General features: G+C 42.9%; 1 long non-coding RNA gene across 2 annotated transcripts; it reads left to right on the top strand.

Annotated features, from left to right (window-relative positions):
- The first annotated feature begins 48505 nt into the window (after positions 1-48505).
- LOC138767501 (uncharacterized) lies at positions 48506-112767 on the top strand. 2 transcript variants are annotated; one of them, XR_011358806.1, is made up of 4 exons: positions 48506-49567; positions 51965-52085; positions 54527-54642; positions 111830-112767. It is a non-coding gene; the product is annotated as an uncharacterized lncRNA (long non-coding RNA). The 2 variants fall into 2 exon arrangements; XR_011358805.1 differs by lacking the exon at positions 48506-49567 and having other exon boundaries at positions 51912-52085.
- The last annotated feature ends 31412 nt before the right edge of the window (positions 112768-144179 follow it).

The raw sequence follows: 144179 nt of genomic DNA, 5'->3' as shown, positions 1-144179 counted from the left end.
TGGTAACATCCAGGCTGTTACCCTCGGCAACATGAAACCTCTCACTTCCAGCTACATTGGATGGGACTGTATGAGTGACACTCAGCTCAGACATTGACTGATAGGCCTCACTACCTCTCACTTCAGACAGGGCAACATACAGACTGCATTCACTTTCAGTCTCCAAAGTCAAAGTCTTCATATCAGCTCCTTCATGCACATCTGTGTACTGAGGACATGATTCCTCCAAAGTTACCTCTTCATTATTCACATCAGCCTCAGTAACTTCAAGACTCCCTGTAAGAGGTAATGTGTGAGCCAACACAAGCTCTTCATCCTGACCTTCTCTGGCCACCATCTCATCATCTGCTACTTGAGGCATGTTCACATTAGTCACAGGAACAGCTTCTGGGACCTGACAAAGAAGAGATTCTATAACAATAAGCGGTGGCTGTTCTACTACTGTGTGACCACCACTAACCTCACTGGATGCTACTACCATGTAACCACCACTAACATCACTGGATGCTACTGTGTGACCACCACTAACCTCACTGGATGCTGCTACTGTGTGACCCTCACTAACCCTACTGGATGCACCACTCAGGTCTATCTGGCTCTGCATTGTAACACGGTCACCCACACCAGGCTTACTGTCATAGACATAGGGGGCGCTCTCAGACAAACCACGTGCATACGGCTTCCTACCAGGCCAAGCACATCTGGCTATCTCCATGCAACATTTCAGTCTACAACCATATTCACACTGGTCACTTTTCCCCCTTCTTTTATTTCGGAGATACCTATTGGGCACAGCACAGCTGTTGTAGGAATATAGTTTAGGTGTGAGAATACACAACACATTTTCACTATGTTTCCTCACCACATGCATTCTCACTGCACCACGCTGGGAAAAACGTGCCCCACAAACCCAGCAGACATACCGCTTACTGCCACAGTCACTTCTCACATGCTGTTTGACTTTGTAGGTCACTCTCTTGGCATAATATGAACCCATGGGCTTGTGAGTCTTCTTACCCTCCTTATCATCTGCAGCAGATATCTGGTTGTCACTAGCAACCACATCGGCCTCACTTGACTCAGTAAAGGCCACCAAACTCTCTGTATTGCCTTCAACCACAGCACATGCATCCCATGCAATACTCTGGTCCTTACACACCATGACCTCTAGGGGCAGCACTGCACCTTCATCACATGCAATCCTCTGGTCATTATACACCATGACCTCTAGGGGCAGCACAGCACATTTATCACATGCAATCTTCTCGTCATTACACATCATGACCTTTAGGGGCACACTAGAGCTGCTTTTTCTGCTTTAGAGGTTAGTTTACACTCTGCATTCACTAGAACTAACGCTGTAGTACACCTATCATTTACCTGCTCAGGTTGTGTAACATAGTTATGGGTTAAATGCATGTTAGGCAGCAAATCTGACATTACCTTACTGCTATCACATAACTGCTGGGTGACATTTTCAATAAACATTGCATGCAATACATTATCATTAAGTTCATCTGACTTTTCAAGTCCATGTTCAGACTGTGCAATAATCTCATCAGACATCAGGATGGTCTTGTCAGCCACAGGATTCTTCTCCTCACTTGGTAGCATTGCTGAACATTTGGACTTATTTTGGTCACAGTTCACACAGTCAGATAGTGAGGCTCCACCCACTGGTAACTCTGGGACGTGTGTGTATATGGTTCTCCTGGCTCCTCCCCCTTAGGCAGTTGTACGGCACAATTTACTGGGGACTCTCCCTCCCACAACTGCCAGAAATAAGGAAAGTCTCTGCCAAGTATGAACTCCACCTCAAGCTCCGCACAGACCTCCAGCACATGATTTACTGTCCCATAACATGTTTCAAAGTCAATTAGAATAGTCTTACCATATGGCTCTGGTCGACTCTTCATGAACAGTATAATATCGGGGTGGACCCTGGACACCCCCTGGCAACAATCCAGGTCAACCAGCAGTGGGATTCCACCCACCAGCAATTCACAGGTTTTTGGTTTAAATCTCTCTGATCTCCTGACCAGAGGACAATAAGATGCACAGACACCCGCTCCCATGCACCTCCAACATGGCGCTCTCTGCTCAGTGACGGCCACTTGCTGTTGGGGTTGGTTGCTCCTAGCAACATCATCATGGCGCCTCTGCAGAAGTGACTTTTTAACACTTTGGCACTGGGCAAAAGCACATCCAACTACACAACAGTCCATTCTCATACATCTCAAGCGCGGCTCTGGCTGGTTGCCCTTAGGGACGGCACCCTCATGCTTTTTATCTGGGGAATCAGACATGGATGCACCTGGGACCTTGGTACAGCAGCCACTGGGCTTGGACTCCTGTGCTTTCTGGTTGGCAGCCTCCTGCAGTGCAGTGCGGGTATTTGGACACCAGCTCTGTGTAGCAGTACATGCACTTTGTACAGATGCTTGCTTATCCAATGTCCTTTGCAGTTGGGCCTCAACAGCCTCCCGCTCTGCTTCAAACTGCGCAAGGTTATAACCCATCTGTTTGGCCATGTCTTCACGGCGCTGTATGTCCCATATACGTCTGACATAGTCCTCTAGACCCATGGCAACTATATTCTTTAAGCAGCAGAAACACCAGCTTCAAACATAAGCAATACTGGCCTTATCCAGACAAGACAGTCTCTGTATGTCTCTCTCCACAGCAACACAGTCTCTGTATGTCTCTCTCCACAGGGACACAATCTCTCATAAGGCTTCCGGCCCTTTAAAACCAGCAGAAACACAGTCTCTGTATGTCTCTCTTGCTCCACAGAGACACAACCTCTTATAAGGCTTCAGGCTCTTTAAATCCAGCCACAAACTTCATGTGCCATTTTCTTGCCCACAGCATCCTCCACCATATGTCACAATCTTGAGGTTACTCACTTGCTGGGATTGCCATCTCCTGGGCCTGAGACGGTTGGCACATCACAAATTGCAGTCCAGTCAATGCTGTATTCTTTATACTGACCTCAGTCAGCTTTATTTATCCGTTCAAAGAAAACACAAGACATAGGCAACACTGCCAATAAAATAAAACCTAGGCCGTCTAGCCACTGACTACACATTACAGCTTCCCTAGCTGTCACTTATGAGCCTAATGCTCAATATCACCAGCTCCACTGGTCTCACCCAGACTTGTCTGTAGCTCCCACAGGCCTAGAGCTGCCTGTGTTCTCCCACCCTAGGAGTCTTCACCTGGAAAGCTCTGGAGTCTCTAATAGAGCTCCACCAGGTGGTTTCAGAGCCTCATTAGCTCTAGGGCTGGAGTGGAGTATCTGGACCTGGAGCTCCACCTGAACTCCAATTCTTACTCCAGAGGCATAGAACTGCCTCTTACAGCCCCAACATGCCACAATAAAGATTTCCCTGGCGTCCCACAGCGGCACAAATGGGGTTTATTGCCCCTGTGTACTGGGCAGGACAAAAAGAAATTTTAATAGACAATCAAAGAAATAGCTCCTCCCCTCAGGAGTATAAATGAAGCCTTACCCTGGTACTCACTCAGTTTTTTATTTTTGTCCTGGTGTAGGGCAGGACTGTCGTTCTCCCCTTCCCCGGTCTTTTCTTTTCTTTGTGTATGGTGCGCGGCGCGTGGAACGCAATTGCGTTCCACTGCGCTGCGCCGCACCGGAAATGACGCGTATCGCGTAGTTCCGGTGACTAAGCGCATGCGCAGTTCACCGGGTAGGACGCGATGTGCGTCATCAGCTCCGGCCGGATGTAGGCCCTCGCTCGGGCTTATACAGTGCCCGGAACGCCAACTTATTTGCAGGTAAGCCTGGCTGCGGTCGGTAATACTGCTCAGTATCGCTTCCTGTGTTGGTCGCTTCTCTTGTGGAAGATTATCAAGTAGGTCTTGCTGGATTCTAGGTGTTAGAGTTTATAGATCCTTAGCTTATTGTACTCCCTCCATTAGCATGTCGTCTAGAGAATCATCTGGGAGAAAGAGTTCTGCTAAAAGACAACATCTTGTCTGCAGAGAATGTGGTATGTGTGTTTACTATTTTTCCCCTCCATTCTCCAGGAGGAGGTATTGATTATCTGTATCTTTTCAGAGACACCTCTCCCGGATGACAGTGATTACACCACCTGTCTCTCCTGCCGTCCTAAGATTCAGGACAAGAATGAGCCTAATATCCAGGATGTGGTTATCTGGGTCAAGGATCTCATGCAGTAAGACTTCTGGAATAAGGTTGGAAAAATTATATATATTATTAGAAAGACACACATAGTGTGTCTCTTAGGTCTTCCATGAAGGATATGCGTGAAACTATTAAGGGAGACATTGCTGCCATGATTCCAAAAAAGAGATCCAGAAGAGGTTATACTTCCTCTCCGTCTGCATCTGGTGAAGACTATACCATCTTGGATGAGGTTTATTCCTCCCCCTCCCACAAAGATGTGGATGAAAAGGAGGACAGATTTATATTCAATCCTGACAAGATTTCTAGACTGCTAAGAGCTATTCAAGTTGATAATCCTGTAGATTATGCTGACATGCCGGGCTCCTCTAAGGGTCCCAAAGGGTTTTGTGTGGATGAATTTGTCTCTGAATTGATTGATTCCGAATGGGATAAGTTAGATAAGGCCCCCCCTATTAGTAAGAGGTTTTGGTCCTTATTTCCTCTAAATGAGCAGCAGTCCAAAGGTTGGATCAATCCCCCTAAGGTTGATAGAGCCATCTCTAAATTAAACCGTAATATTATGGTACCCTCTAAGGATGGGTCAAGTCTAAAAGATCCAATGGACCGCAGGATTGAAGCCACGCTTAAAAAAGCCTATAATACTGCGGCAGGTCAAACAGCTATTGCCGTTTCTAATCATGAGGTTTCTAAGACTATAAAGAAATGGGTGTCTAAAATCCAGAATGATATAGATTCTGGTATCAGTAGAGATTCTATTCTAGATTCCTTTAAAAATCTTTCACTGGCGGTAGATTATCTGTATGATTCTGCATCACATCAGGTAAGGCTGGGAGCCAGAGCCATGGCTCTGTCATCTGCATCCCGTAGGGCCTTGTGGTTACGTCCATGGTCGAGCGACAACCAGTCCAAATATAATGTGTGTAATTTAGAGTATACCCCAGGTAAACTTTTTGGAGCTGAACTGTATACACTTATGGAGGAGTTATCAGACAAAAAAGGTAAATCTTTACCTAGTGCTCGGAGTTCCTTTCGGAGGAGACAAGCTCGTTCCCCCCCAGGAACAGACAGTATCGCGGCAGAGGAAGAGGTTATGGTAACTACAGGAGAGGAGGTCAGACCAAGGGAGCCAAGTCTCCAAATAGAAAGAAGGAGTTCTGACGCCACCTCAGAGGTAGGGGGTCGCATTGCACAATTTCTCCCAGCTTGGGAAAGGGTTGTGTCCGATGTTTGGGTGATAAACCTAATAAAAAGAGGTTATGTGTTACCACTGCACCCCCTGCCTCCAGAACGTTTTCTTGTATCCTCCCATTTTTCTCCCCAAAAACAGATCGTTCTAGAACATTCTATCCTACAGTTGATCAAGATCAGAGCTCTGGAAGAGGTTCCAATGGCGGAAAGAAGATCTGGAGTTTATTCACCGGTCTTTCTGGTTCCAAAGCCTTTAGGGAAATGGAGACTGATCATAGATCTGAGATACGTGAATCAGTTTATGACAAAGAACAGGTTCAGAATGGAGACGATAAAGTCGGTAAAGTCACTTCTGAACAGAGGAGACTATATGGCGTCGTTGGATCTCAGAGACGCATACTTCCATATTCCCATATTCGAAAACCACAGAAAGTTCCTGAGGATAGCCGTATACATCAAAGGTCGGTTACAACATTTTCAGTTCAGGGTTCTTCCTTTCGGGATTACATCTGCCCCCTTTGTTTTTACGAAGGTAGTAGCCGCTGTCGTTGCTCCTCTCAGATTACAAGGGATATCTATTATCCCATACCTAGACGATTGGCTTCTCCTGGCAGAATCAGCCGAACGGCTAAGTCACAATGTTACAGTGACATTGGATCTTCTATCCTCTCTAGGATGGGTAGTCAATTGGGAGAAGTCAGACCTGACCCCCTCATTGACAAAGAGATTTCTGGGGTTTATAATAGACTCGGAAGCTATGCAGCTTTTTCTAACCCCAGAAAGGAGAAGCAGAATCCAGGAAGGGTGCAGTTATCTGAGAGTGCCTCGTCTAGTTACCCTCAGAGCTCTGATGCGGTTTCTAGGTCTCCTTTCCTCCTCAGCGGAAGCAGTCCCCTGGGCTTTAGGGCACATGAGAACTCTTCAATCGGAAGTTCTTCAAGCTTGGAACAGGAGACCATCAGGCCTAGAGAAGAAGATAAGATTATCTCTGGAAGCAAGAGCTTCGCTCCGCTGGTGGTCTCAAGTAAAAGATGGATTCAGTTTAGAAGAACCCATTTGGAAGATCCTGACGACGGACGCTTCAGGCTCAGGCTGGGGAGCACACCTAGGAGACCTAAACATCCAGGGCATTTGGTCACCCTTAGAAAGAACCCTCTCTTCAAACGAAAGAGAGCTAAAAGCCATTTACAGGACCCTGCAACACTTTTCTCCTCACCTTCAAGGGATGGCGGTGAAAGTGAAGACGGACAACATGGCGTCAGTCTTTTATATCAACAAGCAGGGCGGCACCAGATCGAGACCTCTTCTAAGAGAAGTAGGAAGGATCTTAAATTGGGCGGAGAAGAACACACATCGCATCATGGCAGTCCACATCAGAGGAACTCACAATATTTTAGCAGATCGTCTGAGCAGGCAGATGACGATCCCAGGGGAGTGGTCCTTGAACAGGACAGTCTTCAATCAGTTAGTCGAAAGATGGGGTCGACCAGAGATAGACTTAATGGCAACAAGAATGAACACCAAGGTCCCAAGATTTTGCTCCCTATACCAAGCAGATCGCCCAGAATTCACGGATGCAATGTCGATAGAATGGAACTTCAACCTAGCCTATCTATTTCCGCCCACGGCCATGATCCCCAGAGTGCTGAGAAAGATCAGACAGGATCAGGCCTCGATGATAGTGGTCATACCCTTTTTGCCAAAGAGGTCCTGGTTTGCCCAACTCATGTTAATGAGCAAGGGGGACTATTGGAAACTACCATTGATACACAATCTGGTGTCTCAGGGCACTCACTTGTGTCAGGACCTAGGGGCTCTCCATCTCACAGCTTGGAGATTGAAAGGTCCCTACTAAGAAGTAAAGGATTTTCCAGTAGAGTGTTGTAAACACTATCTCATACGAGAAGTGAAGCTACCAACAAGTCATACTCTAGAGTCAGAAGAGTTTTCCAATCTTGGTGCTCTTCTAGACACAAAGACTCGACTAATCCTTCCACACCGGATATACTAGAGTTTCTACAAGATGGATTTGATAAGGGCCTTTCTCCAAGTACCCTTAAAATTCAATTAGCCGCCATGTCGGTTTTTCTACAGAAAAGACTTTTGCTAATTCCTGAGGTGAAGAGTTTCGTTAAGGCTGTGTCTCGTCTTCGCCCGAGAATATCCAGACCGGTGTGTCCATGGGATTTGTCTTTAGTCCTAAAGGTCCTGGCTGATGTAACGCCTGGAGTAGTGGATCCACTGGACCGACACCAGCGATGGCACTAACCTCACCAGGGGGCGGAGTCTAAGGGGCCGCTGGTTTTCACCAGAGCCTGCCGCAAGGCGGGATGGACTTGCTGCGGCAGGCGACCCCCAGGTCGCTACCCCTGGCTTGGTTGCTGGTGTCGGCAGGCGAGGCGTGGCAGGAGATGGCACAGGCAATGGTCTGCAGATGAGAGAGCACGTGACAGGCTGGACACGGGAACAGGTGGAGTGACAGGGGAACAGGAACCAGGAACAGGGACTAGGGACCAGGTAACGGATAGGACTCAGGAACAGGGACTTGGGACCAGGTAGCGGAATAGGACACAGGAACAACAGGAGGCTGGGCCAACGCTATGGGAAGCATGTAGAGGCTCCAACCCAGGGGACAGGGCATGCTGGGATTTATAGGGGAGTGATTGGGTGCAACTACCAATTAGGAGCGCACTGCCCCTTTAAATCTGAGACAGCCGGCGCGCGCGCGCCCTAGGAGGCGGGGACGCGCGCGCCGGCCGGCACAGACGGAAGGAGGAGCGGGACGAGGTGAGGCGCCCCCCGGGGCCGAACAGACCGCAGCGCCGGGTCCCTGCACCAGGACCCCGGCAGCTGCATGGGACAGGAGGCGGTCGCGGCGGCAACCCGGGACGCGGGAAGCCGCCGCGGCCGTGACAGTACCCCCCCCCCTTTGGCCTCCCCCTCTTTCTTGCCTGCAAATGGCACAGGAAGCCACAAAGTCTTTAACATCTTGGGATAGACTGGGCCACCAGTAGTGGCGAAAGATCCGTTGGCCGGTCTTACGGACTCCAGGGTGCCCGGCCTCCAACGAGGAATGTCCCCACTTCAAAATACCTCTTCGAAGCGCAGGGTGAACATGAGTCTTTCCGGGGGGTACTCTCTGAAGAGTGGAGGTGGCGACTGGTACTAGGCGATCAGGCGGTAAAACGTGGCAAGGGAATGTGGGTCTGTGGACGAGGTCCTTCTGTAAGTTCTCCCGGTGGTTAGAGGACATGACCTCAGTCTTGGGTACGGAGAGAGGGTACACCTCGGCAGAGAAGGCATCCGCCGAGTCTTGGTCTTCTGCCGGTAGGCCGGATAGAGGCTTGGCAGGGACAGGAAACGACATAGTACACTTGGTCTGAGGTGACTTGAGACACTGGTTGGAACAGTCCTGACCCCAACTGAGAATCTCCCCGGTTCTCCAGTCCAGCTGAGGGGCATGTTCTTGCAGCCACGGGAGTCCCAGGAGGACCGCGGGGGAAGAATGGGGCAGGACGTAGAAGGATATCTCTTCTTGATGTAAAGGACCCACCTGGAGGACTAAAGGTGCGGTCTGGTAGTACACACTGTCGGTAAGAATTTCGCCCGTGACCGAGGAGATAGTCAGGGGCCTGGCTAGTCGGGTCACGGGTAGCCGCCATCTTTGGGCCAATGTTGCCGCAATAAAACTGCCTGCTGAGCCAGAATCGAGGAAGGCAGTAGTCTGATGATTTTGTCCTGAGGGAGTCCGGATGGAAACTGGCATAGACAGACTTGGAAAGGTGGCATTCACACCTAGGGACACCTGTCCCACCGGACCTAGGTGCGAGCATTTTCCGGATGTTTGGGGACGTAGGGCACATCCCAGCCGGAAGTGATCGGAACCACCGCAATAGAGACAGAGATTCCGCTCCAGGCGCCGGATTCTTTCATCAGGCGTCAGGTGAGCCCGTTCCACCTGCATAGGAATCTCAGGAGAGGGCTGGGACATCGAAAGGTCAGGATTCTGGAAAACCGGCGCCAGCTGGGGATGGCGACGGGAACGGGTTAGTAAATGTTTATGCCGAACCTCCTCCTCCCTCTCCGAAAAACGAGTATCAACTCGGGTGGCCAGTAGAATGAGTTCGTTCAGGGAGGTAGGCAGGTCTCGGGCAGCGAGCACGTCTCTCATTCGACTAGACAGGCCCTTCTTGAAGGTGGCCAATAGGGCGGCCTCGTTCCAGTCCAATTCAGCTGCCAGGGTGCGGAACTGGATGGCGTAGTCACCAACAGAGGAGCTGCCTTGAGAGAGGTTGAGGAGAGCAGTCTCGGCTGAAGAAGCACGGGCAGGTTCCTCAAAGACGGAGCGAAACTCGAAAAGGAAGGCCCGGAGATTGGCAGCAACAGGATCATCACGGTCCCACAGTGGCGTGGCCCAGGCCAGGGCTCTACCTTCTAATAGGCTGATGATGAAAGCCACTTTAGAGCGCTCGGTGGAAAACTGACTACTCAAAAGTTCAATTTTGTTCAATCAAGAGTCAAGAATCCTCTGCACAACTTAGAGTCCCCAGAGTACTTGCTTGGGAGAGCCAGTCGGAGTGAAGAAGAAGCGTCAGGAGGTGGTGTGCGCTGGGCAGTAGTCTGCTGCTGTAAGGCGGTAGTGAGTTGCTGGATCTGCTGCGACTGTTTCTGGATTTGTTGCGCCTGCTGAGTGACCACTCTGGCGACGTCACGGAGATCAGGCACCTCGCCGGGATCCATGGTTGGAGCCTACTGTAACGCCTGGAGTAGTGGATCCACTGGACCGACACCAGCGATGGCACTAACCTCACCAGGGGGCGGAGTCTAAGGGGCCGCTGGTTTTCACCAGAGCCCGCCGCAAGGCGGGATGGACTTGCTGCGGCAGGCGACCCCCAGGTCGCTACCCCTGGCTTGGTTGCTGGTGTCGGCAGGCGAGGCGTGGCAGGAGATGGCACAGGCAATGGTCTGCAGATGAGAGAGCACGTGACAGGCTGGACACGGGAACAGGTGGAGTGACAGGGGAACAGGAACCAGGAACAGGGACTAGGGACCAGGTAACGGATAGGACTCAGGAACAGGGACTTGGGACCAGGTAGCGGAATAGGACACAGGAACAACAGGAGGCTGGGCCAACGCTATGGGAAGCATGTAGAGGCTCCAACCCAGGGGACAGGGCATGCTGGGATTTATAGGGGAGTGATTGGGTGCAACTACCAATTAGGAGCGCACTGCCCCTTTAAATCTGAGACAGCCGGTGCGCGCGCGCCCTAGGAGGCGGGGACGCGCGCGCCGGCCGGCACAGACGGAAGGAGGAGCGGGACGAGGTGAGGCGCCCCCCGGGGCCGAACAGACCGCAGCGCCGGGTCCCTGCACCAGGACCCCGGCAGCTGCACGGGACAGGAGGCGGTCGCGGCGGCAACCCGGGACGCGGGAAGCCGCCGCGGCCGTGACAGCTGAGCAGCCCTTCGAGCCTATTTCGGAAATCTCCCTTAAATTATTAACCTTAAAAACGGTTTTTCTGTTAGCTATCACATCAGCTAAAAGAGTCGGAGAATTACAGGCCCTATCCTCTACCGAGCCTTATACAACATTTCTTCCAGATAGGGTGCTCTTACGTTTTTTACCTACCTTCACCCCAAAAGTACCTACATTCTCAAATCTTAATCAGTTGATTTCAATTCCTATTCTGTCCCAAGAGGCCATTTTGGAAGACCAGATGTTGGAAAGATTGGATATAGTGAGATGTCTGAAGGTATACCTGCAGCGCACAGAAGAAATCAGAACAACAGAGAATCTATTTATCTCCTTTGGGGGAAATAACAAGGGAAAAAAGGCTTCAAAACCTACACTCTCAAGATGGATTACAGAGTGTATTAATATGTGTTATTCACTCTCTGGTAGTGAACCTCCAGAATTTACGAAGGCACATTCCACACGATCAGTGGCTTCCTCTTGGGCAGAAAAAGCTTTAATTCCGCTGGATCAGATTTGCCTATCTGCATCATGGTCTTCTCCCAAGACCTTCTTTAAATATTATAGAATTAGTTCCTTGTCTTCTCCTGTTTTCTCGTCCTCCGTCATACAGGCTGCAATGCAGGTCTCCCTCCCTCCCTGTTGGGGTTAGTACTAGCTAAATCCCCATTTGTGCCGCTGTGGGACGCCAGGGAAGTTAACATTATGTATGTTAATGTGTTTTCCCTAAGTCCCATCAGCGGCACAAGCTTCCCTCCCAGTGGAATATTGTTATGTTATGTCTGTATTTTTCTTTTTAATTTTTGTCTTTATAATAAAACTGAGTGAGTACCGGGGTAAGGCTTCATTTATACTCCTGAGGGGAGGAGCTATTTCTTTGATTGTCTATTAAAATTTCTTTTTGTCCTGCCCAGTACACAGGGGCAATAAACTCCATTTGTGCCGCTGATGGGACTTAGGGAAAACACATTAACATACATAATGTTAACATGCTTCCAGTTCATACAGACGGGTCGGCGCAAGAGAAGAGATTGCTCCCGAGTGTGGGAACTGGGCGGCGTTTTGAAAAAAGACCCACAACACACAGTTAATGGTTTTATGTTGGACCAAATGTCTATAATAAAGTGATGTGTGCATTAGAATGCAACAGCTATTGTAGCAGTTTTTACTATGAACATGTGTAATGTCTATATAAAATATTATAAGGCCTGTATTAAATTCCTAGTTATGCATGAAAAAATGCACGGAATGTGTAAACTGTGGCTACAACCTATGTTATAAGTTCTACTATTTGTAAATAAAGTGTGTATTTTAACCCCTTGGCATCCCATGATGTACCTTGTATGTCATGGCGCCTCTAAGGGGTTCATAGGGAATCGCGCCGAGGACGCTGCAGCTGGGGAGCGCCTTTATTAGCCGTCGCAGTGTGATCGCTGCATCGGCTGGTTAAACATTTAAATGCAGCTGTCAAACTTGACAGCTGCATTTTGATGCTATGAAAGCCTCATCCCTGGTGTCTGGCAGGTCAGATCTCCCCCCCACCCCACAATGCGATTGTTCTTCTGCCTGGGCTGAACCTCAGCATCGCACTGACGATGATCCCAGCTCGGCAGTCCATAGCTCAGCCCAGAGCAATACAGCACTGATCTCATTGATCAGTGCTGTATATGTAAACACCATTGGTCTCTATGAAAGATCAGTACTGTGTATATAGAAGTCCCCCAGGAGGGAATTGTATTTATTGTAAAAATAAATAAATGTTTTTTTTTTTTATTAAAAAAGATCCCCTCCCTTAATTAAAGTCCAAATAACCCCCCTTTTCCCATTTGAAAAATAAATAAATAAACACATTTGACATTTCCGCATGTGTAATTACCTGAACTATTAAATTATCACATTCCTGATTGTGCACAACAAACAGCATTAGTGCAAAAAATTCCAAAGTGCAATTTTAAGTAGCATTAAAAAAAAAAAGAGGTTATCAAAAAGTTGCATATATATGCAAGCAAGGTACCGATAGAAAGTACAGATCATGGCCCAAAAAGTGACACCTCATACAGACCCATAGACCAAATGATAAAAGCGTTATAAGGATGGGAATTTATTTAGAGGTTTTAAAAAGGTTTAAAAAAGGCGTACACAGAAAAAAAACCAAAATGGAAAAAATTTTAAATTGCTTTGTCTTTAAGGGGTTAATGGATATCCTTTTAAAATGTAGTGAACCTAAAGAGAAAAGACTTGAGCTTATTTGTTATGTTATTGTGTACACATTCTCTGCCGTTAACTTACCTCGCCTCTCCTAATTCACAAGACATAAGGCTATGTTCCCAAACCGACAAAACTAAAGCCGTTTTAAGTAGACGGCCATTATTTACTGCTAAATAACACCTGATATTTAATGTTAAATGACAGCTAGCCAATAAAAATGTCTTTCATTTTGAAGTTGTGTGAACATAGCCTAAATATTTGACCAAGCTGAATGCTATGAAGTATTAAAGTAAAGTAAAGTATTAGCAAACCAAACCTTCACAAGGAGCATAACATTTTGTTTCAAATTTCTCGTAATAATGTATGTCAAAATCTGCAACAAAATATGTAAAATATGTTTTGTTTTTTTTAAATGAAGAGTTCTACATTCTAATGGAGCCACGTCAGAGAGGGGAGACAATATGGTCCCAGAGGGGGGTGGCAGGCCAGCCCCCAGTGCACAGTGCCGGGCCGGTGCACAGCCAAAAAATGGTGCTAAGGGCAGGTACCAAGCAGCGTATAAAAAAAAAAAGGAAGGTACCAACGGGATCCCAGCGCCAGCACCAATCTGCTACTGTAAAAAAAAAAGTGATGTACAAATGAACAAGTGATAAACGAACAGAACTATCAACACTATGTGATATCTAAAATAGTAATGTGCGGAAAACTGCGAATGACAGAGTTGATGTAATTTTTCTTAATTTGTTTTCTGTTTTTGAAAAGTCAACAGTAAACATGAATGATAAGATTATTGACTAAAAAGCTGTTTGTCCTATTTCATGGCAGTGACCTTTTAAGGACAAGATAAAGCACTATTTGAAAATAGCCATAATAATGTATAAAAGCCTTAAGGGTCACTGTTATTTTTTCTTTTCTTTTCTTAAGACAAGCTCTATGAAGCATCAGATATTTCACACAAAACCCACACATACATATTCCCTCCAGTTGCATAGGTTTTACGTTAAATTGGTTAGATAAAGTACTGTGTTGTAATATAGATTTTCAGAGTGGTTTACATTGGGTTCACTCAATCATGAACTGTCACACAGCAAACTTTTTAGAGTGACCTTATAAAACATAACTTTTATTTTTGCATTAAAAAAAACTGTCCAAAAACACATCTTTACTGTGACCGAAAACGAAATCCAAAGAGTAGTCTAAAGTCAAGTCAGACGTCAAGGGTATCAGAATAACAGGAAGGTAAAGTTACACTCGGGGTACAAAGCTCTATCGCAGGCAAGTAAGGACTGAGATAGGAGTGTATTTATGGGGCCCGGAGTCCCAGCCCCAGGCTGTGATTGGAGGCTGAGACTCCAGCCCCAAACACAATACTTAGCTGACTGGCGGTGTCAGCTGACAGTCAGTTCAAACATATAGGCCGCACCTGAAGCCCCAGCCGCAGCAACATCAAATGAATGAGCCGACGAGCCTCGGTCAGCCGGTAGGTAGGGAATCATCAGCATGCTCCCTGCACCCTGCAGGGCCAGTTGCCAGGGACGCTGTTGGCAAGGGGTGGGCCGTGCACTCCCGTGATGTTGGGAGCTGGACGTCTCCTGACAGCTACTTTTACTATTGCACCTTGCTCAACATTGCACACATGTGATTTCTCAAATCTGGCCCTTGTTTTATTCTCCATGTTTCTCCATCATGTCCTCTCCTACGCATTTCCCTCACAGTGGGACGGACCTCTTGGTGAATGTCTGTATGGCTCTGGTGGCGGCCCCTGAAATTGGAACACTATGGTAATGGTGAAGGTGTATTTTATGGCCTTATTGACTCTCACCTATTGTGGTCTTGCTCCAGGCACGGCACCACAAGAAACCTAATTACAGGATGCTGCCTCCACCTCTCCGGGGTGCCCAGTTACGGATAAATGGATAATGCCTTCGGTGCTTCTACCTTGACCTTAAAAGAAGCAGTAGAATAACTGGCCCAAAACCCTAAGTGAGAAGGGTTCTTTGGGTAGCAATTAGGGATGAACAAATGTACAGTAGAAACAAAGTGCAGAGCTTTGTTATTATCGACTGGCAGCTAGTCAGGCTGCTGGCTTTGAAGTCCATGTCGCTCCTTCCCAGGTGACGGGAAAAGTTGGATCCAGTCCTGAGAAACTGGGAGAAGTATGGAGCAGCACAGACTTCAAAGCCAGCAGTTTGACAAGCTTCCGGCTGATCCTAACCAAGTGCTTCGCTTTGTTTCTACTGTAAATTTGCTCATCCCTAGTAGCAGTATTATGCATGGGCAATAATCAAAAATTTACAGAATATTATTTGTTAATAATGGACAATAAATTTTGAGGTTATACACTCTTCATCAGCTTGTCCAATCTCGAATGTCAGAGTGGACCTGACATGGGATGTTCTTGAAATGAACACATTCGCTCTGGTTTCTGTTCACCCAGCTCAAATAATATCATGTCAATATTTGATTGTTGCAGCTAAACATTGGCCACCAGTCATTGGCTGAGGTGGTCACAGCCTGAAATCCTAAATAATCTGTGATAACATCTGTGATAACGTAGGCATTAGCACAGGAGTAGCAAGGGATTAGTAAGGGGAGCATTATTTCTTTTGTTAAAGGGAACCAATCATCACCAAACTTGTTATAAACATTTTTAGTAAAGTTCGTAACACAGTGCCCAAGCATATCTGTTTCCCAAGTCCCAGGTCTCAAAGCCCTGAAAGCATATTTTTATTCATTCCTACGCTGTATGCTAACACCAGAAACAATAGCGAGCACATATACAATAGTGGACATGAAAACAACACTACAAAAAAAAAAAAAAAAAGAAAAAAAAAAGGAAAAGCACATGCATACAATTAGTTGCACACCTACCAAATCCCTGTAAAGCATGTTACAAGGCAGACATGGTACAGCAATTCTAAATGCAAAACATGCCAAGGTTAAAAACATTTAAAAAGCAAAAAATGCCTTGCTCGGCGGAACGCATAGGGTGCTCTGTCCCTACTGACCCTGTATATTTTACCACCTGTTGTAGGACCTAACCATTTTGTGTGTTTGATCTTCTGTTATATTATTTATCTGTACTAGTGCAGGTCTCTTCCCCATACTATGTGGTGTGGGTTGGTACATGGGGTGCTCTGCTCCTACCTTAGCAGAGCAAGGCACTTTTTTGGTTTTTAAATGTTTTTAACCTTGGCATGTTTTGCATTTAAAGTCCGCCTTGTATCCTGCTTTATAGGAATTTTTTTATTTTTTTTTAAATATTTTTCACGTGTAACCAATTGCATGCTTGTGCATACAATTGTGCTGTGTGCTAATTTAATCCAACTAGGCATCAGGGTGGTACTGGGGCCCCAACTAGTCACAGTCATTGGGCGGTGTTTAGTTGCAATCATGCCTCTCTAGGTTTCCACCTAGGACTCGGGAAACACAAATATGCTTGGACACTGCATTAGGAGTTAAGGCTCTATTACACAAAGCAATTATCATCCGTATTTGGCCAATATTAGCTGTTATGGTTGATAAGCGCTTAGTGTAATAGAAGACAATGATCAGCCAACATGCACAATGTCGGCAGATTGCTGTATTTCAACAGGCTAAAACGGCAATCAGTGGCTTATTGTCAGGAACTTTCCTTGCCTGGATCCAGCGGCGTCTCCTTCCAGCTCGGCTCCGGCGGTCAGCTCGGGAGCGTGCCGTCGCTCCACCCGCTGGAGCCGAGTGACGTCACAGAGTCCCGACGGCGTCCCTAGCAACCGGGGACGCCGTGGGCTCACGTGACCGTTAGCCGGCCGGCCGGCACGCAGCTGCTGGGGTTGCACTCAGGCTGAGTGACAGGTCGCCCGGCCGCTCAGCCTGCAGTGCACCAGCTGCAGTAAGGCTGGACTCAGGAGGCCGGACCAATCAGCCTTTGGTCCGGGCTCCTGGTCCAGTATATAAGTCAATCACTGCCAGTGGTAAATCGCTGGCTATTAGGTTAACTCCTGGTCCCAGCTCTCCCCAGTCTATTCCTGCGTTCCCCGTCCTATTCCCTTCTGCCTGTTTTCTCGTGTTCGTGACCCTCCGCCTGACCTGTGACTATTCTTTGCCTGCCGATTCTGTACTGCATTGCCTGTGTGGTTTGACCTGGCTTTGTTCACTACTCTCTATTGTGTTTTGTCCGTCTGTCGTGTTTTGTGTCCCACGTACTCAGTGCAGGGAACGTCTTCGTGGTTGTCCGCGACCGCCTAGGGTCGACTGAGGCAATTAGGCAGGGACAGTGGGTGGATTCAGTTTAGGGCCCACTGTCTGGTCGTGTTTGTCTTCGCTGACAGAATAGCCAGCCCTTATACTGCCATTTGCCCCATGGACAACAGGACCGCCATGTCCAATATCGTGGACCAAATGCAAAAACACCATGGTCCAGGAACTTGCTGTAAGAGTCCAGGATCAGGAGACGGCATCCCGACAGCTTACAGTAACCTCCCCATTACCTCCCGAACAACCCGTCCAGCTCCCCGACAAGTTCTCGGGGGACCGTAGTAAATTCCGTACTTTTCGGGAGGGGTGCAAGTTGTTTTTTAGGTTACGCCAACGCTCCTCAGGAGATGAGACCCATAGAGTGGGCATTATCATGTCCCTCCTCCAAGGACCACCACAGGAATGGGCCTTTTCTCTACCACCTGACTCTCCTAACCTAAGGACCACCGACCAGTTCTTTTTATTGCTGGGATTACTGTATGATGACCCGGACAGTGCAGCCAATGCCGAACGTCAGCTGACTGGGTTGAGACAGGGCCGTCGTCCAGTGGAAGAGTACTGCTCTGAGTTCAGGCAGTGGAGCTGTCTCTCCACATGGAACGACTCAGCCCTCCGATTTCAGTTTCGGTGGGGGGGGGTCTTAGTGACCGACTGAAGGACATGTTGGTAGCATACCCCACTCCCGACTCGCTCGAAGAGAGCATGACACTAGCGATCCGAGTTGACCGTAGATTAAGGGATCGACAAAAGGAGAAGGGTACTCCTGACCATTCCAGAACCCCTATCTCTCCTATCCCGTCCTCCAAACCTCCCTTTCCTGTCTCACCCACTTTCGAGGAGCCAATGCTGGTAGACTCCGCCGATGCCAAGGCCCGACGAGCCCATCGCCTGCAGAATAAGCTGTGTTTCTACTGTGGGAAGACAGGACACCAGGTTCGGCAGTGTCCCAACAAGCCGGGGTCTCCGACGGAAAACTTCAATGCCTGAGAGACTATCGAGGGGGTCTCTCAGGCGCACAGGTATCCTTCAAAAATAAGCTGTTGTTGCCCATTTCTTTGGTGTTGGGAAATAAAAGAATTAATGGGTATGCCCAGATCGATTCTGGATCCTCAGCAAATTTCATTAACCCCATGTTTTTTTCAGGCTTAGAGGTATGTCCCTTGCTGCTCCAGCGTCCAGTTAATGTCACTGGAGCAGACTCTGCTCCCTTTGCCCAGGGTGATGTACGGTATAGGACCCCCTCCATGGAGGTTAAAGTAGGGTCCATCCATGCTGAAAATCTTGATTTTCTTATTATGCATAATCTATCGTCTGATGTTATCCTGGGGTTACCCTGGCTGGATGCTCATAACCCAGTCTTCGATTGGTCCAACAGGGAACTTGTGCGGTGGGGGCCTGGGTGTGCTTCCCATTGTATCGCTGTGTCCCTTGCAGAATGCTCCCCGGCGGAGGGAGAGATTCCCGAATTCTTGTTGGATTATTCTGATGTGTTGGACGAAAAAGCGGTGGACGGGTTGCCACCCCATAGGCCGTATGATTGCGCCATTGATTTAGTTCCCGGTGCCAGATATCCCCGAGGTCGAATATTTAATTTGTCCTGCCCTGAGAGAGAAGCCATGCGAGAATACATAAAGGACAGTTTACGCAAGGGCCACATACGTCCATCCTCTTCTCCTATGGGTGCAGGCTTCTTTTTTGTAGGCAAGAAAGATGGGGGTCTCTGGCCCTGTATTGATTACCGGGAACTAAACAAAATTACTGTTAAAAACCAACACCCACTACCGTTAATTCCAGATTTGTTTAATCAAATTGTGGGTGCTAAATGGTTTTCCAAGGTTGACTTGCGGGGGGCTTATAATTTAATCCGAATCAGGGAAGGTGACAAGTGGAAGACCGCCTTCAATACCCCAGAGGGCCACTTCGAGTACCTCGTTATGCCCTTTGGGTTATGCAATGCCCCGGCAGTCTTCCAACACTTTGTTAATGACATCTTCCGTGAGCACCTTGGACGTTTTCTTGTTGTCTACCTTGATGACATTTTGATCTTTTCCTCAGATTGGTCTTCCCACGTAAAGCAGGTCCGCACGGTAATGGAGCTTCTGAGACAAAATAATCTTTGCGCCAAAGTGTCGAAATGCCAATTCGGTATCCAGGAGGTCTCGTTTTTGGGCTATAACATTACCCCCGATTCGTTTGGTATGGAACCCTTAAAGTAGCTGCTATTGAAAATTGGGAACGACCTAATAACCTGAAAGCCTTACAAAGGTTTTTAGGTTTCGCTAATTATTACAGGAGATTTATTAAGGGGTTCTCAGTTATAGCTAAACCTCTCACAGATCTAACCAGAAAAGGGGCGGATCTGGTACACTGGTCCACAGAGGCAATCATGGCATTTGACACCCTTCGGCAATGTTTTTCAGAGGCTCCAGTACTGGCCCAACCCGACTTCGAGCGCCCATTTATTGTAGAGGTGGACGCGTCCGAGGTGGGTGTGGGAGTGGTTTTATCCCAGTGAACCGAAACTCTTACTCATCTTCGGCCAGTTGCGTACTTCTCGAGGAAGTTCTCCCAAGCGGAGCGCAACTACGATATTGGGAATAGGGAATTACTGGCTATCAAAATGGCATTTGATGAGTGGAGGCATTTCTTGGAAGATGCTAAACATAGAGTCACAGTGTTGATGGATCATAAGAAACTCATTTATCTCGATACTGCCAAACGTCTCTCTCCACGTCAGGCCCGATGGGCCCTATTTTTTACTAGATTTGACTTTGAGATCACATATCGACCTGGCTCTCGTAATATCAAAGCAGATGCCCTCTCTCACAGCTTTGATCCCGGGAACATTCCTGAGAAACAGGTCGATACGATCTTTAAATCAGGTGTTGTGGTATCCATCCTACAACCGGATTTGGTTACACTTGTTGCTGAATCTCAGGATTTAGCCCCCCATAACACTCCTGATTCCCTCCTATTTGTGCCACTGAACCTTCGCCTCTGGGTTCTGGAGGAAATCCATAGTTCCGTTTTGGCAGGACATCCAGGGATAGCAGGCACTAAATATTTGCTCTCGCGCCATTTCTGGTGGCCAACTTGGGGCCGAGATGATAAATCATTTGTTGAAGCTTGTGAGGTCTGTGCTAGGTCCAAGGTTCCCCGTAGGCCACCGGAGGGATTGTTACATCCTCTGCCGATCCCTACGAGACCTTGGACACATATATCGATGGACTTTATTACCGACTTACCAGTATCTAGGAGTAAGAATGTCATTTGGGTAGTGGTAGATCGGTTTTCTAAAATGTGTCACCTTATTCCACTGCGTAAACTCCCTAGTGCTCGTTTGTTGGCCACGTTATTTATCAATCATATTCTGCGGTTACATGGTGTCCCGGAGAACATTGTTTCCGATAGAGGTGTCCAGTTTGTGGCCAGATTCTGGAGGGAGTTCTGTGGTAAGCTGGGAATCTCTTTGTCCTTCTCGTCTGCTTTCCATCCCCAGACGAATGGACAAACTGAGAGGATCAACCAGTCTTTGGAACAATTTCTGAGATGTTTCGTGGCTGATATGCAGGATAGATGGCGAGATTTCATTTCTCTAGCTGAATTTGCTATTAACAACCATGAACAACGTTCTACTATGTCACCTTTTTTTTGTAACTATGGTTTCAATCCCAGGTATTCGTCTGTTCACTCTGCAGAGTCTGTTAATCCCTCAGCTGAGACTATCTTTTCTAAACTGTGCACAGTTTGGGCCCAAGCTCATCAGAGCTTGGTTAAAGCACAAGAGTCTTACCAAAAATTCGCTAACAGAAGACGCATATCTGGCCATCAATATGTAGTAGGTGATAAGGTCTGGCTCTCTACTCGAAATCTTAAATTAAGGGTACAATCGGGGAAACTGGCGACCAAATACATCGGGCCGTATACTATAGTAGAGATCATTAACCCGGTTACTTTCAGACTTAAACTACCTGCGTCATTGAGGGTTCATTCTGTATTTCATAAAGCGCTGCTGAAAAAATATGTGCCGCCGGTGTCCCCGTCGCCTCCTCCTGCTCCACTTATCATTCAGGGCGAGTTGGAGTATGAGGTGGAGCGAGTTCTAAACTCCCGTTGGGTCCAGGGCTCATTGCAGTATCTCATCCACTGGAAGGGCTTCGGACCAGAGGAGCGTACATGGGTGGCACTCAAGGACCTGCACGCTCCTCAGTTGCTCCGACATTACCATGCTCAGAACCCGTCTAGGCTTGGTCCAGTGGATAAGGGTCCTGAGGCCCCTCATAAGAGGGGGGGGTAATGTCAGGAACTTACCTTGCCTGGATCCAGCGACGTCTCCTTCCTGCTCTGCTCCGTGATGTCACGGAGTCCCGACGGCGTCCCTAGCAACCGGGGACGCCGTGGGCTCACGTGACCGTTAGCCGGCCGGCCGGCACACAGCTGCTGGGGTTGCACTCAGGCTGAGTGACAGGTCGCCCGGCCGCTCAGCCTGCAGTGCACCAGCTGCAGTAAGGCTGGACTCAGGAGGTCGGACCAATCAGCCTTTGGTCCGGGCTCCTGGTCCAGTATATAAGTCAATCACTGCCAGTGGTAAATCGCTGGATATTAGGTTAACTCCTGGTCCCAGCTCTCCCCAGTCTATTCCTGCGTTCCCCGTCCTATTCCCTTCTGCCTGTTTTCTCGTGTTCGTGACCCTCCGCCTGACCTGTGACTATTCTTTGCCTGCTGATTCTGTTCTGCGTTGCCCGTGTGGTTTGACCTGGCTTTGTTCACTACTCTCTTTTGTGTTTTGTCCGTCTGTCGTGTTTTGTGTCCCACGTACTCAGTGCAGGGAACGTCTTCGTGGATGTCCGCGACCGCCTAGGGTCGACTGAGGCAATTAGGCAGGGACAGTGGGTGGATTCAGTTTAGGGCCCACTGTCTGGTCGTGTTTGTCTTTGCTGACACTTATTTTATCCTATCTTTAGATTGTCCGGGAAGCCTCTCCTGCAGATCCCCACAGGCCCCCCCTTCACTTACCCACTCGCTGTTAGCGCATGTAATAGTACCAGCAGTGAGCGCGGAATGAGGAGCAAGCGAACTCTGACCTGACCGGTTGTTTTTTGCTTATTCCGGCTGATCGCCCCATGTAATAGGGGCTTTAGGTTTGTAACAAAAAGATTTCACGGGAAACTCTTTTAAGGACCTGCTTTATAAACAAGTTTTTCCATTACATTTATGTATTTTTTTGAAGAAGAAAAAGATGCATCTAGAAATAGAAATGTGGATTACCAGCTATTTTCTGATACCCAATTATTTTTTTTTCATTTGCATTACACTTTGGGGTAGTTAGTTCCAGAGTTGGCCATGTACAGCGACAAACATTTTTCTATTCTTTCCTCGTTGCAGAGGAGTTCTTGAATCTAGTGTGTACATGTCTCAATTAATTTGCTCATTTTCACAACAGTAGTCACTGAACCATTTGTAGTTTAAGCTGCAGAGCTGCAGGCTTTCAATGGAAGTAACAAGAGCTGACACTCCCTCAGAACTATTGTACTATTTTTCTGCCTTTACGGGTAACTTATACAAGTTAAGGTTATTCAGGGTAAGGTTGTTATAGGGTCTTCTAGGAAGATTGCATTGTTAAGAAATACCAGTCACGTGGCATTAACATTGGCATTAGAAGAGATTTAGCAGATTTATTTTCTGCTTGTGACAAAGAGGAGACTACATTTTATTTACAGTAAAGGACAATGGATTATGAAATAGTCGGCTATGGGTAAAGTACGTAATCTTTGGAACTGGGGAAAATTTGTTTAGACAAATGAAATTTCTATCCTTAGGATGGGAGGGGGATAATTGTGAAATCTCAGTTTGATGGCTCAGACACCCCCAAGAACGAACTGGATATAGGGAGTCGAACAGCATTCAAGTAGAATAATCAAGTCTTTATTGAGGAACCAAGCAAAAAATTATAGTCTTCAGGAGTTAAAACATTGTATTTTATGCTTGGTTTCAATCAGACTTGAAAATTGTTCTTCTCGGATGCTGTTGGACTCCCTATATCCAGTTTAAGGCTATGTCCACACTACGTAAAACTACGGCCGTAGTTCCTGCCGCAGAACTGCGGCCATAATTTTGCGGTGTATAACATAGCCTTACTTTCAATGGCATCCCGGCTGGAGCGTACACATATCGTATGCACTCCGGCCGGGATCCCATGCGGCTTGCTTCACTGTGGGCTATAGGAAGCTCTGATGCGGGCGCACACTGATGCGTCCGCATCAGAGCTCCGTGGCCGGAAAGATTACCCGGACGGTACTTAAGTACCGGCAGGATGATCCCATGATGCCCGCAACACATTCAATCAGCAGGGATCTTGCACTAGCCCACCCCCTGTGTGACGTCGGTATTGCTTTAAGAGGAGTGGTCACATGACCGCACCACGCAGTGTGTAGAGAGAGATAGGAAGCATACTGTTAGCGGTGCACAGAGCTCGTCATTGACAAAACGCTGCTGGTGCTGCTGCTGTTGTGTACTACAGACTACTGAGAAGATATTGTAGGAAAGGAAAGGAAAGATTAGGAAAGCGGAAAGGAGAAATATCTAGTGATTGAGAGAAATATAGAGAGGGCGAAAGATAGATAGATTAGGCATAGGACAGAAAAGGGTGCACGGAACAAAAAAGTGCTGTACAGATATACAATTCCTATACTTCTGATAGTGTGTATATAAAAAAAAAACAAGTGATATATATATATATATATATATATATATATATATATATATATATATATATATATAGACAATTTCTATACTTGGACCCTTCTGATAGTGTGTATATCACATCCGTCCTATCCTGAGAGACAAAAATACCTGGTGCAGGTGTATAGCACACAAGTCTTAAAAAAAGTGCTATGTATATAGATAATTGATATAGTCCTATATATTACAGAAAATACTGTTCTCATCTACCAAGTGTAGAAATCAGAATTTGAATATAAAGTCATGGCACAGCGACAGCAGGAAACCTCACAAAGCGTTTCAGGCAGAGGGCAGGGCAGAGTCTGGCTCAAGGGACAGAAGAGGAAGTAGCGAAGGAAGAGGGTCCAGTGGCAGGCCTGAGCTTCCTTTGTCACACCAGGGTCGTGTCCACATGTCTAATTCCACAGTCCTGGAGTGGCTGGCTCACACTTCAACGTCCACAAGGATGAGTAGTGAGACAGCCAGCCAGGCATCTGTGGGTACCTCAGACACGACCCTGACTTGGCACGGGCACGCAGCAATTCCCCCACGTCTTCCATCTGACATCCTCAGCAACATCCCGCTTACTTTTGACCCGCTGCCTGCAAGGGAACTGTTGGCGTCTATGAGCAGCGAACTGCTCTTTGATGATGAAGAGCATGTGGTGGAAGAGACAGGGGACAATCAAGTGCAGAGGATAGCTGTGTCGGAGGCGATATCAGAGCAGGCCCATGTTAGGCCTGGCAGGAGAGCAGTAGGCAGTAGACGAGAGAGGGCTGGGCAGAAGCCTGATGAGGATGATAGCATCATTCTGGAACAGGATGATGCTACATCGGATGTTACATGGGATCCACGGCAGGATTTGGCTTATTTGACGGATTCGTCAAATGGGAATCCGTCCGCCAGAAGATCCGTCACAACTAAAAAGCAGAGAGGCAGCAGTAGTCAACTAACAAGTTGGAAGCGTAGCCAGGACAAGCAGATGACCACTGGGGAAACCTCCATTGCAGGTCCTAGTATCAGCAGCGCCTGCCCATCCTCGCATCCATTTGGTATAAGCCTCTACACCTCGCCTGTGTGGCAGTTTTTTAAAAAGTGCCCGGAGGATATCTATGTGGTCATCTGTTGCATTAAAAGAGGCAAGAGCTGCCATCCTGGCACCAGCACCATTGCTGCCCTTATGAAGCGCCTTATGAAGTGCCTGGGAGAAACGGGGTGATAGTGGGTCACAGCAGGCCCAGGCAGAGCCGCGGTCAACAGCAGCAGGAAGCAGCAGTAGTCAGGGGGACCTTTCACAGAGTCAGACCTCCTCTGTGAAAGGGAGCGTGGCTTCACTCCCTTCTTCGGCTGGTGGCCCCTGTGTTGCTAGCAGTAGGCAACCTGGCATCATGGAGTCTTTATACCGGAGACAGATATATGCACCCAGCAATCCCGCAGCAGTCAAGCTGAACGCCCACCTGGCCAAGTTGCTGGTGCTCTAGGCTCTGCCGTTTAAAGTTGTCAACTCGGCACCTTTCCGTGAACTGATGTCGTGTGTGGAGCCACGGTGGAAGGTGCCGAGTCGACACTACTTTTCCAACACAGCTATCCTGGCCATGTATAGCTATGTTCGCAAAAAGGTTGCTGACTCGCTGAGTCATTCAGTGAGCAGACATGTACATTTAACCACAGACATCTGGAGCTGTAATTACGGCAAGGGCAGTATATGTCCATTACTGCTCAGTGGGTAAATGTAATATGGCCGGCGGACCCCCAGCAACTTGGCCAGGGAAGTGCGATGACACCACCACATTGTCACAGCAGGGTTCCTGTGTCGCGGTCCTCCTCCACCTCCTCCAGTAGGTCCAAAACCTCCTCAACCGGCAGTGTTCCTCCCTTGTACTACTTGGGTGTAGCATGCTGTGCTGCATCTAGCCTGCCTGGGTGAAAGGAGACACACAGGGGAAGAGCTGCACCGCCTGTTCGAGACGGAAATCCTCTCGTGGCTGACTCCACGCCATCTTAAAGTTGGGACGGTGGTGAGTGACAATGGGAGCAACATTCTCTCCGCGCTGCGTCGAGGAGGTATGAGGCATGCCCCGTGTATGGCACATGTTTTAAACCTAATAGTTACACACTTTCTAAAGTCTTCATTCCATTTACAGACTGTGCTGCCATTCAGGCATCCATGTTGACTACTGCTGTGCCTGCCCTTGCCTCCTTGTTGGCTACTGCTGGGCCTTAAATGGCATCCAGGTTGACTACTGTTGTTCCTGCCCTTGCCTCCATGTTGGCTACTCCTGAGCCTTAACTGGCATCCAGGTTGAGTACTGGTGTGCCTGCCCTTGCCTCCTTGTTGGCTACTGCTGGGCCTTAACTGGCATCCAGGTTGACTACTGGTGTGCCTGCCTTCGCCTCCTTGTTGGCTACTGCTGGGCCTTAACTGGCATCAAGGTTGACTACTGCTGTGCCTGCCCTTGCCTCCATGTTGACTACTGCTGCTCCTGTACTGGCCTCCATGTTGGCTACTGCTGCTCCTGCCTGGCCTCCATGTTGGCTACTGTTGCTCCTGCCTGGCCTCCATGTTGACTACTGTTGCTCCTGCCCTTGGCTCCATGTTGCCTACTGCTGGGCCTTAACTGGCATCCATGTTGACTACTGGTGTGCCTGCCCTTGCCTCCTTCTTGTCTACTGCTGGGCCTTAACTGGCATCCAGGTTGACTACTGCTGTGCTTTCCTGGCCTCCATGTTGACTACTGTTGCTCCTGCCCTTGGCTCCATGTTGGCTACTGCTGTGCCTTAACTGGCATCCATGTTGACTATTGGTGTGCCTGCCCTTGCCTCCATGTTGACTACTGCTGCTCCTGTACTGGCCTCCATGTTGGCTACTGCTGTGCCTTCACTGGCCTCCATATTGTCTACTGCTGGGCCTTAACTGGCATCGATGTCGACTACTGCTGTGCCTTCCCTAGCCTCCATGTTTACTACTGCTGCTCCTGTATTGGCCTCCATGTTGGGTACTGCTGTACCTTAACTGGCATCCATGTTGACTACTGCTGGGCCTTAACTGCCATCCATGTTGACTTCTGATCAGCCTTAACTGGCATCCATGTTGACTACTTCTGGGCCTTAACTGGCATCCATGTTGACTACTGCTGTGCCTGCCCTTGCCTCCATGTTGGCTACTGCTGGGCCTTAACTGGCATCCATGTTGACTACTGCTGGGCCTTAACTGGCATCCATGTTGACTACTGTTGCTCCTGCCTGTGCTCCATGTTGGCTACTGCTAATCCTGCATGGCCTCCATGTTGGCTACTGCTGCTCCTGCCTGGCCTCCATGTTGACTACTGTTGCATCTTCCTGGCCTCCATGTTTGCCACTGCTGATCTTGCCTATCCTCCATGTTGGCTACTGCTGCTTCTGTCTGGCCTCCATGTTGGCTACTGCTGATCCTGCCTGGCCTCCATGTTGACTACTGTTGCTTCTTCCTGGCCTCCATGTTTGCTACTGCTGATCCTGCCTGCCCTCCATGTTGGCTACTGCTGATCCTGCCTGTCCTCCATGTTGGCTACTGCTGCTCCTGCCTGCCCTCCATGTTGGCTACTGCTGCTCCTGTCTGGCCTTTATGTTGGCTACTGCTGCTCCTGCCTAGCCTCCATGTTGGCTTCTGTTGCTCCTGCCTGGCCTCCATGTTGGCTACTGCTGATCCTGCCTGTCCTCCATGTTGGCTACTGCTGCTCTTGTCTGGCCTCCATGTTGGCTACTGCTGATCCTGCCTGGCCTCCATGTTGACTACTGTTGCTTCTTCCTGGCCTCCATGTTGGCTACTGCTGATCCTGCCTGTCCTCCATGTTGGCTACTGCTGCTCCTGCCTGCCCTCCATGTTGGCTACTGCTGCTCCTGTCTGGCCTTCATGTTGGCTACTGCTGCTCCTGCCTGGCCTCCATGTTGGCTTCTGTTGCTCCTGCTTGGCCTCCATGTTGGCTACTGCTGATCCTGCCTGTCCTCCATGTTGGCTACTGCTGCTCCTACCTGGCCTCCAAGTTGGCTACTGCTGCTCCTGCCTAGCCTCCATGTTGGCTACTGCTGCTTCTGCCTAGCCTCCATGTTGGCTACTGCTGCTCTTGCCTGTCCTCCATGTTGGCTACTGCTGCTCCTGTACTGGCCTCAAATGACTATTGCTGGACCTCCACTGGCCTCCAATGACTACTGCTGCTCCTTCACTGCATTTGTGACCTTTTCCTGCATAGACCCTGTAATGGTGAGTTTCCTGCATAGACCCTGTAATGGTGAGTTTCCTGCATAGACCCTGTAATGGTGAGTTTCCTGCATAGACCCTGTAATGGTGAGTTTCCTGCATAGACTCTGTAATGGTGAGTTTCCTGCATAGACCCTGTAATGGTGAGTTTCCTGCATAGACCCTGTAATGGTGAGTTTCCTGCATAGACCCTGTAATGGTGAGTTTCCTGCATAGACTCTGTAATGGTGAGTTTCCTGCATAGACCCTGTAATGGTGAACTTCCTGCATAGACCCTGTAATGGTGAATATTGAAGTCTAAAAAAAAATTACTTTGAGACATTGAAAAGATAATGATGTTACTGACACGTAGAGCCCTAAATTCAACCAAATACACTACCCCCGTATCATATAGATGCTTTAAACTATGAAATCCGAAGAAATCCGAAATTCGGTCGAACCGAACTTTCCGAAAAATTCCAGAAGTCCGGTCGGGACGAACTTTTGAATAGTTCGCTCATCTCTAGTTACTACCTTTGTTAACCTGTCTTAGCATAAAGTTAATTGATGCAGTTACCATTTCAATCTTATTGCTATATGGCCATTGCTGCAAGTTAAAGCTGGATGGTTATGGTACCAATGACTTGGATTGAGGACTGTAAATCTCTTGTGGCTACTACAAAATAAAGGTAGTCATAAAATCTAAAAACATACTAGACCATCGGTCTGTGTGATACCAGAGCAACAATGTAGGATGGGCAAAAGCAAACAGTTGTGCTAAAACCACGCTATAACAGACCTTTTGGAATAGAACATGGTCCTTGGTATTTGTCCAAGATGTTCTTGGTTTGGTTTAAAGGGGTTATCCAGCATCTGGAAAAGTTTTATGTAATGCTGCCCTGCTGGAGAACATAATAATCATCATGCGGGGCAGTTATGAGGACCTAAATAAAGCCCCGTCCCTTTTTCCTGGCCAAATTTACTAAGAGGCACATGCCTGTCACAGGCTCTGCGCAATAAATGTACACCGCAGAGAACCCTGGCCATACTGTATACAGAGTGTATACACTAAGCCTGTGGTTCCATAGGCTACAATGTAATTGGCAGCTGTCATTAAACAATGGCCGTTATTGCAAACTTGAAACAACGGCTGTTTTTTAATGATAAAATACATAGTGTGAAAACCATCTCTAAAGGCTCATTAAAAAAAAAAAAAATTGTAGACAAATTGCTAGTTAGGAAGTCCCAAAAAAGATGTCAGGCTATGTTCACACATAGGGGGAGATTTATCAAAGGGTGTAAAATTTAGACTGGTGCAAACTGCCCACAGCAACCAATCACAGCTGAGCTTCCAGCTCTGGTGAAAGGAAAGAGGACCTGTGATTGGTTGTTGTGGGCAGTTTGCACCAGACAAGACAAGACAAAATTATAATAGCCAAATTTTCACAGCTTCTGTGTTTTCAACCCATTTCAAGTTGTGGTTAAAAAAAGACTGACCAAAAGACTGTTGTGTGAACATAGCCTTACAGTGTACAATCATTTACAGAGCTAGGCTACAGTATGTTCCGACTAAGTAATAATATGGTTTAAAGGTGGTCGTCTCGTTAAAGGGGTTGGCCACTTTACAGTAAAATTGCTCAGTATACAGTATTAGCAACTGTACTCACTGTATATACTGACAGCAGCTCCCTGTGTACCTCATAGAGCTAAAATCAGACTCCCCTCCTCCAGGCTGTGCTGTCCTGAGTCTGTCCAACAGATGGCCGACATGGAGGAGCATGTGACCATGCCCCACTCCCAAATGTCTAACACTGAGTCTGTATATGCATAGGGTAGACACAGGGGGAGCAGGCAGTGGTCACATGCTCCTCCATGTTTGGCCATCTTAAGAACAGACTCACCACAGAGCAGGACAGCACAGCCTGAAGGAGGGGAGCCTGATTTTAGCTCTATGAGGTACACAGGGAGTTGCTGTCAGTATATACAGTTACTAATACTGTACATTGAAGTATTTTACAATAAAGTGACCAACCCCTTTAAATAAATGGCTGCTAATAATTATTATTATCATAATTAGTCTATGTAACAAGATTTCCTGATATTTTCCTGAAGTGGGAATATAGCCTTATATTACATGTATAAATGAGTGTAGTGTACGCTTTCTTGTTTCACGTTTATTTCTTTTGCTTTCATTGACTAAGCTTGTTTAATTATGTTGCCCATTTTTTCCTTCTTAACAGGATAAAATCTCATTAGTACAGGCTTAAGAATGTGAAGCTTGCTTCTAAGAAATTTTTCACCTCAATTTGTTACATTAAATATATTTGGGCAAATGTGTTTATTCTTTAATTAGGGATGGTCCGAACCTGCCGAGGTTCAGGTTCGTATGAACCCGAACGCTCGGCATTCAATTTCCGCTGTCTGCCCGCTCCGTGCAGTGGGTGGATACAGGGGGAGGACTGCCTGGAAAACTGGGATACAGCCTATGGCTATGGCTATATCCCAGTTTTCCAGGCGGTCCTCCCGCTGTATCCACCCTCTCCATGGAGCGGGCAGACAGCGGGAATCATTTCCGAGAGTTCGGAATCGTACGAACCCGAACCGAACTGAACTCGGTTCGGACCATCCCTATCTTTAATGTTACATTTTATTGAACCTTTTCTAGCCTACATTTTAAGGATGTATGAAAAGGTATCTGACCTAATTTGAACAGGCAGCTACTTTATAAAGTTTTTCGTAAAGTTCGATATTTTTGATATACTTGTTTTAGTCACAAGGGGCATTTATGATCCCAAAAAGGTGTATTTATAGACGGAAAGTGGCCAGATGCGAACAAATTTATTCCCAAATGGAGGTTTTGCGAATACATATTCGCATTTGGCCACTTTCCACAAGGTTCACCAGGGGGGCGGGGGTGTGTGTGGAGGGGATGGAATAGGGGGTGCGAACTCTGGGTCGGCTTAATTTATCATTATTCTCGCTGAAAAATGAGAAGGAAACCTACGCCAGCTCTGAGCTGGTGTAGGTGTCCTTGGCGCACTCACTGGTGTGCACAGGAATTATTTAGAGGCAATGCGTTTCTACATAAATCAGCGTACTGTTGGTGCTGCGGGGACATTTTTAAGCTCAGCGCAGAAAAGGCCGGACTTAATAAAGGACACCCTTAGTGTCCAGCTATAAAGTGATCACATTCATACACTGACCCTGGGAACGAAGTTGCCCCAGAGGCCACTAATCCACATACACTCATGAGAAAATGTTTTTGGCTTTATCAGGACATAATAACAAATGATTTGCTCCTTAGAAAGTCTTTAAATAGGTAAATACCATCTCAGAACCATTAAAAGTGAGTGTGGAAGCAAGTGAGCCCCCCAAAATTAGGCCAGACACTGCATGGCATTGAGCCCACAGAGAACCATTAAAAGTGAGTGTGGAAGCAAGTGAGCCTCCTAAAAATTAGGCCAGACACTGCATGGCATTGAGCACACAGAGAACAATTAACCCCTTAAGGTCAAATCCAATTTTCACTTTTGCTTTTCCACTTTATGTTTAATAGGCCATAGCCCTTGCATTTTTTCACCTAGAGACCCATATGAGCCCTTTTTTTTGCGAAACCAATTGTAATTTGCAATGACAGGCATTATTTTTCCATAACATATGCTGCAAAACTGGAAATAAATCATTTGCGCTGTCAAATTGAAATAAAAAAGGAATTTGTTTTGATTTCGGGGAGTTTTGCATTTACGCCATTCGCCCTGGGGTAAAACTGACTTGTTATGCATGTTCCTCAAGTCATTACGATTACAACGATATGTAACATGTATAACTTTTATATTATCTGATGGCCGGTTAAAAATTCAAACCATTGTTAACAAATATATGTTCCTTAAAATCGCTCTCTTCCAATGCTTATAGCGCTTTTATCCTTTGGTCTATGGGGCTGATTCAGGTGTCATTTTTTGCGCCAGGAAATGTACTTTCTATCAGTACCTTGATTGCACATATGCGACTTTTTGATCGTTTTTTATTAAATTTTTTCTGGATTTGATGCGACCAAAAATGCGCAATTTTGCACTTTGAAATTTTTTTGCGCTGACGCCGTTTACCGTGCGAGATCAGGAATGTGGTTAATTAATAGTTCGGGCAATGACGCGCACGGCGATACCAAACATGTTTATTTATTTGTTTATTTATTTATATTTATAAAACGGGAAAAGGGGATGATTTGGACTTTTATTAGGGGAGGAGATTTTTTTATTAATAAAAAAACATTTTTACTTTTATTTTTACTTTTATTTTTACATAAACTAGAAGTCCCCCTGGGGGACTTGTATAAACACAGCACTGATCTCTCATAGAGATCAATGCTGTGTATATACACAGCAATGATCCATCAGATCGGCGATCCATTGCTATGGACTGATCCCGGCTCGGCAATCTATTGCCGAGCCGGGATCAGCGTCATTGCTACGCTGAGGCCTGGCACGGGCAGAAGAACGGATCTCCCCCCTGCAATCGCATCTTGGGGGGGGAGATCTGTCCCACTAGACACCAGGGACAGGGAGAGCACAGCATCTAAGTGCAACTGTAAGGTTTGACAGCTTCAACTACAATCCGGTAGTGGCTGCACCTATACACACTCTGTGACACACCCTTTACTCTGTGCAAGCAGTTGTGAACTTAGATAGACCTTGCATATGAAATACAGAAATCAGGAAAAATACTTGTGGTCCCACTAGTTTTGGGGGGCTGTGGGATACAATCCGCCAGAAGCTGCACCTATACACACTCTGTGACACCACCTTTACTCTGTTCAAGCAGTTGTGAACTTAGATAGACCTTGCATATGAAATACAGAAATCAGGAAAAATACTTGTGGTCCCACTAATTTTGGGGGGCTGTGGGATACAATCCGGTAGTGGCTGCACCTATATAAACTCTGTTACACACCCTTACAATGAGCAGTGAAGTTCTATACACGTGTACTACAAATCCCAGCAATACAATGTAGTACAGCAGCACCACCAGCCACAAAATCAAAAAAGAGTACACTGAGCACCTCTTAGGGGTCTATATGCAACACCTAATGTCCCCTTTCTGCCAGCAGCCGATCACCACAGTGTGCTGGTTAAATCGCGGTAGCAGCACTGCAAGTCCCAGCCAGCAGTCTGTAGTAATACTATTAATAAAAAATGTTAATCCTTTAAAAGGTCTGTTTGTTTGTATTGCTAATATTCCCTGCCTACTGGAAGGCTAAATCCTACTCTGACACTCTCCCTGACCAGCAGCAGCTCTGTCCCTGATCTCTCACTGCATGAAGCGAGCACTACCGGCCGCGCTTTTTATATGGCAGGGTCATCTGATATGGCCAACCAATCGCTGCTATCGACATGTATGGGTCCCACGTCATCGGCGGATGTACCAAAGAGTCTCCTGCATGTTTATTTGCTGAGAAATAGCGCCCAAACTTACAGGAAACGGATGATGAGATTTTCTCGAGTATCGCGAGATGCTCGTCCGAGTAACAAGTACCATCGTGTACCCTAATTCTTGATCGAGTACCAAGCTCGGACGAGCATGCTCACTCATCTGTAGTTGTCACCAAATGTGAGCACCTCATTAAAAATAGAACTTTTTGCAGTTTGCTGGTCTGGAGCATTCCGGTGAATTAACCCAATGCCAAGGTGGAAACTAGAGATGAGCGAATTTGCAGTGCCACTCCTCCTGGGTGCTGGGGAAATGCTGGATCCAGTCCTTAGAGACTGGGAGAAGTTTCCCAGGACTGGTTCTAGCGTTTCCCAGCACCCAGGGAAGAGCGGCACAGAGCGGCAGTGAGTTAAAAGGCAGCAGGCTGATAAGCCGATTGCAGAGACAACAAAACGGTTTGCTTCGTTATTACTATAAATGTGCTCATCTCTAGTGGAAAAACATCAGAAATGCCTGTAAGTCTTGCAGGGTTTATAAGGCCATTTCCAAAGAATTTCAAAGTCCATCATTTTACACAAGAAAGATATGTCACAAGTGAAAAACATTCAAGACAGTTAAAGGTCTTCTTAGTAGTAGTAGTAGTGTCTCAGTAAATTTACCCCAGTGTCCGACCATGCAATGCTCAGAGTAATTGCAAAAAAAGCAATTGCTACAAATCAGACTTTACAGAGCACAAAAAAGAAATGAAGAGTGGCAAAAAGCAGATTTAATCTTTTATTCAAATTAACCACAACGTACACATCATGGTTATTTTCTGCTTCTACAAAGCACTAGTGTCATTGCTAGAGATGCGCAAAGCAAATATGGCAAATCAAAATCATGCTGTCAATTCACTTCATTCTGCGATCCTGCCAATTAGTTAAGGAAATTCGCTAAAAAACTAAATGTCCGCCGCCCATGCTTTTTAGAGAGTCACTGGGCAGGAGAAAAGGGTTAACCATAATCCCTAGCGCCCGTCCAATCAGCTGCCGGCCCCTCTGTGATGTCCACTCCACCCCCTCTATATAAGGCTGTTCGGTAACGGAGGTGGCCAGTCAGCTGTGTGTGGAGGAGAGAGAAGGATGGCAGCAAGCAGTTACAGCAGAGCAGGGAGAGACTAACAGAGCAAAATAGGGACAGAAAGGAGAGGAATGGCGGAAATTGGATGACTGACTGGCTGATTAAATTGTGATTTTCCAATTTTTTACACTTTAACAACAACATGCTTTAACAACATCTTCCTTCTGTAACAGTCCCAGTATTGTAGCTATTATGGTTTCGGCTGTTTAAATGAAATTCCTTAATATTTGATTTGCGAATCTTTACAAGTGTGACTGAAATTTTGCGAAGCTCGCGAAATGAATTTCCGGCTGCTTTGCTAATCTCTAGTCATTACCTACAAGTCCCCTTATTTATATGCTGATAAATCATAAATTGCATGTTTTTATAGTTACCATACTCAACCAAGGGGAACCTTTTCATGTTCAGAAAATCTCTTAAACCCTGTTGTGCCAATGTAGTAATTGATAAATTACATGTTTTCTGATCCCAGGAAAATATTACATGAGCACTCTAATTGAAAACAATAATTGCATGAACCATATTTGCAATTCCCCTTTGGCAATTTTTCTAACAATTCAGATGGGAGATGTCGTTTACATACATAGGTTGGCTATACAGTATTAACCCCTTCAGGACCGGGCCAGATAGAGCCTTAAAGGGGTTGGCCACTTTATAGTAAAATAGGGCAGTACAAAGTATCAGTAAGTGTACTCAATGTATATACTGACAGCAGCTCTCTGTGTACCTCATAGAGCTAAAATCAGCCTCCCCTTCACCAGGCTGGGCTGCCCTGCTCTGTTTTGTTTCAGTCCACAAAATGGCCGACATGGAGGAGCATGTGACCTTGCCCTGTCCACTCTGTTCTCCATAGACATATACAGGCTTAGTGGTGGACACTGGGGGGCGGGCCTGGTCACATGCTCCTCCATGTAAGCAATCTTATGGACCAAAACACCACAGAGCAGGGCAGCCCAGCCTGGAGGAGGGGAGTCTGATATTAGCTCTATGAGGCACACAGGGAGCTGCTGTCAGTATGTATATTGACTACATTTATTAATACTGTACACTGAGCAATTTTACTCTAAAGTGGCCAACCCCTTTAAGGACCAGAGCTCATTTTTTAAATCTGACTAGTCTCACTTTATGCCGTAACAGCTCTGTGATACTATAACTTATCAATGCGATTCTGAGATTGTTTTCTCCTGACATATCGTACTTTAGGTTGGTGGTAAATTTTGGCTGATATCCTTAAAAATTTTTCATGAAATAATGAAAAAATTAGCATTTTTCTAATTTAAAAATTCCTGCGGTCACTGTGTGGGTTTAATCATGTGACAATTGTATTGCCAGCGTTATGTCGCACGCTGCCAAACTAAATATTTGTAATTTTGTTTATTTATTTATTGTTTCTACATTTATTATTGCATTGTGGGCTGTGGGGATTTAATCCGACTCTGTACCCACATTCTTAGCCCCCCAAACCGATTGTACCTTCGGATAGCTGCTTTTAATCCAAGATCTGTTCTGCGGTCCGTTCAGCAGGTTAAAATTGCAGCTCCGGCCCTATGAGCGTATCTGTGCCCTAACTTTGCACCACCCCTCCGTCCCTCCTCCCCGCCCTCCTCATCATTAGGAATGCTCCAGGCAGATTGCCTCCTATTCACCACCTGTGTTACCACAGCACATGGGCTGGATCATTGCAATGTTTAAACAGGAGTAAATGTTCCAGTATCATTACTAATGATGAAGAGGGTGGGGTGGAGGGACAGAGGGGGTGGTGCAAAGTTAGGGCACAAATATGCCCATGTCATTGTCATGTCATTTTTTATGACAACAACTGCATCACCTGCCGAACGAACCGCAGGACAGATCTTGGATTAAAAGCAGCTATCTGAAGGTGCAAATGGTTTGGGGGGAGGTCAGATTGTGGGTACACTTGTGAGTCACTTGTGAGTCACTTGTGAGTCACTTTAATTTGTTTTGTACTTTATTTATCTTTTTTTTTTTTTTATTTGTGTGTGTTTTATGTTTACTGTTGTACTTTATTTTACTGTCCCACCATGGGGACATCACTATTTAATTGTCTCATTACAGGCACATTACATTGCAGTGCAGATGTGCATTGCTTTGTAATGTGCCTGTAATAAGCAAAGCTGACCAGGCTCAGCATTAGGAGTGAGCCTGATCATTCACCGTAGTTATGACACAGGTGGCTTCAGGGAAGCCTCCTGGTGTCATATCAACCATTCGTGCGATAATAGGGAAGATTCTCCTTTTTTGCTCTAAAGTTGCTGTGATCGGCCTGATCGCAGCACCTATTGTGTTAACTGCCATGATCAGCAAGCTCTGCACAGGTCATGGCAGATGCGGCGGGTGCCTGGCTATCACTTGCAGCCAGGACCCGCCATGGATGTCATGGCCACAGCTCCTGCGCCACGCGTCATCCACGGACGTAAATGTACATCCCTGAGTGACAAGGTGCCACAAAAAGGGACGTATGGTTATATATAAAAGGGTAGCAAGATTTTCACCCACATTTAATGAACTGTACTTTCTTCTGATTTTTGTTATTGGTAGCAGTAATGTTTTCAGAACCTTTTTGTGGGATCAGATTAGATCCAGTCTTTACTCTCCACACAGATTAATGACCCTAAGCATATCATAGCCTTTTTTACAGGTTCACTTATTTTCCGTCCTTGGATCACTTTTCATAGGTACTAGGTTTAAGCAAACCAAACTTCTGGAGCCGAGAATTGTTATAAACTTTGCAAAAAGGTTGGATCAATACAGATACAATTTTTTTGCAAAGTTTGTAACAAGATTTTAAAACACAATACCCAATTTAATACTCAATACTTAATACTTAATAAACAATAAAAAAAAAATACCCTATGCCTTCCTGTCCATGCTTTCCATTGGTACACCTAAATATACACAAAAGAAGCTAGAGGGGGTGAAAGCAATCAGCATACACATCAGCATCACATCTATGAAAGCTAGCATACAGAAAACTAACTGTATCCAACCGCTTAATCCTCCAAAGCAATATCATCTGGTAAATTTTTGGTGGTCTACCCCTGCTATACAGGTCAGTAATTCCATACAGGTTAGTAATTCCATACAGGTTTTTCCAGCAGAAGAACACACGGTGAAGATTATACCAGCAGAAAAATCCTTATACAGCCCGGACATCCCATCTGACAACTTAGACCTACTGCATACTACTGAGGTTAGTAACCGATTACTTCTATTGGCAAGAATTGGCAATACTGATGTCAGGCTGGGACCCTTTCTTTGGAGTGATTGACCCCTTATCAGGATGGCCCCAACCTGAAGACTGGACAGTTTTCTGGAAAAAGGGGAATGTGGATGTTGATTCTAGCCAGGTATGATGGACCAAGTAAACTCCTCTTTGGATAAGCGCAGGGGACTCGTATGTTGTTATAAGGCTGTAGGCGTAGTCCCTGGTGTCCCTGTGATGTAGCCTGATATCTCCCTGAATAATCTGGTGCATCTATAGGCTGGGTTCATACTACGTATATTTCAGTCAGTATTGTGGTCCTCATATTGCAACCAAAACCAGGAGTGGATTAAAAACACAGAAAGGATCTATTCACACAATGATAAAATTTAATGGCTGTCCGCCATTTAATGGCAAATATTTGCTGTTATTTTAAAACAACGGCTGTTGTATTGAAATAATGGCAGTTATTTACCGTTATATGACGGCCATCCACTCAATTTCAACATTGTGTGAACAGATCCTTTCTGTGTTTTTAATCCACTTCTGGTTTTGGTTGCAATATGAGGACCACAATACTGACTGAAATATACGTAGTGTGAACCCAGCCATAATAAGTGACACAGAGAGAAGGACAAGACAAAACAAATGCAATATACCCAGGGTCAGCTAGCTGGGTCAGAATCTATCAGTAGTCACAGTACACAATCAGTTATCAGAGGAATAGTCATAAAGTCAAGCCAAAATCTAGAAACCAGGGAATAATAATTAGGAAACAATGCTAGCTTAGTCACACTCAAAGAGGCTCTATCCCAGGCAACAAGGGATGGGAGAAGGCAGAACCTTAAGGGAGCTGAAGTCCTGGCCACAGGAACTGATTGGGGCAGGAATTCCAACATCCCCACAAGACCTACAGCTGACTGGCAGCTGCACCAGCCAGTCAGCATTACAGTGAACTAAGACACCTGGGACACCCAGCCCGGGAGCGGTGTGGCCCAGGCTGTGGTGTATGTAGCTAGGGACGCCACTGGCACGCCCCTACGAACCGGCCGGGCCAGTTGCCAGGGATGCCGTTGGCTCCGGACGGCTCCTGAGTCCTGACAACTGACCTGTATAGCAGACTCTTACATTTCTGCTTTAAGATCAGCTTAAAGCATTATCACATGCCGCTAAATATGCCCCACCCCTCAACAGGTGTCATTGTAACAAGACAAGAAATGCTCAATCCTCTAGATGGCAGATAATATATATATATATATAAATATTTATATATATATATATATATATATATATATATATATATATATATATATATATATATTGCACAATGCAACAATAAAAAAAAAAAAAAAAAGTTACTGTATATTCTTTACTGTGCAGCCTATTTAAATGAAACACGTAGTCTTTTCATTCTTTTACAAGGTTTATTCCTGTCACCATATAGCTATAGCGAATGGTTCTTTACTGGTTAATAGAAAAACATGCAGCTTTCTTCTCTCGCTTTGACCCATAACCAGACAATGCAGTGTCACACTTGCTGAGCTGGATAGGACATTCGGATGTCCTACATATGTCACCTGCTCTGCGCATGATTCAACATTGTCTGGAGCAACACCAACAGCAAATCATAAATTACTTATACTGCATATTAACCATGGTTATAAATAAGCAATAGGCTGATGTGCAATGCTGATTTACTGCAGTGCTAACAGAATACTAGGCAAGGTCAGGCACAATGAACAATCCCCTCTGATGGTTCTATTTCCCTTTGAAGAGCCACATTGATAGTCCGGGGAGATTTATCGAGAATGTATATTTGTAGCCTCTACATGCAAGACAATTGTCTGGTGTCATACTGAATCTATAACATGTAAATAGTAAATTTAATTATTACATCTCTCTCTTTTTTTTTTTTTTGATGGGGCTCAGTGCCAGCAAAGGGACGTCTTTATCCTTACAGTATCCTAGCAACTATTTTCTAGTCGCATATGAAATAATTACTAATCACAGGACCTGTCAATTTTATCAGGGGACTGGTCACCTCTTAGATAAGCTCTGCGCATTACACAGATGAAGCATTTTTCTTAATTTTTTTTCCTATTTTCTGTTAATAAGACGCGACTATGAGAAATGAGAACAGTATAATTAATAATTAATTAACAATGGCCATTGTTTTCAGTGAAAAGAAGGGCCATTGAAATGAATACGTTTGCATTGATTTTATACACAAAGTACACACTACGGCCATTGTTGAACTGCGGCCGCAGAAAACAATGAGCATGTCTATTTTCTACGGCCACAGTTTGGCCAGCAGCTGCCATAGAAAATAGTTGTACACACAATATAAAGTATGGTTGTTGATCGTACTTTACATTGTGGTCAACACACAAATGGATTGCGGACACACCCAAACGTGCCCCCAGTCCAAATAGGAAAAAGATAATGTTCTTGCAGTCGATGTGGCAGTGTCGACCACAGGAACATGTAATACAGTGGCCGTAGTTTGCAGCTGTATAAAGCGGCCAATTTGCCAATATAGATTTTTTAAAATATGTAACTAAATTCACTATATTGCTTTATTTGGGTATATATATATATATATATATATATATATTTAGATACATCATTAAATTAGATATAAAAACTGTGGATAACTTTGGTTTCAGGCCATTTGGGCCTTTGGGTCTATAAACAGATCAGTAGGAGATATAAAGAACACAAATGATACGTTCCACATAAACACCACTGCTTAAGGCCTTGCTTAGTAAACCAGCATGACATCGTCAATGTGGATTTGGTTTATATTCCCATTGACTGGCTCAGCATGCTTCTGTCGATGGGGATTTTAGTAAAGGATTTTGCTAAAGAATTAATTTATTCCTTAGTTCACTTTCATATTGAAAGCTCTTATCTGTGTTTTATTGTCAGCAGTCTCTGAGATATCTGCAGAGTCAAAACTTTTAGAAATATTATAAATGTGCTATACACCTCTCTGTCTTATACATATAGTGGTGCCTTGGATTACGAGCATAATTTGTTCCGGGACCGTGTTTGTAATCCAAATCCACTCTTAAACCAAAGCAAATTTTCCCATAGAAAGTCATAGAAATGCAAACAATTGGTTCCACACCCCAAAAATAATAATTTATTATTCTGAATAACATGTAAAACAGATGAAACAAACATTCAGAAACAGCAGAATATGTCATATTAAAAGTTACGGTACAGTATTGGGGAGGGTGGGAAACACAAGGACTGACAGAGACTGCAGGGAGCATGAAGAAATGAGCAGGGCAGATGTGGGCACATACATGCAGCACTCTCTGTCCGGGGAGAGAGGGGTTACAGCTATGGAGAGATGACCTCCACAGTCCTGTCCCCTGATGTAAGCCCCAGCCTGAAGTGGATCGGCTATGATTTGGAAGGTGAGGGAGACTCTCTGGGTCAGAGTACAGTGCTGTAGACCCCGCTATGCAGACCATGCCCCTCCCTCACTCGTGCTCCCACCCAGTAAAGGGAGCTCCTAAACCAAAGCAATGTTCTTAAACCAAGTTTCAATTTTGAAAAACTGTGAGCTCTTAAACCAAAACGCTCTTAAACCAAGTTACTCTTAAACCAAGGTACCACTATATATATATATATATATATACACATGTATATACACAGTGGTACCTTGGTTTAAGAGTAACTTGGATTAAGAGAATTTTGCAAGAAGAGCTCTTAATTGTTCAAAATTGTAACTTGGTGTAAGAGCATTGCTTTGGTTTAAGAGCTCCCTATACTGGGTGGCTGGAGGAGCAGAGGAGGGGCAAGGTCTGCACAGAATGTTCTATAGCCCTGTACTCTGACCCAGGGAGTCTCCCTCACCTTCCAAATCATGGCAGATCCACTTCAGGCTGGGGCTTGCATCAGGGGACAGGACTGTGGAGGTAATCTCTCCATAGCTGTAAACCCTCTATCTCTGGTGTGAGTGCTGCTATACTGTGCCCACATATTCCTTCCTCATTCCTTCCTACAGTCCCTGTCATCCCTTGTGTTTCCCATCTTCTCCATTCCTGCTATAATGTGCCTGCACTTACACTCAGCTATAAACACTGCTGCTATAATGTGCCTGCACTTACGCTAAGCCATTCACACTGTTGTATAGAAAAGTTTCTGTCACTGTCCTTCTGCACAGCTCTGTAATTCTAACTTCCTAAATGGTGCATACTTAACCCGCCACTTCCCCATTGTTGTCATGTGACCACACAGACCTCTGACAGCAGCCCTGTTTCTCTATTCTAGCCTGTTGTACTACGCTACTGCATTTTGGGGATCTACAGCTCCTTCCTGTATCTACAAACCGCTGCAGTTTTTTTCAATCTTATGCTCTTACTATACATTATACTCCACATGCTGATTACTATACTGTACAGTAACTTATAATATCACATATTCAGCTGTTTCTTAATATTTGTTTTACCTGTTATTCAGAAAAAAAATCATTATTTTGCATTTCAATAATTTCTTATGGGAAAATTAGCTTTGGTTTAAGAGTGATTTGGATTACAAGCACGGTCCCTGAACGAATTATGCTCGTAATCCAAGGCACCACTGTATAAATATATGGATGCTTTCGATAATAAGGATAAAAGTAATCGTTTTTTCTCCCACTGATAATGGGAGCGTAATAGCTTTCTTTGTCTCATTCCTGTGATGCACAGACATTTAAGTGATTGTTTAGAGACATTTGTGATGTGTGTATATCGATAAGTGGTCTGGAGAGGATGGATATACAAATTGTTAACAAGGATTTGTCAGGGCAAGCTTATATATTTGCTCGTAAGTACTTAGCTGAAGATGTCCTTTGCTTTTTAGTGTCTCATCATGTGTCCAAGGAAATTCAATAAAATGCTAATGTACAAGGTCTGGGTATGTGCAAAGCTTGTAATCTTATTAAATCCATGACAGACCATTTAACCTGCAGAGCACTGCTCCTCAAAAAGTGACTTATATCCCTGTGCAGTCCTGTTTATTTTTCTTCACAATATGCACTGGCAATTGACTCCACCCAAGGGTCCATTCACACTATGGAATCGGAGCCAAAATTCTGTGCAGAACCCTCCGTGACTAATCCAGCCTTCTATCTGTCTGAATGGGAGGGCTCAAAGAATTGAAATTGACATGAGCGGAGAGGTGCAAGCCCTCCCCATACAAACTGAGCCACCATGATGCCCATACTATACCATATTTTTCCCATTCTACCTGCTTGAGCAATGGTGAGTGATAAGACCATGTTCACACTTGTGTTGCTTGGTGGCAGCTTTCTCCACCGGCGGTGCCTGCTGGGTTTTGGGGGGGCCCTTGGGGATTGGTGGTACATTGGTGGTACACGTGGTACAAGGGGCAATATGGTTTGATCAAATTATACACCAACATCCTGGCGTTGTTTTTTAAATGTAGCCGAGAGGCATTAGTATCAGCCATAGGTGTGAGGTGCAGCGCTCCTTTTTCTCCTTGTCCGTAACTATATAATAACTATATACAGTGGTACCTTGGTTTAAGAGTAACTTGGTTTAGGAGCATTTTGGTTTAAGAGCTCACAGTTTTTCAAAATTGTGACTTGGTTTAAGAGCATTGCTTTGGTTTAAGAGCTCCCTGTACTGGGTGGGAGGCCGAGCGGGGGAGGGGCATGGTCTGCATAGCGGGGTCTACAGCACTGTACTCTGACCACTCACCTTCCAAATCATAGCAGATCTACTGGCTGGGGCTTACATCAGGGGACAGGACTGTGGAGGTAATCTCTTCATAGCTGTAACCCCTCTCTCCCCGGACAGAGAGTGCTGCTATACTGTGCCCACATCTGCCCTGCTCATTCCGTCATGCTCCCTGCAGTCTCTGTCAGCCCTTGTGTTTCCCATCCTCTCCATTACTGTACAGTAATTTATAATATCACAGATTCTGCTGTTTCTGAATGTCTGTTCCATTTGTTTTACATGTTATTCAGAATAATAAATCATTATTTTGGGGTGTGGAACCAATTGTCTGCATTTCTATGATTTCCTATGGGGAAATTTGCTTTGGTTTAAGAGTGGATTTGGATTACAAGCACAGTCCTGGAATGAATTATGCTCGTAATCCAAGGCACCACTGTAATTTATTTGAATAGTGGCAACTGATTCCACAGCACTTTACAAAATTTGTCAATTTTGCCCCCTGCAAGTACCCATACAAACTGAGCCATTATGATGCCCATACTATACCCTATGGCTATGTTCACACTACGTAAAATAACGGCCGTTGCCCGCGCCACAAAACTACGGCCGTTGTTATGAGGTTCCCTATAATGACTGCAATGCAATGTAACTACGGCCGTTGAATTAACACTACGTATCAGATAACGGCCGTTGTTTATACGGCCCAGTGAAAAATGAACATGTCAAAAATTTCTGGCCGGTAATACTGCAACAACGGCCGTGGATTTCAATGCGGCCGCAAACGTAAAACTTATATCTGCTGATTTTGATGTAAAAAAATTTCTGAGTGGTTTCTCGGGCTGGGCGCAGTATTTAAAGTAAATGACCTGTTTCATCCCGTTTATAATCATGCTAGGAATCAAAATTAAACAACGGACGTAGTTTCACAACTTGCCCGTACGATAGTAATTCTACAGCCGATGTTTTGGCCTCAAAATAACGGCCGTTGAAAACAACGGCCGTTATTTTACGTAGTGTGAGCATAGCCTATGATTGCACATTTATGATTTATTGATTACTCATATTTAATATCTTTACCTCTATGTGTGAGCTGAATATAGCTATTGACCATAAAGCTCTGACATTTAAAACTTTTTATATGGTGCTGCAGTTATAAAGAAAATAATAAATGCTATTAAAAAATAAAAAAACGCAACAACAACAATATTGTATTTGCATTTTATAATAATCATGAAGTTATACCAATCTGCATATATGCTGGGGACACAATTTTTCACCTACTACAAAAAAATTAGAGCATACACCCTGACTCGGCACAATGGGCAATGGGGCAATGTTCCTAAGGGCCAAATTACACGGGACAATTATCAAATTATCAAATCCTTTGTATTTAAATGATAATTGTTTTGCATAATAGCAGGCAACGAATAAACGATTAACAAGAATCTGGACATATCACATATTAGGGCAGATGCTCCTGGAATTCCTACACCATAGCCAGGTGTAAGTTACTGCTAAAGGTTCATGATATTATGTAAAGAGGGAGGTGTAATCTTCACAGTTTATACAGCCTTTACCAAATCCCATAAATGAAATCAAATCTATAGTCAATCAATCCCATTCTGTACTGTATGTTTTATTCAACATCTTTACAATTATAGGAACAGAGCTAATTCTCCCAGCAGCTTCTGTGATTAGAACCTTTAAAAATTTCCAATGCTGAGTAAATCTATTTAAACCAACTGGGAAAAACAAAATAAAAAAAATTACAAATAAAAAAATAAATAAACTTGAAAACCCAATTTGCAGAGGTTAATAAAAATGTTATATATATATATATATATATATATATATATATATTTTAATCCAATGACTAACACATTTATTACTGTGCGGGATTCTTCACAAAAGTAAAGACAAACTTAATCTGCGGTAAACAACAGCTGCAGGGCCTACTCTGTGTGACCGAGATGGATGCCTCCGAGGTGCAGCTTTCATTAGTTGACTAATTCAAAACCAGGTTTACAGTAGTTGATCTTGATTTAAAGCAACACACGTTTGTTGTGCATCAAACTCTTCCTTTTTATGTTGCCTCTGGTGAATGAAGTTTAATTTATATTACAAATTTATACTGGAATGCTCAGACGCAAATGCACACAAAGTCTTTGAATATAGATTTTATAAAATGCATATCAGGGTAGCTTCATGCACAGGTTTTTTTTATGGTGTTTTTCTGGCCTCCAAAAAAAAGAAGAAAAAATGCCATAAAAACTGCCAAAAATGATTTTGTCAGGCCAAAAAAAAAAAAAAAAAAGCCATGAAAAAACACCATACACATAAGCACTGGTGTTTTTTTAGATGAACAAGCATTTCCATTGATATCTATGGGGGAGAAAAGCCACAGAAAAAAAGCCAGATTATGGCTATGTTCACACATCGTCCAAATAAGGAAAAAGGCATCTGTGTTTTGTGTTTAAAAAGACGTCCGCATTTTAACTGACTTGAATAGAATAAATTGAAGTCTATGGAATAACGGGCGTCATATTCACACATTGTATTTAATGACGGACGTCTTTTGAGGCGGACGCATTCAATACAAGGTGTGAAAAAGACGTCTGTTATTCCATAGACTTCAATGCATTTTAGTCCAGACAATTAAAGCCATGCAATAACGGACGTCTTTTTAAACACAAAAAGCGGATGCTTTTTTCCTTTCCTGGACGTTGTGTGAACATAGCCAAAAAGAGACTGACAGGGGACCATGAAAGCACTGGACGAGCAGGAATTTTTTTAATATAAATTACATCAACTGTTTGTAAAATAGATAAATAAATAATGCTCATAAGGTTAGATTTTAAAAAAACGCCTATTAGCGGGCACGGTCCGATGACAGCTGACAAAGTTGACAGCTGCATCGGATTACTTGGTGCAGCTGTCCCAGAGGAGCGATGCACACATCTTACCCCGTCCGGGGTCAGTGCGGTAATGTCGCTGATCCTGGCTCGGCACTCGATTGCTTCCGGCTGCAGCAGCCGGAAGCAATCAATGTGCCTATCTCATCGATCTATGAAGCATATCTATGCAGTATATATCTGTATGAGAGATCAGTGTACTTATACTAGAAGTCCCCCATGGGGGCTTCTAGTATAAGTGTAAAAATGAAAGTGTTGTTTTTAATAAAAAGCCCCCTCCCCTAATAAAAGTTTGAATCACCCCCCTTTTCCCATGTTATAAATAAAACGCATGCGTAATTGCCCAGACTATTAATTAATCACATTCCTGATCTCGCACGGTAAATGGTGTAAGCGCAAAAAAATCCGATGCGAGTTCCATAAACAAGTCAGCTACGATCCTCTGTCCCATCATTTTTTATGGCTTTACATACATATAGTGCGCTGCCCCGCTGCAGTCAGTGATTGGCTGAGCCGGACACCAGGAAGCTGGGACCCTGAGAAGCCGGCAGAAGTGCGGGTGGGTAACGTATTGCAGCGATGGTGTAAGTGGGAAGGGGCTTTCTCAGGGTAGCTACACACGTAGTGTGAAGGTCTTTGGGGTTACATACCCGCAGCAAAATTTTCATTCCACTGCCGACATGTAACATGGCCCCTTTAACCCCCCGCTGCCCGCAGCCCCCAGCTGCAGCCCCGCAGCCCGCAGCCCCCAGTAAAGCTACCCTCACAGTGGATTCTATGTTAGATTACTGCAAATCTAAATCAGATGTGGTGGAGTATCAGATGAGTACAAGGAAAATATATAATTCTGACACTGAATCACAGCCAACCATGAGTCAAGGCAAAATTCCCACCAGGTGGTATAAAGACTAGGTACCCCCCCCCCCCCAAAAAAAAAAGTACTTATAGATGGATGTTTTACAGGTTTAACTCCAATCTAATACATGTGAATGGCATATTTTATGGAATGCCCCTTTAAAAAAATATAATGTACAATAAAAAAAAATAAAATGATGACACTAATAATAATTATATAGACTTCTATACGTGAAATTCCGACACTTTGAAATGTATCCAAGAAACTTTCTATGTGCTTGATTAATTGGTCGTTGTATCATGACACGATAAAGTTTGGACCATAATGAGAAACTAAGAGAGGTTAATATTACCTTGAAAAGGAAAGCATAACAAATTAAGGTCATTATGAGAAATGAGATGCAAATAATATGCCAATGAGCCAGAACGATAAGCAGTTTCTATTTACAGGTAAAGCTAATTCCTAGAAAATCACCTCGTTAGGTAAATTATATAACTAAATCTCCGCCACATAATCCTTTTATCTTGTAAATTTTCCCTTGGTATTTTGCCGCTTGTTTAAAAGCAAACTGAGTAAGGAACCGCTAATGGCCCCAAGTCGTAAATCCTGGTTTAGTAAACAACATTTTGGGATACACAGTATGGAAAGAGACTTTCTTGTGGTGTAGGCTATATATATTGTATATTTTTTATCTATTTTTCAATGGTTTATTACTCATTATTACATCACTTAAATAGACATTAATTAGACAAGTAATTAGTGTTCTGAATACTAACTGGTGATAGTTCCCTTACATGGCCACTAGGGATGGTCCGAACCTGCCGAGGTTCGGGTTCGTATGAACCTGAACGCTCGGCAGCAGATTCCCGCTGTCTGCCCTCTCCGTGGAGCGGGCTGATCCAGTGGGAGTAACGCCTGGAAAACTGGGATACAGCCTATGGCTATGGCTGTATCCCAGTTTTCCAGGCGGTCCTCCCGCTGGATCCGCCCACTCCACAGAGCGGGCAGACAGCGGGAATCATTACCGAGGGTTCGGGTTCATACGAACCCGAACCGAACTAGGTTTGGACCATCCCTAGTGGCCACTTTCTTCCAGAGACAACAATACATTTTGCAATTAAGCTCCATTCACTTCAATGGAACTAAGTTGCAAAACCTACACCCAAGCTGGAGAAATAAGGGGTATTGTGTCTGGAAGAAAGTGGCCATGTTTTATAATGCTGGATAACCCTTTTAAAGGGGTAGTTCAGCAATTAAAAAAAAATCATCAGCTTATCTTAAAGAAAAATTTTTACTAGTTTATTTGAAAGAATTTTTTTGGCTGAAAAAGCCCATTAACGGTATTGCTTTTCCTAATGTAGGTCTTGATTTCTCCAATCACTTCTTTGGAGATCCATAGTACAGTCACAAAAACAGCCACATGGATGACGAAAGGTCAGGCAGGCTTTTTAGCTGAATGGTACAAACTGTATGTTGAGTAAATTAGTTCCAGGCTTTGTGCCCTTTCTTACCACCAAGTATTGGAATTACAACAGCCTTCATTGACATGTCATTGACATGTTGCTTTATTTTAAATCCATTGAGGTGGTGCACGTCACCGTAGTTCATGTCTTTATATCTGTATATAATAAAATACTTCTGGATTAGTGTTGATGTTGAGGCTCGACTGAGCACCTTGGGTGCTTGGGGTGCTTTTTAAATATTTGCGCTACTGTACTGACTCAACGTGTTAGTACAGTCACGATGATATTTGAAGTTTTGGAGCTTTTGGCATAGTCATTTACTATTGTGCCAGGAGCTCCAAACTTGTCAAAATCTAAATCAACAGTAGATGTGATATAAAGCAAGTTTGCAATTTACATTCAATATTTATTTAAGTTATCATGGAAAACACGGCACTTCCTGTTTTCTGACTCTTTTTTTTACTCAAAACACAGGAAACAGTCAGAAAACAGGAAGTCCAGTGTTTCCCAGGCCATCTGAGTGCTCACAGAGAGAAGGCAGTCATGTGATTGATGGATTGATGGACTCTCTGTACTGGCTGGAATTCCTGTGTTTAGTCTGTCTTTTTCAACCAGCACAAGTCAGAAATCTTCCTTCTGGAGACTGGACCTGGATCTCTGGTAAGTTCAGCTTTGTTTTACAGCATGATAAAAACAACAAAAATAATGAATGTATATTGCAAAATTGCTTTATTTCACAGGTACTGTTGATTTAGATTTTGAAAGTTATAACAAAGTTATAACAACAGTGACAATTTAAGGGTACAACACAATAAAAAACTAAAAAGCAGCCATGTCTGTGCTCCACATAGTGCCTGCTGGCTGTGGTCCCTGCTGTGGCGGGACAGAGCAGTGATTGGCTAAGAGGGGAACCAGAGCCAGCGCCGGAGGGCATCGGGAGGAGCACAGACAAGTAAGTATGGCTGCTTTATATATTTTTTTGTTTTTCTTTAGAGAAGCAGCTGCACAGTATCTTAGATTTTTCAAGATGCTGTGCAAGACAACATCTTTTTAGTGAGAAGTTTTCTTTCCAGTCTGACACAGTGCTCTCCGCTTTCACCTCTGTCAATGACCAAGAACTGTCAAGAGGAGGAGAGGTTTTCTATGGGCATTTGTTACTGCCCAGGACAGAGGTGGCAGCAGAGAGCACTGTGTCAGACTGGAAAGAATAAACCACTTCCTGCAGGACATACAGCAGCTGATAATTGCTGAAAAAAAATTGGAATGTTTAAATAGAAGTAAATTCTGAATCTATATATCTTTTTGAAACCAGTTAATTTCAAAGAATTTTTTTTTCCGCCCAGAGTATCCCTTTAAACAGGAGCAGCAGCAACATTATAAACTATCGATTTATCTTTTTTCCTGATACATCCCTTTATCCTTTTCAGAATAGCGAGAAAAAGTATGTTTTCCTCTTTATGTGTAATGTTACGTCAAACATTAAATCCATCAGTCACCTCTCTCTCAATTCATCTAAAATAAAATATTTGATAGAAAATTCCCTGCTTTCCCCAATAACCAAATTGTCGCCCTATTGCCAACATATAAACTAGTTCAGTTCTAAATAACCTTTGCAACTTGGGTTTTATTTTCCCACAGTGATAGAATGGTTTCATTGCTTAAATTAAATGAAAAAAAGTTCAAGTATACTGAAAGCCGCATAAGTATCTCAATGATATATGCCTCCTGGCTCCCATCAGCGATACAGGTAGCCCTTCCATCTTGTAAATCATTAGCATAATGCGATTTAGAGATGACAGACTCTTATATCTCAGCACCAGAGATCCAGCACCCTGCGGTTTTATATTATACCGTCCTACTTCTGTATCAGACGACTAATAGAGTATCCACCCATAATGCACTAGAGAATATTAATAGAAACTAGCAATTTGTCTTTTTAATACCTCATCCCAGTGATGTATGGAGGATATTCATATGAGAAAATTTGTAAAAATGCCTGAAATCTTAAGTAAGGTCTATTTTATACTAGAGAAAACTTTCAGTCTTTACATTTTAAATGCCCAGTATTACAACTGCAGCTAAAGTTGTAGATATTAAAATAATAAAGCTCCGAGGAACGGACTCCGGGGAACCCCTGCTCTGGTGTAGATACATGACTACTGCATCCACTTCATTCAACTCAGAGAAAAAGAAAATCTCAAGTTAACTTTAGAAAAGAAGGCTAAGATCATGTTCTACGCTGCACCTGTTAAAAACAAGGATGTGGCTCAGTGTATCCCAAAATTTGGGTCACGAGATGACTAGCTTGGAAAAAAAAAAACAAGCAAACATGATATTGCATTACATTGTCAGAAGATGTATGGGTTTATATGTGTCTACCCAATGGTTACAATGTGAGCTTCACCCATGGTGAGATTTTTTTGCTATAATATTGTAATTAAAGGGAAAGTCCAGTGAAAATTTTTATTAAAGTATTGTATTGCCCCCCCCCCCCAAAGTTATACAAATGACCAATATACACTTATTACGGGAAATGCTTATAAAGTGCTTTCTTCCCTGCATTTACTACTGCATCAAGGCTTCACTTCCTGGATAACATGGTGATGTCACTTCCTGGATAACATGGTGATGTCACTTCCTGGATAACATGGTGATGTCACTTCCTGGATAACATGGTGATGTCACGACCCGACTCCCAGAGCTGTGCAGGCTGTGGCTGCTGAAGAGGATGTTGATGATAACTTTTGGAGGGCAATACAATACTTTAATAAAATTTGTTTGCCAGACTTCTCCTCTCCTCCCCCTTCCCTTCTGAGATGGTTGATGTAAACAAGTCTCTGGCCGGATTTATCTGCAACTTTGTAATGCCAGGAGCAATAATCACAGTGAGTTCATCAGCAACTTGACCTCAGATTAACCCTCCCAGCAATACAAAGAAACTACAAAGTTGTATATAAAACCAGTCAGAGACTTATTTGCATCAGCTGTCTCAGAAGGGAGGGGGGAGGAGGGGGAGATGAAAAAAAAAGCCTCACACACTGTTTTTCGCGCCTTTAGCAGAAACCAGCATCTCAGAACTGGGGAAAGGAGATTGAATAGATGATAACAAGTATGGAATGAATTGACATGATATGTAACCTGAACCAGAGTGACTTCATATCACAAGATTCCTCTGCTGGTAAGCTATCTCCTCTTGATGAGTTCGCGCGAACTTACGAGTATTCACAAATCGCATACAAATGAATTTTCATTAAAACAGGCAAACTATAGTGGCTAAAATTGTGGGACCATTACAGAGTAGTATTATTTTAACAGCTGTTGCTGTAACAGTGTCAAAGTTGAAAAATGTTAATCAGCCTGTCAATCATTCAATTTCCACCATGGAGAGTAGTGTACACTGGTGGATCAGCGGTATAATATCAATTTTCTCCCAGGACCGCAGTGGACATTGGTAAATGAGCACCCAGTGAGGTATTAAGATGAACACTGTGTTCACTGTGACTTCCTATAATGCACACCCAGCACCCAGTGACTTCCTCTAATGCACACCCAGCACCCAGTGACTTCCTATAATACACCCCCAGCACCCAGTGACTTCCTATAATGCACAAATGTACACCCAGCACCCAGTGACTTCCTATAATGCACACCCAGCACCCAGCGACTTCCTATAATGCACACCCAGCACCCAGTGACTTCCTGTAATGCACACCCAGCACCTAGTGACTTCCTATAATGCACACCCAGCACCCAGTGACTTCCTATAATGCACACCCAGCACCCAGTGACTTCCTATAATGTACACCCAGCGACTTCCTATAATGCACACCCAGCACCCAGTGACTTCCTATAATACACACCCAGCACCCAGTGACTTGGTATAATGCACACCCAGCACCCAGTGACTTCCTATAATGCACACCCAGCACCCAGTGACTTGGTATAATGCACACCCAGCACCCAGTGACTTCCTATAATGCACACCCAGCACCCAGTGACTTCCTATAATGCACACCCAGCACCCAGTGACTTGGTATAATGCACACCCAGCACCCAGTGACATCCTATAATGCACACCCAGCACCCAGTGACTTCCTATAATGCACACCCAGCACCCAGTGACTTCCTATAATGCACACCCAGCACCCAGTGACTTTCTATAATGCACACCAAGCACCCAGTGACTTCCTATAATGCACACCCAACACCCAGTGACTTGTGTTAATGTACACCCAGCACCCAGTGACTTCCTATAATGTACACCCAGCACCCAGTGACTTCCTATAATGCACACCCAGCACCCAGTGACTTGGTATAATGCACACCCAGCACCCAGTGACTTCCTATAATGCACACCCAGCACCCAGTGACTTCCTATAATGCACACCCAGCACCCAGTGACTTGGTATAATGCACACCCAGCACCCAGTGACATCCTATAATGCACAACCAGCACCCAGTGACTTCCTATAATGCACACCCAGCACCCAGTGACTTCCTATAATGCACACCCAGCACCCAGTGACTTTCTATAATGCACACCAAGCACCCAGTGACTTCCTATAATGTACACCCAGCACCCAGTGACTTCGTATAATGCGCACCCAGTGACTTCCTATAATGCATACCCAGCACTCATTGACTTGGTATAATGCACACCCAGCACCCTGTGACTTGGTATAAAGCACACCCAGCACCCAATGACTTTGTATAATGCACATTCAGCACCCAGTGACTTCCTATAATGCACATTCAGCACCCAGTGACTTCCTATAATGCACACCCAGCACCCAGTGACTTCCTATAATGCACACCCAGCATCCAGTGACTTGGTAAAATGCACACCCAGCACCCAGTGACTTCCTATAATGCATACCCAGCACCCATTGACTTGGTATAATGCACACCCAGCACCCTGTGACTTGGTATAATGCACACCCAGCACCCAGTGACTTTGTATAATGCACATCCAGCACCCAGTGACTTCCTATAATGCACACCCAGCACCCAGTGACTTGGTATAATGCACACCCAGCACCCAGTGACTTCCTATAATGCACACCCAGCACCCAGTGACTTCCTATAATGCACACCCAGCACCCAGTAACTTCCTATAATGCACACCCAGCGACTTCCTATAATACACACCCAGCACCCAGTGACTTCCTATAATGAACAACAGTCACCCAGTGACTTGGTATACTGTACAATGGCTTCTCTGCTCCCATAGAAAACTACCCACAACCCCCCTCCTCTCCTCTCTTTCCCTATCTCTCTGTATTTCTCTCCCTGCTCTAACTTTCTGCTGCAACCTGCTCTCCACTATACACAGCCGACTGGCCGCCTCCAGGAAGCCAATCACCTTATATAGAGGGGGAGGTTTCTGAAATCACAGTGGGCTTTGAGGCTGATTGGACGGGTGCTAGGGATTATGGATAATCCCATGCTCCCGCCACAAGACAGTTCTGTAAATTAACATGTGCGGCCGTCATATTGAGCAAATTTGCGAGGCCAATCTGGCGAACTTGCGAAACTCTACAAAGTCAATTTAATGCCTGATTCGCTTTGAATGGGATTTCGTCAGATTCAATTCACTCATTTCTAACTATCATTTTACAGGACTACAGGAGATTAAGTGTAAGTCGTGAAAATTCTGACTTGATGGTGAAAGCAGGAAGAAGGAGAAAGGAGAACTCCAGCATGTGATACAGTAAAGATCCAGTGATCACATACAGGTATATGTTAAGCATGGCGTTAGCAATGTCAATCATCCAGTGTGTCACCTTACTATATGTTCTCTTTACAGTTAATGTGTGACTTTAAGTAGCATAGGTTTCTGACAAAATGCATAATTCATGTATTTGATATATATATGTGCAGTAACAAGTAATCGGGACAAAACAAGGTGTTAAAATTTCCGCATTTTTCCCTTCATTCCTTCCAACCTCCTCATTATTTTCTGGTCACACTGTATTTAACAATATCTGCATTAAACATTCAGGGAAAATGAAGTGTTGTTGTGAAACCACACAAGACGTTCCCTCTAATTCCTGGGTTGCTATGCAATGATTAGTCAAAGCTAACACCAGAGCCAAAAATACCCCAGCCATCAACCCAGGCCTTATCCTACAGAACATGAAAAACGCACAGCCAAGTGAATAGACAAGAAAGAACTATAAAAATGTAAACGACTTTATATTCTCGCCCTAATCTCACTCTCTTCAGCGTCTAAAGATTAAAGCTCATGCACAGTAAATGGGAGGGAAAAGATGAGGGGACCGCTAGGGCAAGCAATGATTGCTTGTCGGAGACCTATAACAGATGTACTCAGTAATGCATTCTTTCTTATTATAACTCCTAGATTCTAGAGACCAGTAACATGTAGGAAAGAACAGACATTTCAGAAGCAAGTCTTTTGGATGGCATGTAAAATGCATATAAAGAAAAGCTAGATTCCTCGTCACACTGTAAATTTACATCAATTAAATTACTAATTGCTTTAAATTGATTCAACATTTCCTGTTCTGCCTCACAATACCAAATATGATGTATAAAACATAATACAAAGCAAACACGAACCAGTCTAAGAAACTGTGCAGGATATTACTGGACATGTGTAACAACAGGACAGGCTTAAACCCTTAAGGACAGGGCCCAAAATGGCCCAATTTACAGTTTTTCGTTTTCATTTTTTCCTCCTCACCTTCTAAGAGCTATAACTCTTTTGTTTTTCCATCTACAGGGCCATGTGAGGTCTTGGAACAGGTGTTTTTAGTAATAGCATCTTTCAATCTACCATAACATGTATGACAGAACCTCCAAAATATTATTGATGGGGTGAAATTGAGGGAAAATAACACAATTCTGCAAATTTTTGGGGAGTTCCACGTTTACGTAATGCACTTTATGGTAAAACGGACATGATAAAGTTATTCTATAGGTCGGTCTGAATACAGCAATATGCAGTTTACATAGCTTTTCTAATGTTTTACAGTTTTTAACAGCAAAACTTTTTTTTTGCAAGTAGTTGTGATAACGATGGTCCTATTGTGACTCTTATAGCGCTTTTATTTTTTCACTTATGGGACTATATGGGGTGTCGTTTTTTGCGCCATGATCTCTAGTTTTTATTAGTACCATATTTGTGTAGATTGGACGTATTGAAACAATCGCCCATCTGACTGCCGGGAGGAAGGTAAGGGACCACCTGCAGTCAGATAAAATGATCAGAACCCCTGCATCACACTGCAGGGGTCCCGATCGGACATTGACAGGAGCTGCTGCTCCTGTCACCGTGTGAAGTGCCACGATCGCAGCACTGCAGGGGTTAATGGCGAATTATATAGCAAAAAGAAAATACTTCGTCAGCTCACCCACTCAGCCTTGTTTCACCCTGTAACTGGATCTCCGTAGTGATAAAGCACGTAGATGTAATATTGCGGGCCGCAACCCAATTCGTCCAAGATATAAGGAGGTTATGCATCCACAGCTTCTTAAAAATTAGGATTCTTTATTAAATCATCACAACAAAACAAAACAAAACAAACAAACTCATAAAAAAAACGCCGACGCGTTGCGAGGTAAGTCCCTCTTAATCATGGTGATAATAAAGAATCCTAATTTTTAAGAAGCTGTGGATGCAGAACCTCCTTATATCGCTAATGGCGAATGGCTTATCATTAACAGGGAGGAACTGTCTGCATAAAGCGCCTGAGATAACTTCATAGCACCACCGGACCCACTGGCATACAGGTACTTACAGTGGTTTGCAATAAATTAGAATATCAACAATTTTTTTTTTTTTCTTTCAGTAATTCATTTATTTCTGTTAAAGTTAATGATTATGGATTACAGCCAAGAAAAACCCAAAAGTCAGTTTTTCAGAAAATTTGAATATTATATAAAACCAACTGAAAAATATGTTTTTAACACAGAAATGTCGACCAAATGAAAAGTCTGTACAGTAAACGCCCTTAATACTTTGTCGGGGCACCTTTTGCATGAATGACGGCATTAATGTGGCGTGGCATGGAGGCGATCAGCTGATGGCACTTCAGAGGTGTTATTGAAGCCCAGGTTGCTGTGATAGCGGCCTTCAGCTCGTCTGCATTTGGCAGGGTAGACAGGTGCCAAATCCTGATGGAAGATTAAAATTCCATCTCCAAAAATCTTTTCAGCACAGGGAAGCATGAAGTGCTCTAAAATTTCCTGGTAGACGGCATCGGTGACTTTGGTGTTGATTTACTTTCATCTGAAATCAGTACCTTGGACCACTGATCAACAGTCCAGTTCTCCTTTTCCTTGGCCCAGATAAGGACCTTGTGGCGTTGTTTATTGGTCAGGAGAGGCTTGACACATGGAATCCAACACTTGTAGCCCATGTCCTGCAGACGTCTGTATGTGGTGGCTTTTGAAGCACTGACTCCAGCAGCACTCCACTCTTTGTGAATCCCTCCCAAATTTTTGAATGCCATTTTCGTTACAATCCTGTTAAGACTGCAGTTCTCCTAGTTGCTTGTGCACCTTTTTTTTCTACCACACTTTTTCATTCCACTCAACTTTCCATTAATATGCTTTGATACAGCACTCTGAGAACAGCCAGCTTCTTTAGCAATGAACTTTGGTGGCTTACCCTCCTTGGGGAGTGTGTTAATGACTGCCTTCTGGACATCTGTCAAGTCAGCAGTCTTCCCCATGATTGTGTTGCATACTGAACCAGACTAAGGGACCTTTTATAACCCTTAGGAAGCCACTGCAGGTGTTTTGGGTTCATTATTCTAATTTTCTGAAATACTGACTTTTGGGTTTTTCTTGGCTGTAATCCATAATCATTAACTTTAACAGAAATAAACGCTTGAAAAAGTTCACTCTGTATGTAATGACTCTATAGAATATATGAGGTCACTTTTTGAATTGAATTACTGAAGAAAAAAATAACTTTTTGTTGATATTCTAATTTATTGCAAACCACTGTAAGGGGTTAAAGTGTCACTGTCATTATAACTTTCAAAATCTAAATCAACAGTAGATGTGAATTAAAGCAAGTCTGCAATTTATATTCATTATTATTATTATTATTATTATTATTATTATTATTATTATTAGAGATGAGCGAACCGGGTTCGGGTTCGAGTCCATCCAAACCCAAACGTTCAGCATTTGATTAGCGGTGGCTGCTGAACTTGGATAAAGCCCTAAGGCCATGTGGAAAACATGGATACAGTCATTGGCTGTATCCATGTTTTCCAGACAACCTTAGAGCTTTATCCAAGTTCAGCAGCCCCAGCTAATCAAATGCCGAACGTTCGTGTTCGGATGGACTCGAACCCGAACCCGGTTCGCTCATCTCTAAATATTATTATTATTATTATTATTATTATTATTAATAATTTTATTTTTTTGTTATGCTTTAACCCCTAGACGACCCTGGACGTAGGGTTACGTCATGGAAGTCTGTCCCCAGACGACCCATGACGTAACCTTACGTCCTGGGTGTTTCTCCCGCTATGAAGCGTGCTCCGGAGCGGAGCGCGCTTCATAGCAGGTGGGGGCCGGCTGCAAACAGCAGCCGGGACCTCACCAGTAATGACACGCTGCAGCGATCGCTCTGCCGCGTGTCATTAACCCCTTAAACGCCGCGGTCGCGCCGTGATCGCGGCGTTTAAGTGTAAGTGACAGTGGGAGTCCCCTGTCACTTACCGATCGGGACCCCCGCAGTGTGACTGCGGGGGTCCCGATCATTGAAACGGACTGCCGGAGGTCTCTTACCTGCCTCCGTGCGGTCCGATCGGCGATCTGCTACACTGAGCCTGCACAGGCAGGCTCAATGAGCAGATCGCCGATAACACTGATCAATGCTATGCCTATGGCATAGCAATGATCAGTGTAAAAATCAAAGTAGTGAATGTAGAAGTCCCCCAAAGGGACTTCAAAAGTGTAAAAAAAAAAAAGTTCAAATCACTATTACACTACCCCAAAGCCCCTCCCCCAATAAAAGTCTAAATCACCCCCCTTTCCCATTATATAAATAAAACATATAAAAATAAATAAATAGATAAACATATAATATACCGTAGTGTGCGTAATTGTCCGATCTATTAAAATATAACAAGCGTCATTGTGATCGGTTAGCGGCGTACACGAAAAGAGGGGAAAAAGTGCGCAGATTACCGATTTTATGTTACATTATATATTAAAAAAAATCAATAAAAAGTGATCAAAACGTCTGATCTTCACAAATATGGTATTAATAAAAACTAGAGATCATGGCGGAAAAAATGCCACCCCATACAGCCCCGTAGGTGAAAAAATAAAACCGTTATAAGCGTCACAATAGGCCCATTTTATTAATATTTAATTGCCAAAAAAAAGGATTTCATTAAAAAATACATATATAACATTAGAGAATCTGTGTAACCTGCATATGGTTGTGTTCAGACTGACCTATAGAATAATAGTATCATGTCGCTGTTACCATATAGTGTATTACGTAGACACAGGAACCCCCCAAACGTTACCATATTGCATTCTTATTTACAATTTCACCTATTTATATCTTCATAAATAATATATTTGGAATTCCATCATACATGTTATGGTAAAATGAATGACGCCATTATTACACAGTACAACTATTCCTGTAAAAAACAAGCACTTACATGGCTTGTAGATAGAAAACTGAGAGTGCTAGAGCTCTTAGAAGGGGAGGAGGGGAAAACGAAAACACTAAGATCAAAATTTGCGCGGTCCACTGGGTCATTTTGGGCCTGGTCCTCAAAGGGTTAAAACAAAGCTGAACTTAGCAGAAATCCAGGTCCAGTCTCTTGAAGGCAGACGCTCAGATGGCCTGGGATACACAGGACTTACTGTTTTTTTACAGTTTCAGGAAGTGCCTGTGGATAAGGGAAAAGTTAATTATTCTTGGAATACCCCTTTAAACACTGTTAATGTTCAGCCATTACCGTCAGCATTATGGCCATAATACAAAGTCCCCTGTCCACTATAGACTTCTATGGCCATATAAATTCAGTTTTAAGCAAACAGTTCAGGTCTGAAAGTGAAAATGTTCCCACTGCGTAATAATAGCGGGGAAGGCGGCTGTCTTGTTAAAGATTGCCGCTAATCATGATCATTATTAGTGGCGGTCTACTTAAGGAGATGAATGCCTTCCGCCGATATTATTACAAAGTGGGAACATGGCCATAAACTGTAAAATAGACTTGTCAAATAAAATAGTTTTTAAATATTTTATATACCAAGAAACCAACATTAAAAAGCCTTTTGAAGCTAGTCCACAAGCCGCTATAAAACATTACCCAAGATGCCAAGCCAGTCAAATATGATTAAAAAGCAGATGAAAATGCAAAATTGCCCCCCCCCCACATAATGCTAAAAACACTTCCATCTTCTAAAGCAATAAAAAAATAAAATAAACCACCAACTATAACATACAAAGGAGATGAAAATAGAAATGTTTAGCTCCAGAAAGTCCCCTGAATTGAATCCTATGAATAAATGAATATGAACATATTTTACTGTGAAAGGGATTGGATCTGAGCTCCTCTAATCTACATGCAAAGCCACCCTCATCCATTTACTATCACTGTGTAATTTATAGCTGAAAAGCTAATGAAAATCATCTCTTTTTTTGGAGTTAATCACCCTATTTCTTTCAAGGTGATGAAAACACAATGCAGTCGAGACGAGAGTTATTCTCTGCTTCTTGCGCTGTTTCTATGAGAAGTGCATATCTTTAGCACACAGATGATAAACAAGAGGGACTTTTATAAACAGGTGCACAGTCAATTTATACCCGTCACTGAACAAACCGATGAAGAATTTTAAAACAAAAGTTGTTCCCTTTGTTCTCAATAATTGCCCTACTAGGTAGAAGATAAAATGTGCACACACTGTAAAGAAATAGTTATGAGGCAAATTAGCTTAAAGGGGTATTTCAGAAAAAAAAACCTTTTCTCCTATTCACAGGATAGGGGAAAAGTAGGAGATCTCTGGGGGGCCGGAAGAGCGCTGGAAGAACTCCAGAAGAGCGCTGTACTCTGGTCTTTGTGGCTCCATAGGAATGAATAGAGCCACGGATCATGTGCCGCAACCGTGGCTTTATTCTTGTACAGAAGCCGGGACCCGTTATGGAGATCGGTGCTGGGTACAGAGGTTTGACAGGGGATGAGTTATTTGTTTCTGGAATATCTCTGTAAAATCTAAATTCCGGGAAACAAATATTATTGTAGAAGAAAAATACAAGACACAGCGGTTGGCATTACCACAGTACTCACACGAGAGCCATAGAGAAAAATGCAGGGAGTTGAATATAATTTTAGTGGTGCTCCCTCTAATCAGAAAAAAGGTTGATGCAAAATCGAAATGAAAGAAAAATTGAAAAGAGGGCACTCACCATTAAAATTGTGGTCTTTATTTCATTTTCTTTATCTCAAAAACCACCAGTGCAGCTAGGAACGGGGACGACAGCACCAGCGTTATTGTTGGAGGCGTTACAGCTGTTTCACACGTAGTTAGTGCTTCTACAGATAAAGAAAATGAAAAAAAGATTACAATTTTAATGGTGAGTGCCCTCTTTTCAATTTTTCTTTAATTTCAAAATATTATTGTAGGTTTTATTTAAAAAATATTGTGATGGTTTCTGTACATGCAGGAGTCATCTGCATCTGGACCATTGGGAAGTTGAATATTCCTGTGGAAGAATTGAGCTTAGCTCACTCATACAGTTGCAGATGCACTTTTTGATCCAAAGTGGATTCGGGAAAGGCAAATCATAAAGAAAACTCTTACGGGGAACCTCTTAACCAGATTGTCATGTCTCAAGCCAAACGACAGAGTATTCTACTTTTAGTTTAATCCGACATGGAGAGAGAGAAGCGGCTGCAAATCACACCTATGGCTAATACTAATGATGCTAAGCCTATTTTTAAAAAAACAACTTCAGGATGTTGAAATATGAATTGATCAAGCCATATCGCCCCGTGTACCAACGTGCAGGTCTCCTGGTTCACACGGGTCCCTAGGCTAACTCCACACCGTGTCGGTCAGCGACCGCCACCCCTGCAAAGCGTGCACATACAGGGAAGGGAGGCCATGGAATGGCCCTGCAACCCCCATGTCACAGGACCAAACCCAAAGTGCCCCCCCAAAGTCCCAGCCAGCACCACCGGCAGGGAAGGCTGCCCCCAAACAACACAAGTATGGATATGGTATTACACTCACCAAAACTGCTGCAGACAGAATGGGAAAGACATGGAGGTACTGTCATGTGAGCACAGGTATATGCTCTGCTGACTTAGGTCACATGGGTCTTTTAAAGGGGAGTGCCAGCTGCCCAGAAAGGGGAGAGAAATGGAAAATCCAACATGGAGATAGAGGAGCGGCTTCACATCACACCTATGGCTGATACTAATGCTGCTAAGCCTATTTTAAAAAAACAGCTTTAGCATGTTGGAATATGAATTAATCAAGCCATATCGCCCCGTGTACCAACGTGCAGGTCTCCTGGTTCACACGGGTCCCTACGCTAACTCCCCACCGTGTTGGTCAGCGACCGCCACCCCAGCCAAGCGTGCACATGCAGGGAAGGGAGGCCATGGAATGGCCCTGCAACCCCCATGTCACAGGACCAAACCCAAAGTGCCCCCCCAAAGTCCCAGCCAGCACCACTGGCAGGGAAGGCTGCCCCCAAACAACACAAGTATGGATATGGTATTACTCTCACCAAAACTGCTGCAGACAGAATGGGAAGGTACATGGAAGTACTGTTATGTGAGCACAGGTATATGCTCTGCTGACTAAGGTCACATGGGTCTTTAAAAGGGGAGTGCCAGCTGCCCAGAAAGAGGAGAAAAATGCAAAATCCATGGTCTCCCTTCCCTGCATGTGCACGCTTTGCAGGGGTTGCGGTCGCTGACCGACATGGTGTGGAGTTAATGTAGGGACCCGTGTGAACCAGGAGACCTGCACGTTGGTACACGGGGTGATATGGCTTGATCAATTGATATTCCAACATCCTGAAGTTGTATTTTTAAAATAGGCTTAGCATCATTAGTATCAGCCATAGGTGTGATGTGCAGCCGCTCCTCTATCTCCATGTCGGATTCTACTTTTAGTATTTACAAATGAGGATTGGGTGGAAGAAAGTTTTGGTTCCAGTGACCACCAGTGTTTAGTGTTTGACACAAAAGTTGACTGTAAGCAAATCCATACTGCCAAAGTATTGGATTTTAACCTGTTTATGACATGGCATTGGCTGTATCCCAGTTTTCCAGGCGTTCCTTACAATGCATCCACCCGCTGTACGGAGGGAGCAGGCAGCGGGAGTCAGATGCCGAGATTTCTGATTCATACGAACCAGAAATCCGTCTGGTTCGCTCATCTCTATTTATGACCCAGCCCAAAATGGGGTAAATCACCAGCCAATTAAAATTTTAGCATTTTTGTTTTTTCATCCTCATCCTCTAAGAGGTCAAGAACTTTCATCTTTCTATATACAGGGCCATGTAAGGGCAGTGTTTTTTCAGGAACAAGTGTACTTTGTAATGGCGTCTTTCAATCTACCGTAACATGTATGAAGGAACCCCAAAAAATATTATTTATAAAAATAAAAATTGTTGAAATTGGGAAAAAATGCAATATTGTAACTTTGGTTGGGTCCCGTGTCTACATAATAGATCGGACAATGACACATGCTACAGTATATAATGTTAATTTATTTAATTATTTTTACATGTTTTATTTGTATAATGGGATAGAGGGGGATTAAAATTTTTATTGAAGGAGGGGCTTTGAGGTATTTTTAAAAACATTTTTACTTTCTATTTCCTGTGGGACTTTTACTTGCAATATTTAGATTGCATACACTGATCATTGCTGTGCCATAGCACAGCATTGATCAGTGTTATTGGCATTCTGCACATAAAGCCGGACCACACAGAGGTAAGAACAGCGGCCGGACCAATCAGAGGTAAGAACGCCGGCCGGACCATACAGAGGTAAGGAAAACTCCTCCACTGGTCTGGAAAAGCAGACCACTGCGGGGGTCCCAATTGGTAAGTGACACTTTAATGCCGTGATTGTGGTGTTTATGGGGTTAATGACAGGCTCCATCATGATCGTTGCAGCCTATCATTATCAGTGAGGGCTGATAGCAGCCGTCCCTCAATTGCTTTTAAGCAAGCTCTGCTCCTGAGCTGGCTTTATAGCTGTATTTGCAGTCTAGGTGTCTGGTGTCTGGCAACAGGCAGCTGTGGCATACCGGTACGTCCTAGGTCATCTAGGGATTAAAAGGACAGATTCCAGGTAAATGGAGGAATATTTAAATACTTTTTGTAAAATGGTGAGGTAAAACATCAAGAATGAGCGCCTCCTCCCACGCCTCATTTATTCTGATTTATGGCGTAAAGGATTTAAGGCGTAAATCAGGTTTGTCCACTTGGCTGGATTTAATAAGAGGCGTGCGCCTCTTAGTAAATTCAGCCAGGAAAAAGGGGGTGGGGTTTAATTTAAGACCAGTGTACGAGTACGCCGGTCTTTATAAATCCCCCTCTATAAGTAAAGACTAAGGGGGACATTTATTAAGTCCGGCGTTTTTTACGCCGGACTTATAAATGTCCCCGCATCTCCGGCGCTACGGAGATTTATGTAGAGGCGGACTGCCTCTACATAAATCCCGTGCGCGTCGGTGCGCACAGCCGAAAACCTACGCCACCTGAAAGGTGGTGTAGGTTTTCGGCGAACCTTTGTGCGGAAAAAATGATAAATCGCGCGGACTCTGAGTCCGCGCCCCCCGTAACGCCCCTGCCCCCCGGCGTACTCGGCGGAAAGTGTCGATATGCTAATATTTTATTCGCAAATCGGCCATTTGCGAATAAAAAAAATACGCAAATCGGCACTTTCCGACGAAAATCATCCGTACGCCGGATGATACATGTCGCCCTAAGAGCCTAATATATGTGAATCAGGCATTAGGTTTATCGGTTTAAATCTATAAAAGTTATTTCTGGATATCCCACTTTGATGCTGGACCATGTGCTTTGCCTATAACTGTAATACACTATGCAGCGGGTTGATCATCATATAACAGACTTTTTTTTTATATTTGAACATTAAAGGTTCACTTTCAATGGCAAGAAGCAGAGAACTTTAAATAGTTTGTGTGTTGATACACAATGTGCAATATATTAGAAAATTACACAACCTTCAGATATAAAACAAATATGTCATTTGATGATCAAGATTGAAGAAATAGATACAATCTGTCTAAAAAGTCATCATGCTGAGGTTCTTAACAGTCTGCATAAAGATCTGAACCATAGTTATCTGAATATAGTTAAAATGAAAAAAAGTTGAAAAAAGACACGTCCATCAAGTTTAACCAAGGAGGGGTTGGATGCAGGGAAGGGGGATATACAAGGAGGGGATGGATACAGGGAAGGGGGATATACAAGGAGGGGATAAATACAGGGAAGGGGGATATAAAAGGAGGGGATGGATACAAGGAAGGGGGATATACAAGGAGGGGATGGATGCAGGGAAGGGGGATATACAAGGAGGATATGGATGCAGGGAAGGGGGATATACAAGGAGGGGATGGGTGCAGGGAAGGGGGATATACAAGGAGGGGATGGATACAAGGAAGGGGGATATACAAGGAGGGGATGGATGCAGGGAAGGGGGATATACAAGGAGGATATGGATGCAAGGAAGGGGGATATACAAGGAGGGGATGGATACAGTGAAGGGGGAAATACAAGGAGGGGTTGGATACAGGGAAGGGGGATATACAAGGAAGGGATGGATACAGGGAAGGATGATATACAAGGAGGGGATGGATGGAGGGAAAGGGGAATATACAAGGAGGGGATGGATACAGGGAAGGGGGGTATACAAGGAGAGGATTGATACAGGGAAGGGGGATATACAAGGAAGGGATGGATGCAGGGAAGGATGATATACAAGGAGGGGATGGATAGAGGGAAAGGGGGATATACAAGGAGGGGATGGATACAGGGAAGGGGGATATAAGATGAGGGTATGGATGCAGGGAAGGGGGATATACAAAAAGAGGATAGATGCAGGGAAGGGGACAGGGGCGTAACTAGAAATGGCTGAGCCCCATAGCAAACTTTTGATTGGGCCCCCCTACCTTCCTGACTGACCACTTAGCTGTATGTGTAGTCATACCTGCATAACCGCAAGTGCTGGTCAGGAGTACTTTCAGTTAAAGGGGCATTTGCAGAACCGGGGAGGCAAATCATGACAGCCCAGTATATTGCAGGTGCAGGCCATGGGGCCCCAAGACGCGGTGGGCCCCATAGCAGCCGCTATGCCTGCTACAGTGGTAGTTACGCCCCTGGAAGGGGGATATACAAGGAGAGGATAGATGCAGGGAAGGGGGATATACAAGGAGGGGATTGATACAGGGAAGGGGGATATACAAGGAAGGGATGGATACAGGGAAGGATGATTTACAAGGAGGGGATGGATGGAGGGAAGGGGGATATAGAAGGAGGGGATGGATGGAGGGAAGGGGGAGGGATGATGGGTAAATTCTATACATATGAAATAATGTTATTTTAGTCTAAGAACCTGTTTCCCCCTGTTTTGAAGCCCTCTACTGTTTTTGCTGTGACCAGATCCTGTGGTAGACTGTTCCACAGATTCACAGTTCTCATGGTAAAGAACGCTTGTCGCCTCCGGAGATTAAACCTTTTTTTCTCCAGGCGGAGGCAGCGCCCTCTTGTCCTTTGAGGGGGTTTTACCTGGAACATCTTTTCCCCATATTTCTTGTAGGGGCCATTTATATATTTAAATAAGTTAATCATATCTCCCCTTAAACGTCTCTTCTCCAGACTAAACAAACATAATTCTTTTAATCTCTCCTCATAACTAAGATGCTCCATTCCCCTTATTAGTTTAGTTGTCCGTCTTTGTACCCTCTCCAGCTCTAGAACATCCTTTTTATGAATCGGGTTTCAAAACTGGCCAGCATACTCCAGATGAGGCCGCACCAAAGCTTTATAAAGCGGTAATATTATATCCCTGTCCCGTGAGTCCATGCCTGTTATATACAGTACATGACAATATCCTGCTGGCCTTAGAAGCAGCTGACTGACATTGTGTGCTGTTCTGTAGTCTATTATCTACAAGTACACCCAGATCCTTCTCCATCAGCGACTCTCCCAGAGTAACTCCCCCCAGGACATATGATGCATGCGGGTTATTAGTACCCAGGTGCATAACTTTACATTTATCCACATTGAACCTCATTTTACAAGTGGACGCCCAAACACTCAATGGGGGAGATTTATCAAACATGGTGTGCATTAAACCAATCAGATTTCACCTTTAATTTTCCAAAGAGTCTGTGAGGAATGAAAGGTGGAATCTGATTGGTTGCTAGGGGCAACTGAGCCAGTTTCACTTTACACCATGTTTGATAAATCTCCCCCAATGTGTCTTAGTCATCCTGTAACATCTGCACATCTTCCTTAGACTGTACTGTACTACAAAGCTTGGTGTCATCTGCAAAGATGTAAACATTGCTGTTAATTAAATTCTCAATATCATTAATAAACAAGTTAAACAGAAGAGGGCCCAGTACTGACCCTTGTGGTACACCACTTATTTCCGGAGACCATTCGGAGTAGGAATCATTGACCACCACTCTCTGGGTACGATCAATAAGCCAGTTTTTAATCCAGTTACAGACTAAAGTTTCCAAACCCATAGACCTTCACTTACCTGTCAGATGTCTACAGTATGAGGGACTGTGTCAAACACTTTTACAAAATCCAGGTACCCTATATCCACAGCCGTCCCCCCATCCAGGCTTCTACTCACCTCTTCATAAAAACATATTAGGTTGGTTTGACAGCTTCTATCCTTGGTAAAACCAATCTGGTTAACACTAATAATACTATTAGCCACTAGATATTCCTGGATGTAGTCCATTATAAGCCCCTCAAATAGTTTTCCCACAATGGGGGAACCATGCTTTCAAATGGAACCCATTTGATGTAAGTGTAAAATCATCCTGTTGACAAAAGGAATATTGTAATAGTAAGGAATGTAAGGGAGAGATTCTGTTATGTAGAAAAGAAGAGAAGAGAGGAGATTACAAGCCACAGGCAAAGTTATTATTTGAATTATGATCACATGCCTTAAAATGCAATGTATAGTCTCAGTTTGATACACCATTCCAGGTGTATACATAAGGCAACACAATGTTAACATGATTGAAAGTGTAACTGCCATTTAAATGTCACTTTGCAGTATCAATAGTACAAGCGATTTTTAAAAAACTCTTTAATAGGTTTTATTAAAAAAAAAAAAGCTGTTTTGCAGCCTCCCTCCCCCCTCACTTCATAGGAAGCAGCTTTTCTGTGTCCGATATGCTTTGTGGAGGGGTTAAAAGGGGTGAGTGAGCACAGAGAGGAGAAAAACAGCCCTGCACAAAACAACATCCTGCAATCTTATATCACCATGGTCCCAGAGCAGCACTGACCTTTCTGACCTTTGAATCAAGTGTTTATGTGCCCAGTGTCCAAATTTCAGAGCTGTTTGTCCATAGGCTATAATGGAATCCACAAACCCATCTTCAGTTTGCTCCTTTACAATGTAGACAAATTTGCCTAATAATGAACAGATAAGAAGTGTGTGTGTGTGTGTGTGTGTGTGAAATTTTTTTTTTCCCGGCAACACGTTTAGGCCTATACAAAAAACACAGGTCTTTCTCAAGCTCAAGATACATAGGCTCAAAAGCGTTGCTGCAAATAAATTTTTCATTTCATTGTATCGGTATCTTTCTGTGAATTTACCCGTTAAAGTACATATACAAATTACTTAAAGGGGCTTTTGGACATTATAAATTCTCAGGATAGGCCACCAATTTATGATTGACATATACTTTTGCACCTTTCATTTTCACCTTTATGGGAGCTGAGCCCCAGTAACCCACTACCACCATTACATGCAACTTGCAGGAGTTTTCAGGGTGCAGGGCGTTGGCGCCCCACCAATACGATTATTTATAATACTATATCCCGAGGACCGGCAATCTATGTATAATGCATAGAAAACCCCTTCAAATGATTCATTTAGTGCCATGCCTTGTCTGTGTCTGAGATGGGAAAATCTTTGTTTTCCTGCTATTATTATTTTATCTATTCCAGAAATTCAGCCGATATCTGATTTTAATTGTAAACTTTAAAGAAATCCTTCTAAGATATATCAACTCCACATAATATCCCAATTTACATTTTTATAATTTTCCAGTGTCTGGATTTTTCAGATCTTACCATTTACAAAGTCCTTTCCGATTCTGTTCTTAATGACTCATTTTTCTTTCAAAGCGCACTTGTGTATGCCTTCATTTCTTATCTGAAACAGTCACTTTTTCAATTGCTAGAATAAAACATACAAGAAGGCTCTTGTCCTCTTTATCTTGAGAGCTGTATTTTTTTTCTATTATTTTTTTTTTTTTTTACAGAAAAGTTGCAGAAAAGTCAGTTTTTCTTTAATGAAGAACATTTTCTGGTAATCTCTCCTCAGCTTACAAATCATCATTAATCTTATCCTTCTTTTTTTTTTTTTGGCTATATTGAGGAAAATGTAACTTTCTCGGCAAATCTGCAATGGCATTTTTGTTCTCGGCTAAATAATAAGATGTGCTGCCTCTGCATTCGCTTAGCTAATGATGTCTTCAAGAAAAGCTTAAGTTCTAATTAGCGTTGACTCTTGTAAATAACTGAACTACACTTATTTAGATGCTAATCATGTCGAAATAAGAGGCAACGTTTAGACTCTAAATGGGTATTGACCTATTTAGACACAGAAGAATCTTGTTCTGATATTCTACTCTTTTCATTTGTAAGTGCAGATGTAGCAGAGCTGAGGTCGGCATTTAATGGGTTGTCTTTTCACATCTTAAGTTTTAAAGAGAAGCAGCAGAATGTGATACATAAGGAGTGTGTGTTTGTTTTTTTTAAATCAAAGAATGTTAGAAAAAAATCCATAAATAAATTACAAATAGAAAATTTTAATTCATACCCCATTGCTGTCATGTTTTTGAAGCTCCATTCCTAGCATACAAATTTTTTTTTACATCAACAGGTGTCAATTTTTTTTTATAGATATGTAATATACGGCTAACTAAAAATATCAAGTTTTCAAGTACCTATTAGCTGCTGTACGTCCTGCAGGAAGTGTTGTATTCAGGGCCGATTCTGGGGTTTCTGCCGCCTGAGGCAAACCTCAGGCGGCCGCCCCGAGTGATGGCCGGCACTCCCCCCCCCCCCCATCGCCGCAGCCATCCACTCACCTGTCCCACGCCGCAGCCGGCCCACGCTCTCTGCTGTCTCCACATCCAGGTCTCCAGGTCCCGCAATGTCATGGACCTCCAGGCTGTGGTGAGTGAGTGGGGTGATCGGGTCGCGCGGGATCACCCCAGCGCATCCCCCACCGACCCCAGGCACTCACCACAGCCTGGAGGTCCGTGACAGCTGCAGGGTGACATCGCGGGACCTGACGGGATGTGGAGAGCACGGGCGACGGGACAGGTGAGCGCCAGCTGTCATTTTTGTTATGTGATACTTAGGAGGAGGTTATCAGTGATGACACAGCCATAGTCCATGGTGGTATGCTCCCCGCCATAAGCTGTGTGGGTGTCTAAGTCACTCATGTAACGTCTTCTTTTGGTAGAAGGAGCACTAGTTCATGAATTGGATGGAAGAAAACCTTTGCTGAACCTCCCTTTGTTACCTTAACTTCCACTTTACGAGTCCTTCCATCGTCGCTAGGGATGACCTTTGTGATGACACCCATGGGCCATTCATTACGATGGGCTTCTTTATCCTTTAAAAGAACAAGGTCACCTTCCTGGAGGTTAGGTTTTGAAGTCTGCCATTTGTGACGGCTTTGGAGCATGTGAAGATACTCACTCTTCCACCGATGCCAAAACACATTAGACAGATGTTGAACCTGTTTCAATTGGCGTCTGTTGATGTCACTGTGGTCAAAGGTGCCTGGAGGAATATTAGAAGTTCCAATCTTCTGGGTAAGAAGTGTTGCTGGAGTAAGGATGATTGGAGAATCAGGGTCTCAGGAAACTGGAACTAAAGGCCTTGCGTTGATTATAGCAGATACTTCAGCAAGGAAAGTGACCAATGTCTCATGAGTAAGCAAGGGAGACTTGTTGTCCATTAGCATTGAGTCAAGTATTCTGCGGGCAATACCTATCATGCGTTCCCAGGATCCTCCCATGTGGGATGAATGTGGAGGGTTAAATACCCAAGTACACCCATTGTTAGTTAAGAAGTTGTCAAGTTGTAGTTCCTTGCAGGATCCCACGAAGTTTGTACCGCAGTCGGACCTCAACTGTTTGACAGGTCCACGAATGGAGAAGAATCTACGAAGGGCGTTGATGAAGCAAGAGGCATCCATGCATTCAATTACTTCAAGGTGTACTGCTCGAATGCTGAGACAGGTAAACAGAACTGCCCATCGTTTGCTGTTTGCAGCTCCACCACGGGTTCTACGAGTAACTACTGACCATGGGCCAAAGACATCGACCCCGACATAAGTAAAAGGCGGATCAGTACTTAGACGGTCTGCTGGTAGGTTAGCCATTTGCTGCTGTTGCTGTCTTCCTCTTAACTTGTGACACTTAACACATTTCTGAAGTATAGAAGAAATGCATCTCTTCATGCCCACAATCCAGAAACCGGCTGACCTGATGGCACCTTCAGTAAACTGTCTGCCTTGGTGCTGTACTCGCTCATGATGGTGTCTAATCAGCAGGGTAGCAATATAATGTCCACCTGTTATGATGACAGGATTTTGTTCCTTGTTACACAGGTCAGATTTCTCTATCCGGCCGACCACTCTCAGCAGCTGGTGGTGATCAAGCACTGGATTGAGTTTGTAGAGTGCACTACTCTTGGACAGATGCGGAAAAGAAACGAGTCCAGCTCCCGGCAAGGTGGAATCAAGTGCGTTGTTTATTGTATCTCCGTCACCGTACACACGTGCGGCATGCCCCCAACTAAAGCCTACGCGTTTCGGCTGCTACACCGCAGCCTTAATCATGGCATGGCTTTTTTCCGTTCATGACTACTCTTGGACAAACTGATGTTTTTTGAGATAATGTCTATCTCTTGACGATACACTTCTTGTTAAACACAACGGAAGATGACTTGTTCAGCATGTTCAAGGTCTGTAGCTGTAGGGTGTTCCATACACATATGCCACCCATGACACTTTGATGATGTGTCCTTAGCAAAGCAGCGAGAGATGTGAATCAATCTGGCAATAGCTCGCACAATGGATGACCAAGTTGAGAAATGCTCAAAGCGATGTGACTTCAGCATACTCCAAACTTCTTTAGCAGTTCCTTGCGTTCTTGGAGTGGTTTCCTCCTGAAGCCAATACACTTCTTGAGAGGATGCGGCTTCTTATGAATAGGACATTGGCGATTGGGGTTCTCAATCTTTTCACCTTGGTTGTTCTTATAGCTGGGCTCCTCAGAAGCTGATGAGGTAGTGGGAAGAACATCGGTCTTTTTTACAGACACTGGACCTCTGTGTTTTCTGTACTCGGAGCGTGGGCTGTCATATTTAGAAGGAGGTGAACCAGGGCCACTGGACTCACCATAGGAAAAGCTTGGGTCATTCTTGGATTTTGCAATGTTGCTGATAAACTCACAGAAGTAGTCAAATGGAGGAAAGGAGACTTGATTCTCTCTTTTGTATCTTGAACCAACTGTAGTCCATTTTTCTTGAATGCCATATGGCAGTTTGGCAACTATTTGGTTTACCCCACGAGCAGTATCCAGGTAGCTGAGACCAGGTAGATGAGTGTCTGTCTTGGCTAGTTGAAGCTCTGAAAGTAGGTCACTAAGCTCTTGGAATTTCTGGTTGTCCTTACCAGATATCTTTGGGGAACTTTGCAACCGTTTGAAGAGAGCACTCTCAATTGCTTCAGGACTACCATACTCTAGTCTCTCCCAGGCAGCTGTGAGTCCTGCTGCTGGATTACCAATGTGGACGGATCTGAGTCTCTTAATACGTTCTGTGGACTGTGGGCCAAGCCACCGGATGAGTAAATCTAGCTCTTCAGCAGCGGTGATGCCAAGGTCACTAATTGCGGTTCTGAAGGCACATTTCCAGCCTCTGTAGTTCTCAGGCTGGTCATCAAACCTTGTAAGTCCGGTCTTAGTAAGTTCCCGGCGTAACATGTATCTTGCAAACTCTGACATGTCTGTAAGCTCTGAGCTTTGACAAGGAAATGCTGGCTGAGTAGTGCTGGCCACATTGTGTCCAGAGTTCTGGCTAAGAAACACAGGTGTAAATGAGGCTGCATAGGCATTTAGCCCAGGAGGTGGCTTGCTATCCATAGGCTTAGCTGTGGCTTGGTAAGATGCTAGGGCATTGTTAGGGTTTGGCATCTTGGCTTGAACCTGTGTACTTCTGTGATGAGCTTGCAGAGGTGTAGGGCCATGGTTAATTATGCGGAGTGAAGTATCAGGATGATGAACAGGCAGAGTGTTGTACTGATCTTGATTTTGGGGTATTGCAGAAGGAATAATGTGTTGTTGCTGTGAAGAAATATCAGCACTGTCAGGAACAGTAGTAGCAATCTGGGGTTCACTGTTTTGGCTTAACACATAGTCTCTAGTACGTTTAAGAGGATCCTCTGCATCCATTCCGCTCAAGGCTACACTGTCTCTTTTACTCCCACTGGCTGCTTTTTCTAGGACCTTCAACCTTGCCATGGCTGTAGCGTGCTCACATTGTTTCTGCAGAGCTTCCATTTCAGCTTTCTTCTGCGCTGCAGCTGCTTCTAATTCTGCTCTCTTTTGCGCAAAAGTGGCCTGAATCTTAGTCGCTTCAGCTTCTGCACGCGCGTTTATAAGCTGCTCACTTAGTGTGGAATATTTGTGCGTTTTGAGCGTCTTGTGGACTCAGAAATACAAGATGTTGTTTCATGAAGTTGCATAATTCTTGCTTTTATTTTAGACTTAGTTTCATATATTAAGCCGTCTCGTTCAACATTAAGATGTTGGAAGTTTTGCAATTCTTCTAGACTGTCCTGAGTATTGATTCTTTTCAGAATGCAATGGTATTCTTTACATTTCAGATTGTATTGCTCATGCATAGTGGACAACTGCTCTAGGGCTCCCTCTAGTGGTAATACATATTCAGCCAAGCACATGGTGGAGACATGTGCCTGTAAAGTTTTCCACAGATTCATAATGTCTGATGCAAGTTCATGCTGCAGGCATTCAAGGTTCTCTCTAACCTTCCATGTAGGCTTAACAGAGGGTTTGTCCTTATCACTGGACTGCAGACTGGGGTCCATGTTTCCCTGAACTGAGTGTCCCTCAGCCATGATGCACACAGGATGGGTTACACTGAAGGAAGATGGCTGCTGCTAGCAGGTTCTATGATGAGAGTCTGTACTGTGGCTCCAGTTCACACACACTGATGATCCCTTGGACACTGCAGGTAGCTGCTATGGCTGTATCTGAAGCTGAGTCTCTGTCCCCACAGCTGTGACTGACAGTCTATGATCCTTTTCACTATTCTGACTCAACAACCTGGCTATAAGCAGGTGGGGTTATGGATAGTCTTATATCTGTGCTTCAACCAGTACTCACACCAAGTCACATATTGTCAGATAGGGTCAACTCCATTGTAGAGGCATGTAGGAAGATTCCAGCTTTATTTGGTGCAGAAACCCTGTAGAAATGCTGGTACAAGGGGGTGAAAAGGATATAATATGCCAAGGGTAGCAGGAACATACAGGTACATGCACTGTCTTAACATGAAAAATGGCTGCTAACATGAGGGAGAGGGGAGGAGCTACAACACTGCAGCTAGAGGACAGGAAGACAGGAGGGTCAAAAAGCAAAGCAGAATAACACGTATACATGTCAATTAATAGAAACCAGTCTTGGGACATGACATTGTCGTCTACATTCACAACTTTAACAGTAGCTGATAAGTACAGGAAGACTTGAGATTATTATTTGGCAGTATATTATAAATCTATATAACTTTCTGACAAAAGTTCAAGAGGAAAAAAAACTCTCCCGAGTATCCCTTTAAGGGGGTTGTCTACCATGCGGGCTAGCTTAAAAAAAATTGCCTTACCTGATCACCAGCATAACTGCATCAGTGGTCCTGGCAGAGAAGTGCTTTCTGGTTTCATCTTAACCCACAGGAAGTATCTGCTCAGCCAATCCATGATCAATAGGGGAGGTGGGCCACCACTAGGGCCAGTGATTGGTTGTTTCCTGTGTAAAAGGAAGTGTCACTCCTGAAGTATACACCATGAAAATTGACGTTTCGGGGAATTAGGGCTGGTAAGTATCTTTTCCCCCCTTTTTATGTCTTTCAAAGCCAATGGGTCTCTTTGTTAGACCAGATGCAGTCCATAAGTCCATATGTCCAATGAACAAAAAGAAATTATTCATGAAAGAGATCAAATGTAGTAACTGGTCACATGGTGTATGTTAGAATAACTTTTTCATAGTATTCTGATGTATACTGGTGACCGAGCCCAGAACAGTGATGCTAATAGGGCCTAGACTACAAAGAATACCTAGTATATCCAGAGACAAAAGGTAACTTTGGACGTACAGTATGTTGGTTAGCATAAGGGATGTGTTGAAGGAAGAGTGAAAGAGGCTAATAAACAGAAATAATCTAAGGAATGGTATTAGCAGATGTTCATTAAAGGGGAACTCCTGCGATTTTCCCACTTTTCTAAGCTGCTTCTAGCCCCAGATTCAGACTTTTACAAATGAGCCCCGTTTTACATCATGGCACCCAGCCAGGAAACTTGATCTCCCAGCATGCAGTGAACCTCAGAGTAAATTGCTGGGTACTCACTCCTGTCTTGTAGTATTTTCCCACCACTGACTCCATCTGCTTCTGCTTTACACAGTAAACACAGTATCTGTCTATCTTGAAATCTGTCTATTCATCTACATAGATTAGAGAGAGAGAGAGAGAGAGAGAGAGAGAGAGAGAGGAAAAACAGTGTTTCCTTTCCCCTATACTACTCAGGAGAAGCTTATGTTTCCACGCCCTTGGCCAGGTGATCACTGTGTGATGTCAGTGGTGGGATGTGAGGTTTTACAACTTGCCTGACAACAGAAGAGACATAGATCACGTGACCTCTGTCTCAGAAGGAAGAACAATGAAGTGGAGACAATGTGGAGCAGGAAGTGATCATTTTAAGCAGCTCCTTGGAGTGATTTAGGATGTGCTGCAGACAAACGGACCAATTCATATAATCGAAACCTATTACACACAAGCTTAGATTATGGGTGGGAATTAAACAGTTATATTTTTTCTTAACAGAAGTTCCCCTTTAAGAGGGGAATAATTTCTTAGGTAGAGTGGAACTTTAGGCTTTTAGATGCATTTAGTAACCATCAATCATCTTTAAATAACCAACCAACTAATCATCCTTAAAGATCTATAACAGCGGGCACTGGCACTATAAGAGGGAACAGCTCAAAATGTCATTATTACCGTTGGAATTCCATAGGAGAAAACTGAGCTGTCCAACACTATAGTGCCATTTAGTAACATTTACTGCAGCTATCCAATTACAAATGATAAGTACACTGTAAAAAGTTGAGTGAATTAAGATTTATATCAAGGCAGATTTATATCAAGCAGATGGCAGAGCCATCTGTACAACAGTGCATAGAGCTCGAATGGCTTCTTCAGCCTCTATGCACCAACAAGAAGGCTTTGATGTACTCTGTGTATGGATATAGATTAGTCTCCCCAAAAAACAATGCTTCTAGGGGAGGATATCTCTGTAAGTACACCGTTTATGGATTTATATTAAACACAAAGCACCTTTATAGGTATCAGAATGAAACAAGTCTTTATAGGTTGTGTGCCCCTACAAAATAGAACCACAATATAGCTCAAGGAATAATTGTTTCCCATAGCGGTTTTAGTTGTTCTTCTGTAAACGGTATAAAAAAAAAAAAAAAAGAGTAATATTGGTTGGGTAAAAATGTGATTTTTTTTTTTTTAGCATTAAAAGCTTTACTTTTGATCCTTAGTTGATGCTGTATCGGGGCTACATTTCTGTTAGGCGATTTGAAGGCTACAATTTAAAGCAGTAGAAAATGCCATCCCTGTCCAAAACATATATTTCAAAGGCAATAAATGTTCATATTTTGGAGCTTACAGTAATAAACACTCAGGATGACATATGTCACAACTGCATATTTCAAAAATCATGTCCTTTAGTGTCAATTTACACTCAAGGTCTTAGTATTTTTCTTGTAAATATGTTGTTGGTACAATTAGTTGAAGTATATAGGTCAACGCTTTCAGCGCTTCCTTTTCCTTTTTCTGTTCTGGGCACAACAAATGTGTAATTATGATATAGAAACAAACTCTTGACAGTCAATTCTTTATACATAGGAGGAAAATAAGGTTCCGTGTTTATAGGGTGGTCATATTTGCATTTTGTTTTTGACAAAAGTTATAGGAAGAAGGAAGTTCTGAAGTTCTGATTGTAATTTTTTTTGTTTGTTTGTTTGTTTGTTTGTTTAAAGGTGTCTTTAACCCTTTAAGGACAGAGCAAATTTCGATTTTTGCGTTTTCGGTTTTTCCTCCTTGTGCATAAAAGGCCATAGAACTTGCATTTTTCCACCTAGAGACCCACATGAGCCCTTATTTTTTGCGTCACTAATTGTACTTTGCAATGACAGGCTGAATTTTTGCATAAAGTACACTGCGAAACCAGAAAAAAATTCAAAGTGTGGTGAAATTGAAAAAAAACCCGCATTTTGTTTATTTGGGGGAAATGTGTTTTTACGCCATTCGCCCTGGGGTAAAACTGACTTGTTATATATGTTCCTCAAGTCGTTACGATTAAAACGATATGTAACATGTATAACTTATATTGTATCGGATGGCCTGTAAAAAATTTAAACCATTGTCAACAAATATACGTCACTTAAAATCGCTCCATTCCCATGCTTATAGCACTTTTATCCTTTGGTCTATGGGGCTGTGTCAGGTGTCATTTTTTGCGCCATGATGTGTTCTTTCTATCGGTACCTTGATTGCGCATATACGACTTTTTGATCGCTTTTTATTACAATTTTTCTGGATTTGATGCGACCAAAAATGCGCAATTTTGCACTTTGCAATTTTTTTGCGCTGACGCCATTTACCGTGCGAGATCAGGAGTGTGATTAATTAATAGTTCGGGCGATTACGCACACGGCGATAGCAAACATGTTTATTTATTTATTTATTTATTTACTTTTATTTATAACCTGGGAAAAGGGGGGTGATTCAGACTTTTATTAGGGGAGGGGGCTTTTTACTAATAATGACATTTTTTTTTAAACTTTTACACTTATACTAGAAGCCCCCCTGGGGGACTTCTAGTATAAGTGATCTGATCTCTCATAGAGATCTCTGCAGCATAGATATGCTGCAGAGATCCATGAGATAGGCACTCGTTTACTTCCGGCTGCTGCAGCCGGAAGTAAACGAGTGCCGAGCCGGGGACGGCGCCATCTTGGAGCGGTCCCCGGCCGGCTTCATTTACGGAGATCGCTCCTCCGGGATAACATCCCGGAGGAGCGATCTCCCCACTAGACACCAGGGATGACGCTGCGTCCGGTAATCGGATGCAGCTGTCATGTTTGACAGCTGCATCCGATTACTGTATTAGCGGGCACGGCGATCGGACCGTGCCCGCTAATACCTACGGTCCCGGGCTACACGCGGCACCCGGGACCGGCGCGGTTCAGAGCGGGGCCGCCGCGCGGCCCCGCTCTGAACTCCCTTACCGGCATCAGGGCGTAAATTTACGCCCGATGTCGTTAAGGGGTTAAACCCTTAAGGACAGAGCCTGAAATGGCCTTAAGGACAGAGACAAATTTTATGAATTTGACCAGTGTCACTTTATTCATTAATAACTTCGGGATGCTTTTACCTATCTGTCTGATTCTGAGATTGTTTTCTCGTGACATATTGTACTTTACGGATTCCATGGACTACGTCGATGACCAGCGGTTGTTCTTTGAATTTTTTAAATAAAATGGTCAATGAGGGGTGTGGGGGTGTTTTTATTTGAATAAAAAAAATTTTAAACTTGTGTCTTGTCTTTATTTCTTTACTTTTTAGACTTAGTAGTGGAAGCCGTCTAATAGACGGAATCCATTACTAAGTTGGGGCCTAGTGTTAGCCGGTATAAAATGGCTAACACTAACCCCCTATTATTACCCCAGTACCCAATGCCACCAGGGGTACTGGGAAGAGCCGGGTGCCAGTGGTCCCGGAGCGTCAATATTGGCGCTCCTGGACCGGGCGGCAGCAGGCTGGTAAGATTTAGGCTGGGGAGGGCCTAAACCAATGGCTCTTCCCACCCTGGTGTTACCAGGCTGCTGTCGTTTGGTTTTTAACCCGGCTGGTTATAAAAATAGGGGGGACCCTATGCGTTTTTTTTTTAAATAAATAAATAATTTAAAAAAAAACGCATAAAAAATACAGCCGCACAGTTACAGCGTGTGAACCCAGCCTTAAAGTGTATTTGAGGGAACTGTATGTTAGAAAGCCCCACAAAGCACCCCATTTCAGAAACTGCACCCCCCAAACTCTGCAAAAGCACATCCAGAAAGTGTTTTAACCCTTTAGGGAAGGCACAGAAATAAAAGCTAAGTGTGTAAGAAATTTGAAAATTTTAATTTTCTGTTCAGAGATTTTATTGTAATCCAATATTTTTTATAATTATAAACCTATTACCAGAGAAATGCACCCCAATAATGATTGCCTTGCTTCTGCAGTTTATAGAAATACCCCATATGTGGCCCTATTGCGCTATTTGACGCAACCACAAGCCTCAGATACAAAGGAGCGCCTAGTGAATTTCAATGCCTCTGTTATACTTGGTTATTTTTGACCGTACCACTTCAGGTTGGCAGAGGCTCTGGGGTGCCAAAACGTAAAAAACACCCCTAAAGGGACACCATTTAGAAAACTACACCCCTCAAGAAATCCAACCTCCAAAATCCAAATAGCGCTCCTTCTCTTCGGAGGCTTGCCCTGCGCCCACATGGGTCTTTATGTCCACATGTGGGGTATTTACGGACTCGGGGGAAATTGCTCTACACATTTTGTTTATTTTTTTCTCTTTTAACCCCTTGTGAAAATGATAAATTCAAGGCTAGACCAACATTATAGTGTAAAAAATATAATATTTCATTTTCACGTCACATTGTTCCACATTTGTGCCCGTCCCCAGTGGGGTCCATATGCTCACTACACCACTTGTTACATTCCTTGAGGGGTGTAGTTTTCATAATGGGGTCACTTTTGGGGGGTTTCAACTTTCTTGGCAACACAGGGGCCTTTTGAATGCAACATGGCCCCTCGAAATCCATTCCAGCCAAATCCAGCCTTCAAAAACCAAATGGCGCTCCTTCCCTTTGGAGGCTTATCCTGCACCTGCCTGGTGCTTTATGTACACATGTGGGGTATTTCCGTACTCAGGGGAAATTTCTCTACACATTTTGTGTTTTTTTTTTAATCTTTTAGCCCCTTGTGAAAATGAAAAAATCATGACAAGATCAATGATTTTGAGTAAAAATATTTTTTAAATTACACTAAATGTAGGTCTAGCCTTGATTTTTTCCATTTCCACAAGGGGTTAAAAAAGAAAATAAATGCAAAACGTGTAGGGTAATTTCCCCTGAGTACGAAAATACCCCACATGTGGACATAATGTGCCATATGGGCACAGGGCAAGCCACCAAAGGGACTGAGCGCCATTTAGAGGCTGGAATGTAGGATGGAGGCCATGTTGCAATTACAAAGCTCCTGTGCTGCCAGGACAGTGGGAACCCCCCACAAGTGACCCTATTATGAAAACTACACCCCATAAGGAATCTAACAAGGGGTGCAGTGAGGATATGGACCCCACTGGTGACAGGCACTTATGTTGAACATGTGGTGTGAAAAAAAACAAATTTTTTTTTCATTTTAACGTCCCAAATGTGGCCGTCACCAGGGGGCCATATCCCGGCTGCCCCCCTTGTTAGATTCCTTATGGGGTTTAGTTTCCAGAATGGGGTCACTTGTGGGGGGTTTCCACTGTCCTGGCCTGACAGAGGCTTTGTAATTGCAACATGGCATCCTCTAATGGGAATGGCGGCCATACCTATTTAGTTAGGGAAAAGGGAAAATTTTAATTTATTTGGCGGTATTAGGCCAATTATTAGTTTAAAAGGTTAAAAAGGACAGGTGTCCATCAAATTCAACCTGTGTTGATTCAGAGGAAGACAAAAAACCTTTGTGAGGCAGACGACAGTAGCCTCATCACTGGGAAAAAATTCCTTTCTGACTCCATAATGGCAATCAGAATAATCCCCGCATCAACGTGACCCCTGAAATAGGAATAAGGGACAGAATTTAGAAAATGTGGAAACCCAATGACGTGTGGTGCGCCCTAAAGCGATCCTGTATGCAGAGGACGGGGTGATCAGGACAGGTGTCACACTGGAAAATGATGTCCTTCCTGATCCCCCTGTTACGCCACACTCTGCACTTCTTCTGGGGTCTCCTGTTTTCCAGTGTGGGGAACGTCACCTGGAAAATGTTGCCCTGGTGCGATACGGGGTCCTTCATATCCAGAAGCACTGGATTCGCTCCATGGCTGCTAAATATTAGGGCTCTATTACGGCATCTGATATTTTCGGATCGTGCCGCAAGCTACAGTAGCTCGGGCAGCGAGGGAAGGGAAGAGGGGGTGCTGGTATAAAAGTTATCCCCGTACAGGTGGTAACCTTTATCCAGCAGTGGGAAGATCAGTTCCAAACGGTCTCCTCACTAACTCCGAGGATTGGGGGGAGGGGGCATCTGGGGGCTGGATTCAGGTGTCCCTTCCTACATACACTCTAAGGGTACGTGCACACTGCGGAATCGTGACAGATAACCCTTCACGAATTCCACAGCTGGCACCTGCCGGCGAACTGATGCGGGCACGCACGTCTCCACACGTGTCATAGACTCCATTCTATGCACGGGCGGATTCCGCTCTCCGTCCAACGTATTCATTCTTTGGATGGACGATGGAATCTGCCCGTGCATAGAATGGAGTCTATGACACGGGTGGAGACACGCGCCCGCATCAGTCCGCCGGTGGGTGCCAGCTGCGGAATGCACAAAGGGTTATCCTTCTCCATTCCGCAGTGTGCACGTACCCGAAATCTGTAAGTGTACCCTGAGGTACTCTCACAGAGTTTGTAGAATTTCACACCATACCGTCATCTATTATTGGGATAGTACTGGCAGAAAAGACGTGTGTGGGGGGCAGCGTACGCTACGTTACCCCCAGACACGTCACTGGATGATGAGGATGAATGGAGGGAAAAAGGATCCCCCCCATTCATCCTCACTGGCTGTTTCGGTGTCCGAGGTAATAATAGCGTATGCGTCTGACGCAGAAAACACCCTGGGGGCCATTTTTATATAGGGATTGGTATATGGGGTATGTAGTGGTGTAGTGTAAAACTTTATTCAATGTAGTGTGGTGTAATGTAGTGTTTTTTACGTGTTTTTTTACAGTAAGTATAAAAAAAAAAACCTACGCCAAAAATGGTGTTGCTGATAAATGCCTCACTTTGTGCGGCAACTATCAGCAGACCGTGGCAGTAGGATATAGGAAAAAACACCCTACGCCAAAAAGGAGGAGTTGCTAATTAGCAGCGCACTTTCGTGCGATGCTGATCAACACTCCGAGGCGATAGGGTGCGGAAAATAGAAAAAAAAAATTGGAAAAAAAAACAAACAACTTTTACTACATGCTGAACATCCCTATAGCTGCTGATAAGTGTATTACACTTATCAGCCGCTAGAGGGCAGCAGAGCGCAAAATCCGGAAAAAGACGACGCTGGAGCCGAAAAAAGCGGAAGGGGACCCCACGGAAGAAGCCGAAGACCCGACGAGAAGACGAGGACGCCGCGAACCCGGAAGACACTGATCAGGACCCCGGGACAGGTGAGTAATGTACAAATACCTGCTCTGGACCCCTCAGCTACCTAGCTGAGTGGTCCAGAGCAGGTATTTATTACTTTTGGGGACTTTGATCGAGAAGCTAAGATGGCCTGCTATGATTTATAGCAGGCCATCTTCCCAGATCACTGTGTGTGAACACACAGCGATCGGGGAAACCGCGGGCGTACATTTACGTCCTGTTGCGTTAAAGCCCAGGCAACGGGGGTGTAAATGTACGCCCGATGTCGTTAAGGGGTTAAGAATTTTTTTTGTAACATATATTATGTATTTTCAAGTGACTTTTCAATTAAATGCAGATCAGTTGTCAGCTTGTAGAAGTTGCTGAATTTGAATTTTCTGAGAGAAGAAAAAAAAATACAGAAATTTGTTACAAAACCTTGCAAAAAGTTTGGTTTGATACAGAACCACATTTTTTGTAAAGTCCGTAAAGACAATTTAGTACACATAAAAAACAAAGAAGAGTCAATGCTTACATGTCTGTGCTCCTACTGTGTCCTCCTATTGGCCTCTGGTGTCCCCCTTCATCTTCTTTTGTGTATGTTTGCTTATCACAGCATCTTTTAAATTCTAATGTTTTTGTTGGGAAAAAGCAATCGGCATACACAGGGATTGAGTCTATGCAAAGCTAGCATACAGAAAACTAACTGTATGCAACTGTTTATTCCCCTAGATAATTATAGTAGATAATTAAGTATTGTAAATGCAGTAAGTCTGAGGGTCCTATTCCACGGGCCAAGCAGGGCCCAATCAACGATGTAAACGAGCGCCGATCTGCTAGATCGACGCTCATTTTCTGGGCCTATTCCACGGCCTGATGATCGTTGAGCGAGGGCTGCAGGGACATCATTACCAATGTCCTTGCAGCCCTTGCAGCATACATTACCTGTCAGTTCCTCTCCTCCTCTCTGTCTTTCTCCCCGGGTCCCACACGCTATAGCTTCAGAATGGCCTCTCAGCTGACATGCCACTCAGCCAATCACAGGCCGCGGCGGTGATTGGCTGAGCGCTCCGTCAGCTGACAGGCCACTCTGCAGCTAGAGCACGCGGGACCCGGGGAGGAAGACAGAGCGGAGGAGAAGCCCTGCAGGTAATGTATTGTGCTTCTCAAATCGTCGGTCGCCCGCCACGCACTGCTTTTCCACCGTAGCGATGATTTTAGGTCTGGCCCTAAATGAACGATCAGCCGAATGGGGCTGATTCGGCCGATTATCGTTCCTGTGGAATAGGGCCCTAAGTTGTCAAAGGGGATGTCCGGGCTGTATAATGATTTTCCTGCTGTGATGTCACACAGGACTTGAAATTTTTGAAAGAGTTTTAGCAATGAGTGAAGTATGTGCCATTGTCTGAGGTGCACTACTCAAATGGAAGATTTAAAGGTTTGTCCAGCAGCAGACCAACACCTGCTGAGGACTATTCCAGCAGAAGAATCCTCGTACAGCCCAGACATCCCATCTCATAACTTAGACCTACTGCCGTATGTTGTTGAGTAGTTAACGGTTACTTCTATTGGCAAAAATTTGCAATACTTACCTGTATAGCAGGGGTACTATTGTTGGCTATAGCAGTGCGGATAGTCCACTTACTAGTAACCAGAGTATAATATTTTAGGGGATTAAGCACTTGCATACAGTTAGTTTTCTGTATGCTAGCTTGGCATAAGGCATGTGTATGGCGATTGGTCCCCCCCCCCCCCCCCCCGCCAGCTTTTTTTGTGTATATTTAATTTTATCTCGCCATGTTTTCATTCCAGTGTTGCTGTTTTTTGTTTCCAACAGTAGCATTGGAAAAACAGCATACTGTTTTAGTGCAGTTCGTTTAAGGTTCTTTTGAAAAATTTGTTAATCTCAATATAATAACCATTACTTGGTACAAATACTGTACGTTATATAGATGCCAATATGGTTAGCTTTGATGGGTTAAGGTTCTTCAAGGTGCTACTATGCCACCAGGATAATTTTGTCAATAGAGCAGTATTGCACCAATTCTGTTGGTGGCCACCACTTCTTTACCTTCTCTGAGCAAATTAGTTTGACAAGAATGATCCCCTTTAAGCCCATGCTGATATAGAGTCAAGCTATATTTTAATAGAGATATTCCAGGATAATATCTTAATATTCAAACTGTTTTGTCTGGCTTGAAACATATAGTCATCTGGCTAGTATATAACACAATCTCAGAATTTCATGAGGTATGATAAATGCACTGGCTATACTCTAGATAATGAGTCAATATAAATGAAATAAAAGCAATAGGCTGTGAATCTGTAATGATGGATTCTTTGCAGGAGGCTGGACAAGCTTTCCAATTTCCAATGCCCTTTTCTCCTTATTGATTTTTTTTTTTAGATATAATTATCAGAACATCTTGGAGGCACTTAACTAAACAGAGCTTTTTAGTAAAACTCATCTTGTTACAAAGAGGCTGTCAGGAAGGTGAGGTGGTGTTGACCTTTCTGAAACGCGTGTCTTAAACTCAAATTCAATGCACTGCCTTCAGCATAAGATCGAATTTCATGTATTTTGTAGAGATGTCATCAAAGCTGCTATGGAAGACAGGTTAAACACAGAATTTTCACCCCATTTTGAGCGTAACTTCAGATCAAATACATGACTTATTATTATTATTATTATTATTATAAAAAATAGTGATAGTTTATTTTTAACATGAATAAGAAACCATATATACAATGTAAATATATTTACTAAATTACATGTTATATTACTATTATGCACAATCTCAGGTCTCCTACTGTAATGAAGTGTCAAAGAGGAGTTGTTTGTGCCACACTCTGGCACGCCTCACCACTCCTTCCTCCTCCCTCTTCTTCATGAATAATCAATGTTGCCTGGCCTTCTGCTTGTTGAGCTGTCAGTAAGTGTCTCTGATTGCAGATCAGTCCTCTAGGCAGTTTATGTCTGAAAGAAACACTGATATATAGATAAATCTCTCAGGCCATATGTGTTGTAGCTGTGGTTAAGCGGTAACTAACCTGTCTACAAACCTGGCAGCAGTTCATTCTCTTGTTCAAATCCCCAGATGGAAATGCAATAGAGGTCTTTATTATTGTTTTTTTCCTTTTATTTTATAATTTTTAAGGCTATTTTCACACACAGAATTTTTGCTCCGTATTTTGCTCAGTATTTTGCAACCAAAACCAAGATTGGACTGAAAACATAGAAAGGCTATAGAAACACTGTTGAAATTGAGCAGATGGCCGTCATTTAATGGCAAATATCGGCCGTGCCCCCAATGCAATAATATATGTAGAAAATATAAATTAAATTTTAAAAAAAGTACACATATTTGGTATTGTCACATGCGTAATGATGCTGGCACTAAAATTAACACATAACTAAACCCGCACAGTGACCGCAGATTTAAAAAAAAAAGTATAGATTTTGTAATTTTTTCATGAAATGTGGGCATTTTTCACATGAAATTGTACAGATATCAGCCAAATGTTACCACTAACCTAAAGTACAATATGTCGCGACTCACGAGAAAACAATCTCAGAATTGCTAGGATAAGTTATAGCATCACAAAGGTATAACCACATAATGTTAGACTAGTTAGATTTCAAAAATGGGCTTTGGTCTTCAAGGCACTCTCGGACTGGTCCTGTAGGGGTTAAGTGACGGCCATCCAGAGTGTGGCACAAACAACTCCTCTTTGCCTCCACTGCACCGCAAAGTTACCAAAAGGCACCATGCTCACTAGGGGACTGCCAGCTACAGCACACTGTAAGCACTTTAGGTAGGGTCAGGGGGCTGACAAATTCCCTTTTAAAAGGATTACTTCTGTGCCTCCACACTATTATACGGCCACTTTTTGTGCCCAGGATAGTAATAATGGCTCCTTCTGTGCCCCTAAATAGTAAAAATGTCCTTTTCTCCGACCCCAAGCAATAATAATGCTTCCTTTTGTGTCCCAAAGCGGTGATAATGCCTCCTTCTTTGCCCCAAAGTAGTAATAATGCCTCATTCTGTACTTCCAAGTAGTAATAACTCCCCTTTAATAACTCTTCAGTGTCCAAGAGTAGTGATAATGCTTCCTTCTGTACCCTAAAGTAGTAATAATGCCTCCTAATGTGCCCTTAAGTAGTAAATGTGCCTTCTTCTATATCCTTTTTGTGATCACGGATGTCTCAGCCGCCTTAATCCCCATTCTTTTTTTTTTTCACTAGATGAGCAAACCTGCTGGAAGATTTAGATTAGACCACTCATGCACCATGTCAGGTGAAGAGCACATGGCCCAACAAAAGTATTAACCCCTAGACGACCCTGGGCGTACCCATACGTCCTGGGCCCCCTAGGGGAGTTCAGAGCGGTTCCACACTGTGGCCTCGCTCTGAACCGCCGCAGTCTCGGGTGCCGCATGTAGCCCGGGACCGCGGCTATTAGCGGGCATGGTCCGATCAAAGTGGACAGCTGCATCTGAAAACTTCATGCAGCCTCATCCCTGGTGTCTAGTGGGGAGATCGCCCCCAGCGTCGTTGTCGCGGAAGGGCGATCCCCGTGTCCTTACCTGGCTGGGGGGGTAATGGCGCTGATCCCGACTCGGCACTCGAATGCTTTCGGCTGCAGCAGCTGAAAGCAATCGAGTGCCGGTCTCATTGATCTATGCAGTATAACTATACTACATAGATCTCAATGAGAGATCAGTGTACTTATACTAGAAGTTCCCGAGGGGGATCCCTTCTTCTTACCGACCCAGGACTCAGCATTGGAATAACGCTGATCCCAGCTAGGTATTCTATGTATCTGGTCTGCTGCAGACCTGAGTATTAGAGCACTGATCTAATGGATTAGTGATCAATTCTATACACAGTATTGATCTCAATGGGAGATCAGTGCTGTTTATATAGAAGTCCCCCAGTGGGAAAAAAAATGTTTCTTATTAATAAAAAATCCCCTCCCCTAATGAAAATTTGAATCACCCTAAATGAGAATCCACCTATGTTAAAAATGAGAATCCACCTACACTTTTATTTTACATCTACACGTAACAGGATTACACCCCCCCCCTTTTTTCTTCTTCTTTTCTTACAGTGTCGGGCTGGCCCACCAGAGGACCTCCGATGGGCCCCCAGCTTTAGGGTCCTATTCCAATGGGGGCCCGATCCACTAGATCTACACGATCATTGGCTCATCATTGTCTTTATTTCATGGAGCGATAATCGTCCGAATCGGGCCGATTTGGACGATTATCACTCCGTGGAATAGGCCCCTTAGGACCTGCACTAGCCCAGACTGACATGCTGTTTCTCACTGATTCTTCAGTGTTGGGCCCCATGGGTCATTTCCTCTGGTGGTCCCCAGATGCCCCAGTCCAACCGTTTTCTTATCACCATAAACATGTCTGCTACTACAAGGAAAGAGATGCTGTGTATATATGATTTTTGCTAATAGTTAGGATTTAGGGTCTTATATATATTCATATTTTTGTACAGTGGTAAAACCTCCAGCAATAAATTATTAGTTCAAAGTGAACCAGAAACATTGAATAAGTTTACAATATAAACTTTATAGGTCACCGATTTAATTTACTGCCTCATAAAGCAATTACGACCGGCATACTGGATATGGAAAAGACATTTTCCTAAACGTAGAAAAGAAATAGAAAACAAGCGGAATTTCCGTCGGATAAATAATTTGTTTAACGGTAGTGTTTTCATGCATTCATTTTACAGTTGGGAAACTTTGATAAATTGATTCCCCTACAATCTACTTGAGGGAATGAAAGAAGGCTAGGGACGGACGTTCTTCATTTCGTTTTTACGAGTGAATGTGACAAAACGCAGAAGTTAAATATTGCTAACTCAAAGGGAAATACAGCCAACGTCTCGATTGTGACAAATCTGCACATTAAAATTTGAATATTGCAGAAAAAGATATACAGTCATTGCCTGTCATGATTCTAATGTCACTTTCAATTGTACAACCTCCCTCTGTTATTACAAGAGGATAGCCTCAAGAGGTCTGTCTGTCATCCTGTCCTCCCCACCTCTGATTCACACAGCTGATTTATAAATTCATTAGTATGTCTGATGCTTGCAATTGCCTCTTAATAGCATTTTAGAAGAACATTCCCTTTAAGCGAATAATTTAACTCTATGTCTCCCATGTAAATTTGTTAAAAGGGACATTTAGTATATGGTAAAAAGAACTGCTTGATTTATACTAAGGACTATTTTATACTCATTTGTTTCACTTGTATTATATTAATCAAGGCTCATTGTTTAGTACTTTCTGCTGTACATATACTTTTTTTTTTATTATGCTTATTATTAGAGATGAGCGAGTAGTGAAATTTTCGACTTTCGAGAATTTGAATCAATTAGGCACCAAGATTCGACTATTCAAACGAATATTCAATCCCATTATAGTCTGCGGGAAAAAAATTCTCAGTTGCGAAGGAAAAATATTTGCGAACGCTTACGGCAATGTTCACACATTTCATTCGTATTTCTTGCGCAGCGTTACATACATGATTCCAATGTACGTCCGTAGAGCATCATGTTATTCGCCCATCACGCATTACACTGTACGAACGCTAGGCCGCAGCTGAGCAGACATTTGGAGAGGCAGAAAAATGTCCAGGTGATCGTCCCCTTTTGGCCATGAAGAGCTGAAGCTCATGGTGAAAATCATGGATCAAATGGATTATGACCTAGAACGTGTCCCTGTCACTAACCCCAACACACATAAAAGGCGTATAGTTAGGAAGGTGATACGTGCCCTCCTGCAGGATCTCAACAAGAGAAGGACCCCCGTCCAAATCCAAAAGAAATGGTTGGACCTGAAATATAAAAGTCCCCAGAAACTTGAAGAGATACAGCACGGTAAGTAATATGCTGTGAGCCTGATCAGGGGATTGTGGGATGCCTAGCTGTTTAAGGAACTGAGGGATGTTAGAAGAACTTAAACCTGCCCTCAGCAGCAGATGTTGATTGTCCGGGTCCTTGCACACGGCTTGTGCCTAAGCCGCCTCTTCCGCGTCCATGGCCCTGTCCCTTTGCACTACCCTTCTTTATAGTTGTTAAGATGCCCTCAGTGGGCTAAAGAAAGACAATGTATAACATGCCCTTAGTGGGCTACTGGAACAGTATGTATCACATGCCTTTACTGGGCTACTGGAACAGTATATATCAGGTGCCCTTGGTGGGCTACTGGAACAGCATGTATAATGTGCCCTTAGTGGGCTACTAGAACAGTATGTATCACGTGCCTTTACTAGGCTTCTTGAACAGCATGTATCACATGCCTTTTACTGGGCTTCTGGAACAGTATGTATGACATGCCTTTACTGGGCTACTGGAACAGTATGTATCACAAGCCCTTAGTGGGCTACTAGAATAGTATGTATCACATGCTTTTACCGGGCTTCTGGAACAGTATATATCACGTGCCTTTACTGGGCTACTGGAACAGTATGTATAACGTGCCTTTTACTGGGCTACTTGAACAGTATGTATAACGTGTCCTTAGTGGGCTACTGGAACAGTATGTATCCCATGCCCTTAGTGGGCTACTGGAACAGTATGCATCACAAGCTCTTAGTGGGCTACACCAGGGACACTATGAGTCATCTGCACACACAGGATACTGGAATGAATACACCTGCTGCTGATGCTGATGATGCTACTATCATATATGTTTTAGCACTGAGAAATGCTTTGGATTTGCTGGATCTTAGCCCTAAAAAGGACTTTTGGGTTCTGAAGTAAGCCTGCCTGACCAAAACTAAAACCTATCTCTCAGTGCTCCAAGATCTTTCCCTGGCTAGGTTGAAAGCGCATCTGCGGTCAAGAGGCGGGAGCCAAGTATTTAAGATTTGAGGTCATGTGGTTCAGCTATCCAATGAGGGTAGACGCCGTTCTCGCGATGCGTGCGTACTCCTAGGGTCCCTCACAGCCTCACTGCATGGTGATTGGATTTTAAAAAAAGCGCCAACTGCGATAGGAGGGCTTTCAAATGTTTCCTGAGTATTCGTCGATTGAATTTGAATCTTTTAAATACTGCAATATTCGATTGAATACCATCTCGATCGAATCGTATTCGCTCATCTCTACTGGTTAATAAACCCCATTATTTAGGCTTCACTTCCTGGATAACATGGTGATGTCATTTTCTGGATAACATGGTGATGTCACTTCCTGGATAACATGGTGATGTCACTTCCTGGATAACATGGTGATGTCACTTCCTGGATAACACCTCTGTCCATGTCAAGAACTGTTCAGAGCAGCAGCAAATTCCCATAGAAAACCTCTCCTGCTCTGAAGACTGCATAGAATACAACTTCCTGCATGACATACAACAGCTGATAACTACTGAAGACTTGAGATTTTTTAATAGAAGTAAATCACAAATTTACTTCCTGGCACCAGTTTTTGGTGAACTACCCCTTTAACCCACCTCTGGTTTTGGTTTAAAAAAGACTGAATGAAAGACTAATGGAAATACTATGTATAGCCTACGGCTATGGCAGGTTGTCCAGGACCCTTCATGGTGGCTTTCAACTTTTCCAGACGCGGTTAGTTAAATTCTGAGCCTTTGAATTCAGAGGAGTTGGCAAACCCGGACACTTCAATGAAGTTTACTCAACACCAATCAGAAGTCTATAGAGGTAAAGTACAGGTGCTATCGCAGGAGGCTTATATGTTGTAGATTTTCCAAAAGACTTTCAGCATATTGCAGAAGCAGCATCCTGGATAACAATGTCATTCACATGCTGTGCAATAATTTACATTCAATCCATTCAGAAATTACTGTGCTGTGAGGATGTGAAATCTGCAGCTTGTGAACTTTTGTTGTAGATTTTTTCAGCTCTTTCTCAATATTTGCAGTTCTTTGTTAACGACAATGGGTTACTCAAATTTTGCAACCAATTCCCAATGAAACTTTATTTTTTAAGCCTATGTTCACACCTTGTAAGAGTCCCAAAGAAAATTATCCCGGCTGGCTGGATGATCTTTATCGCTGCTCAGTTCTGATGCAAGCGCATTCCGTGCGCGCCCGCATCAGGACTCCCCACTGCACACAATGAAGCTTGCGGCCGGAGTCACATGCTCCATAGTGTGCACTGACAGGGTATTCTGCGGCCGCTATTCACTGAATAGCGGCCGCAGAAAAGTGACTTGTCAGTTTCTTGCTGCGCCGCTAGGGATCCCAGCCGGAGTGTATACCATGTGCCGGGATTCCCTCAGCCTGCAGTACAACGTAAGTACCACAGAAACTTATGTTGTGTGAACATAGCCTTAGTTTGCTGTGGATTTGCATCAAAATCTGCAACTTTTTTTTTATTTCACATATAGTGTATAGTGTCAAACCTAAAAAAAAAAAAAGAAAAATGAAGCACTACTACAAGCATGTGTATGAGCTCCTCTATTGCCTGACAGATTTAGTTGTATTGATTTGCCATTGGATAGTGTGACACTGCATGTTAACTATTATACTTAAAGGGATTGTCTGGGAATTATCGTTGCATTGACCTCTGTGGTTGTTTTATGTTTTATATACACTTTCATTATTTATTTCTAGTTCCTCTTGTGTTCTCAGTCACGTGACCGCTCTGCTTGTGATTTGTTTACTTCCTTTGATGTCACATTTAGTATCTGTTTCCTGTTCCTTCCACTGAACATGGTAATAGGTGGCGGCAGATGTCCCTTTCACTGGCTAAAAGAAAATGGAACAGTGTGCCATAGCACAGATCAGAACAAACTGGTAGATAAGAGCAATGATTAAAAAGCACTCACCTGGTGGGGTTGTGCAAAGGGAATCACAACACTCAACAAACGCATGATGGATAACAATGTAGACAAAAACACCTTCCTCCAATTAGGGGTTGTTCGGGTGCAGGTTCAAGGGATACATAATGTGAATGGTTAAAAATGTATTATAAAAACATTCATGGCGACACAACGTGTTTCTAAACCGATCTCAAGTGTCATCTGGGACTAAACATGAGAGATGACACTTGAGAAAGAAACCGGATGGGTTTAGAAACGCGTTGTGCCGCCATGAATGTTTTTATAATAAATTTTTAACCATTCACATTGTGTATCCCTTGGACCTGCACCCGAACAACCCCTGGTAGCCCCTGTAGGCGGAGCCAATATTGGAGCTCATTAGAAACTGTAGCTGAAAGTGCAGCATGACATGGAGGAGGGCAGGATCCGATAGCTACCTGGCAGGTGTCACAGTGGTCAGTCCAACAAGTTAGCCATCAGCCCCTGCTGTCATCCATTTTATAATGCATTTTCTACTACAGCTTCTACTGAGCTCCAGTATTAGCTCAACCTACAGGGGTACGGCTTTAATGTGGAATCCCAGCCAGTCTATGGGAGAGACACCTTCCCCATCCCCCAGATGACTCCACCTGTGATAATTAGGGATGGTCCGAACCTTTGTACGAACCTGGACTCTCGGCAATGATTCCCGCTGTCTTAAACCTCCGTGCAGAGGGTGGATACCGCCTGGAAAACCAGGATACAGCCACAGCCATAGACTGTATCCCAGTTTTCCAGGTGGTCTTCCTGCTTTATCCACCCTCTACAAGGAGGTTTAAGACAGCGGGAATCATTGCCGAGAGTCCAGGTTCGTACGAACCCGAACCTTGCCAGGTTCGGACCATCCTTAGTGATAATGTTCAGTGAAAAGAACAGGAAACAGATGTTTACCATGAAATCAGAATGGTCATGTGACTGAGCTTGAGAACACAAGAGGAGCTAGAAATAAATTATGGGAGTGTATAGAAAACATGCAAAACCCATAGAAGTCAATGCAATGCTAGTTTATGGAAAAGTCAAGGACAACCCCTATAACTATATCCATGTACATTACAATAACTTCATATGGTAAACTTAGGCTGATAGAGCTGCTATAACATGCCAAGAAGAACTGTGTATTTTATATGTTGACATGGACTAATTTAATGGTCCCTTTCTCATTCTACTAAGCTTCTGCATACATATTTGCTTTCCGTTATAAGACTTCGGATAACCAATGATGTTGATAAACAATGCAAATTTGACAATCATTACCCTCCACTGTAATAATGACACACCTAACAGAAAGTAATTCATACCAAATTCCTTCACTTCAGCGGCTGTCAAGTATTAATGAGGAGGTATTATCTCCTACTGGTGCAAACCTTGCTGCCAACATTTTTTTTTTTATTTTTAGCCCAATTTATTCAACGTTCCCAGCCAAGAATCTGTCAATGGAGGAAACTACTAGAAATCTCTTTTGTATTTATAATGATGAAAACCAAATTAGATGCATCCAAATTTGCCCAGGTAGATTTTTCCGTTCGCTAGTCTTATAAATCACAAATAACAATCTTAGCAAAATAAATAAAGAAAACCTAAGGAGTACATGTCAGTATTAAAAACTTTTACATGTAAGAGAGACACATCAATAGTTGTTATTGATCAGACCAGGATCTAAGTGGGGGGGATTTATTAAGACCGGCGTACTCGTATGCAAGTCATAAATTAGGCCCAGTCCCCTTTACTAAGAGGCGCATGCCCGGCATACCAGATGGAAGCAGGACCATGATTTATACCTGCAAGAGGTGTAAATCATGATAATTGAGGCCGTGCCTCCTCCCCGCCTTGCTGTGCCCCCTCAAGCCACCTGCCCGCACATTGGGCAAACGGTGGATATGACAGTTGTACGCTAGGGAGAAAGGGTAAGTCTGCTGGGGCAGTGCTGGTTTCCTCCAGACATGACAAGTAGTATTGAGGCCAAAAGGTTCAATCTTGTTTTCATCAGACAGGGAGAATGGTGTCACAGTAAGAGTCCTTTAGTTTTTTTTTTTTTTGTCTACTGGTCAACTGGTTTTTTAGGCAGAGCGCTTCAGTAATAGTTGGCCTCCTAGAAGTTTCTTCCATCTGCACACAGGATGTTTGGAGCTCAGCCAGAGTGACCATGGGGTCCCTTCATTTACCAAGGCCCTTCTTTCCTAAATTTGGTGGGACTGCCCTTTCTAAGAGTCATTTCTGTTTCAAAATTCTTCCACTTAAGAGTTATAGAGGCTACTGTGCACTTGAGACCTTTCAGTGCAGTAGACATCTTTTGGACACCTTTTCATTCTATAGGGTTTTCTTTCTATATTGCAGATTCTTATTGAAGACAAAAACTATGAAGGAACACATATGGAATTAGGTAGAAAGCTAAAAACTGTTAAACAAACTAGAATATGTTTTATATTTAAGATGCTTCAAAGTATTTCTAAGGATGATTAAAAATCTTTTAAAATAAAATATTTGGTTGTCCACCCTCTGTAGATGTGTGAGCTTTATTTTCTCTGTATATCAGTTGCAATATAATGTAAGTCGCGATTTGCAAAAAGTTAATTTTGGTCATAACCTGTTTTAACATTTGAAACTGACCTTGTGAAATTGGCTGATTTCTAAGTAACCTTTTTTTAGCACTTTTCCTGTAAATTATATTCAGAAAGATTTTTGACAACGCTTCAATCTAAGGTTTTATGACAGGAATTTGCAAGTTTGAATATTATTTGTCAAATTATAGCTTCAGTGACATCAATTTAAGATGAATGATCATCCATTCTATGATATTCTTATTAGATATTAACCTAGTGATAGTAATGCTTAGAGACTTCACTGTAATTTCAACAATCAACTAATTTATTGCTCTGAACAGTGACAGAAAATGAAGTCTCAGCTGTCAATAATGTTTTTTTTTTCCAGGTAGTTTTTAAGTCAAAATTTGGCTTGAACTTTTGGGCTATGTTCCCACACCATCCGTCAAACAACCAAAAAAAAAAAAAAAAAAAGAAGATGGTTTGGAAACATGTGTGTGTGTGGGGGGAGATTTATCAAACTTATGTAAAGTAGAATTGTCTTAGTTGCCCCTAGCAACCAGATTCCACCTTTTTATTTTTCAAAAAATCTGTGAGGAATGAAAGGTGGAATCTGATTGATTGCTAGGGGCAACTGAGGCAATTCTACTGTACACCAGTTTGATCTCAACCTTGGCCTTAAAAAAAGTAAAATTGAAACACTAATCTCTTGTTTTGTACACTTTTCTTAAAAAAAATAATAAAATAAAATATATATATGTGTTCATTTGTGAACTTGTCTGACGAAGGGATCTTGTGAATCCCGAAAGCTCACAACTCTAACAATTTTTTGTTGGGCAATAAAGGTATCACTCCTAAAATACTTTGATTACAAGTATTTACCACGATATGGATTTTTCTGGCTAACACAGTACCATACTATACATTTTTTTTATATTCTTTTACTATGCAAACCCAAGCATACGAGTGCCCCCCCCCCCTTTTTGGGCTTAAAGGGGTTGTCCAGTGCAAAAAAAAAATTAATCTTTCAAATCAACTGGTGTCAGAAAGTTATATAGATCTGTAATTTACTTCTATTTGAAAATCTCAAGTCTTCCCATACTTATCAGTTATTGAGATGAGAAAGTACTAAAATGCTCAGGTGCTTGATACTCGAAACAAATATTTCCAGATTTGTTTAGAGTAACGAACCCCATTGAGGTCAATGGTAAACTCTAGAATTTTTGCAGGGGACCAAAGCTCTGCACAGGGAAGGTTGCGTGAAAACCTGTCAACCTCAGAAAATTATGGAAACACCACAGAAATGGAAAGGAAACAGCAGGGGCAGCATGCATGGATTCCTCTGGGGTATATGAACTACAGATCCCAGCCAGACAAGAGAATGTCAGCAACAGGACAAATTAACTACTGACAGCAGATTTGGGGGTCGTATAGAGTATGTGTGTAATTGGTGCTTTTTTTTTTTAAAGCACCTCATGCACAGGACACGGCACTGTAAGGATAGGTATAACTGAACTACAGATCCCAGCCAGCCAAGAGAATGTCAGCAAAAGGACAAATTGACTACTGACAGCTGCACTACAAGACCAAGCCAGCAGCCAAGAGTAGCAAAAAAATTATATGTTTTAAAAAATTTAAGCCCTTAGAAGGACTGTTAGGTTCTAATCCCCTGCCTAACTCTCTCCCTGACAGACAGGAGCTTTCTCCCTATGCTCATCCAGCCTGCATCTGAAGCGAGCATCGCGAGCACTTGATTCTTATATGCGCAGGTCATCTGATCTGGCCAGCCAATTGCTGCTATCGACATGTAGGGTTCCCACATGATGCTACAAGCTCCCAAAGACTCTCCTGCATGATGATTGGCTAAAAAAAAAGTGGCAAAACATGCAAGAAGAGGTAGATGTCATTGTCTCGAGTATTGCGAGATGCTTGTCTGAGTAATGAGTACCATCAAGTTCCCTAATCCTCGAACGAGTACCAAGCTCAGACGAGCATGCTCGCTAATCTCTGATCAGCTACTATATATTCTGCAGGAAGTGGTGTTCAGAGACAGCGCTCTCTGCTGACATCTTAGGTTCATCTAACCTGCTGATAGTTAATTAAAAATTCATGACTAATCCGTGTTTCCATGATAAGTGGTTGGACAAAGTAGGATGACCAGGCCTGATGGCTTTAGTTAGGGAGAGCATGAGAATAGTGGCCAGGGGGAGGATGGGAAGGGATGTTTATTGTATTTAATTTGTTTGGCAAAAGTACATGTTATTTTTCATGTAACGGATCCGAATTGTAGATTTGTTATCATACTAATTCTTGTTTTCAAGGTGGAAGACTGTTCACCACCATGATGACTGTTCTAAAATTCAAGAATAAATAAAAATACATATAAAAAGATATTTTTATGGTTTGCATATTGTGTCTTTATACATTATAAAAAGCAGCCACTGTGCTCTTCTAAAAGCAAGCTATATGACGGCATACCCGATGTGAAGATAGGATAAAGAATAGTTTACATGCCAAGAATGTAATGTTTTATTTATTTTTGCTGGTATACCCTACTGGGAAAAAAATGCTTCACACTTTTCATTTTGGTTAAGACTGTGTAGTACAATGGTGGTATGTCTATGTACATCTCGCAAATCAGTAGGAGTATAAACTAGTGCTCAATGTAGCAGACAAGACTAAATGGGCATGTGGTGCTGCTTGTATGACTGAATGAGCTATCCATCACAACAGGCTCTTGTTTCCAAACTGAGCACAGTTTAATTTATGCCACAGCAAACAGTAGGTAGAATGAATGGCAAAGCAGCATGAAGTGTGAATTAACACCACAAACACAATAAACATACAGGCACTGGATCCTCACAGTACAAAGCAGTGCCAGATGAGCGATATCTCATTTCCTTATGCATGACTGCTCATAGGTAGATCATGGAGAAAGTTTTAATTCAAACTTATGTGTAAGAAATACAGTATATACCCTTGTTCTTAATATGGGGGAAATAAAACATGAAATAAGACACTGGGCCAATCAGAAACACTATGAGAATTAAAGTTTTTCCCAGAGGTGTCAATAAACTGTCATATGTAGGCTATGTTTGCATGAAATTTCTTGTTCATTTCTTATGTTTAGGGATGGTCCAAACCCTCCGAGGTTTGGGTCCGTATGAACCTCGAACGCTCGGCATCAGACTCCCGCTGTCTGCCCGCTCCGTGGAGCGGGTGGATTCAGCGGGAGGACCGCCTGGAAAACTGGGATACAGCCTATGGCTATGGCTGTATCCCAGTTTTCCAGGCGGTTCTCCCGCTGGATCTGCCCGCTGCACGGAGCGGGCAGACAGCGGGAATCATTACCAATAGTTCGAGTTCATGAGAACCCGAACCGAACTCGGTTCGGACCATCCCTACTTATGTTTCAAAATGACGTTCGTCATTTTGAGTTCAAATTGACGTCAGTCATTTCTCGGTTTGGACGCCCTTCTTTACAATGATGGCTGTTGGTACATTATTCTAGTTCAGGTGGACTGATTGCTCTTTGTGTCTGTCATTAATTGAATAGTCCTTTGAATTTAATAGTAAGGACAATGAAAGTGTAGTGTCCCACCCTTGGTGGTTCCAAGTTTTTATACCACCCAAGTAAAGTAACCCTCTCAGGTGTCACACCAAGTACTAGCAGTTGTGATTTACACTCCAGCCACTAGGTGTCTCACTCTCCCCAGCACACAACTGCAGTGTCTGTGGAAGGTTTAGCTCAATGTTTTGTTCAACCAAGCACAGGTGCCCTCTCTCTGTACACCCCTTTCTCTCTAACCTACACTTCCTGCCACATCACCCTATATAAGAAAGGGGTTTCCTTTCAGGAGATAGTTAGTAGTTAGTTCATTCCAGTCCAGTCAGTACAGTCACTTCCTAAAGGAAAGGCAGAGAGAGTAATCCCCAGTAAGGCAAAGTTACTACAAGCTGAGGTATCTTACTGACAGACGCTCGTCCACCCGGGGATAACCTCAGTGGGAGCTGAACCTAAAAAACTGATTATTATTCTATCAGAAGCTTGAGCTGAATAACAATTTATTGAAGGTAAGAAAGAGAAAATAATATTATCCTACTTAAAAAAAGAAGATATTTAACAATGCAGCTCCATCCACAGTTAGAATTGCTCAGTGTCGCTTAACGTTTCTGCGCTTAATGAAGTATTTTACAAACTGTCCAAAGCTCTTCATCTTCTTAATGGGAAATATAAATGACAAAATTTTCATGGCATTGGAAAACTTCAGCGAAGAAGAGGATGTTGTGAAGCCCCAGCTGTTTCTGCATTGAGGTTCAAATATGGGGTTGATACTGAGGGGCTATTTACTGTGCAAGACTTAATCAGCTGGGCCAAGAGCCAGGGCGACAGAACTTAGTTACCGAGGCGCTAATCGTATTTTCCTTTGGTCTCTGACACACACTGCAGTTTTGAGGAAAATGCTGTCATGATCTTGAATTTACAGAGCAGTGATCCAATGAATAACTGAGCTGAGCTCATCTGACATTTGGCTTTGTGCTACTCCACACAAAAATAGAGCAAAATATAAAAATATAATTAAATAAAGAAATAGTCAGAAAAGACCACAAAGCACCCAGGTATGTCATACAGTCTTCATATGCCTGTTAAGTATTCCATAAAGTACAATGATAAATCAGACGTGTATTGTGTAGTATTATTTATTACTCAAATAAACTGCATGAAATACACATACAGTAGGCTATGTTCACTCTACATATAACACTGTCCGTTGCTATGAATATACTCTTGGACACCGAGCGGCGTTCTGCACCTTCCTGCTGCTGAAACTATTAAATTGGGTACAGGAGCATTATCTTTTTACAATTGATTTGTGGGCACCATTGGGTGTGGTTGCAATTCAATTAACCATTAACTACAATGTAAAGTATGGCTGACGGCCATACTTTACATTGTGCGAACAGCTATTGAACAGCTATTGTTTTGCTGTTCGGCCAACAGTGTCTGGATATAATAGGCCTGTTCATTATTTAATGTCCATTCTAAACGATGTCAGAACACAGCCGGCGGCATTGTATTGAATAGATAGCACCCTTGTCTGCCCCAGTTCTGAAACCACCAAAAATACATTTGTTATAGGGATCTAGTTCTGTACTTCATGGTTGTACTTTGTGGTTGAAGCGCTAACCTGTACTACAATACTTTTTTTTACCTCAGCACCTTTTCAGAGTCCTCCCACACTGCCAACTCCCTATCTACATTATTCCTGCCATTTCCCTGCCCAAGAATGTTGCAGAACATCATATATCACTGCAGACTACTCAGTGAGGTTGCAGCCCCTGCTGCTTTCATTCTCTGTTTGCCGTTCTACCTTGTCAATGCGTATCCCAAGGCAGCATGCTGTGAATGCTTTTATAAATAAATTATTTATATAAAAGAAATTGATTAAGGGTACCTTCACAAGTACCATATTGCAGCGGATTTCATGCTGCGAGTCCTGCAGCTAAATACGCTGTGATACTCTGTACTGTTAGTCCCTGCCCAATTAACCCACCACTGCCAGTCTAATACATCACGTGTGCACGCTCCGGTCTGCTTCTCCATCTCTTGGCTCCCTGACGTCCCGCTCAGCCAATCAGTGGCTGCGGCAGCACAGCACACTGATTGGCTGTGCGGCATGTCAGGAAGAAATTCCACTGCAGGAATGTAGAGCCATAGGAAATGACAAGCCACAGCATGACAGTAGATTTCACTGCAGGTTTACAGTGAAACTGGACAAAGAGCGATCAAAACGTCCTATAAAAATCTTATCAGCTGCTGTATGTCCTGCAGTTAATGGTGTTTTCTTTTCTGTCTGACACAGTGCTCTCTGCTGCCACCTCTGTCCGAGACAGGAACTGTCCACAGCAGGAGCAAACCTCTCCTGCTCTGAACAGTTCCTATCACGGACAGAGGTGGCAGCAGAGAGCACTGTCTCAGACTGGAAAGAATACACCCCTTCCTGCAGAACATACAGTAGCTGATAAGTACTGGAGGACTGAAGATTTTTAAATAGAAGTAAATTACAAATCTATACAACTTTCTGAAACCAGCTGATATATAGTATATAGCCCAAAAGAAGGGATCATACAGTACATTACTGAGTCTGTTCTGGCTTTTACAATGACGCACAGTATAGTCCATCCACGGCCAGTCTATTCCCACAGTTTCCTTCCATACAAATGAGACACAATGCTGATTATGTAAAAGATTGCTTCAATTATTTTCTCTCCAACTAGTAAACAGGCACCTTGCAGCCTAAGCAGGATTTTCTTCTCTGTTGCTAAGCTTTTGAAAAGACTTGCCATGTCATATATATGCTGTAGTGTTCCCTTGCTTAGAGAGATGACAGTATTTCTTTGATTTCTACCGGTTTTCATATATATTTTTTTCCCATCATTTCCTTTAATGATTTTTTTTTGGGCTTATGAATTTGTCATGAATCGGATTTATGTGCTAGTAGAAGAGACTGTAAAGCAGCTGTGTAGGTTTTAAAGCAGAAGATAGCTAAGGGGTTATAACACATAACAAATGGGAGATTAATATGATTCATAAGAATACAATTTGATATGCACAGGCAATCCTTTATTATAAAAGCATAGGCTCCTAATGCATTATAGAGATGAAGAGTAAAAAGTCCCCTTTTGAGACCAAAAAATAAAGTTAATGTAAAAAGTTACACATTTTGTCATCTCTTCCTGCACCACAGGTCTTAAAGGGAATGTACCATCAGGTACATTCGCTTTAACATGGCCCACGGATAGATCGGTCCATTTTTTGAATGATTCATTCTAATGGAGCTGCGATTCCTCCCACTGGGGGCAGGCCGGCCCACCTCCAGTGCTTCAGCCCAGGCCCCGTACCCGTGGATAGAACAGCGCCTTACACAAGAACTGGGCCGCGGTTCAAAAAATTGACTGCCGCACCGACTTCCCTGCATCAGCGCCGATCTATCTGTGGGTCCTGTTAAAGCGAATGTACCTGATGGTACATTCGCTTTAACATGTATGGCACAGCTTTTTTTTTTTTCCTTCCCAGAAAGAGCACCACCCATGCCCTCAGTTTGTATGTGGTATTGCAGCTATGCTCTATTGTTCTAGTGAATAGAGATGAGAGAGTGAGAGCAATGAGATGCTGGGGCTCGTCAAAGCCTAGGCCACACCTCTTTGACACTTCACTGGTGCTTTTAAGTGGATTGCAGCCACGGACAGCTAAATGAATATGTGTATCATTTCCCCAAGACCTATGTGACATTGATGGCTCTTTGGTACTGAATTGATGGTACTCTGTTTGCATCATATAATTTGACGCAAGATGTCGGAAGTTCAAACATACAAGACATGATGGAAGTCGTAGTGTGTATATATATATATATATATATATATATATATATATATATATAATTTATTTTTTATTGAATTTTTCATATAAATACAAACGGGTAACTATATGTTACCAAATATGGAAGTCGTAGTTCAGAAGACATACAATCGTTTATTTGAGATGACACGTTTCAAGGCCAAACCTTTTCATCAGATGCATAGATTCTAATCATACATTGCAGTGATTTATAAGGAAAAAAAAAGTGCAAGAAAAACAAATAAAAAAAAATTGTTGTCATGTGCCTCGATTGGATCACTGGAAGTACACTATAAAACATAGTTTCCTTAATAAAAATATCAAATGCATGTAAACATAGATATCCAACATTAAATGTGAATACATAGAAGTGTTAAAATATTGATTTGCACAGTAAAACAAAGTTTTTCCATGAAAATTGAGTATATGTGTATCTGTATACTTTAGGAGTGCTATAAAAAAAGAGTATTGCTACCATTGAGTTTTAGTGTTTTTTGTTTCCAAATAGCACTCTGGAATAGTTCTAAGGAAATTTCCTTTAAAACATGGGGTCAATGGTTCAATTCCCCCAGACTCGGTTTGGTCATGAAATAGAACAATAGTGATATTCAATGCATTACAGTTTCCACTTCTATAGTTCACTAGGGCAGTCCCCTAGTGGGCATGGTTCCTTTTGGTAATGTGTCGTTGGAGTGGATTATTCAGAATCTCACATCTACTGTAATAAAGTGTCAAAGAAGAGTTGTGGCTCAGTGTTTGTGTCGCACTCCTCACCACTCTTTCCTCCTTCCTCTCCTTCATGAATAATCAATTAATCAGTTGAACATCCTAGCCTGTGGTGGTCTAGGGATAACTCATCTGTCTCAAGAACCCTAGTAGGGCTTTCTTTGGTTCAAATCCCCTGATGGAACTGAAATATAGGTCCTTGTTTTTCTCATTATTGTATCATTTTTAACAGTGCAAATAGTTTCCAATCAGGTCCTAATTAGTTTAGTTTTTTTAATACAATGATAAGAAGAAAAAAACTTTTATTTTTCACATCATTGTATTAAAAAAAAAATAATATGGAATTATTTGGGAACTATTTGCACTGCTAAAATGATACAATAATGAGAAGAAGACAAAAACTATATTTTATTTCCATCAGGGGATTTGAACCAAAAAAAATGACAAGCTGGTAGTTTGCTAGACAGATGATTTACCCCTAGACCAACTTAGGCTTAGAGCTCCAATTTAGGCTTAGAGCTTCAACTATATCTGAGTGTTTCTTTTACACATAACTTGCCTACAGAGGACTGATCTGCAATCAGAGACACTGGCTGACAGCTGAGCGAGCAGGAGGATTTGTTTCATTTGTACTGTAAATTTGCTCATCTCTAATGTACATATATATTATTTGACCCCCTGCTTCTAATAAAATAAATTATTTCATAGGAATTCATAAATAAGGTGAGAAATCCCTAAAACCTACACAGAGCATTTTTCCGTAAAATAATGGTCGTTATTTAATAAAAGTGTTATGTAGAATGGCAGTGAATGGGACAACGGCCGTAGTGTAAATAGATTGTATACCCTACGGCAGTTGTTCATTGCGGCAGCAGAAATTAATTAATACGTTTAAAAAATAATCTGTGCTCACAGTGTAAAGTAAGGCTCACGGACGTACTTTACACTGTGGTCAGTGGTCAATAGGATTGCGGGCACACTCAAATGTGCCTGCATTCCAATTAAAATAAAATGATGTTCATCCGGCTGATACTGCAGTATTGGCCGTGCTGACAAGTAAGACACAGTCATGTCGAATAACGGCCAATGTTGAACATGCCCCTAAGGAGGGTTTATACTTTCAGAGTGTATTTTTATTCTATAATAAGAGTGGATGTGGATGGTATGTACCATGGGTGTCGAATTCAGGCCCTCCAGCTGGTAAAAAACTACAATTTGCATTATCCTTTAGCTAAGTAATGCTTATGGAACTTGAATCTAGGCTTCCCACCACTGAGGGCATGTCACTTGCCACTACACCAAAGCTTAACTCTTGGTTATGCCCTGTATCTTAAGCTCAACCTTACCTTTTAGCCTACTCTATACGCTATATTTTGAAGAACATTTTCATTTTATAAGCCACAAAAGTGCTTAACTACCTCCAACTGTAATCTCCACACTTGGCATATCATGAGTGAACTGAGCAAGCAAGAATTGATCCATCAACCGCATGGAGGCAATTGACTTACTACTTACTCCACAGAACGTTAGACTACTGAGACTTAATGGTAGAAATACTTTACTATTATAGCACTCTTACTACACTTGCTCTTAGCCAAAAGTCCGAGAAGTGATAACTTTATTTATTCTCATGTTAAAACAGTGAATTTATAAAAAAGCCAGAAAATTGACCATCAAAGTTTGCAGAATGTGTTCATTATGTTGTCCATTCAGTATGCTGTCCAGTAGGGCCGCCCCCTCATAACGCCGCCGGCACCGCATCAAACCGCAACACACACACACCCCCGGCGGCCCCGCGCGTCCCCCACTGAGCTCGGGCACTCACCACAGCCTGGTGGTCAACGACAGCTGCAGGGTGATGTTGCGGGACCCGACGGGATGTGGAGACAGCAGAGAGCGCGGGCGGCGGGAAGGCTGCGGCGGGACAGGTGAGCGGCTGCTGTCATTTTTGTTAAGTGAAACTTAAAGTGACACTGTCACCCCCTATTTACATTTTGACTGCTCTCCACAGGTGTAAAGGGTAAATGTTAAAGCTTTCATTACTTATTTTATATCACACCTCATGGTGCTTGTTCTGGTAAAAAGTAGTTTTTATCACCTGTGGATTGGCAAATGTGGGCAGGGCCTTGCGGCCTATGTTCCACATCGCTCCGCCCCTAGCGCCACTTAGTCCTGCCCCCATCCGTGACATCATCACCGCATAGACAATCTAGGGGGTGGGGCCTAGAGCTTTAGGCTGGCCCTTCTAATGGTTGCTGAGGGGGCGGAGCCTACGTGGACATCACGGATGGGGACGGGGCTAAGTGGCACTAGGGGCGGAGCAATGTGGGACATATTATGCGAGGCCCCGTCCACATATACCAACCCACAGGTGATAATAATGACTTTTTACCAGAACATGCACCATGAGGTGTGATATAAAATAAGTAATGTAAGCTGTAACATTTACCCTTTACACTCGTGGAGAGCAGTCAAAATGCAAAAAGGGGGTGACAGTGTCACTTTAAATAAAATGACAGCAGGGAGGACATAATGCCGCCCCCTGCTGGACCGCAGAATCTGCCGCCTGAGGCAGAATGCTCATTCTGCCTCATGGCAGAAGCAGCCCTGCTGTCCAGTATGGTGTCTATTCTTGATAATCTGTAACAAAAACATCTGGCTAGATGTCAGCACAAACATCAACATATTGTCTTTAAATGAAGAACATTCCATATGTTCACAGATTAAGTAAGTTAACCCATTATTGATCCAGAACTTTAGGCAGTAATAAACATAGCAGCTTTATTTCTAATCCATACAGACTCTTTGTTACATATACTTTCCCTTATGACGTCATATTTTAAATATCAATGACCAAAGTGAAGCAAGAAAGCATTGTGTAATATATCAAATAATAATAATAATAATAATAATAATAATAATAATAATAATAATATTATTATTATTATTATTATTATTATTATTATTATTATTATTATTATTATTACTACAGAGATATTAAACCTTTAGGGATTGCCAATAGGGTTTATGGCAGTTACTACTGGGCATTAATCGGATCCCATCAGCTTTTTACTGTGGGATCAGAAAAAAGGTTTGCCATGGACCTGCACTGACATCGCAGGCAATCAGCTGTCAGTACGACAGCTGATCTTCTGCTGTAACAACCCAGAGTGTAGTATCCACCATTTAGGGTAGTTTAACCCATTACATGCTGCTGTCAAATCATGACAGCAACACGTAATGGGTTTCGGTAGGGTAAGCAAGTGTGCTGACCTGATCAGAAGTCCATCAATGTGGTCTGACTTCTGACCATCTCCATTGTTTTCTGAAGACCCCCGGACCTGCCATGGATATCCCTCTACACAGTACAGTAGTGAGAAAACAGCTTATTTGTTGATTCAAACTCAGTGTAAGCAAAGAAAGCGCCAAGGTTTTGACCCACAAATTGAAAAAATTCTTAACTCCTGAGACCAGATTCTGGTGGGGGTCTAATAACTCCAAGCAATTATGTAAGCAAGAAAATGATACTGAGAGAACTCCAGATAAAAAAAAAAAGTGGCGACAACTGTGTTATATGATGAATTCATAACTGAATGGAGTGAGCGGGTTTAATGCACAATATTATTAAGAACGAAACATCCAAATTGGATCATTTAAAAATGGACATAGATAAAAGCTGAGTCATTGAACTTCAATGATTTGCTAGATTATGACCAGCTCTTGCAAAATGTTAATGAAAGGATTGAGAAGCTGAAGAAACAAATCATGGAACATTAAATTTCAGATGGACTGGAATGATTACGCTCTGAATCAAGTCTATAAATTGGAGAGAAGTCAGAAACAGGACCCAATTCCATACTTTAAAAGAAAAGCCAATAATACTCACTTAACAATGTTATATTCTACATGATATAACTTGTATTAGAAGTATACATCTAAGAAAAGAATATACTCCCCCCCGCCCCCCGGTCATTCTCTTTTTTTTTTTTTAATCCAAGGTCAACTTTAGTTCATCTGTAATGGAAACAGACAAAGGCAAACCCATTAGCGAATGCAAAGCCAAGTCCGATTTTACACCAGGAGGGGTCAGGGTTTTAGATGAGCTACTTTTTTCGTCCAATGTACAAGGAAGGGCTGCACCGATGTCACGAAAGATGTCTGTGCAGCCCTCACACATGGTTATCGATCCATGTATAGGATCTAGCAGATCGTGCTCGCTTACAGTGCAATATTAGGCCATATAAGTCCTTGTCTTAGCAGTGAAGGAAACGAGGACCAGGAGTCCTGAATTTTACCCTCTGGAAATTTCATGCCAGGTTGCTATATTATCACAAGGATTGAACTTTGCACTTACATGTGTTTTCCGTCATGTGCGATATAAATAGATTTGTGCACATACTTTCTCACTGTCTGTAGGCATTTTCTAGATCAAGGCCAAGAATTAGATAGGGAATAACATGTATACATTATATCTAATATATCTAATGAATATAGGTATATGGATTTTTGTAAACAACAAGCTATTATGGCATTACAAGATCTTCATTAAGAATGTTACATCTACTACTTTAATCCATACTAATGTTCATTTTAAAACCAAAAATCAATTTCTATTCCTTACAATCTAGGGTCGATGGCATGGATGGACAGTATGAAATGGGAATTGGTTTCCTAACATAGTGAGGAACACGTAATTGCTACTGTTCCTTATAATCTTCCGCATAAAGAACGGATTGCCCTAAACAAATTGGAAGCATACACAGACATAATAAAGTCATTAAGATGTCTGACAAAACGGGGTTTGGTTAGGGCCATAGATAAATTAGCATATATAGAGTAAATGGAAGAATTGGTGGGTAATATCACACTTAAACCCCTATTACATGGAGCAATTCAGAGAAGCAAACGATCGCTAGCTCCCTGTTCCCCACTTGCTGTTGCTGCTGCTACTACACGCATTGGCAGCAAGCGAGTAAGAGCGGGGGGGGGGGGGGGGCGCAATGGTACTAGATTGTCTGGGCAGACCATAGAAGATAGCGGAGGTCTATCCTCATCGTTCAGCTTTCAACATGTTGAAAGACAACGATCAGCTGACATTGTGCACGTCGACTTATCTTTGTCTTCTATTACACATGGCGATTATACGGCCAATAATCGCTTAGTGTAATAGGGCCTTTAACTTGACTGTTGGCAGAGGCTACCTCTTTGGGGGTGATCACAGACAAATCTACAAATAAATAGATTAGATAATAGATAATCATGTACTGCCGGTATTATATGTACCACTGGTATTATATTACACCACCTATGTGCCCCATAGTTGTTTACTAAAACGCGTCTTCTTGGGTTGCTACACTTTTACACCCCATGGTGAAATGAGTTCCAGGATACTTATAGGACTCCAGAGATGTCCTCTCTAGCTTGAGAAACACTACACGAAGATCAAACTGGCAATGGTTAAAAGACAACTTCGGGCGGGCGATTTTCTGTAAAAGTGCCGGGGAGGGGGATTCTGAGAGAAATAAGTTGCTCTCACCTCTCTGGCTCCAGTGCTGGTGCTGCGTACTGTCGCTCTGGTCCCCCGGCCGCTTCCTGGTTAGAGAGGGGAGTGCTTAGCCAGTCAGTGGTCATGGTGGGATCTCATTACATTCGCTAACTGGTTGAGTGGCTCTGACAGGTCATGACCCGGGCCCCCCTCTCTAACCAGGAAGCGGCCGGGCACTAAGTATACATGTAAAAAAGTATAAGTGCCCCATAGGAAATTTATCAGCTGCTTCCCTTCCTCTAAGCCAATAACATGCATGCAAAAAATTTGCCTCCAGTTTCCCCTACCTGTCAAGCATAAAATGCACTTTGTCAACATAGTCACACATTCTAATAATAATACTAATATTAATGTATTATTATTATTATTATTATTATTATTCCTATAGCGCCAACAGATTCCTCAGTATTTTACAATTGTGGTGGTACACGTATAGACAAAATTTAGAAATTACAGAGATACACATGTAATTATCAAACCATACATGAAGAGTGAGGGCTCTGCTCACAAGAGCTTACAGGCTGGGTTAACTAAATTCAGGAACCTGATAGGCCTGTTTCAAAAGATGAGTTTTGAGGGCACGTTTGAAGATTTGGGGATTGGAGGTGAGTCTGACATTCTTAGGTAATGCATTCCACAGAACTGGTGCAGTTCGGGTACAGTCCTGAAGACAGGAGTGACAGGTGGGGATTAAGGAGGATATTAGGTGCACACCCTTAGTGGAGCGTGAAGCAGGAGTAAGGGGGTAGATAGAGATGAGGGAGGAGATGTAGTTGGCTGCAGCACTGTGGGGAGATTTGTGGGATGTGCTTAATGGTGAGCCAGTGTAGTATCTGGAAATGGGGGGGGGGGGGGGCATGAGTAAAACAATTGGACAGGTACATGAGCCTGGCTGCTACATTAAAAATGGACTAGAAGGTTGAGAGGAATTGCAACAGTCAAGACGTAAATGAATCAGAGCGACAATGAGAGTTTTAGCCGATTCAACAGTAACAAAGGGAATTTTTTGAGATATATGTGACAAGAATGTAAAAGAGATTGGATATGGGGAGTGAAAGGCAGATGAGAGTCGACTGAGCTTGCTGTGTAGGGGTTAGGGTTAAACCACAAACAGAGATGGGTATGTCAGGGTGATTAGCAGACAGAGGAAACAGAAGAAACTCAGATTTAGCAAGATTAAGTTTTAGGAATAGGCAGGACACAAGGTTAGATATGGTGAGATTAGAGGGCTCATATCACGGGAAGAGGTATACAGCTAGGTGTTATCAGCTTAGAGATGGTACTGAAAACCAAACTTGCTAATTATTCGTCCAATGGGTAAAGTGAAAAAAGGAAAGCACCAAGGACTGATCCTTGATGATCCCTAACAGTGGAGGCATAGGAACACCATTATGGGTGTGTGTGTAGGTACCTAGGGAGGGCTACTACCACTCTACTACCCTGTGTTGAGTGCCACAGGGATAATGCAACATCTGCTCGTGCATTTAACATCTTGCACCCCTTGATCGCCACAGACAAGGTAAGACCTTTTGCCCCCAGATAATCTATTTAATCATCACTTTCATACAGTCTGCACCACCAGTCATTGGGGTGGCCCACAGCAGCTTCTCAACACCAAACCAGTCTTGATTGATAGATTGCTCCTTGTTTGTGTATAGGTATAGATTTATCAAAAACGGATGGGGGGATATCCTTGATAACTACAGCTTCAGGCAGCATGAAAGTGATGACAGGTTCCCATAAAATAATAAAATAAAAGAAGCCTGAAGGGATAAAGTTGTATATGCAACCCTAGTTCTTCATTCTTCACAGTACTAGAGGCACAATTTATAACCATTATCTAAACAATTAAACTTAACTAATAATAATGAAACACATCATGAGTTGGAGGATTGGCTGCAGCGTTTATTATGGGTATTCGAGTTTGGCATAGAACTCAATCACTTGAATATCAAATAAACAACCAATATCATAAACCATGTTGCCAAACAAATTATTCCAGATCACCCCGCCTTAAGGGGGCAACTAACCCCCAACTAATAAACAAAGCGACAAAAAGTAGTGGGTGGAGGGTGGGAGCTGATCTTGATTGAAGGTCCCAAAGGAAGCACCGCACCCCCAGGCAAGCTTATATAACTTCTGGAAGTTCCTGTCAGTCCCTCTGTGTCCAATATGGTCCGGCAACCGCAGGTGAGTCTGATCACCAACTGCCCACCTGTAACAGCTGAGAGGCATTAATACACTGGGGGGAGAACAGAGGACATAACTATATGTAACCTGGTCCCGTGCGTTCCCCATGCTTAGGAGTATAAGGACCCCTTACATTCTTATGTTTTTTCTCTCTGTCTCTCTGTCTCTGTCTCTGTCTCTGTCTCTCTCTCTCTCTCTCTCTCTCTATATATATATATATATATATATATATATATATATATTAGGCTTTATTTTATTTTTTTTTAAACTAGGCAATTTAAACTACACACTTTTGCTATCTAAACTCTTTATTATTAGCATGGCCATTCATTTTTCTTTCTGCTGTTTTTTTTAACCCTATTACCTATATCAGTAACAAACATAAAGTGTTTACCCAGGATTTGCAGAAAACAATGGCTGCTTTCTTTCAAAGCTGCTGCTTCACGGACCCTTTAAACACTAGTACAAAGATTCATCTATTATTTATATGATCTGCAACATGTCTAGAAAATCTGTTCTTGCAGAGCGAGCCGCTGCCGTATGTACAGAACACTTGATGCCCGGCCCTATCTATGCAGTTTCAAAGGTCTGATTAATTGGCTTCTAATTAGTCAACTTTTTTTTTTTTCCTTTTTTAAACAGAGCTTTATAATTGAAGCTAGACTGTCTATGCTGGAAGCGAAGCATCGCGGCTGAAGATGAAACACGCCATAGAATAAAGAATTAAGGTGCCAAAGTGGAATTACAAAGGCAATCCATCTAGAACAATCACCGACTGTTTGGTGTGTAGGCTTAATGGATATGAATGCTGTTACTTTCCACCCGTCCCCTCCTCCACGTCTCAGAAAAATGACATTCCATTTTGCTTCAAAAATACACATTATTTAAGTTATAAAATATTAATCCAGAGTAATTAATCCTGGTGCAGAAGTGTTTTCTCTCTTCTACCGTAGGATTTGAACTGCGACGCTGCACCCTCCAACTTGCTACTCTTTGTTACATTAATTTAATCAAAGCAAAGTATCGTCAATTATTAAAAGGATGAGGTTAAACAGCAGGTATTAACTTCAAGCTAAGTCCTTATCTGGCTTCTTTCATGTCAGGAATCACCTGTATTTCTAAGAGATGTGTTAATAAAAAAAGATTGATTGAAAGCGAGAACGGTAAGGCCGGATAGAGCAGCAGGATCTTAGCTTTTTTGTGGACCAATATATCTTGATCTCACAGTTCGAGGAGTCATTTTCTCTACTTTACACCATCAAGTATAAAAGTACTGTCTGATTAAACTTTAAAGCACAACTTTGATTATGTTCAGGCTGTATTTTTTAAATCAACGTATAAGTCAGATGTACTCTCCATACCAAATACATCCACGGGACCCTATATATATGTTGAAGAGGTATGTAACTACAGTGTGTAAATATACAGATACAGGCTACGCGGCTGCAAAGATCATCCGGCCGGTGCTTCAGTACTGGCCGGGAAGATCTTTTCAGAGACTGGCCGTTCCGTGACCCGGCCAGGTCACAAAACGGCCGGTCTCTTACTGTGTGTGCACATAGCCACATACTGTATAGTGTGTGTGTGTGTGTTTTAATTCTATGGTCCACTAATGGTATGGTATACAAATGTATACCAGAGGCCTTAAAGTGACACTGTCACTCCATGCATTGTGCATTATGCATTATGACTTCTCTACACAGGTGTAAAGGGTAAACTTTGCAGTTTTCATACCTTATTTTATATGTTCATATTATAAATCATGGTGCTTGTTCCAGTAAAAAGTGACAGCTTTGACAGCTGCATTTGAATAGTTAATTAGCCAGGAGCCCCCTCTGATCACCCTTAAAGGGGAATAGCCGTCATGCATTGTTAAGGGGTTAAGATAACCCTGGTATATACCTGAAGGTGACAAATGTCACTTGTCTTATCTAGCCAATTTGAATTCTCTGCAAAAAAAAAAAAAAAAAAAAATTCCCAAGAACAAATATACAGTATATTGTAAAAAAAAAAAAAGGACTATAACTTGAAAAAAATCAATAAAAGTTTTACACATCTGGAACATATTTCTGTATTAGTAAATAATTGAATACTCTAGTTTTTATTGTATTGTGAGAGCTGCAATACAATTGGAGATCACAATTCAGTCATGTTTAGAAGCAAGTTGTTCAAGTTTCATGTGACTTGTCACCAGAAATTATTTTTAGTTTTAGTGAATTAGGTTTCCGTTCCATACCGTTCACTTCAAAAGTCTCCCTGAGAATTCATCAGCCAGCTGCACTTTTATTCGCAGTCATTAGAAAATCTCCTATCTGCAACTCTCAATAGCAAATACATGAGCAATATAAATGGATTCACATTTTGAAGAAAACTCACAGTTCACTGCTAACAGTCTTTAAAGCGATAGAACTCACAATGTACAGTACATACTACAAAATTTATTGATAGTGTTTTTTGAGCATACTAATGTGTTAGTTTTGTCTATGTGATTTGATAATTTCAGTAGGCAAACATTATACAGATGCACAGTTGTGCCCAAAAGTTTACATACCCAGGCAGAATTTTTGCTTTCCTGTCCTTTTTTCAGAGAATATGAGTGATAACACAAAAACATTTTTTTCACTCATGGTCATTGGTTGGATAAAGCCATTTATTGTCAAACTACTTTGCTTTCTCTTTTTAAATCATAATGACAACCAAAAACATCCAAATGACACTGATCAAAAGTTTACATACCCAAGTTCCTAATACAGTGAATTGCACCCTCTAACATCAATGACAGCTTGAAAAAGGTAAAAATGCTCTTTCTTCTTGGCAAAAAGCCTCCAGTTCCTGTACATTCCTGGGCTGTCTTGCATGAACTGCACGCTTTAGATCTCCCCAAAGTGGGTAAATGATATTGAGGTCAGGAGGCTGAGATGACCACTCCAGAACCTTCACTTTGTTCTGCTGTAGCCAATGACAGGTCGACTTGGCCCTGTATTTAGGATCGTTGTCATGTTGGAATGCCCAAGTACGTCCCATGCACAGCTTCCTGGCTAATGAGTGCAAATTTTTCTATGGCAATTCTCTTATGGCAACTCTTTTATGCAGACCATTTTTCTTCAAGTGCCTCCTTTCTGTGCATCTCTGAGAGCTTTGGGCATCTCCGGCTCAGGCAGTGTACGTCACACGGGACAAAAGATCAGGAACAGGCCCCAGGTGAGTTAACTATTTGTTTTTTACATAGTGGTTGCCCCATATGGTGGGGATGTGGCCATTTTTTAGCTCCTCCACTGTAAATGGTGACCATAATTGATGTATAAGACAACCCCTGACTTCTAAGAAGATTTTTTTTCGGGGTTAAAAAGTCGTTTTATAAGCTGGAAAATACTGTAATTCAGCGTAAAAAAAAACAATACAAATTACCTTACATTGAAAAGACAACAATCCAGCACTGAAGCTTTCTGATGTCCTTTTACAGATGTGTCCTTCCTTATCTTTCTTCATGGCCAGATGTAGTTTTCGTGTCTCCATATGAGTGACGTGAGATAACTAGGAAGAAAACACGATGTTGCGATACTCTGTTGGATGATGTATAAGCTATATAAGTAATGTATGGATATATGCGTCTGTGTGTGGCAACCCAGTTGTTGTGATGTGATTTGTGGCCTGTCAAAGGTTTTGCTAGCATGTCACAACAATTTATTGTATTGTAAGAAATTGGAGCTTGTAACAAAAGTGCGTAGATAAAACTATATTCATTGGAAAAGAATGATTTACATCCGCTGCTCAACTGCCTGGTATAACTAAAAGAAAAAACTGAAGAGAGGGAATTTACTAAGTCCAGAGTTTCATAGGCTGAAGCAGTTGAGTAGCTACCATAGAGGCAGACCACGCTACTGCTATGGGACCCAGGCACCAATGGTACCCGTGAACCCCCTTTTCCCCAGTAGAGTGTGGTCTGCCTTCATGGTAGCGGCTCACACATGGCACAGCACTGTGGGTCTCTCTCAAGCTGTGCACCTCCAGTCACAACAGCTCCCCCCTGACATGGTATGTTGGGGGGGGGGGGCATGCGTTTTTGCTATCAGTGGCCATCAGCGGTCGTCATATTAATGTTTTTGTCATTATTTTGCTGCCATTATGTACTGCACTGAGCCATCATTCAGCCCTCGATTGGATCGGTTCCAGTGATCTCGCTGTGGGGAGCTGATTGCCCCATTGGCCCACCAATGCAGGTATTTTAGGCCCTTTAAATGTGAGTTTTTAAATGGTTAAATAGCCAGCACAAAGGATCACTTATAGCAGCCAGGAAACATTGGTGTAAAGTAGAATTCTTTTAGTTGCCCCTAGCAACCAATCAGACTCCACTTTTCTTTCCTCACAGATTGTTTGAAAAATGAAAGGTGGAATCTGATTGGTTGCTAGGGGCAACTAAGACAATTCTACTTTACACCAGTTTGATAAATCTCCCCCATTGTGTATAGAGCGGGCTTGCATGTTGAGCTTGCTCTATACAATGCTGATGTCATTAGGACAGGTTAAGCCAGAGGTAGAGCTTTTGTTCTTATCCCCAAATTTGTAAACAAGGTCCTCTACTTACCATGTCACAGCCACACTTTGGGAACATAGATGGCCGCCAATAATGATCATGATTTGTATTATTTCTCCATTACGAGAAAGCTGCCTTACCCGCTATATTCCCGATTGGGGATCATAGCCTAAGGCCCCGTTCACACTATGGAATCGCAAATTCTGCCTTCAAAGAGTTTGGATGCGAGAGCTCTTGAATAGAGATGAGCGAACCGTCCGACTTTTGGGATTTCAACATCGATTCCCTGGAATATCCTGTCCACATATTCCCGGGAGCGCAACTATGGTGCTAGTTAACCCAACCAGGAGAGAAGGGCCTAATGTTTGCTTATTTTTAAAGGAATCTGATGGTTTTGACTTTTCTGAGATTTGAAAGATCAAAATATTTTCTTCTCATGTATGGAAAGGTGCGTAAATATTTGCCATGAAGCTATAAAAATTATATATCCTCAATCAAAAAGGACAGGAGAATTTCTTGAATTTTGCATGTGTAAATATTTCTTTTATTTTATTAAGCAGCATTTTATATGCATTTAAATCCAAATGTAGAATAATGAATACATGTTATATATTTTGATAAAATTGTGAAAAAAAAGAGGATAAAATTTTGTATTTAAATAGCAGTCCTTTCATTTATCAAGTGCACAAGGCATTGACTTTCCAGTTTTATTACACAGTAGGAGTTTATAATCAAAGGTCCATTAGTTCCAGGATGGCACCAGGGCACTGAATCTGAATGTTAGTTTTTGTACACTAATGCTTTTTTAGTCGTAATGGACCTTGAGAGGAATTCTTCATGTAACACACCTTGAATGCAGATGCAAATTTAGTTGCAGTTAAGGAAGCTTAAATTTGTTTAATAGAAAATTGAGCTTTTTATCTCTCTTTTTCATTGCATAAAGTATGAAGCACACTGGTCAAAATTTATTTTCTATTAAAAAAGTTTAATTTTGTGTGCTTTTTGAGTAAAAATGCTAATATATTATAAATCAAATGTCTCAATCTTTATATAAGTTCACAAATACCTTAGCCTTAAAAGGTTGGGCGATTCCGTATGCTCTCCGGCTGCTGATTGACAGCTGTCTGCCTATACACAGTATACAGTATAGATAGACAACTGCCAATCAGCGGTCAGTGGGCAGAAGGAGCTGGTGCTCATAAATATGAGGACTACTGAGCACACACATACTGTATGATGAAGAGGACTAGTGTGCTGTGCTTAGGGTCCTGGTTATTCAGGAGGATATCTCTGTATATAAGTGATAGGTCATTCTGTTCAGCCTTAGATTAGTTTAGTTTATGATATGCTTAGTCTAACCATAAACCTTTCCATGTGGTTTTCTTCTACACTGCTAAAATCTGTGTGCACAGATAAATCAGCCTATTTTGGGAAATTGGCCTTAAAGAGGTTGTCCGGGTAAAATCAACTCTGCCTCCCCTGCCGATCCCCGTATCGGGCCCCCGGCCTCAATAGGAATGGATAGAGCCGCCGGTCACATGCTGTACCCATGGCTCTATTTATTCCTATGAAGGTACTGGAGAGAGCCGAGCAACCAGGAGGATGGCCAAAAGCCCCTAAATTTCCCAATAACTGTTTTGGAATAATGGGGTACCCTTATTCAAACTAATCAAAACATAATGAGAAAAAAAACCTACTGAAAAACACACACCTCTAACCCGGTTCGCTGATCTCTAATATATATAAATAGTCTTCTGGGTTGGACAAGGCTAGGGATCACTGTTAGTGATGAGCGAACCGAACAGTTATAAACCAGATTCGTTACGAACTTTGAGAAAGTTCATTACGAATCTGTTAAAAATAACAATGGCGATGCAAAATTGTACTTTTTTCACAGAATACACCAGGATACAAGGGATTATTACTTCTATTATCCCTTGTATCCTGGTTTTCTGTGAATATCAATATGTGTGACATCACCTTTGTTAGGGTGAGACCTTAAATTAGTCTCCTCAGATATACCTGGGTGCTGCCTAATCAAAAAAGTAATGTGACAGCTGTCTGTGAGTATTAACCAAGACACATGAAAGCAACTTCAATGTTCAAACTTATTGAATTTATTAAGGTAAAATCAGTTCATATATTTAAAATTAGGTTAAAAAAATAGAAGAACCCCGTTTAGCTGCAACAACAAAAAGTTAATAAAAAAAAGTCCAAAAAAAAGTCCCATCACTGTCCCAGAAACAAAAAAAGTCCAAAAAAAGTCCCATCACTGTCCAAGAAACAAAAAAAGTCCAAAAAAAAGTCCCATCAGCTGTCCCATCGCCTGTCCCATCACTGCACAGTTGTGTAGAAAAATGTTGGCCACTCATTGGGTATCTTGGTGTCCAAGACCGTGCACCCCAGTGCTGATGTCTGGTTCTTTAATTATGGGCAAGGGCAGTACATGTCTGTTACTGCCCATTTGGTCAACATTCTCCCAGAAGACCACCAGAAAGTTAGCCCATTCTTGCAACTGTCACCTCCCCGGTGATTTAGGGGGCCAGTTCTGCACAAGTTCTGCCTCCACCAGCTTGCAACCATTCACCGCTTTGACTGCAGTCCAACCTGCCCCGGTGTCTTACCAACGATGTCAGGCCCAGCGCTCTCAGGCTGTGCTCCATTTTGTGAGCCTGGGTGAACAAAGCCACAGTGGGCAGGAGCTCCTCCGGACCATCAGGGAGGAGAAGGAGATATATGAATGGCTGACCCCAGGCCAACTAACGATGGGAAGTGTTGTAGCCGACAATGGGAGGAACATCGCCTCTGCAGTGCAGCAGGGAGTCTTACACTTTGTATGGCACATGTGATAAACCTCATAGTGCACAGGTTTCTTCGAACATGTCGTGCCAATTGTTGATCCCTTTTGATGACTCAACTCTGTGAGCAGGCATCAAGAACATCATCCCACTCGTCCGTATTCTGGAAAGTGCTGTAACCACCATCATCAGCGAGGAATCCCAGGCCACCACTCCAAGGCTGACCATCCTCTTGCTCCATGACTAGTCTGTTCTCAATAATACTGGCCTGAGTGTAATCAGGTACTGCCTCCTCCTCCTCCTCAAATAGTCTCTTTTTAACCATACTGGGCTGTTTGCAATCAAGTGCTACTGCCTCCTCCCCCTCCTCCACACTGGGTCCAATACAGAACTATTACTGCTGCTGGTTCCACTGTCAAATGTCTGTTTTCCACCCTACTGGGTCCAAGGAACTTTGTGTCCTATGTCCCGTGTAATCACTTACACCTTGGCAAATTTTTTTTCATTATTTTTGCACTTTGATTTTTCCCCTTTTTTCATTGTAATAGCAACTGCAACTAAAGGAAACTATACCCTATCAGACTCCCACTATTGTAGCTGCAATTATTCTGTCGTTATTGCAAGGTTCGTTTTAGGTTCGGTTCGGCCGAATCCGAACTTTACGAAAGTTCGCCGGATCAAACCGAAACAAACTTTTCAAAATTTCGCTCATTTCTAATCACTGTCTGTGTTCTGTTCCCGTTCCTTTCTCTATTATACTCCACCTACAGTCCTGACATGCAGATTTTGGATTGTGCTTAATTTATTTTGCCAATTGTGTTTAAATTTATACTATGAGCTGGACACTATCGGGGACATTCATGAAACTTATGTCTTGGGCGTATGCCAGAGAAAAGGGGCACAGCAAAGCGGAGAGGAGGCATGGAAGGAGGTGTAAATTTGGTACGCTAGGCACAGGTTTTAGCGCTGGCCAAATCCACTAAGAGGCGTGCACCTCTTAGTGAATTTGGCCAGGGAAAAGTGGGGTCTTGATAAATCCCTCCCCCCCCCCCCCCCCGCATGTGGGATATGTTGATGCTACCCATAAAAATGTTTATACTTAAAGGTGACTTTGTGCCCACAATCTGCCCCCCAAACCTCTTGTACCATCAGATAGCTGATTTTAATACAAGATCTGTCCTGGGGTCAGTTCGGCAGTTATTGTTCTGAAAAAAAAAAACAACCTTTGAACTTGCAGCCCTGTGTCAAATTGGTGTGGCCTAGAGTACCCATGTCCTAGGATTGCGACGCCCCTCTGTCTCTCCTCCCCACTTTCTTCATCATTAGGAATTCCCCTAGAACAATCTCTCCTATTCATCACCTGTATGAACACGGCACATGTGCTGGATCGTTAAGGCACCTGTGTACTGCTTTGACAGTTAGACAGATGAATAGTAAAAATCCTGCCCGGGGGCGTTCCTAGTGATGAGGAGGGCAGGGAGGAGGGATGGAGGGGTGTCACAATGCTAGAGCATGGGTACTCCAAGCCACACCAATATTACACAGGGCTGCAAGTTTAAAAGTAGTTTTTTAGGACAATAACTGCGTCACCTACCGAACTGACCCCAGGACAGAGCTTGGATTAAAAGCAGCTATCCAAAGTACAAGTGGTTTAAGGGTCAGATTGTGGGCACAGAGTCGCTTTAGAGGGGTATTCTCATCTCAACTAATATACTTAAACTCGTAGGGCTTATGAAGTCAAATATTTTTGCAAATACGTTAATTTAGCAAACTTTGCCTCCTCCGCATTTAATACCCATTTATTCCCTCAAAGTGTTCATAGCTTCTTCCCTCAGTTACCGACTACCGCTCTGACTAGATTATAGTGGTGTATATATTTATATACCAGCCATGAACAAGGGGAGGGAGAAAAGGAGCAATCATATCAGGAGACAATTTTTCTAAATCAATGTTTTTGGAAAATTATTTAAAGTGAATGTACCACTAGGTAAATTGCTTTGTGTTTTTTACAATAATAGACCGGCACCGGCATGGGGATATTGGGGCCGTGGTCTTTTTTCTTTTTTTAACCGCCACCCGTTTCCCGCGCACAGACAGTCTATTCCCGAACACGACCAGGCATGAAGCACCTGGGGCGGGCCTGCCGTCCCGCAGTGTGGCAAAACCCCTTCTTCTCTGAGGCAGCTCAATTAGAATCAATGGAGCCATGTAACAGAGGGGATGAAAAAACGTCACACTGGAGGGGAGGGCAGCGGGTATGTCTCCAGTGCTCAATTCCTGGACGGTGCTCGAGAATAGACCAGTACCTGTTGTGGTCAAAAAAGGAACACACCACCAGCAACCCTGCACCAGCCATGGTCTGTTCATGTAATAAACCCAATGCGATGTACCTAGAAGAGTACTTGAAGAGTATAACTACATTAGTAGAGATGGCAATTTCCCTTTAATTCTCATATAGTTTTGTTATTCCATCTAAACATAATCCTTTGGATCTCTTTGGAAGTCACAATCAATGCAGCATTAAAAAAGTTAGAAAGTTTTCTTGACATCTCTGGTGTATTTTGATATAATCTAAAACTGAATAATTTCTGTGGGATTATTTGATATATTGGAAATATAATGAAATCTGCATTGCAATTCACAACTATAAATGCAGCATGGCAATAAATTCAGTAGTAGATACAGCCTAATTTTTATAGCTAGAGCTGGAGCATTAGTAATTGTTTATTTTTATTTATATTTTTGATTTTTTTTCTTCTATGCACTATAATTTTTTTTAGCTTTACTAGACGTCAATCAATTTTGCCTTAAAAATAAATTGCACATCAGAAGCTTAAGTGGAATAAGCTTGTACTTTTGGATTACAGACAGTAGCACCAAATTGTACTGTTCCTTTAAATCTAACACGGTAGCAGCTGCTTTATGCCTGATTCTACCATTAGCTTCCTTAAAAAAATGCAGTGACCTAATAATTAGAGTTCATACTTGTGTTACCAGAATAAATGTGTTTAAATACGGGGTCTTGTCTTTTATTAAACAGCTTCTGGAAGGGAGGAAATGAACCAAAACCTTCCGAATGTAGTTGAGCATATGTCTCTCCATTTGTTAGAGAGCGCTGCAGCAGGCTGCCTGACAGATGTTCTTTTTAGCTCTTTCGTTAATTCTGCAAGACTTGTAGCTTCCTTGTTTATTAGATTTAAGAATGATTCCTGTGATTCGATGCATCAATGAGGGAACAAGATACTTTGCCCCTTCCAAAAGGCAAAGACCACTTCTAAACTGCCTCGGAAAAAAACGAACGCTTTAAAATCAAATTTTATATTGATGTAAATGTAATAACAGTCATTGGGGAAAAACAATAAAAATCCAGTTTTTAAACAGATGGTTCTAAAATTTATGTTTTATATCAACAGTTAGTAGAGCTGTCGATCAAACCTAACTAGATATGTCTGTATAATGGACTTAAAGTGCCTAAAGATGCTGTTGAGAAAATTGAGTTTTACAACTTGCTTTCCTGAACGTATTCATATTTTAATGCGACTACTTTTGAATTTGATCCAGGTGCTTAAACTATAAAGTGTATCAAGGCTCTCACTTCCTCACAAGCATTAAATTGAAGTACAAAATGTAAATATAACTGGGATACTGTCACATTATAGAAGCCTTATGATACCAAGAAACCACCCCCTTGTAGGTGTGTGGCTGTTTATCTGTTGTTGTTGCAGTTTTCTTCTTTTTTTCATTATAGTATTTTATTTATTTACAAAATATAAATGGACAATGTCATAAAAAAAGAACCTTTGATCTGTCAAAGAGACACAAGAACACTCAGGCGCCAGCTAATCAGGAGAAAGAGCCGAGAGAATCCTGTGCACAGCGCATTCACTCCTAACTTTATCATGTGACCCAAATGGTCTTTTAATGCAAGTCTATGGCGTTTTGTCTAAGTCACTCGTGCAGAGCGGGGAAAGGAGCGCAAGGCAGTGCTTCCTTGCTCCTTCTCCTACATATCAAAAGTTAGGGTTTTTTTTAAACCCTTTCAGGACCAGGCTGATTTTGGCCTTAAAGTGACACTGTCCCCCCCTTTTTTGCATTCTGACTTCTTTACACAGGTGTAAAAGGTAAATTTAGCAGTTTTCATACCTTATTTTATATCATAGGTAATGCTGCTTGTTCAAGTAAAAAGTGATCTTTAATCAACTGTAGATTGCGCTAAGTGGGCGAGGCTTCACGGCAACAGTGCAACTTAGCCCCACCCACAGCACCACCGTTGCCCCCACCCCTTCATGATGTCATCGACACATAGGCCCTCACCGACCATTGAAACAGGCTGGCCTAAAGGTCTAGGCCCCCCTTTAGGTCGGCCCATACCAATGGGCGACAAGGGGCGGGGCCTATGTGTTGATGACGTCACACAGGGGTGGACCAACGGCGGCGTTGTGGGTGGGGCTAATTGGAACTGTTGTTGTGAAGCCCCGCCCACTTAACACAATCTGCAGTTGATAAAAGATCACTTTTTACTTGAACAAGCACCATGACGTATGATATAAAATAAGGTATGAAAACTGCTAAACTTACACTTTCCACCTGTGTAGAGAAGTCAAAATGCGAAAAGGGGTGACAGTGTCACTTTAAGGACCAGAGCTCATTTATAAAATCTGACCTGTCTCTCTTTATGCGGTCATAACTATATGATGCTATAACTTATCCTAGCAATTCTTAGAATTTTTTTTTTTTATCTGCACTGTAATGCAATATGCCTGTGACAGGCAAAGCTGATTAGATTCTGCCTTAGGTTGAGCCTGATCAGCCATCGTAGCTATAAAAAAGGAGCCCTCAGGGAGGCTTCCAGTTGTCATAGCAACCATTAGGGCTAAGCTTTCGCTCCGCACGGCCCCGGCGGTGAACAGAGGGAGAATTCTCCCTCTGTTCTGCCCTTAAGATGCTGCAATTAGACTGATACCAGGACTCATAGGATACACTGCCACAATCCAGGCTTGGCCCAGGTCTCGGCAGTTGCGGGTATCACTGCTATCACTGAAAGCCGAGGACCCCTCAGGATGGCACGGGCGCAGAATCTGCGCCTGTCATCCCAATCACTGTACATATTGCTAAACCTGTTTCAAACAGTTAAATCTTAATACTGCAGAATAATAAATGTATAAAAACGTTCTAAACCTTCTTTATTTGAATTAGTTGTAGAGTTTCAACACATATCCTACACATTTTGACATAATTACATCAATTGTGAAATTAGTGAAATGCAATCTGAACACCAAGTCTATAAAGAGGTTCTGCCCTCTCACAGTTATCTTTGCCCCTATGGAGCCAGGTAAAAGACAACTCAATAATTCATGATTTTCAGAATATGGGCCCTAACAGAAATGTTAAAGAGAAGGTAGGGAATTGTGATGGTTGTCAGCGGAATATTAACAACAAAAATGTCAGATGAAAGATCACAGTGCTGATCTAAATACTGTCAGAAAAGTTAAGCCAACAAGACTAAAAATATCAAAGATTCACAGAAAGGACTATCATTAAAATGTAACCTTTATTAATAAAACATAAATGCAACATCCATTAAATTCATGCATATGGCAGAATGATGCTGAAAACCAAATCAAGTTCTCAATGCAGTGACAACAAACTTGGACACCCATTTGGACAACCTAGATTGGGAATGGCATAATATATCCCTCCATCAAATATAGGGTGATGGAAAGCCACCAGGGCAAATGACTGCTTTACCATTAAAAGTCACCATTGGCAATTATGAAAGAAATAAACCCTTTACCAGTCACAGAAGGTGTAAAGCACAATATGCTAATCATATATTTCTACATTTTTAGTTCCAACCTGTTTCCCTTTGTCCATAAATCATGAGGAAAGTAGAAAAACTACAAGGTGAAGATAGCACCAAGTAGTAAAGGGGGTATTCCAAATGTTGCTGCCCATGGTAAGACTAACTATTAGTGATGAGCGAATACTGTTCAATCGAATAGATATTCGATCGAATAGTAAGGTATTCGATCTATCGAATATTATCGAATAGTTTGCGAATATTTGATAAATATTCGATAAGCGTTCAAATCATCCGGCTTCCATTTTTTACCTCCAAGTGGTCGAATAGATGTTTTTCAATAATCGAATACTTGTTCCCATAGACTTAAATGGGATCGAATATTCGATCGAATATTCAAATATTCGGGAGATATTCGTACGAGTATCGAATATTCAAATATTTCACTATTCGCTCATCACTACTTACAATTCATTCCATACTTGTTATTATCTATTCATTCTAGTTCTCCAGTTCTGAGCTGCTGTTTTCTGCTGAAGACACAAAAGTCTGTGCGTAAGCTTTTCTCTCCATCTCCCCCTCGCTCCCATCCCTTCTGAGATGACTCATGTCGTAGCAAGCTTTACCTGCAACTTTGTAGCTTTTTTGTAATGCTGGGAGGGTTAGGTTGCTAATGAACTTATTGTGATGAATCTGCCGGCTTTACAAAGTTGCAGATAGGGAATTGTTTATATGAGTCATCTCAGAAGAGGGGAGTTGAGAACAGAGACAGACTGAACAGCTCAGACACAGTTTTTTGTGTCTTTAGCAGAAAGCAGCATGCCCAAAACTGAGGGAAGCAGACTTATAGATAATTACATGTATGAAATAAATTGTTAGTCTCACCATGTGCTGCAACATGTGAAAAGTCATGTTTAAGTGGAATACCCCTTTAATCCAATGCAACACAACAAACAATTCTATTCATTAAAATACATTAATTTTCTCTTTTTTTTTAAACTGGAAAGTACACCAAGAAAACTCCATGAACAGATGTCTCTACAGACCAAAATGTATCTTAATACATTCATAATAGTAAGTCACAATGTATAACACAGTGTAATATGACCAAAGCTCTGTTCTGAAAACTGTGCATGTAACCAGTCCCCAATAATATTTCCAGCACTCGAGTTAATTGTGCATGTATGATGCGACCTGAATTTGAGATACGGCAAAAGCTTTGAAAAAAGGTTATTTCTTTTGTTTCCTTACTCAGATTTGACATATTTACCTTGAGCCAAGATAAAGTATCTACAAATTACGGATAAAATTCTTCAAAAAAACATGTACCACAATTCTGTTTAGAACTGAGGTCAGAATAATTAAAATGTATAGATTTTAGTGTATGTGAATAAAACAGAATTTTGTGAATTTTTAATTTTCCCAGAATGTCTGGGAGACCATAACAGGTGGTCTCCAGGTCTCCGAAAAGTTACCAAACCTCCTAGAATGCAGTACTCCCTAAACATTTCCCTCTGGTACCAGAATGTCTTCACACTAGACAATGTTTTCTAATTGTGGCCCTGAAAAAAAAAAAAAAAAAAAAAGAAAAAATTTCCGCCATTCAATAGAGTTATTTCCTACTTACACCGTGCTATGTCATAGGTATGTATAAGACAGTAGGAAGATTTAAAAAAATATTCAGTTTTAGACAGTTTTTACTTAGACTAGACAGTCTAAGGCTATGTTCACACCCAAGTCCGGCTGTAGATTTGAGTAAAAATATGAGAACAGAAGGCTGCAAATATAAACAAAATGTCGGTTAACAACAGTACTAGTTAATTTAAAATAAATGTTTAATTTAAACTGAAATTTTAATAGACTTTTTTAACCCCTTAAAGCCAATTTCGATTTTTGCACTTCTGTTTTTTTCCTCCTTGTGCTTAAAAGGCCATAGCAGTTGCATTTTTTTCACCTAAAAAACCCACATGAGCCCTTATTTTTTGCGCCACTAATTGTCCTTTGCAATGATAGGCTGAACTTTTTCATAAAGTACACTGCAAAACCAGAAAAAATATAAATGTGTGGTGAATTTGAATAAAAAACACACATTCTGTTTATTTGGGGAGTATTTGTTTTTACGCTGTTCGCCCTGGGGTAAAACTGACTTGTCATGTATAACTTTTATGGGCTGTTTGAGGTGTCATTTTTTGCGCCATGATGTGTTCCTTCTATCGGTACCTTGATTGGGTATATGCGACTTTTTGATCGCTTTTTATTACAATTTTTCTCGATTTGATGCGACCAAAAATGCGCAATTTTCCACTTTGGGATTTTTGTGTGCTTACGCCGTTTACTGTGCGAGACCAGGAATGTGATAAATAAATAATTCCGGCGATTATCGCGCCGATAACAAACATGTTTATTTATTTATTTTTAAAATGGGAAAAGGGGGGTGATTCAAGCTTTGATTAGGGGAGGGGGCTTTTTATTAATAACAACATTTTGTTTATTTTTTACACATACACTAGAAGCCCCCCTGGGGTTAGGGTTATTCCCCCTGGAGTTAGGGTTATTCCCCCTGGGGGTCTTCTAGTATAAGCACACTGATCTCTCATTGAGTTATACCACATAGATCAATGAGATAGGCACTGGATTGCTTTCGGCTGCTGCATTGTGGCGCTGACCCTGGCTGGTGAGAAATGTGTGGATCGCTCCTCCGGGACAATGTCCCGGGGGAGGGGGATCCACCCCACTAGACACAAGGGATGAGGCTGCATAAAGGATTCAGATGCAGCTGTCAACTTTGACAGCTGCATCTGAATTTTCAATTAGCGTGCACGGCGATCGTAAATATATGCCCACGGTCATTAAGGGGTTAAGCAGCTCCTGACTGAAATTTTTACATTTAGAATTTAATTTGATATTAAATTAAAAATTATAATTGAAATTGAATTTGAAATTTGGTGGTGGAATGAGCACCTGCCTACATCCTCCCTTTGACTTGCTACCCTAAAAACAACCTTGCTGAGTGACAATTGTGCATCCCTGCTACCTGGGAGAGGTAACCCAGGATCCTGGATAATGAGCGCCTAATGCACACCTTCAGAAAAATGATGGGTGAGGGCCCGGTGGGGAACCTCCTTATAATTCATGATGAAGGCCAGGCTGTGAACCTCATAGTGAGGGCCTGGTGGTGAACCTCCTTATAATTCATGGTAAGAGCCTGGTTTGACACACTTTGATTCTTTGATGTAGGGATGAATAAATACTGTAACAGTACAGTCTTGGAATTTGAATGAACACGCTTTCAATCCTTTAATGAGGATTTATGAGAGGGCAAGTGTGACAGTGAAGACTAGGAACTTAAAGACAGTATCCATGCCAAGCATGATGGACATTTGTGAAGGATCCAAAGTGGGCAAGAGCTTGATGTAACCCCTGAAAGTTGTTGTTTTCTTTTTCTTTTTTTTTTCTTAATCGGCAGACAATTGAATTTTAATTTGAATTTTTTTTTTTGTTTTTTTTTTTTTTTTTCATTTTGATTTGTTTGACAAATTTTATTTTAATTTCTACTTCAATCTTTTTGACAAAAACAATTTTAAATACAAATATGGAGCCTACAAGGAAATTTCAAAAGAAAAATGGGAGCTAAGTTATTGGCAGGCTTATGGCCCTATTCCACGGGTCGTTTTAGAGGAGCAAACGAGCGCTATTAGCGCTCGTTTGCTCCTCGTTCCCCGCTCGCTGCCGCCGCTATTCAACGCGGCTGCAGCGAGCGGGTGAGTGCGGGAGGGGCGGCAGGGAGCTGCGGGGGGGCTGCCCGGGGGATCGCTGATCGTCCGGGCAGCCCATAGGATATAGCAGCGTCTGCTGCCGATGCTCCTATTCAACGGAGCGACGGCAGCAGATCGCTGCTATATCAGTCGCTTGTTTTTCAACATGTTGAAAAACAAGCGACTGCAACGATCAGCCGACATGAACAATGTCGGCTGATCGTTGCACTCTATTCCACGGAACGATTATCGTCTGTAGCGGTCGATATCGTCCGAAAACGAACGATAATCGTTCCGTGGAATAGGGCCATAAGCCACTTGACCACAGGTGTAGGCCCTGGAGAAAACTCTCCCCCAGAGGGGGTGTAGGTTTTTAAGGGTAACAGAGGAGACACTGCTACAGTACAGGGGGATGGTGGTGGTGATAATATTGCAGTCCCTTTAAAAAGTGGCACAGACACTCCACTTGTTGAATGGAGACATGTAACATCATTTGCTGCCTTTAAAATTCTTGGACATATTTATCTAAAGTGGAATTGATGTGGCAATGCTGTCAACTGGTAGACATTTCAGTATACAGTACATAAAATAAACTAGCCAGGACTAAGAAAAGTTTGTGGTCACTGGCTAAATTAGACACACTCTGGTTCCCAATATTCAGGAACGATTTTCATCTATCAACAATAAGCGCAATTGTTGCTCAAATTAAAGAAGAAACCTTTGTTTTTATTTAATACAGAGAACCAAAATATGTTGATGGCCTCTGAGTATTAACAATAAGCGCAATTGTGCAATTTTTTTTTTTTATTATTACAGAGAACCCAGCTATGCTACTGACCTCCTTTCTATTCCTGCCATAAGGAACAGAGGTCTGATTCCGTGGACATTTTTTACCCCCTCCTTATGTCTTACTAATGTTCTGAGCCACCAGCCCCTCAACACAGATGACCCTACGGTTGTGCCCTGAAAATGGTAGTTAGTAAAGTTTTTTGGCCTACCTAGCCCTCCCTGCCTGTAGGGCCATAGCCCCCTTAACCATGCAGCAGTGGCTACATGACTGGCTTTATTATACACCAGTGTAATAACGAGGCATAGCTGGGATTGCCAGTGCAACTGTGACACCTACAAGCTTGCTGATTGACTGTTGAGTAGTCAGCTTAGCAGCCTTTTAACAAACTTTATTGAAGAACATTGAACAAATACACGATGCAGTACTGTTTGTGCATCAATTTTCCTTCAATGAATAAATAATTAGCATAATTTAACCCCTTCATGACCAAGGTCATTGGTGCCCTATTGTCCGGGTCAAATTGAATTAATGTTCCTCCTCGTCTTCTAAGAGCTATAGCGCTTTTATTTTTCCACCTACAGGGCTGGTTCGGGAGTCATTTTTTGTGCCATGATCTTTAGCTTTTATTGGTATCATATTGGTTTAAGAGAAAATTTTGATTGTTTTGTAATATTTTTTTCTAGCAATCATGTTTTTTACTTTTTATTTACATTCTTACATTTTGATAGATCATACAATTCCATATGCTATGATAAGTAATATATATATATATATATATATATATATATATATTTTTTTTTTTGTATAATGGGAAAGGGTGAAATAAATGTTTATTGGGGCATTTTTATTAGTTTTTTTAAATGTTTTAAAACTTTTTTATTTTATTATATTTTTTACACATTTTGTATTGCATATATAGGTCCCTTAGGGGACTTATATATGCAATACTCTGCATATACTGATGAATGCCATAGCTTAGCATTCATCAGTATTATCATCAATCTGTGCATCAATCTGCCTGAGAGAAGACTCTATCTACAGATCGCTGATCCGACAGGATGAGGGTAAGTGGCTTATCCCCACCTGTCGGTACAAGTGATTGTCCTTTCACTGACTACTTTAAATGTCACAATTGCTGTGCATCACGTTGTTTAAGGGCGTTAATGACAGGCAGCTGTGGGACTGCGGCTGCCTGTTATTCCCATGTCTGGGGACAGTAATGTGTGCAGGGCTGATGATATTGAAATGAACGTATATAGCTGTATGAATGTACTCAATTATGGACATTTTTCTCTACTATGTGCCCCCTATGTGTCCCCAAATTACTTGTAAACATAACCTAAGAAGCCTAAGTGAGCCAGTTTTTTAACAATGGGTCAGAGTGTTTAAATGTAAAATAGGTTAATCTCACTGGACTAAATAAATCTCTACCAAACTATGGCTGACAGTATTGGGGAAAAAATGGAGGTTATTTTTGTTTTTAGGATTACTAGAAAATGTACCCGGCGCTGCCTGGGTACAAAGTGTCAGTGTGTTAATTAGATTTGTTCTGAGGTGCCCAGGAGGCCAATCTTAAGGTACTGTTTCATCTAAGTTAATCAGTGGAATTAGTGTATATCTGTAGTGCATAGTTGGAGGGGTTCTGTATTGTATACCTACAGTGTATAGTTTTTAGGGGTCTCGCATATCTGTAGTGCATAGTAGGGGGTGGGGGGCTGTATACCTATAGTATATAGTTGGGGGGGTCCTGTATACCTGTAGTGTGTAGTTGGGGGGCTGTATACCTGTAGTGTATAGTTGAGGGAGGTCCTGTATACCAGTAGTGTATAGTTGGGGGGGCGGTATACCTGTACTGTATAGTTTGGAAAGTGCTGTATACCTGCAGTGTATAGTTGGTGAAGGTCCTGTATTTTTGTACTGTATAGTTCGGGGGTCCTGTATACCTGTAGTATAAAGTTGGTGCTGTATACCTGTAATGTATAGTTGGTGGAGGTCTTGTATACCTGTAGTTTATAGTTTGAGGGTCCTGGATACCTGTAGTATATAGTTGGTGGAGGTCTTGTATACCTGTTGTATGTAGTTGGGGGTCCTGTATACCTGTAGTGTATAGTTTTGGGGTCCTGTATACCTGAAGTGTATAGTTTTGGTTCCTGTATACCTGAAGTATATAGTTGGTGGGAGTGCTTTATACCTGTATTATAGAGTTGGTGGAGGTCCTGTATACCTGTAGTGTATAGTTTTGGGTTCCTGTAAACCTGTAGTGTATAGTTTGTGGTTCTCTATACCTGTAGTATATAGTTGGTGGAGGTCCTGTATACCTGTAGTGTAAAGTTTTGGGGTCCTGTATACCTGTAGTATATAGTTGGTGGAGGTCCTGTATACCTGAAGTGTATAGTTTTGAAGTCCTGTATACCTTTAGTGTAAAGTTTAGGGTCCTATATACCTGTGGTATATAGTTGGTGAAGTTCCTGTATACCTTTAGTGTATAGTTTTGGGGTCCTGTATACCTGTAGTGTATAGTTTGGGCTCCTGTATACCTGTAGTATATAGTTGGTGGAGGTCCTGTGTACCTAAAGTATATAGTTCTACAGAGCAGGTGTTTACCGTGTGTACGCTGGGAGGAGTATATACGGTAAGCCCTTGCACCTGTGGGTTGCTGCTGCACCGTCTGATTTTTGTCTTTACTTAAGCCACGAGCAGCGTGCAACCTACAGTGTGAATAGAGTCATAGATGTGCGGCCAATTTTTCCCATTTTTTCAGTTGAATGTGGGGTGTGTGGCTACCTCCTGTTGGCCTGCACTCCACCCATGTCCCAAGGGTGCTATAAAAGAGATCATTTGGCTCCTATCTGCCCAGTTGTAGGCTTATTCAGCCCAGGAGAGGCCATTGCTAGTGTGAAAATGAGTAGGGACCATGTCTCGAGGACGCCTTAACGTTGGCGACATGGTACACTCTGTTTGATCAAACAGTTTGCTAAGATCCTCATTTTTTAATATCTACAGAGCAGGTGTTTACCGTGTGTATGCTGGGAGGAGTATATACGGTAAGTCCTTGCACCTGTGGGTTGCTGCTGCACCTTCTGTTTTTTGTCTTTACTTAAAGTGTAACTATAATTTCAGTGGACAAAAAATGAAATTCCTCAAATAAAAAGCCCATGTGTTACCCTTTAAAAAGAGCTCTAAACTGTGTTGATAGCGTGTAAACTTGCTGGGATATCCCCAGTTTTTTGGCTCAGAAGAATAAATGAATTTTTCTCCTGGCTGGGAGAAAGTGGGCGTGGCCTATCCCTCATCTCCCAGGCTGGGTCCTTCCATTCACTGACCAGCACCTTAGCAGATGTATCACACATAGCAGGATCAGATAGAGCCCCAGCATACAGTATCACAATGTAAGATTAGATAAAGAGCCCCAGCAGATGGTATCACACACAGTGGGATTAGATACTGTCATCTGCTCTCATTACACTGTAGGATAATGTCAGCCATGGAGGTGGCGGCACCTGCTGCAGACATCTGATAGTGAATGTTATATGTACTATGGAAGGACTACAGCTGTGTTGTGCTGGGACTTGTAGTCCTCCCCTCAGTGACTCACCCACTATCCCTCATGCAGTACATTGGAGTCATGGTGGCACTGGATACACTTTTCCCTTCATCCAGCTCTTCCTCTGTGCTGCTCCTCACACACAACACCCTCAGCTCTGCTAAGTCACCTCTGTGAGGGGAGGGGGGAGAACCTGCTGCTAGGAGGGGGGGGGAGGCGGTTTTGTTTATGTTTCTCTCTGTGTCAGGGCTGTTATCTGATCCTCCTGTGAGTTTGTACACTAAGTACCGATCTGCAGGGAGGGGGCATGTCTAGCAGGAATGCAGAAATAAGTCAAAGGCAAAGAGAGCAGTGAGGGGAATTTTGGCTTTATGTATTTAAAAAACTGTTCATTTTAGGTTATTAATGTATATTGCAAAAAGTCTTATCATGACCTAAGCTAACTAAAACTGAATGGTCAAAATATTTTATAGTTGCGCTTTAGGCCATGAGCAGCGTGCAACCTTCAGTGTTAATAGAAGGCTGCTATAAAAGAGATTATTTGGCTCCTATCTGCCCAGTTGTAGGCTTATTCAGCCCAGGAGAGGCCATTGCTAGTGTGAAAATGCTAGAGTAGGGACCGTGCCTCGAGGGCGCCTTAACGTTGGTGACATGGTACACTCTGTTTGATCAAATAGTTTGCTAAGATCCTCACTTTTTAATATCTACAGAGCAGGTATTTACCGTGAGTACGCTGGGAGCAGTATATACGGTAAGCCCTTGCACCTGTGGGTTGCTGCTGCACCTTCTGTTTTTTGACTATATATATTTGGTAGAGGTCCTGTATACCTGTAGTGTATAGTTTTGGGGTCCTGTATACCTATAGTGTAAAGTTTTGGGTCCTGTATACCTGTAGTATATAGTTGGTGGAGGTCCCGTGCACCTGTACTGTATAGTTTTGGGGTCCTGTATAACTGTAGTGTCCTGTATACCTGCAGGGTCGTATTTACCATTAGGCACCCATGGTCTGGTGCCTAGGGTAGCACCTTGCAGAGGGGCAGTACCCTCCCGTTCAGACTTGCAAGAAAATCTGGTGTCTTTTCGAGGGGGGTATGGCGGTATTGGTCAGGTCTGGCATAGCAGTGTAATCCAGTCACAGTATGGCGGTATTGGTCAGGTCTGGTATGGCGGTGTTATCCAGTCACAGTATGGCGGTATTGGTCAGGTCTGGTATAGTGGTGTTAGCCAGTTACAGTATGGCGATATGGAACAGGTCTGGTATGGCAGTGTTATTCGGTCACAGTGTGTCGGTATTGGTCAGGTCTGGTATGGCAGTGTAATCCAGTCACAGTATGGCGGTATTGGTCAGGTCTGGTATGGCGGTGTTATCCAGTCACAGTATGGCGGTATTGGTCAGGTCTGGTATAGTGGTGTTAGCCAGTTACAGTATGGCGATATGGAACAGGTCTGGTATGGCAGTGTTATCCAGTCACAGTATAGCGGTATTGGTCAGGTCTGGTATGGCTGTGTCATCCAGTCACAGTATGGCTGTATTGGTCAGGTCTGGTATAGCGGTGTTATCCAATCACAGTATGGCGGTATTGGTCAAGTCTGGTATGGCAGTGTTATCCAGTCAGAGTATGGCGGTATTGGTCAGGTCTGTTATGGCTGTGTCATCCAGTCACAGTATGGCCGTATTGGTCAGGTCTGGTATGGCGGTGTTATCCAGTCATTTCAGGTAGGTTTAGCCTTTACACCATTCCCCTGTGGTAAAACAGACATTTTATCTGGTTTCCTCGGACCAGTACAATTACAATGAATATGCAACTTTTACTTGATCTACTTATAAAAATTAAAACTTAAAAAAAAAAAAAAAATACATAAATGCGTTTAAATTTGCTATATTTTGTTGCTTTTATTTTTTGGTCTATGGGTCTATTTGAGGCATAATTTTTGTGCCATAATCTGTACTTTTTATTATATTCATTGCTCATAGAAATCAATGCACTACCTACTGTATGTACTGATCCATCATAACAGGTCTCAATTGACTCTCAGACCTTAGGGGGCACTAACATCAGATCTGCTCCCTTCAATCTCGCTGCCAGGAGCCAATCTGGCAACTGGAAAACCAATGACATGGATGCTAAGCCAATTAAATGCTGCTGTCAGTTTTAGTAGCTGGAGGCAGTGCGGGGCAGAGAGGACTTATGTTGTAAGCTCTCTCTGTACCCCCTTAGTGGCACCATGACATACCAGGTGCATCATGGGTCTTTGAGAGATTGAAGAATAAGTCTGGCCAAACTGAAAACTCTTAAGAAGGCGGGGGGTGGGTTGCAGGAAAATAATAAAGAATGTATAATTACCTGTCCCTATACCCCCCGTAGCAACACATTAAAAGCTTCCTGACAGCCGCTAAGCACTTTCTCACAGCTTCCTGGTACCTCATGACCTGGCAGTAAGACCCCGCTCAGCTGGTCCATGACTGCAGAGATGTCCTACCCCAGTCACCGACTGGCTGAGTGGGCATTCAATAAGCCAGGCCTTGACGTTGCAGTAGCAGAAGATCCAGGAGACTGTTGAGAGTCTGAGAGTTGTAAGACACAGGTAAGTATATATAAATTAGGTTCCCACACACCCCTGCCTTCTACTGCTTTTTCAGTTTGGATGGACTTCTCTTTTAATACAATTGACAAAATATTGATGTTAAAGTCAATTTTGTATCATTATACATTGGGTTGGAATGAGCTGATATAACACTTGGGTCTTGAATTTTACATCTAGTGAAATGTTGTTTCTTATTTATTTTATTTTTTTTTCAATAAATTCCTGAATAAGTACCCCATACTTCTGTGTATCCTTTACGGAAACGTATTTATAGCTCAATATTTGGTTTAGAAGATTTCAACCTATTTGGTTATATGACTCATCACACCAGCACACCTTCTGGATTTTACATGTCGTTTTCATGATACACTCTTACTAAGAAAAATGGTTTGCAAAGCATCCTATTAAAAAGGTTTTACAGTTTCAGCAAATAAAGGTTATTCTTCCTATTTACTGAATAGTTATACAATTTCTTTGTATACTTTATATACAATTTCCTTACAGTTCTTTTTTTACATACAAAGGGCACTAAAAACTTACTTAGGAACCAATTAAATTTTTCTGCTTTGCTTCTATGCATATTAGCAAAACAGAATCAATTTTTTTGTGGTTGTATGAGGCTAGGTATTGTAGCAAAACTTTTATGGTGTGGTTTGAAGGTGTTTTTTATTATTTATACCATTCATATTAACACTAAATAATCTGTTAAAGGGTAAATTCACAGGGGCGGATCCGCCAGGAGTCTCACGCACAAAATCCGCAGCTAATCCGCAATACACATATTAATAATAAGAAGAATAATACGTGTATTGCGGATTAGCTGCGGATTTCGTGCGTGAGACTTGCGGCGGATCCGCCCGTGTGAATTTACCCAAATTCTTCAGGTTCTTCTTGATGTATGGATACTAAAGATAAGTGAATTTTACAAAGGTTCGGCAGGTTCTCAGATTTTATACATAAAATTCCCAAATTTCTAAACTGAACCTTAATGAACTGTACTAAAACAGCTAAACAACTGCAGGTGGTTAGCTGTTTTAGTGTGATTTAGCTGTTCACTCATCAATACTTACCTGTCTGTGCTCCCCAGTGTTCTTGGTCTGTGGTCTCTGTTTTCATTGACATTTCTTATCCTATTAAGAAATTACTATTTCACCACTTTTTTATAGTCACAGTATAATGTATTAACATACTCCTTTACCCTAATATAGTATGACATGTGTCTCTTTCACACAGGCTGTTTTTAGGGCAACACATAATTGACCCAAGAGCAGATTTTTAAACACTATAAGGTGTTTCTGCAGAATCTTTAACAATGGCCGTTACTGTACTCACCGCAGATACTTACCTAATTTGTTCCGACTGTGCTGGTCCCTAGAAGAATAAATGGATCATTGCCTAAGTCCATGAGAGCTTGATCTTTTTGTGGAAGAAACATAACTAGTGAGTTAAAACAACAGAGATCAATTTAAATGGAATCTGTTAGGTCCCGGGCCCTACTTAAGGTGCTGACAGTGTGCTGTAGCTGGCAGTCCCCTACTGAGCATGCTACATTTTGGTAATTTGTCGGTGCAGTGGATTATGCACAATCCTACTGTAATGAAGTGTTAAAATGTTGTTTGTGCTGCACTCTGGCTGACTCTCCACTCCTTCCTCCTCCCTCTCCTTCATGAATATCCAATGTTGCCTGGTCTCCTGCTTGCAAAGCTATCAGCCAGTGTCTCTGATTGCAGCTCAGTCCTATGCAGGAAGTTAAAAGACAACTCCGGCATCAGCAAAAAAAAAAAAAAAAAAAACACTAACAGACAGAGATCCCATACTCACCATACCTCCTAAGTCGATCGCCATTCAAAAATCCCGCCGGCCGCGATCTTCATCAACCCGTCCGCGTCTTCATCTTCTTCCTCACTTCCGGGGTCCCACAGCATGAATGAGACTGAAAAGACTGTCGATGTGTGTGCGCACTGGCAGCCTTTTCATTGGCTGGATCGCATCACATGGCTTCCAGCTTAATCAGCCAATCAGAGCTGAGCAAGCTGGAAGCCATGTGATGAATTCCAGCCAAAGAAAAGGCTGCTGGTGCGCACGCGCACCGACAGTCTTTTCACTCCCATTCATTCTAAAGGAACACGGGGAAGAAGAGGATGACCAGGCCCGCCCCCACTTGTGACGACATCGTCATAAAATGGCATCGGGAGAAGAGGACGGGGGTCAACAGTAAATTCGTAAATATTTCGGGGGGTGGGGTAAATTGGTGGAACGGCTCCAGGCAGGTGACTAACATACAATCCAAAGTTATATAACTTTGTAATGTGTGTTAGTTAAGGGGGGGGGGGAACGCTAAGAGTTTCCCTTTAATGTCTGAAAGAAACACTCAGGTATAGTTTTGGTTGCAAAATACTGACTGCAATTCTATCATTATAGTCATCCATTTATACTACATAATGATTGTCATATCATTGAGCAAGGAAGGGAGCCAACTAAAATGACAATCTCTATATAAAATAAATGCAATGATTGAATAAGATGAATGAAGGTGCAGCTAAAGGTACTGTATTACTGTTATCAGGTGGCATGAGTGCTCTATGAGCTCCTGGATAGGCTTGGCGGTTTTACCTAAGCTTTGTGGGTATGAAAAAGATGACTAGGCGTCTTCATTTACATGTGAACCTACAGTAGATATTAAAGTTTCTATCCTGAGGGGAACAGACATTCGATGAAAGTGCCTGAGTGATATCACATGATAAAAGTAGGCGTTGAATGGAACAAAGAGTCGCCACCTGATAACAGTAGCGGCACCTTTATTCCTCTTATTTAAGCATTGCATTTATTTTATATATAATCATAGAATTGCAATGATATAGTCATCTTTATATAACTAAGTGATCCATATTTTACTTTAAAAAACAAAAAAAAAACAAACTTTTTTTTTTATTAACCCCTTAACGATATCGGGCGTAAATTTATGCCCTCGCGCCCTGGTACTTAACGCATCAGGGCGTAAATTTACCCCGATGTTTACCCGATCGCTGTGTGTTCGCACACAGCGATCGGGGAAGATGGCCTGCTATAAATCATAGCAGGCCATCTAAACTTCTCGGCACGGGGGGTGGTTAACACCACCTGTGCTTACGGTCGCCGCTATTGGCTCCGTCATTCCGTCAGATCTTCGGCTATTTCCGGCGGTCCCCGTCCTCTTTTTTCGTCTTTTTTCGGCTCCAGCCTCGTCATTTTCCGGATTTTGCGCTCTGCTGCCCTCTAGCGGCTGGTATGTGTAATACACTTATCAGCAGCTACATGGATGTAGAAAAAGTTTTTGTTTTTTTTTTCAATTTTTTTTTTTCTATTTTCCGCACCCTATCGCCGCTGAGTGTTGATCAGCATCACACGAAAGTGCGCTGCTGATCAGCAACTCCTCCTTTTTGGCGTAGGTTTTTTTTTTTCTATATTCTACTGCCACGGTCTGCTGATAAGTGCCGCACATAAGTGCGGCATTTATCAGCAACTCCTTTGTTGGCGTAGTTTTTTTTTTATACTTACTGTAAAAAAACACGTAAAAAACACTACATTACACCACACAACATTGAATAAAGTTTGACACTACACCACTACATACCCCATATACTAGTCCCCGTATAAAGATGGCCCCCAGGGTGTTTTCGGCGTTGGACGCATACGTTATTATTGCCTCTGACACCGAAACAGCCAGTGAGGATGAATGGGGGGATCCTTCTTTCCTCCATTCATTCTCATCATCCTCATCATCCATTGACATGTCTGGGGGGTAGCGTAGCGTACGCTGCCCCTCTGACACGTCTTTTCCGCCAGTACCGTCCCAATAAGAGATGACAGTATGAAATTCTCCAAACTCTGTGAGAGTACCTCAGGGTACACTTACAGATTCAGGGTACGTGCACACTGCGGAATGGCGAAGGATAACCCTTCATGCATTCCGCAGCTGGCACCCTCCGGCGGACTAATGCGGGCGCGTGTCTCCACCCGTGTCATAGACTCCAATCTATGCACGGCCGGATTCCATCGTCCATCCAAAGAATGAACACGTTGGACGGAGAGCGGAATCCGCCCGTGCATAGAATGGAGTCTATGACACGGATGGAGATGTGCGCCTGCATCACTCCGCCGGTGGGTGCCAGCTGTGGAATTCCGCAGTGTGCACGTACCCTTAGAGTGTATGTAGGAAGGGACACTCGAATCCAGCCCCAGATGCCCCAGATGCCCCAGATGCCCCCACCCCATCCTCGGAACAAGTGGGAAGATCGTTCGGGAACTGATCTTCCCACTGCTGGATAAAGGTCACCACCTGTACGGGGATAACTTTTATACCAGCACCCCCTCTCCCGGTCCCTCGCTGCCTGAGCTACTGTAGCTTGCGGCACGATCCGAACATATCAGAAGCCGTAATAGAGCCCTAATATTTAGCAGCCATGAAGCGGACCCAGCGCTTCTGGATATGAGGGACCCCGTATCGCACCAGGACAACATTTTCCAGGTGACGTCCCCCACACTGGAGAAAGGGAGACCCCAGAAGAAGTGCAGAGTGTGGCGTAACAGGGGGATCAGGAAGGACACCATTTTCCAGTGTGACACCTGTCCTGATCACCCCGGCCTCTGCATACTAGATCGCTTCAAGGCATACCACACGTCATTGGGGTTCTACATTTTCTAAATTCTGTCCCTTATTCCTATTTCAGGGGTCACGTTGATCCAGGGATTATTCTGATCGCCATTATGGAGTCGGGAAGGAATTATTCCCCTGTGATGAGGCTACTGTTGTTTGCCTTACGAGGGTTTTTTGCCTTCTTCTGGATCAACACAGATTGAGTTTGATGGACACCTGTCATTTTCAACCTTATAAACTAATAATTGGCCTAATACCCCCAAATAAATTAGAATTGTCCCTTTTCCCCAGCTAAATAGGTATGGCCGCCAATCCCGTTAGAGGATGCCATGATGCAATTACAAAGCCTCTGTGTAGCCAGGACAGTAGAAACCCCCCACAAGTGACCCCATTCTGGAAACTACACCCCATAAGGAATCTAACAAGGGGGGCAGCGGGGATATGGCCTCCTGGTGACGGCCACATTTGGGATGTAAAAATGAAAAAGATGGTATTTTTTATTTTCTCGGCACATGTTCTACATAAGTGCCCGTCACCAATGGGGTCCATATGCTTACTGCACCCCTTGTTAGTTTCCTTATGGGGTGTAGTTTCCAGAATGGGTTCACTTGTCGGGGGTTTCTACTGTACTGGCAGCACAGGAGCTTTGTAATTGCGACATGGCCTCCATCCTTCCATTCCAGCCTCTAAATGGCGCTCTGTCCCTTTGGTGGCTTGCCCTGTGCCCATATGGCACATTATGCCCACATGTGGGGTATTTTCGTACTCAGGGGAAACTAAACTACACGTTTTGTGTTCATTTTCTTTTTTAACCCCTTGTGGAAATGGAAAAAATCAAGGCTAGACCAACATTTAGTGTAATTTTTGTAAAATTTTTTACTCTAAATCATTAATCTTGTCATGATTTTTTCATTTTCACAAGGGGCTAAAAGATAAAAAAAACACTAAATGTGTAGCGCAATTTCCCCTGAGTACGGAAATTCCCCACATGTGTACATAAAGCACCATGCGGGTGCAGGTAAGCCTCCGAAGGGAAGGAGCGCCATTTGGTTTTTGAAGGCTGGATTTGGATGAAATGGATTTCGAGGGGCCATGTTGCATTAAAAAGGCCCCTGTGTTGCCAAGACAGTTGAAACCCCCCACAAGTGACCCCATTATGGAAACTACACCCCTCAAGGAATGTAACAAGGGGTGTATTGAGCATATGGACCCCACTGGTGACGGGCACAAATGTGGAACAATGTGGCGTGAAAATGAAATATTACATTTTTTACACTATAATGTTGGTTTAGCCTTGAATTTATCATTTTCACAAGGGGTTAGAAGAGGGAAAAAAAAACAAATTGTGTAGAGCAATTTCCCCTGAGTCCGTAAATACCCCACATGTGGACATAAAGCGCCATGTGGGCGCAGGGCAAGCCTCCAAAGGGAAGGAGCGCCATTTGGATTTTGGAGGTTGGATTTGGCTAGAATAGATGATCAACGCCATGTCGCATTTACAGAGCCCTCGTGCTGCCAAAACACCATTCTGGAAACTACACCCCTCAAGGAATCTAACAAGGGGTGCAGTGAGGATATTGACCCCTTGATGACGGGCACATTTGTGCCATGAAAGTGAAAAAATGAAAATATTCCCTTTCACGTCACATTGTTCCACATTTGTGCCCGTCACCAGTGGGGTCCATATGCTCACTGAACCCCTTGTTAGATTCCTTGAGGGGTGTAGTTTCCAGAATAGGGTCACGTGTGGGGGGTTTCCAGTGTCTTGGCAGCACGAGGGCTCTGTAAATGCGACATGGCCCTTGAAATCCTTTCCAGTGAAATTCAGCTTCCAAAAGCCAATTGGCGCTCCTTCCCTTTGGAGGCTCGCCCTGCACCCAAATTGCGCTTTATCGCCACATGTGGGGTATTTCCGTACTCGGGAGAAACTGCGCTACACATTTTGTGTCTTTTTTTCCTCTTATCCCTTTAAGAAAATGAAAAATTGAAGGCTAGAATGTTTTTTTTCACGCCATATTGTTCGGAAAATCTGTGAAGCACCTGTGGGGTCCAGATGCTCACCGCACCCCTTGTTACATTCCTTGAGGTGTGTAGTTTTCTAAATGGTGTCCCTTTAGGGGTGTTTTTTAGGTTTTGGCACCCCAGAGCCTCTGCCAACCTGAAGTGGTACAGTCAGAAATGACCAAATATAATGGAGGCGTTGAAATTCACTAGGCGCTCTCTTATATCTGAGGCTTGTGGTTGCGTCAAATAGCGCAATAGGGCCACATATGGGGTATTTCTATAAACAGCAGAAACGGAGCAATCAATATTGGGGTGCATTTCTCTGGTAATAGGTTTATAATTATGAAAAATATTGGATTACAATAAAATTTCTGCACAGAAAATAAAAATTTTCAAATTTCTTACACACTTAGCTTTTATTTCTGTGACTCCCCTAAAGGGTTAAAAAACTTTCTGGATATGCTTTTGCAGAGTGTGGGGGGTGCAGTTTCTGAAATGGGGTGCTTTGTGGGGCTTTCTAACATACAGGCCCCTCATATACACTTTGAGGCCAGGTTCAGACTATGTAAGTGTGCGGCTGTATTTGCGGCTGTAATTGTGCGGCGGTATTTTTGGTGGTTCATGCGTACGCTGGAAAGTATAGGATATACGGCTGCACAGTGCACACTATGTATGAATCTACGGCCCGATCGTAAACGGACCCGTAAAAAATGAACAAGACCATTGTTTGCGGCTGGAAACGCGGCCGTGGATTGACAGGCGGTCCGTACGGAGTACTTCAAAAATAGCCGGCAATGATGCCGAATGCCGATGCCTCTAATAGTTAATATATTAAATTAATAAAACACATTTTCTTTGTAATAAAGTCCCTTTCGTTGTTCAATAATTTAATTCTAACGAATCCATCATTTTGCAATTAAATATACTTTTAAAATAAATATATATATAAATAAATGTATATTTATATATATATTTATATTTTGACAGTATATTTAATTGCACAATGATGGATTCGTTAGAATTAAATTATTGAACAACGAAACTGAATTTATTTAATCGAAAATGTGTTTTATTAATTAAATATTAATTAGTACAGGAAGCTCCATAAGCCGTTAATTCATATTGCCGGCAAAAGAGCATTCTGTAGTAATCATCACTTTTCAGCTGATTGGCTGATCGGCTGAGCGCACATATAAAGAGCCGGTCCGCAGTACAGTGACTTCATTGTGCTGCGGACCAGCGAAGAGGACACATCGGGGTGAGTATAGAGCTCTCCCCACCCCCTCCCCAGCACTGCACCCCTCCCAGCAAGGAAGGGGGGGTCAGTTAACCCCTTCCTTGCTGGGATGGGTGCAGTCTGACATCAGTCTGGCCCCCAAGGGGTTAAGGGGGATGCAATACATCCTCCCTTAACCCCTTGGGGGCCAGACTGTAAGCAGCGATCTGTAAAGATGCTGCATACTGTAAGGAGCACAACACCGCTCACAATGATGGGTGTTGTGCTCCTGTTTGTGTGTTTTTTGTGTGTTTCTCCCTTTTTGTTTTTCAGATATCGGTATCCTGGGGATTACGTCGGATTCCGTGGACTACGTCGATGACCAGCGTTTTTTTATTTATTTTTTTAATAAAATGGTCAATGAGGGGTGTGGGGGTGTTTTTATTTGAATAAAAATTTTTTTTAACTTGTGTCTTGTCTTTATTTCTTTACTTTATAGACTTAGTAGTGGAAGCCGTCTAATAGACGGAATCCATTACTAAGTTGGGGCCTAGTGTTAGCCGGTATAAAATGGCTAACACTAAACCCCTATTATTACCCCAGTACCCAATGCCACCAGGGGTACTGGGAAGAGCCGGGTGCCAGTGGTCCCGGAGTGTCAAAATTGGCGCTCCTGGACCGGGCGGCAGCAGGCTGGTAAGATTTAGGCTGGGGAGGGCCTAAACCAATGGCTCTTCCCACCCTGGTGTTACCAGGCTGCTGTCATTTGGTTTTTAACCCGGCTGGTTATAAAAATAGGGGGGACCATATGCATTTTTTTTAAAATAAATAAATAATAAAAAAAAAAACCGCATAGGGTCCCCCCTATTTTTATAACCAGCCGGGTTAAAAACCAAATGACAGTAGCCTGGTAACACCAGGGTGGGAAGAGCCATTGGTTTAGGCCCTCCCCAGCCTAAATCTTACCAGCCTGCTGCCGCCCGGTCCAGGAGCGCCAATTTTGACGCTCCGGGACCACTGGCACCCGGCTCTTCCCAGTACCCCTGGTGGCATTGGGTACTGGGGTAATAATAGGGGGTTAGTGTTAGCCATTTTATACCGGCTAACACTAGGCCCCAACTTAGTAATGGATTCCGTCTATTAGACGGCTTCCACTACTAAGTCTATAAAGTAAAGAAATAAAGACAAGACACAAGTTAAAAGAAAAATGTATTTAAATAAAAACACCCCCACACCCCTCATTGACCATTTTATTAAAAAAAAAACAACAAACAACCGCTGGTCATCGACGTAGTCCACGGAATCCGACGTAATCCCCAGGATACCGAT

Source organism: Dendropsophus ebraccatus, chromosome 11 (assembly GCF_027789765.1).
Source record: "Dendropsophus ebraccatus isolate aDenEbr1 chromosome 11, aDenEbr1.pat, whole genome shotgun sequence".
Lineage (NCBI taxonomy): Eukaryota > Metazoa > Chordata > Amphibia > Anura > Hylidae > Dendropsophus > Dendropsophus ebraccatus.
Note: the sequence above shows the minus strand (reverse complement) of the source record. Positions and strands in the feature narration are given on the sequence as shown.